We start from the raw sequence: 144179 nt of genomic DNA, 5'->3' as shown, positions 1-144179 counted from the left end.
AGCCTCCACTCACCCTAAAACATCAGCAAAGGAAACCACTGAGGATCTATCTCCTGAGAGAGAGAATATTTTCATTATACACTCCACACAGCCCACCTCTTGGCAGACCTCTAGAGATATCCCCACCCTCAAATACCTCTTCCCAGTATCACTCAGGCCTCACTTTCACCTATTCCCTCCACCTCTATATGGCTGAACAATTCAGCTGACACCATATCTGACCCTACACTTTGAGGGCAAAAAATGGTTCTAGGTGCTCAGCAAAGTTCCAGTGAATTCTTACATCAGTAGTCAACTTCAGTAACGTCAGCACACATTTGTTATTCTAATTAGAGCTGTTCCCATGAAGGAATATGATTAGTACAACTATTTTCACCTCATCAAATTTGTGCTCTAATGACTCAAATGTATTTTTGATTTTGTTTTTCCTTCATTCACATAGCTCATGTTCTTCATTCATATCATCATTCTCTAAAAATATTGAAAACAAAATGTGGTGGTGGGTCACAGGACGGGGCATCTCATGCCTAGATCCCAGACCACAGCCACCATGTGCATGTGGTAAGCTGTTCCTGGGCCTGCCTGGGCTCTGGGGGCTGCTCCCTTTGGGGTAAGTACACCGAGCGGGGAGGTCTCCGTGACTGGGCAGGTCCGGGACCCACCTGCCACCTTCACTGGGCGGTGAATGGGATTTGGGAGGGGCGCAACCTTGGGCCTGAGAATTTAAACTACCAGCGGCTACGGCTGCTGGTGGGTCTCAGGATGGGGCGTCTCATGCCTGGATCTGAGACCACAGCCACCATGTGCATGTGGTAAGCTGTTCCTGGGCGGCCAGTGCGCCATTTGGTGCCTGGCTCCGCCTGCTGACTGCCTGGCCGGGGAGCTATGGGGTTTTGGTTCTTTGAGTCACTGCTTAGTTAGCTCCAGGTTGAACCCATCGTGCTTCTTGGACCTGAAACATTCATAAAGATTCCCATTGGCAGTAATTCTTTCTTTGTAAAACTTGTAATCACTGAACAATGCTGACCACCAAATACCAGTCCATGCAGAAGCTATGGCTTTGGGCTTGTCCTGTAAAATAGCTCCAACAGCTGGCTAATGTGACAACTGGTAATGGAACAGGGTAGATCAGGCAGGACTGAGCAAACCTTAGCCCACAAGCAAAACTAGAAACCAGGAGGGAGCACAGGTCATGCCGAGCTAGGCTCTTGTACCTACTGAGCCAGGGATGCTAAGCCACAGTGTCTAAGGCAGAGGTCGGGACAGGTGAGGGGCTGTGCCAAGCTGAGTCACAGAAACCACTGGCATGCGAGTGATCTATGGCTGGGAATAGGCGCGGTTGGGGAGCTAAGGGGACAACACTAGCTGGGCTGAGGTTCCTGCCAAGGGGCGTGTGACCTGGAATGGGAGCTGCGTTCTTACCGGGAAACAGTTGTAGTCTCCTTTGGCACAAGTGTGGACTGGGACTGGATGCACCGAATCGGGCGAGACCCCAACACCCTCTGGTGTCCTGGAGGACCAGGGCAGGTGTGGGATGGACTAAGCTAGGTCTCAACCCCTACTGAGCCATGTGTGAGCTGTATGTGGGTATGGACAAACCATGGCTGGGCTGAAACATCCAACAGCAAGGACCAGATTGGGTTGAAGGCCAGTCAGGAAAAGCCACAGTTCCTGCTATGACAGGAGGTGGACTGAGTAGGGCTGCGCCATGGACCCACTGGTATGCGCAAAACCTGGCATTGGGAGAGGTTCTGATGGAGGAGTCTGGGGAATTCCTCTGGCAGGACACAGACCTGGCAGGTAAGCACAAGAAACATGATAGGAAACAGCCCAGAACAGGCCATGGAAAGTTACCCACTGGCATACAATTGGCATGGTTCGGGGGCAGTCCAGGCTGAATCAGTCCACGTCATCCACTGACAAATCCAAGCACCAGAACAGTGTGGGTTGAGCCAGGTTTGGTCACAACAAAAACCAGTGCACAATGTGAATGCCAAGGTGAGATTGCCTGTACCGGAAGGGACCGCAGCACCCAACCAGCGTGAGACCCAGGAAGGAAGGGGGCAGAGCCAGCAGGGAAGTAGGGGTGGGTTCCCTTGCTGGACAGTTACTCCAACAGGAGAGCGTGAGCTGGGATGGGGGCAAACCAGACTAGGCAGGGCTACCTCACCTGTGCACCTCATGTGGACTAGATCAGGGAAAAGCCAAGCTGGGCTGATTATTCCTACTGCTGCAAACAAAATTAGAGTGGGTGAGGGTTGTTTGGGCTTAGCCACAGCATCAGCTGGAATCTGGGAGTGGGAGAGGCCTGGGAGGGAAATAGTGGGCTCATCCCTCTTGGGTTACCACTTCCACAGGAGGACATAAAACTAAGACAGCGGCTGGGGTGGAATGGAGTGTGGGACAGGCTGGATTACTGCTACACATACTGGCAAACCAGGGTTGGGGACGGGCCTGGTGGGGATTATTGTGGGTCACTCCAACTAGGCTGCAGCTCCCACTGGTTTATGCGAGGGCCAAGTATTTGCTGGGCAGAACCAGGCTGGACTGCAACATCCATTGGTTCCATGGAAGTCGGGACTGAAAACAGAAACAACCCAGCAATCGCAACCACCAGCTGATCAGGGCGATGGACTGTGCCAGGCCCTGTACTTGCTAGCACATACAAGAAGTTTCTTTGGAGATCTTCCTAATCTAAATGCTGGACTCAGAACCCTAACCAAGAAAAGAGAAGACAGAACAGCTCAACCAACCATCTCAGCTACGATGGACTATGTCAATCAGTGATTTTTCAAAGACCTCATAGTGCTTGGAGTGGCAAGACTGGCAGAGATTCATAACTGTTGAAATATCGAATCCACTTGAGCAAGAACCTCAGAGCATACCCTACATCCGGGACCTGGGGAGGGTGGGAAATTGGGTGGGCCTTCTCCCTTAATACCCCCCTTTAAACATGAAGGAAACAATATGGAAAAATAATAGTCTTACCCACTTTCCTGTAGCCCTTGAACCTTTTTACCCTAATTAACTAGGTAAAGATTGTCAAAAGAGAAAGAAAGAAAGAAAGAAAGAAAGAAAGAAAGAAAGAAAGAAAGAAAGAAAGAAAGAAAGAAAGAAAGAAAGAAAGAAAGATGTGTAGTACATACAGCTAAAAACAGGGAAAATAAAAAGTACTGTCTTCAATGCCTACCATCTAGGCCATTCCTAGTCTCCTGAGCCATGCCACCCTCACAACTGTGCTAACCAGAGGTCACGTTTCCTAAAGCAATGCCTTCTCTCTCCTCTGTGTTTGGGGCATTCTTCACCATGGAGGTGTCGTGGTCACCTCTGTCCATTTAAAGTCCTGCACCTAAGAGGCTCTAGTCCATAGAGGAGTAATACTTGGGTCTACAGATCTAGCACACCAACTGAAGGTGTATAAGCCATGAAGTACTTCCAGGTCTGTTAGAGGACATGCTTGTGGTAGAGAGATAGGGTCCTATACCGAGTCAGCAAGAACCGAATGTAAAGCCACAGTCAAGGACTCCTAACCATTCATCTCTGAAAGCTTCTATTTCCCTCCTGTGTGACACAGGACAAGAAACTCCCAGAGATGATTATACAGTCGGTGTTCAGCTCTTATTTCTGTTCCCAGGGACACCAGGAAATGTTTTCTGAACATGAATCCAACCATCTCCACCTGGGACATGACACTCTCATCAAAGCATGGAGCTAATCAGATTGTTGATCGAATTTATACTCCAAAGACCCTACTTGTGGACTCACTAGTCCTCATCATTGCCCTTGTTGGACTGGCAGAAAACTCTGTTTCTTATTGAGTGATTTACTTCTTTTGCAATTTCATTGCAATGTAAAAATCTCTGTCCAAAATCACAAACTTCTGGAGATAGCTGCTTTCTAACTGAAGGGTTAAAGAAAGAGCATTCCTAATTCCTCAGATGCATTCCCTGAGAATCACATCCAGTTGTGGAACAAGAGCATTGTATGGATAGAAATCTTCATGCTGACAATAATTTTTAATATCTCTAAATCCATTGAATTCTCTGGACTTGTGAGAAAAACAACATTCTTGAGAGGCACTCTTTACCCTCAGGAAATCGGATTCATGATCAGTTCTCCAGCAGTGTTTCCCATGGCAGGACAACAATTGGACTTTACTGTAAACATGGTTGGAAGAATTCATGGGAGTCAGGCAACCCACCATGGGGCACGTGGACTGGAATGGGAGCTGCGTTCTTACCGGGAAACAGTTGTAGTCTCCCTTGGCACAAGTGTGGACTGGGACTGGATGCACCGAACTGGGCCAAACGTCAACACCCTCTGGTGTCCTGGAGGACCAGGGCAGGTGTGGAATGGACTAAGCTAGGTCTCAACCTCTACTGAGCCATGTGTGAGCTGTATGTGGGTATGGACAAACCATGGCTGGGCTGAAACATCCAACAGCAAGGACCAGATTGGGTTGAAGGCCAGTCAGGAAAAGCCACAGTTCCTGCTATGACAGGAGGTGGACTGAGTAGGACTGCGCCATGGACCCACTGGTATGCGCAAAACCTGGCATTGGGAGAGGTTCTGATGGAGGAGTCTGGGGAATTCCTCTGGCAGGACACAGACCTGGCAGGTAAGCACAAGAAACATGATAGGAAACAGCCCAGAACAGGCCATGGAAAGTTACCCACTGGCATACAATTGGCATGGTTCGGGGGCAGTCCAGGCTGAATCAGTCCACGTCATCCACTGACAAATCCAAGCACCAGAACAGTGTGGGTCGAGCCAGGTTTGGTCGCAACAAAAACCAGTGCACAATGTGAATGCCAAGGTGAAATTGCCTGTACCGGATGTGACTGCAGCACCCAACCAGCACATATGAGAACCAGGAAGGGAGGGTGTGAAGATGGCAGGGGGGATATGAGGGGTTCCCTTGCTGGATAGCGACTCCCACAGGAGAGCGTGAGCTGGGATGGGGGCAGACCAGACTAGGCAGGGCCATAACACCTGTGCGCCTCATGTGGACTAGATCAGGGAAAAGCCAGGCTGGGCTGATTATTCCTACTGCTGCAAACAAAATTAAAGTGGGTGAGGGTTGTTTAGGCTTAGCCACAGCATCAGCTGGCAGAAACTGGCACTGAGGGCTAGTTCTGTCAAGTCAAACCACAGAACTACCTGGAGAGTGCATAATCTGGGAGTGGGAGATGCCTTGGAGGGAAATAGTGGGCTCCTCCCTCTTGGGCTACCACTTCCACGGGAGGGCACAAAAACTAGGACAGGGGCTGGGGTAGCTAGACAGACACCCAACAGCATCTGTGTGGGCTGCATAGTGGAACTGGTTAGAGGGAACAAAGCTTTAATACCCATTGACATGTACAAGAGCTGAATGGGGTGTAGGACAGACTGGACTACTGCTACACATACTGGCAAACTGTGGAGAGTGGAGCCGTGCCTCAAAGATGGCACTTGTTGACCATTGCTTCGTGGCACAAAGGTGGTAAACAGGTTTTGGGAAGTTACTGAGGATTGGGCCGAGCATGCAGGGAAGCTACATGACCTAAGTCATGATTGGTGTGCTTACCACATGATGTGAGGAGCTGTGTATGGATTGGTTTGTGTAATGTAAAACGGTCTGGGTAAATAATAGTTAAGAGGAGATTCTCCCAGGCACGCTTCAAGGCTAAGGCTAGGCTAGAGCTAAGGGTATCACTTCAAGGCTATGCTGTAGCTGCTATCGCTATAGCTAGCGCTAGGCTGCTTTTGCTTTACTACAATAAATCTTACAAGTGCTATAACTGCTTTCACTTTGCCACACGCTTGAAGTCTTATCCAATAAACTTTTTATAGAATCTTTACTATATCGGGGTCTTGATCGATGGACGAGGGACCCCGACAGCAAACCAGGGTAGGGAGCAGGCCTGGTGGGGGTTATTGCGGGTTGCTCTCACCAGACTGCAGCTCCCATTGGTTTACGCAAGGGCCAAGTATGTGCTGGGCAGAACCAGGCTGGACTGCAACACCCATTGGTTCCATGGAAGTCGGGACTGAAAACAGAAACAACCCAGAAATCGCAACCACCAGCTGATCAGGGCGATGGACTGTGCCAGGCCCTGTACTTACTAGTACATTCAAGAATCTGATCTGAAGAGAAGGTCTCCCCAAAAAGCTGTTGAACTTATCTGGACAATAAGATGCTGGTCTCTATGCTTGGTATATGCTTGCAATGAAGGAATCTCAACTGAACTTGAACTGTGGTCACGCAACAAGGTGGAGGAATCCACTATGGGGGGAGGGTTATGGGAGGTGTGGTGGGAATCCCAGTAACTATAAAAGTGTGTTACATAATACAATGTTATTAAAAAATAAATTAATTTAAAAAAAAAAAAAGAATCTGGTCTGAGAACACCTCAGACAAAGTTTCTTTGGAGGTCTCCCCAACTGAAACGCTGCACTCATAACCCTAACCAAGAAAAGACAGAAGACAGAACAGGTCAATCAACCATCTCAGCTATATGTTGGCAATGAAATACGGGGCAAACAGAGACTCTGTGATGGACTATGTCAATCAGAGGATTCTTCAAAGACCTCATAGTGCTTGGAGTGGCAAGACTGGCAGAGATTCATAACTGGTGAACTATCAAATCCACTTGAGCAAGAACCTCGGAGCATGCCCTACATCCGGGACCTGGGGAGGGTGGGAAATTGGGTGGGCCTTCTCCCTTAATACCCCCCTTTAAACATGAAGGAAACAATATGGAAAAATAATAGTCTTACCCACTTTCCTGTAGCCCTTGAACCTTTTTACCCTAATTAACTAGGTAAAGATGTTCTGTACCTAAACTGCTAGAGTTATAAGCCAGTTCAGACCATCCGAAAAACAACCAAGTTCAGCAAAACTATGCTTCAACACTATAAATAGCTAAATACTAAAATGAAAATAGACACGAGACAGCTGAATAGTAATCTATAGCCATTTTGAGGTGTATAGAACCCAGTTGAATATAAACTAATAATTGAAATGTCTATGAAGAAGTCACAGGATGCCGTTAAGAACCCGCATTTTCCTGTTAACATATTGTTAATCAATACCATGTCAATCAATGCCATAATGCTGTAAATTGTTGTTGGTGTTATGTTGGGGCTTTTAATTGATTGGGATGATATTCTGCCAGCTCTGCCTTCAGACCAGAGATGGTCTCCACAAGAAACCGTTGAATTTATCTGCACAATAAGATGCTGGACTTTATGCTTGGTAAATACTTCCAATGAAAGAACCTCAACTGAATTTGAACTGTGGTAATGCAACAAGGTGGAGAAATCTACCATGGGGAGAGGGTTTGGGGAGAGTGGGGGGAATCCCAGTGCCTATAAAACTGTGTCACATAATGCAATACAATTAATAAAAAAAAAATAAAAGAAAGAAAGAAACTAAAAAAGACTGGGAAAAAAGCAATAAAAATAAATAAATCTAAAAAAAAATTTTAAAAATAGGAAGAGACTACTTGGACTACATAGTGGTGAGCACCAGATCAGGAAAGATTTACTGAAACAGTCGAGATTTAAACCAATGACTTCACAATTTATCAAGCTCATACACTATGTGCCCTTTTCTAGCCATACCACTATTGTGAGGTAGTCAAGGAGAGATGGCTAGACTCTTAACTAATAAAAATGATAGAAACACAGTTCCTGGTGGTACTGTGAATAAAAACATGAAGATAGCTCAAGGAAGGCAAGCCAGTATGTTAACTGTCATTCCTTGTGTCATCTCAAGTGAAAGCAACATCCCCCTTTAGGAAAACCATAAGGATGCAGTGCCTTGAGCAATGAGCAATGTCCATCATGACCTTGGAGTGAGGTTGATATGAATTTTACAAAAATAGCTGTGGTCATGTGTATCATGCTGACATGTCTGGGAAGACCCAGCAAGTTCACCTGAGCAGGGCAAAACAAAAGGCAACATCTTGATCTCCTGACCCTCCTACCAAGTAAACAGCTCCTTCTACAGGGTCTGAAAACAGACTAAAACAACAGGTATACAAATTAGAACTCTAAAGACTGCAAGTGGAGAGATGCAGCAATGTGTAATACATCATAGAGACCATTTGGGAAAGGAGATAGATCATATTTAAATTATAATCCACATTTTACTCATAGCATAGAAATTCAAGTCCAACCCTTTTTATTCTCTGCATATATGAGCAATGATTTAACAGTTGGTAACCAGTTATCAGAAACTTCATTTTGAATTTCTACATGCCATTGTGCACCTTTTTTGAAATGTGATTTCTGCAACATCTTTTTTTTAAAGATTTTATTTTTATTATTTTTTCATTGGAAAGGCGGATATACAGAGAGGAGAGACAGAGAGGAAGATCTTCCGTCCGATGATTCACTCCCCAAGTGAGCGCAACGGCCGATACTATGCCAATCCGAAGCCAGGAGCCTCTTCCGGGTCTCCCACGCGGGTGCAGGGTCTCAATGCTTTGGGCCGTCCTCGACTGCTTTCCCAGGCCACAGGCAGGGAGCTGGAAGGGAAGCGGGCTGCCGGGATTAGAACCGGCGCCCATATGGGATCCCAGGCGTGCAAGGCGAGGACCTTTAACCACTTGCGCCACCGCGCCGGGCCCTCTGCAACATCTTGATATCTCAACTAAGACTCCCCTTTTAGCAACTTGTTAAGCCCTAACACTGAGATGTTGTGGGGGAAGCCACAGCCTGCAACACCAGCATCCCATATGTGTGCCAATTTTGAGTCCTGTTAGACTTCTGACCCAGCTCCCTGCTAATGCACGCAGGAAAGCAGCAGAGGATGGTGCAAGTCTTCATGCACCTGCTCCCACATGAGAATTCCAGAATAAGCTCCTGGTTCCTGGCTTCGGTCTGCCCCACCCATCCCCACCTGTTGAAGCCATTCAGGAGTGAATCAGTGAATGAAAGACCTCTCTCCTGGCTCCCTCTCTTATCTCTTATGTGTAGCTCTTCCTTTCAAATAGTAAAATAAATCTTCTTTTAAAAAAACATATTGTTATCTCTGTGGGAAAATAACATATTAGCGTTCCATATACACCAGGAAGAAAAAGAATACTGGCTTGAATCAATAGTGAATTAATAAAATTTTGTAAACTGGATTTTAAAGAGCATGAAACAAATAATGCAAAATGTTAATATGTACTGATTTTAGTGGAGGATGTTTGAATGCTATGACATTTTTTATTAGGTCTACAATCCCTGTACTCACATTTGGCAACTTCCAGATTCGTGGACATAGTCCTTCAAATAAAATAATCTTCCAATTTGTTACCTTTTTAATCTAAATTAAACATACCTAGCTAAACATTTTAAAATAGTATAGGGTTTCCACTTACCAACACTTAATTTATGCTAATTTTGGCATATTACATAAATATAGCATATTATTAAACTGTACATTGGGAGAGATAGTTAGCCCACTGATTATGATGCTTACATCCACATTGGAGTTTAGGGATTTGATTCCAAACCCCAGAAGTCTGACAGTCTTTGGAAGACCGTAGACTGCAATGATCATGTATTAAGTTTGCGTTCCTGCCACGCTCATGGGAGAACTGGGTTGAATTCAAGACTCCCAGTTTGCCCCAACCCAGGCACAAGCACTGTGGCTATCTGGCAAATGAATCAGCTAGTGGGATGATTAATCTCTATCTCTCTGCCTCTCTGTACCTCTCTCTTTCCCTTTCAAATAAATATAAAAATTTTAAAACACTCAATTGACTCAATACAAATATCCACACATTAGATCATATCAGTTTACACCAATCTGCATGCATTAATTTTGTGATAGAAAAATATGTCTCAAAGTAAGATTCATCATATTATTCCACATGTATACGTTTATGTAACTGCCACAACATTCATGACAAATACATATTTCCTCACCACAAATGTATTCCACTTGACGCCCCCTTTAAAGTCTCATCTCCTTCCAAAACCTTTCCAACCCCAGTCTGTTCTTCATGTCTGCAATTGACTCAATTTAAAAGACGTATACAATGAAATCATCCATCAAGTAATCTGTTGAATTTGACGTTTTGCTCAGCATAATATCTTCAAAAGCCATAAAAGTCATGGCAATTATCAATAACTTACTGTTTTCTTTAGTTACTGCACAAATTACTGGGTTTACTTCCTTTCTAGTTTCTAGAAATAAAATTGATACCAAAATTTGTATACAGATTTTTTAAGTGAATGTAGTGTTCATTATCTAGGATAAATAATGAGACTGGGTTGTATCTGTGTGTTTAACCCTTAAGATAATCAAGAGTTTTCCAAGGTAGCTCTACCTTTTTCATTTCCCATCAGCATTCTATGAATGACCCAATTCCTCCAAATTCTTGCCAACACCAAATTCAAGCAAGCACAAATAGAAAATATTCCCCCCTCAAAAGCTTACATTTGTTCTGAACTTGTGCAGACTTTTCTCAACATTATCCCCTAAACAATGCAAGATAACAACTATGTGCATAGCACTGACAATGTATCATGTTTTATAAGCATCCTAGAGCTCATTTATGTAGAACAATTGCATTAGTGATATGCATATCTGCCATTTTTTATGTCTGCAGACTTTTGGTATACAGAGGCACCCTAAAAATCAAATACAAAAATGCATTGCAAAATGAGTGTGTATCTTATGTGAACCATGCTAAAAGGGGTATACATTTTTATGGATTTAAGTCCTTTTACTTAATGGCTAGAAATAGTGAACAATCGTGCATGTATTTGTTTCACATCCAATATGTCCTCTTTCAAAAGCATCTTTTGTGTCTGTTGCCATGGCTGAGTTCACACACCCCTTGTGTATTCTTATGGAACCTAATGTGGACAGAAACACCTTACATTTATGACCAGACCAAGTGTCTACCTAGCTCCACTAAGTCATATAACTTTCCATAACCACCTTTTTGCCTAAAACCACCTCCTCTCTCATCACCCTCAAATGATGCTCCACTTGACTTCCTCAAGTGATGTTCCACAGCTCATTATTCCCAACAACAAACCCACCCACCAATCTCCCTTTGCACCCATTTCTCTGACTTTCTCACCAGGTAGAGTAAGGGACTATGGGTCCTTCTATCATAATCCATCTTTTCCACCAAATTACTGCCCTCCCCCGCACCTAACACACAAACACACACACACACACACACACACACACACACACACACACACACACACACACAGACCTGTGCTAAAGAGAAAGACTTTATATAATTATCATCTATAGCTCTTGAACCTGCATAATTCCTTCTCCTTTGGTCAAGGCAGTAAAACAAAGTATCATGTCTCCTGGCTTAACCACAGCCCAAGTCCTCCCTCTGCTCCATCTGCCACCTTGCTTCTGTTCTTTCCTCTAAAGTAACCCTTTTCAAAATTAGGGCTCTTTCTCCTACCACTACCATCTCTTCTGAAACCACTCCAGATAGAGATCTCTAAATCATACAGGACCAACTCTGCTACCTCTTTTTATCAATCCAAACAGTGTATATTCTATTAAAGGGAAATTAGTCCATTTACCTTCAAAAAAAATCACTACAACCGACCAAATGCCAAATTATTCCTGCTGAGACCAGGGCGGAATGAACGGGGTTTGGAGAAGGGATGACATATAAGGAGAAAAGAAAAGACAGAAGTTTTTTGAAAGCAGAGCAAAGGAATCCTGTCTCTGAGAGAATGGGGTCATTACAGTGCCTGTCCTGGTGACATTTATTCGTTTGTGGAACCGTACTTTATGTTAATTTCATTCATTTGTGGATCTACTGAATTATCTGCATCCCAACCAGGAGGTCCTCAGGCGGATCATCGCATGCTCTGAGGGTGGAAGAGAACAAAACTTGCGTCCAGTCATCTTAGGAATGTGTGCTGCCTGGGGCTCCGGCCTTGCCAAGCTTGGCCCTTGTCAATGCAGCTTTCATTCTCAGACATTTGGCACTAGTTCTCTGTCCTCCCCCTGGCTGCTGCTGTCTCTTTAATGACCTCCAGCATCTGAATTTACTAGCTTAAGAACAACACCTGCCTCTGAGAGCTTCATCAGCTTTTGGCCACTGCTGCTGTGTGTGTGTGTGTGCAAAGTGCTCTAGGAGAGTTCGGTCTCAAAACAGTTTCTGCCTGTGGTAATTCTGGTCTTTTTCTTTTCTTTTGGGCTTTTACTGAATTGTATTGATGTTTTACTCTTTCCTTTGTTTATATAAAGTGCTCAGATAACTTGAAAAGGAAAAATAAGGGTTCCAAACTCTGCTTTTAAAATTATTCACTTTTTCTATTTTATAAAATATTTCTGAAAGGCAAAATGTGAATATAAACAATATTAGTTCTATTAGGAAATGGGAAATCCTAACAACAGTGTTTTCCCACACCAAAGAGTTGTTTCTCAATCTTAACATAATAGTGAAGTAATTATTTTATTACTAATAATATTTTTAGATAATAATTGCACGCACATTATCTCCATTTACACACCTCCTTCATTCCCTCCACCTTACCTCCTGCATCTTTGCATAATGTTGTCTCCTTCTCTTGACTAGATCACTGAACTTATTCAGTCTCTTAAAATTTATTTTTAAAATAGTAATACACTATAATATTTTTGAAAAAAGTTCTCTAAATGGATGCATTGACAATAATCATCTCCACTTTGGGCCTCACGTCTCAGTACTCCTGAAAGAAAAACACAATGATAAGTTACTTTTTTTCCCATACAAACACTCTTGTTCTGAAATCTATTCTTAACTTTATATATACTGAAGATTCTTCTTTCCTGGTGCTAAATATCGTTTTACTGTATGGACATGAAGGAATTTATATAATATCATGTTATCTATCATGAGGTTTTGTTGCAGAGTATATTCCTTTCTTTGTATGTAGGTCTCTTGATCATGCAACTGCGTCATGTGAGATGAACACCTAGTGGACAATGACAGGGAGGGAAGCGTGATGCTTCGGGTACATTGCAAAGTTCCTCCCAGATATGAGAGAGTATGGACTGCCATAAAATTTTTGCACTTTCATATTTAGTAAGACACAATTCCTTGAAATTCTAATTCACAGGTATATTACTGTAAGTTTGGCTTCTCACATTTTCACATATTTAAGACACTTTTGCTTACTAGCAATTCAGAGTTGTTGAATTCATCACCTCTTGTTTTGTTATCGCCTTGTTAGATTATGAATTATTACTTAACAAGAACTTTTTTACAACATGGAAATTAGCACTGAGCCTATGCTATAACTTCACAGTATTTTCCAAATTAATTTATCCTTTGATAAACATGGTCCATTCTGTACCAAAAATAATTTCTTCATGCTATTCTCTTTATCTTTTTTCCTGCACATACCAGGATCCCATTTGGGCACTAGTTCATATCCCAGCTGCTCCACTTCCCATCCAGCTCCCTGCTTGTGGCCTGGGAAAGCAGTAGAGGATGACCCAAAGCCTTGGGATCCTACACCCATGTGGAAGACCCGGAAGAAGCTCCTGGCTCTTGGCTTCAGACCAGCTTAGCGCAGGCCATTGGGAGTGAACCAGCTACTTATGGAGTGAACCAGAGGACGAAAGACTGTCTCTGTATCTCTTCTCTTGGAGACGTCTTTCCAATAAAAATAAATCTTTTTTTAAAAGTTCTAGCTGTGAGTAAATCTCAGCAGCACACAGGCCATAGTCGTTTGAATTTTCATGCTGTTTTTCATAGTGCAGCGTCCTGGGCAGCTTTGGACTCCATGAAGATCTAGCAGTAAGATTATAGGGCTGTGCCGCTGGGCTGGCCCAGCCTTTCAGGCGAAAGCTCATAAACGAGGGCTATTGCTTTCTCAATTCCTCCTCAGCTCATTTAGAATATGCCAAATGCAGATTTGGGACATATCTGAGCTCAGGGCTTCATTAAGGCAACAAAAATAAACAAATAGTGGGCTCGTGGCAAACTTAAACTTATGACGCCACCTAACGTCGACGTGGTGAAAGTACACAGAGAAAATTAAATGCTCAATTTCTGGGACAACCACAAGGACATTATGAAGACTTGAGGAAAAAATAACTAATCCTTCAGTGCGCAGTAAATGTGTCAAGAATTCTCAGGGAACCATGGTATCACCTGAAAAATATCATCCAGAAATGAGCCATCCTGGAACTAACATTGCAAAATGTTCAGATGAAGAACTTAATACTTTCAAAAAATAAATTTCAAAAGAAAGTGGAAAGACATTCTAAAATTATAACAAAGAGATGGAAGTAATTTTTAAAACTCAAGGAAATGCAACTGAGAAGTACACTAAGCAATATTAAATGTGATAGAAAGCATCAGTACCAAAATAGATCAGGCAGAAAAAGAATCAATGAGATCACAGGTAGGATAAAAAGGGGGAACTAGCTTTGAAAAATGAAGAAGCCCACAAGAATTTGTGGACTGCATGAGGATAGCGTATTCGTTACCAGAGCTTCAGGAGAGAATGGGGTATAAGGGTTGGAGACAGGTTAATCAACAATTACTAAGTTATATAGTAACAAAACGTTCTAGAATTCCATTGTATAGTGCACTAAATAAGGATAATGAAAATATACTGCATTTTCCCCTTTTTAAAACTAGAAGAAAGGATTTTGAATGTTTTCACCATAATGAACTATTAAAATGAACTGTGTTTTAGGACAAAGAAATAGTTGCCCAGGTGGATATTACACGTGGATGCTATAGCAAAGCATCGCTTACAACTGCCTTGAAGTCATAGATGTTCATATGTTTTGCGAATTTAGTTAACTTCATGATCCAGACCAGTATTTATCAGGCAAGCCTGGTCATCCCAGCAGCACAAGCCAAAAATATAACCTGTACCAATAACCTTCCTCCCAGCATATGTTCAACCCTACAGATTCATGAGCCACAGGCACAAACGGCAGAAAGGTGGAGTAAGAAGAGGGTACAAGACTTGAGAAAAGGAATGGAATGCAGCCATATCTCATTTTATCTAAAAAAAAAAAAAAAAAAGGAAAAACCCTAATTGAAAGCATGGGGAAAGTAAATTCAATATTTATTTTATCGCTTGCCTAAATATCCACTGTAAACTTTTATATCCTTGGTGTCAATAATGGCGTTAGCCTTGAGAGTGAGTTATCATAAATCTCAAATTCAAATTCTGTGTGTCATCTCATATAGCTTTAGAATTGCAGATCCGGTGGCATGGCCTAGCGGCTAAAGTCCTCGCCTTGAACACGCCAGGATCCCATATGGGTGCTGGTTCTAATCCTGGCAGCTCCACTTCCCATCCAGCTCCCTGCTTGTGGCCTGGGAAAGCAGTCGAGGACGGCCCAAAGCATTGGGACCCTGCACCCATGTGGGAGACTTGGAGGAGCTTCCGGGATCCTGGCTGTGGATCAGCACAGCACCAGCCGTTGCGCTCAGCTGGGGAGTGAATCATCTGAGGGAAGATCTTCCTCTCTGTCTCTCCTCCTCTCTGTATATCTGACTTTGTAATAAAAATAAATAAATCTTTAAAAAATAGAATTGCAGTATCAGTGGTATTTTGGCATTTTAATGTCATGTTACACATGTAGCAGAATGATACATATCAACTTAGTCTGAAAATATTTGTGAAAGAAGATTCAAATTTTTGAGTCTTAAATTGATTGCAAAATTTTATCTGTTCCTCTTTAAATATAACAAATGCTAATTTTTTTATTTTAGTGGAGAATGTGTGAATGCTTGTCAAATTTTCTTCTGCCCCAGCTGGTGGTTTAGCAACCTGTCTCAAGCATACCAAGTGTCCTCATTAATCATGATTTAATTATCCATGTAGGTAGTCCATCAACAAATACACCTGTTAGTTACCACTTTATTCTGATTAAGCATAGACTTTTAAAAAGTTATAAAAATAGCACAGGTGGGGGCATACACGCAGGTCACCCTTGGAAGAATCATATCACCTATCAGAAAGCTGGGAATCGAGTCTCACCATCGCTTCTAATCCAGCTTCACACAAATACATCTCCTGGAAGGCATCAGATGATAGTTCAGTTACTGGGGTCATAACCACCACGTGGGAGACCTGGATAAAATCTGCCTTCGGCCTGTTCAATCTTTTCAGTTGTAAGCATTTGGAGGATAAATCAGTGACCAAAAAAATTCTTTCCCATGCTAATGTATGCATATGCATCTCTCTGCCTTTCCAATCAAATAAACACAACTTTAAGAATATTACAGTGACTGGGGCCAGTGCTGTGGCTCAAGGGCTAATGGGCCACCTGTTAGCGCTGGCAGCCCATCTGAGTGTCAGTTTATATTCTGGCTGCTCCATTTTCAAGCCAGCTATCTGTTCATGGCCTGGGAGGGCAACAGAGCATGGCTATAGTCCTGGGGCCTGCACCCACATGTGAGACTCCAAGAGGCTCCTAGCTCCTGGTTCTGCCTTCTGGCTCCAGCAATGAACCAGCAGATGAAAGATCTTTCTGTCTCTCTTTCTATGTAAATCTTCCTTTGAGATAAAACTGAATAAATACCAAAACAAGAATAATAGAGTGACTTACCATATCATCCGTCACGTAGCATAGAATAATCAGGATACACTAAAGAAATATGTAAAGATACTCACTTTCCTGTGATTTAATTTGTATATATTGGTTAGTATTATACCACATTCTACCACAATGTATAAATACATATAACCATTACATATGAAAAATTCAGAAGTAGGGCCCAGCACGGTGGCGCAGTGGTTAAGGTCCTCACCTTGCACACCCGGGATCCCATATGGCGCCGGTTCTAATCCCGGCAGCCCCGCTTCCCTTCCAGCTCCCTGCCTGTGGCCCAGGAAAGCAGTCAAGGACGGCCCAAGGCTTTGGGACCCTGCACCCGCGTGGGAGACCCGGAAGAGGCTCCTGGCTTCGGATTGGCATAGCATCGGCCATTGCGCTCACTTGGGGAGTGAATCATCGGACGGAAGATCTTCCTCTCTGTCTCTCCTCTCTGTATATCTGCCTTTCCAATAAAAAAATAATAAAAATAAATCTTTTTAAAAAAATTCAGAAGTATTCCTGCACTATAAACCAACACTGGCTATATAAGTTCATCCCATCCCACTTCCCAAACCCTTAGAAACTACTCTTGTCTTCTCTGTTTCTTTGCTTGTTTTAATATCAGAGATCTTATATAAATGGAATCACACATGCTGTAAATTTTTGAGTTTGGCTTTTTTCGCTCAAATTTTACCCTCACTATCCATCAAATGCATGGTATTTTGCCAATTATTTTAATTGAGAGTAATACTCCATTATAGGAAAGTACTAAGCTTCCTTGCACAAATCACAGTACATTTTTGCTTGTTTCTATCATAAATAAAATTGGTTAAAATTTTTTTGTAAATGGTTTCAGGTAATTATCATTTTTTTATCCTGCGGGATCTATGCCAAAGGTGGAAAATGCAAAAGGATTTCCAGAGTAGCTGCACCGTTTTGTTTTCCAACCAACATATTAAAATGTCCACTTTCTCCAAATCCCTGTCAGCAATTGAAGCTATACATATTTCTTATTTTAGCCATCCAAACAGGAGTACTGTTCTCTTATTTCTTTTGGGGTTTCTCTTTTTGTAGTTGAAATATCCCAGTGTTCTCACATGTTCTCGCCTCCATGTGCAGATACAAGTCACACTGCATTTACAGCTCACCCTAATGGCCTCATTTTGACTTAATTAGCTCTTTGAAAGATTCATCTTCCACACGGGGGATATTGGAGGAATGTAATTTCACTCACAGCAAGTTCCCTATTAAAAATGTTCCTAATGAGCTCCTTGAAGAACATTTTTTGATATTTTAATTACTTTAAAACGCACAGTGGGAACACCATTGCAAAGCCACCACCTGCAAAGCCAGCATCTCTTTTCAGAGCACTGGTTTGAATCCCAGCTCTTCTCCTTCTATCCACCTACCTGGAAATCCACCTGAAAGGGAGACCTGAATGGAGACCCTGGCTCCTGACTTTAGCTGAACCCATCCCCAGCTGTGGCAACCATTTGAGCAATAAACCAGGAATTGGAAGACTCTCTCTCTCTCTCTCTCTCTCTCTCTCTCTCTGTCTTCCTCTCTCTCTCCTCTTTTTCCTCCTCTCCTCTCCTCTTCTCTCCTGCCCTCTTTTCAAATAAATAAATAAATCATTGTAAAAATCAAATGAGTTTTGTGAAAAATGACAAGTAGCCTAGTATGAATAGCACACGAGGTATATGAACGAAACTAATAGTACATAAGAATCAGTATTTTGAATCATGACACAAATAAATGCAAATTTCATGAAGTGGAGGAATGAAGAAGTAGGCTGTGTTAAATCTGCTAAACATATTCAATGACAAGTCAAGTGTACACTTACATTAATAAACGAGGAAGAAACGCTAAGTTTACTATTCTGTGCTGATGATTAAAAAAAATAATAATAAAGGATGGAAATACCAAAAGGTGGTTTCTTGGAGTGGAATTCAGGGAGACTCTCAGCCTAGGAACACTTTGATGTCATGTGGAATGAAAGCTCAGACGGGGTCCCAAGAGACACGACTAATACTGAGTATGCTCTTGATGATGCGATCTCAGGAAAATTCCTTCATTGAAGCTTCAGATTCTTCCTCTGTGGGATATTATCATAAACATTCCTAAAGGACAAGTCAGGGTGCAGTGGTAACAAAGCTGTTAAGCCTTAGTGCTTGAAGAACTTCAGGTCTGATGAGGAAGAAAAATACATCACACCCTACAACAACAGTTACAAATTGGGAAGTTCTGACTGGAGACAGCACAAGCCTAGTTTTTTTCCTACTTTTTTTGTGATCAATAAAAGCTGGAAATATTTTCTCTCAAGGACCTGGGATGGATGCATTCACTCCTGAATGATGCTTAAACCTTCTGAGAAGGATGTGTGCTCTTGTTGCCAAGATGTCTCCTACCCTCATTAGTATGCTACATATGAGTCTTGTGAATCCCAAGGGCATGGCTGCCTTTGTAACACAGGAGAAGCTTCCTGGGCTGTGCTTCCTGTTCTTAATTAACTTTCACCCTGCTCTCTTTGGTGCCAAGTTGTCTTGCCCACATCTTTGTTTCTAGAGTTTCTTTCTCTAGATTTTATTTCCATCCACAATTTTAACTGCTGCCATGAAATTTAACTTAGGAGTGTCTCCTACATTTTCCTTACTTCACTCCCATCTGTGTATGTTATTTAGGAATTCAACCCCATGGGAGACTAGGTTCAGGTCCAGACAGATGAAATACCTTAGGAAACTTGTACTAGTTAGTACTATATTCACAGCACTGGACAAAAAAATATAGGCAGAAACACTACTATTTGTCCAGCAGTGACTACAAAAAAGATATCTGTACCCAACCATGCCACCCAACTTCATATGTGAGCTTCTAGACAAAAGTGGCATGGAGCCAAACCATTACATAACAGAGTTGTGGGCAGCTAGTCAAGCAGGCATGCCTATTGGTCTCCATGACATCAGGTGCTATAGAGACACACAGTTACAAGAGCACAAAAATAAAGGGGCAAGTGTATAAAGATATAAAAGCATGGGAACTTTATAAATAACATCTTTTGCTCTCATCTCCTTACCACTCCACCCCTTTAGGTTTCCTTGTTTTGCAATTTATGCATGCACTATCTTCCTGCAATGTCGCTATGTAAGGAGCATGAACAGAATGTGGAACATAGCCTCTAAAAGCCACAACAGCAATACAAGGTACAACAAGTCACAAACGAACATGAAATACTTAACGTACAATCAATGTTGTTTGTCATCCCTTGGTTAGGGATATTCACCTGTCTCAGAGGGAGTCAGCCATCAGTTGCTCAATTTGCATTGTGTCTCATGCAATTAGGTTACATTATGGTTAGCATTACATACACACACATGATATTCATTTATTAGTATGCTACAAACACTGATGGGTTCTCAAGGATGTCCAAAGCCAGGCAATTTTGCAAAACAACCTTTCTCATTTGGTATAGTTCTTCATTCAAGAGAACCAATGCTTTGTAACTTACACTTAACAACCCAGACTATATGAAGGGTCAATGTAGAAACCTCAACCTGAGTAACCATAGCAGCAACATATGAGCATAGAAGGACAAGTGTAGAATATCACCACTCTGCACATTTCACTTGGTGATGAAACTGAGCTTTGAAGGCATCCCAGTCAGAAGGCAGCTGGGGAAGTATAGGAGTGAGCTGCCCAGGTAAAGAGGGTGATCCCCAAATATAGCATCACATCCAACTCTAAGGCAAATATGGGCAGTCATAGGCCCCACAAGCCCATATGGCACAAGAAGGCATGGGATAGATACTTGCATTAAAATAGAGGTGTTGCTTTCCCCAATTGCTATCTTTAGTCATATGCTGTATAATCATACAAGACGAAGCAGTGTATCCACTTAAGACCTGTGTCCTCTCTGTTCTATGAATTTTGCACATTCAAGATAATTCAATTGCATCTGTAAAAAGTGAAAAAAAGAAGTCCACATTATTCCACATAGAAAACTCCAAACCCAGGTGGGTTTTGTTCTACTTTTCTCAGACTAAAGTCTTCACAGGAGCCCAGGTGTGGTCATAAGAACTCCAGCCTTCTAGTCCGTTTCCAGCCAGCTCTGGTCAGTGGCTGCAGTTACCTTCCAAAACAGCCCACTAGCAAACTGATGGGTAACTTGGTGCACACTCAATAGGCTGATCAGTTGGTTACTGTTGCAAAGTATGTGATGAGTCCCTCCATATATTTGCAGCCACCAGGCTAAGGGTGATAGGACAAAGAGGTTAATGGTGCCAACATTAGCAAATCCTAAACATCCAGCAAGAAGCAAACAAGAGATTTAGCTTGAGATAAAACTACAAGTAACAAAAGGGGTCTGACCTCATATGAAACACAACATAGTGTAACATTTATTGGGTACTCTTCTACATGTAAGTATTCTGGAGAAGCTAGCATTGGCCATAAAACTAAAACAAATATATGCTTGAGCAAATAGTGGCCCCTTCTTTGTGTGGGTAATGCGCCTTGAATGCAGGGGACCAGGTGGCTATCACCCATAATGTTACTGCCAGGTCACACTCCAATTCAGCTCCCCATTGCAACAGAAAAGCAAATTAAGTATGCTAGATTTCTGTATCTTCTGTGGCCCAGTTTTGTCTTCCAAAACATGCTTTCAACTGAAGGGTGGTGGTTTGCACCTGCAGTTGCTTAGTAGCTGCTAGATATGTAGCAAAGCCTCCACTGGAACTGTTGCTCACATAAAACTTTTCACTCACCAGCTATAATACAGTCTGTAGTATCTTGGTCCATCAAAACCAGAAAACCTGAGTCAGCCTCCTTTCTAAGATCTTGCCTCAATAGGCTATTACTTTTCAATCTTTCCAGCTGTTTGGGGATAGTGTATGACTGTAGCTTCCAGTCAATACCTAGGTATTGGATTCAGTCTAGCACTCAAGATCCTGTAAAATGGGTCCCATGGTAACTTTTAAGTTCATGGTTAAGGCAGCCCATGATGTCACTCACCAATGAAACCACAGCAGGCTAGGGAAGACAATTTTTATGAACTCCTAGCAATCTCTCCTCATTCTGCATATTCGACCTGATTTTTTCACAGGCCACAGTGGGAAGTTAAGTGGGCTATGTGCAGGCCTTAAAATGCCACCTTCCCTAGTTCTCAAATGGTGCTGGCAGTCTTTTCATGACCCCTTGGAAATTTTCACTGGTCATTATTTTTCACTCACCTAGGAGTTAGTAGCTTCTCAGCACTACTGTAACAACACACACTTGCAGGTGAAATGGCCCCCACTGCAGTTTTCAACTCTAGGCCCCACAGGACATCAATGTCCAGTATGTATTCAGATATGGCAGACACACACATAGATTATTCTCTGAGTGGTAGCCATTCTATCACTGAAGACAAGTCCACTACCTTCACTTAACTAAACCATGGCTCATAGGGACCCAGGAAATCTCTGAGGGTTGCTGTGTAGCAATGTACATTCAGTTCCTGTTGAACAAATCACAGCAATCTCTGAACATCAGAGGCGCACCAATGGATAGCAAGTCCCTCATGAGTCTTCCCACCAGTCACAACCAGGCAAGTACTTGGCCTCCCCCAAATCAAATACGAGTTTCCAATTACTACCAGTGGCTGTTCCAGACAGCTCAGAGTCCTTCAGAATGTCTCGCACTTGCACTGCCCAGATCCCTGGCATCTACCTTGGTGAACTGCTTGTAATAGGCTTCCTTAATGACTGGAACTGTTTTTCCAGTTTCTGTTGCTGTCACAATTCTAGTAATATCTGGTTAGTTTGTCCACATAACTTTTCTGTACCTGCTGCCAAGAGACTGACTCGCATCTGAGCTCAAATGATTTTGATTATTCCTCTCCCTCCTCTCTTGTCTTCAGTTGCATTTTGCATCCCCTTCTGTTAGAAAAATGTCTCAGCCTCTCCGAAACCAGCAACAGTATGGCTAATCTCATTGATAGGCTGTCCCACATATGAGATTGGCATTGCCACCAAGAAACCAAAGAAGAGGGAGCAATATGTCACATGAGACCCAGCACTCCTGCGGTGAAAACTTACTTATCTGGCCCAGAAGTACCCGCTCCTGCGATAGTTGCTGTAACTCAGCGTATGTCTGCCTCTTACTGACAGCCCCAGGTACATCTCCTGTATTAGGCCAAACCAAGCAAGCATCAGCCATGAGCCAATCCAAATATGTGTGATTTCCTGCTCTGTGGTGGGCAATTTAGAGCTTCTGACTCAGAACTGGGTAGACTCAGAGGTACCAGTTTGTCCACCTCTGGCCCCAAAAGCAAAATCCCTTGTGTCCATACACCTCACAACCAGGGCAACCAAACTGCAGGAACCTCTGTTTGGACTTTGTTCCCAAAACCATAGCTCTGCATGAGGCAGAACACTGAATGTTCAACAGTAGGAGGGAGAGCCTGCAGTTGCTGGATCTTAACCTTCTGAGTAATCACTAGAAGACCTTAAACAATACAAAAGATTCAAGGTCATCTCCTTCATCACTGGAAAAGGTACTCTCAGCAGTCAGCATAAGATGCAAAAAGGTAGCAGCCCCTCCCTCCGGAGAACAGATACTGTCTCCCTTTCACCTCCTCTCAAATAAGTTGTAGGCTGTCTGCCTTGACTCCTGAAACTTCACCTGTTCTCTATCATAAGGCAGTCAGAAAGCTCCAACCCACAGTTCCAGCCATCACCCAAGCACCTTTCTTATCAAAAGCTTCCCCAATGGCATGAAATGACTGTTCTGCGCTAGCACATAAGCCATCCACTCCAGCCCACTTCTGGGAGGATCTAACAAAGCCTCCGCCACTGGTGCCACACACTCGCAACCAGTCAACCCTGAATCCAACCCTCCCAAGGGAAAAAGGTTCCACCATTTCAAATGCATCATTCAGGAGTTCAATCCCCTGGAAAACTTGGTCTGGATTCAGACAAGCAAAGAGGTATCTGCTCCCAATCATGTCCTCCAACTTCTTATATGAACTTGTACACAGAAGTGATATGGAGTTTTTATGTAACAAGGTTTTGGGCAACCAGCAAAGTAGGCAAGCCCATTGATTAGCACATCATCAATTGCCACAGAGGCACACAGGTATGAAAGCATAAAGATAAGGACACACAGGAATAAAGGCTTTGGAACTTGATTAATATCATCTTCTCAGCCTCATCTCCATAATAATAATTCACATGTACTGTTGGTGGCTCAGAGGACCAAACTCAATGGCAGACTCTATGTAGTTCTGCCCTTTCTTATCCAAATTGCTTGAGATTAGGAGCAAATCCTATCATTTTCATGCTTCAGTTACATCATCTACAAAATGAGAAAAAATATTAATTCTCACCACACAGACTCTTGAGACAATCAAACTAGACCACCTGGTCAACTGTTGATCATCTGCTATTAATCTCACAGATGTGAGCTAGTCCTCTTCCTACAGAGACATTTGCACAAACTTCTCTTTTTATATGACAAGGACTGACTTCTATTATATACTTATATACGAATGCCTCCCTAAACAGTCTCCTCTCAAAAACAGCTTTCATCAGCAAAGGAAATTCTACTGATATACATTGGGTGCAGGAGAGAGGAGTAGCTCATATTACACATGACACACAGCATATCTTTCAGTAGCCTCTCACTCTTTGCCTATAAAGATTTTTTTTTTATTTGGGAGACAGAGATGCAGAAAAAAGGAGAAACAAGGAAAGAGAGGTCTTCCATCCACTGATTCACTTGCCAAAAGGCTGTAATGGCCAGAGCTGAACCAATCTAAAGCCAGGAACCAGGAACTTCTTCCAGCTCTCCCACATGGGTATGGAGCCCAAGGACTTGAGCCATTCTCTGCTGCTTTCTTAAATGATAAGCAGGAAGTTGGATCAGAAGTAGAACAGCCAGTACCCATGTTGGATGCTGGTTATGCCTACTATGCCATAGTGCTGGCTCCCAAATACCTCTTTTCAGAGATGGTCAAACTTCATCTTTACCTACTCCCTCCACCTTTATTGCTGCTCAAACCCAAATTCTACCCAATATTTTACACTAGTAAAAAAAAAGAAAGAAAGAAAAATTCCTAGGTATTCTGCAAAGCCATGATGACTCCTCACTTCAATGGTCAATTACAATTATTTGCATAGACATTTGTTCTAAATAGCACAGAGCAGCTCCCACAAAGGATGGTGGATAAAATTTCCTTCACCGTATCACAAATGCACTCTAATGCTTCCAATGGGTTTTAATTGTTATTTTCATTCTCATCTAAATCATCCATGATAGTTATGCTCCTCTTATGTCTTCACTTGTTGACTAAATTCTGAGAACACGGCATCCCCATGCACAGAGTTAGGAAGCAGGAAAATAAAACATACTCCTGTCTCCAAAAGCTGACCATCTGAGACATGACAAGTTCACTGGGCCTTGCGATCCTTACACCTGTGCTAACAAAAGTTCACCAACATTAAGGAAAAGGGATTTTGTCCTATATGAACGCAAAATAAGATGTGTGTTCAGCTAAATTTTTTCTTCTTCTGAGGCCTCTCTTACAAGAATGTATAACACACTTCTTCTCAGAACAAGACCTACCTCACTCCAACCCAAAAAACTTCCTGTCTGGCTAGTTATGGTCAACCACAAGTCTTATAAGACACTACGGTTGCTATCTCCGTACTCAATCATACCACCAAAAATATATAAATATCCTCCCAGTTATCTCACTGCTGCTGCTGAGACAAAGCTCTCCAAGACTACTGTTCACTGTTGCACAGCCATTCACAGGCCATTCTCTGTGAGGTTAAAGCTCTGTGGCTCTTCTCTTTGTTTTCAACCAGCCTCAGTGGGCCAGTCACTTCCTTAGAAATGCTACTCTTCAGCAAAACAAGCCTGTGTCAATATATTACTGCTAAACCAATCTTGCCTGACCTTAGTACCTTGGCCCACTGCATACCTGTTAACCTCCACTTCAACACCACAAAGCAATTTATCACTCTTCTTTGGTTGGACTGCTCTTAGACCTGGGGATGTCATGATCATCTCTGTGTCTTGTTGAATTTCTGCATCTGAAAGAGAATTTCTGGCCCAAAATATGAAAATAATGGGACCTATGATTCTAGACCACTGAAGGAGGGTGCCTGGACCATCGATCATTTCCACATCTTTTAGAGAACATGTGTTACAGTAAAGAAAATCAAGCATTTACAGCTCTTGATAGGTTATTTATGTTATTTCTGTAAGCTTCTATGTCCATCTTGTGTAGCACAGAAATTGGAATTCTCCCTAGCAGCGTGGCTTTGAGACTCACAGATCATGCAACCAGCCCTCAAGTCTTGTTTGTGTCCCCTGGGGCACCAATGAAGGAATCCCAAGCACAAATTCAGTCATTCTGGTTTAGTTGATAGAACACCAATGGATGCAGCTTGTAAAATTGTTGGTCAAATGTGTGAGCTGGAGACTCTGCTCATAGACTCAGTGACCTACATCATTGCCTGGTTGGGTGGCAGAAAAAGTGGCCTTGCTTGGTGTCCTGGGCTTCGGCATGCACAAAAATGCCTTCTCCATCTACATCTTCAACCTAACCCGGATCAACTTCCATTTCCTCTGCTGCCACATTATATATTCCCTGTGTCCTGCCAACAAATTCTTTCATCATTTATCTATTTCCTCCCCTATGATGGTGTTATTAACCTATGTTAATGTCAACCTATGTCAACCATTTTTTGATCAATTCATAAGCATCTTCATTTACTTTTGGTTATTATACATGAATAATATTTATACTACTCTAATGGAAGACAATTTCAATATGTCAACTCTTGAGAACACAACAGACAATTCGAGCCCTGAACCCCACGCCCCAGGATCCTCAGTGTCCTTTCAAGACAGTGAGGAGCCCTCCATTCTCTCCCAGGGCTACCTAACGTCTACTCCCCCCTCCCCACCCCCACTGTGACTCTTGAGTGAAGTACCCTCTATGATTATTAGTCCTCATTAGGCAAATTCCAGTCCAGAGGGACATCTGGCTGAGAGGAGACACAAGGATGGCTTACACGCATATAATCTCACAGCCCAAGATGCTGAAGATTTTCAGGAGTGGATCTGAGTCTTGCCAGTCCTTCCCAAAGCAGATGAAGATCTAGTTCACTTCCATCATCTCTTCAGCAAACTCAAGCAGAGCTAGCAATCCTGGTTGGCTCTCATTAACTAATGAACCATCTGTGATTTCCACAAACAGGCTCTAATTGGACAGGACTGCAGGCCAACAAGAGATTTTTGCTTCAGTGACCTCATACTGGAAGTGGATGACCTGAGTTTTTGTGTATTCACACAGAGGTCTTGGGGCCACAATGAGCTTCTTGTCCTTAATGTGTTAGAGCTGCGACAGAGGCTCCCAGTCACCCCCTCACCCACTGGGGTTCTTTGACAGTGGGTAAGCAGTCACTCACAGACAAAATACTACTGTTTTGGGTGTTTGTCATCCTTGATGGCTCTGCTCAGGGTGGAGGGAGACAGTGCAGAAATGGATAAGCAAGTGGGTAAGAGGGCCCACACTTGCGAGAACAATCTCCAAGGGCTAAGTCCCTGTCAGGCTCATATCCCTGTTTGAAACTTAAAGTGCTCCCTCTGGACAGAGATATAGAAAAAAGGCAAAGGCATTTATCAGTAACTGATATATAGCGAAAGCCAGTCACACTGTCCCTCTAAATTCACACCTTTGGAACATACTCTCAGCATAGTGTGAAGATGGTACTTTAAATGCCCATGTCCAATGTGAAGTGATTGGAGTAGAGTTCTGGTTGCAGTCCTAATTTTCCATTCCCAGTAATACACACTCCGGGAGACAGTAGATGAAGAACCAATTAGTTAGAGACCTACAATTGATTAGCAAATTCTATTAAGTTCTTAACTTCTGGCTTCAGCCTTAGCTATTATAAACATTATAACAGTAAAACAGCAAATACTTAGGATCTCTCTCTCTTCTCTCTCTCTCTTTTTCTCTCTCTTCTCTATCTCTATCTCCATTCAAATGAATAAATTCAAATCTTGGGACTTCTCCCTGAGGTGTTGTATGCAAAGGCCATGGAATTTCCTTCAGGAAATGACAAAACATGTTAAGTTAGGGGTTTTTTGTTTATTTATTTTTTGTTTTTGTTCTTTCTTTCTGAAAACTGGGCACTGAAAATATCAATGACTAAGTTTTGGAATGGAGTCTAACCAGAGTTTAACCACTTCTGATGCCTCTTCTATATTTTGTACATAATTGCCCTATTCAAATATGCTTCATCAAAAGAAACTAATTCTGGTATTCATTGAAGGAGTGTCATTGACATACACTTTGCTTTCCAGAATGTGGCTGATGTAAACACAATATTTCTTATTTGCTTTCCAAGATTATTCTGCTTCAAGTACATGAAATGCCTCACTGTGGAAACAGAAGGACACATCTGAGATAACTCGGCAGTATTCCTTCAAGACACTACATACAAGAAGGGCAAGGTTCAGGGAAGCGGCAATAGTCAAGCACCCTCAGGCAAGCCATCACGAAACACTATTTCCACCACAAGGATCAAAGACCAAGGGAAGCAGCAGCTGCTACAGAGAGCATGGCAAGAGCTGCAGCTGCAAGAGAAAACTCCCAGGCAGGAGGAGAAGCTGCAACTCTTCCAGGGCACAGCTTGTGGGCACACACATTCCCTGTTTGTCAGATGTAGGTTTCGGTTGTTCTGAAGAAACTCTTGTAACAGCTTAAACACACACACAAAAAAAAAAAAAAAACAAAAAAACAAAAAAAAACCTGAACTGGAGACTCCTAGGCATTAGATATCAGGTGTCTTCAAATGTCTGTTCCCAAATGGGCCATCCTCTTGAGAGTTCTCACAATGCTCCATGATACATCATGATTCTACCCCAAGGAAACAGGAAGATTCTATCCTTTGAAATGACCCAGGAACTGGTTCCATCACTTCTGCTTGTCTCCTATCCCGATTATTGCTTAATCATACTGTGTCTCCCAATACAAAGGAAAATTGAGAAATAGGATCTATTTTTGCATTTTACCTCTCAGAAATATGTGACAGAAGAGGTCAACAGATGTAGGGAGCCATGCAGTTGGGTCCGATGGCATGGGTATGTGATGAGCACTGCTCCCCGGTTAGCAAGGCTACGAGGAGTTTCTGGCTGCGTGGCAAGGCCCGGCAGAGTGTCTCTGGTCACCTCATTGCTGCCTCACCCCATTGTATAACACTCAATCACCTCTCTGATGTTTCATAGAATTCTCCTGGGGGTGTTGTTGTTGTTTTTCTGCTAATGTGAAGTGATTCCTGCAACTGGTATAACATCTCAAATTGATCAATCATGTTATGATAAAAACATCTTTAGCGATGTAAGGCTATGACACACAGCTAAAAGTATACAATAGTACAATTGAGCCCACAATGTCTCCAAACATCCTGTTATATGTCCACTTTTGCCCTGAAGTTTGCCTAGTATAAGTAATGTTTTCCTTAAGAAATGGCTTGATAATGTCTTGGAACAGATGGCAATGATGGAGGTACAAAGAGTTTATTTACCATGCGCCTCGAACCGTTACAACACATGATATGACACATTTTAGTTTCTCACCACAGAAAGCAGAAAGCATGTGGGACATCTTCTAAAGGCAAACAAATGTGAACCCCCAAAAAATGGCTTAAAATCTCAACCTTGGGCCCGGCGCGGTGGCGCAAGTGGTTAAAAGGTCCTCGCCTTGCACGCCCGGGATCCCATATGGGCGCCGGTTCTAATCCCGGCAGCCCCGCTTCCCTTCCAGCTCCCTGCCTGTGGCCTGGGAAAGCAGTCGAGGACGGCCCAAGGCTTTGGGAACCTGCACCCGCGCGGGAGACCAGGAAGAGGCTCCTGGCTTCGGATTGGCATAGTATCGGCCCGTTGCGCTCACTTGGGGAGTGAATCATCGGACGGAAGATCTTCCTCTCTGTCTCTCCTCTCTGTATATCCGCCTTTCCAATGAAAAAATAATAAAAATAAATCTTAAAAAAAAAAAAAATCTCAACCTTATATTTGCACTTATATTTAGGAAAAGAAAACAGTTTATAAAGATAAAAGAAAGTTTCTTGTAAGGATCCTCTGTTTGTAGATCACTTGATCCCTTTTACTGCCCTTTAACAAAAGATCAAAAAACAATTAAATCAACACTAAGAACAAAAAACAGTTGAATCAGCACTAGGTGAAGATGATGGTAATTTATGCCTGATTTGATTAAAAGATTTAGCAAAGAATCTGTGTTATATGCTTTTATACATTCCTTTCATCTATGATCTTTTAACTCTGTATTCTTAGTATTTTAAGCAATATTAGTTAGTTTGTGTTTAGTAAAAATTGATTTTGAATATAAGCAAACCACTTGTCACTATGTAACCTCATGCGCTGCCATTCGTGGAGTTCCTGGCTTTTGCCAGGTGACTGCAGGTTTGAATTAGTAATAGCTTGCTGAAAATATTTTCTCTAAAGTAAAATAATGATAATGTTTTTAAGATTGATTTTTAATCATTCTTTTGTAATGAAGTAAAAATGAAACAATTGGATGTTGTGCAAAAGCTTGTGATGATTTGTGTATAAATAAAGAAGACAACTTTTCTGAGTTGTCCATTATGAGCATCATGCCGCAATGGTCCAAGCCTCCTCTGCCTCTCCCTCATATCTCTTCTCTTCTTATCGTCTCACTGATCCACGCATCCTTTGCAAGCTCTCAAGTCAGCCAGAGCAGGTCTCTGGCAAACAGACCCTGTTCATATCTGTAGTTTCTACAGCCCAGTGGTGTCTCATGCTCTGTGCTCACTTAAAGAATTTTTTTCTGAAACTTCTTAGAATGACAAAATGTCAGAAGAATAATGGAAATGCCTTGAACAAAACTTAGAAAAAAAGTATTCCTAAAGATGGAATTTAAAAAACAAGCTTATCCTGGGGCTGGCACGATGGCACAGCAAGCTAATCCTCCTCCTAAGGCACACCCCCTATAGGTGCCAGTTTTAGTCCAGGCTTCTCCACTTCTCATCCAGCTCCCAGCTAATGCCTTTGGGGAAGTAATGGAGATGGCTTGAGTGCTTGAACCTCTGCACCCATGTAGGAGACCTGAAAGAAGCCCCTGGGTTTGGATCAGTCCAGCTCTGGCCATTGCAGGCATTTGGAAAGGGAATCAGCAGATGGAAGATATCTCTCTCTCTCTCTCTCTCTTCTATGTAAATCTGCCTTTTAAATAAAGATTTAAAATCTTTTAATAATTTTTATTCTGGTGCAAAAAAATGAATAAATTCATGCTCACAAGGGGTCCTCTGGGACCCAGCCCTGTTACACAGCAGGCTAAGCCACTGCCTACAATGCCCACATTTCATTGGGTACAATTTGTGACCAAGCTGCAACACTTCCAGTTTAAATTCCTGGTAACAAATCTTGGAAAGCAGCAGCAGATGGCACAAGTATTTGGGTCCCTACCACCAATGAGAGATACCTGGATGAAGCTTCTGATTTTTGGCTCCTAATTTCAGTCTGGCCCAGCTCCAACTGTTGCAACCATTTGGGGACTAAGCCAGCACTGGGAAGAGATCTATCACTCTCTTTTATGTAACTCTACCTTTCAAATAAACTTTTAAAAAAGAGGATCCTTACAGGTGTATTTCTCTGCACCAAACTAAAATTATCTTTAGATCTTTTTTTTTAATAAACTTTACATAGTTGATTAGGGCACAAAGGGTCAAGGGTTACAGGAAAATGGGTAAGACCATTGTTTCCACACTAACATCATTTTTTTTTCTGTATCTAGGTAAGGGGAGAAACAAAGGGAGAAGACCCACCCAGCCTCCCACCGAGGGTCCTGCTCAAGTGGCTTTGACAGTTCAACAGTTCTGAATTGCTGCCAGTCTCACCATCCAAACACGATGAAACCTCTTCAGAATTCACTGGCTGACATAGTTCAATTTGTAGTCTCCATTTGCCCAATTTTCACTGCCAACACCCAGCTGGGGTAGATGATCGATTTGTTCTGTCCTTCGTCCTCTGTTGTGGTACCAAGTGTCCTCTGCAGGTTCCAATGGACTGCCATATCCTCCATGTGTACCTGGATATGCTGTCCACTGCTCCATCTGAGCCTCTGAAGAGGCTCAGCTTTGACATTTGCACTCCATGTTCAGACTATGGAACCTGCAATTCTCTTCATGGTTGGGATTCTGAGATCAGCAGTGCAATTGGAGGGATCCCCAAAAAACTTCATCTGAGGTGATTCCAGTACTGACTCTTGTGTGTGCTTGCCAGTACAGGGTCCAGCACAGTGCGTCACCCCAATCAGATTATGCATATGCTAGTGGTTGCAATTGCTGGGTCAGTTCTGTGTCCAGCCCTGCCTTCCACGCAAACCAATGGATACTGTTGGCCTGCCCGATCCTGCCCACTTCATACTCAGCCTTCCCACAAACCAGTGGGAGCTGCAGCCTAGTTGGGGTGGCTCCCCACAGACCTACCAGGCCTGCTCCCTACCCTGATTCCCATGCTTGCCAGTATGTACCTCAGACTTATCCAGTCTGTCCCACATCCCATTTAGCTCTCATACATGTCAGTGGGCATTGAAGCCTAGTTCAACCCAACCAGCCCTACTACCCAACCCACGACACACTTCAGGTGCTGTTATGTCTAGCCCACTGCCCCGCCCCAATCCAGGTTTCTATGCTCCCCAGTGGGAGTGATAACAAAAGAGGGAGGAGCCCACTATTGCCCTTCTAGGCTACTCCCAGATTATGCACTCTCCAGGTGGTTCTGCAGTTTAACTTGACAGAATTAGCCCCCAATGCCAACGTCTGCTACCTGATGCTGCAGCAAAGCCCAACCAACCCTCACCCACTCTGATTTATGCTTGCAGCAGTAGGAACAGTCAGCCCAGCCTGGCTTTACCCTGATCCAGCTCACATGAAGCCCACAGGTGTTGTAGCACTGTCTGGTCTGGTCTGCCCCCATCCCAACTCATGCTCTCCAGTGGGAGTGGCTGTCCAGCAGGGGAGCCCTCCACATTCCCCCTACAAGCTTTGCTCTCTCCCTCCCTGGTTCTCATGTGTGCTGTTTGGGTGCTGCGACCAAGTCTGGTATGGCCCACCTCATCTCAGCATTTGCCAGTGGGTGTTGTAGCCTGGCCTGACCCGGCTCACCCCCAATTCCAGCTGATGTTGGTGAGAGTTACAGCCTAGCCCAGCCCAGCAGGCATCCAATCCCATCCTTAATGTGCAAAGGTATGTGTTGTGACTGAAACTGGCATGACCCACACTCTGTTCTGGTGCTCGGATTTGCCAGCAGATGATGTGAACTGATTCAGCATGGTCTGTCCCCCAACCTATGCCAAAGGTATGCTGGTGATTACCTTTCCCTGGCCTGATCTGTGCTGCTTCCTATTGTGGTTCTTGTGCTGACCTACAGGGACTATGTCCCAACAGTCAGATGGCTCCTCCATCAGAACCCCTCCCTGTGCCAGATCTTGCGCATACCAATGGGTCCATGGGTCAACCCTACTTAGTCAACCTCCTGTCCTGGCAGTAACAGTGGCCTTTCCTGACTGGCCTTCAACCCATTCCAGTTCTTACTGTTGGATGTTTCAGCCCAGCCAAGGCTTGTCCATACCCAGACACTGCTCACACATGGCTCAGTAGGGGCAGAGACCTAGCCTAGTCCATCCTAAATCTACCCTCATTCTCCAGAGCACCAGATGGTGCTGGAGTCTAGCCCGGCTCAGTCACCTAGGCTCAGTCCACACTTGTGCCAACGGAGACTGCAGCTATATCCAGACCAGAATGCAATCCCCACTCCAGTCCCCCCACCCCCGCTCACCAGTGGGAACCCCATCCCAGCAAGGGTGTACTCTCATATCTCCCCATCTGGGCCTATTCCCTGCCCTAGATAACGTGCATGCCAGTGGTTACTCTGTCATTTGGTTTAGCCCCTCACCTGTCTCAGCCTTTGCCTTCGATGTTGTGGCCTAGTACCCCTGGCTCATGCAGACCAGTCAGTGTAAGAGCCTCGTTCAGCATAACCTGTGCCCCATTCTGACTTCTGTTCTTCCTTGTGAGTTAAGGTTTACGTAGCTCTGCCCAGTCATCTCCGTTCCAGTTGCAGCTTGGCCCACCCCACATCCTGTTTTAGGATGCACATTCGGGTGCTGCTGCCTTGATCTGCCCAGACTGTTGTCAATTCCTTTATTCGTAAGTGATGGCAGGTTCCATGGTCACACTTTTCTCAGCCCATCCCACCCCAACTCTTGAGCTAACCAGTGGGATTTGCATTTCCACAGGGTTGGGCCCGCTCTTCCACCACAGAATATATCCCTGGATCTGATTCTCTCACATGTTTGTTAATGTCTTGACCCTACCAAGTGTAACCTATGCCCTGTTTCACCACTCAGTCAGGTACTGGTACCTAACCCTGCTAGACAGACTCCCAACCATAGCTTTCATGTGGGCTGGTGTGTGGCAGTCAGTGATGCTCTATGTTAACAGCCCATCTCAGGATTCCCATGTGAGCTTGTGAATCAGTCTGGCTCAAATAGCTCTTATGGACTCTCCCCTCCAAACCGTCAGATCTCAATCCCCATACTTGCAAGCAAGTTCTGTGACCTCATCACTGGGAATCACACAGAATTGATCCCTCACCTACACTGACACTGGCCTTATCCATGGATGTTCCTAGGTAGCAATTACATACCCTAAAAACCCTAGAGCTCCCCGCCAGGCAGCCAGCAGGCAGAGCCTCGCACCAAATGAGCACACTGGACACCCACAGCCATGTGATGATGGTGTTTTGGGGCCGAGTCGCAAGCATTGGGTCTGACCTGGCTCGGGCACCCTTAGCAGCTGCCACACTGCAAAGGGCTCCTGTCACCCCAGCCTCCCAGCCAAACACTGCACAGACTCTTCCTGCCGCAAGATGGTGGTGGCGGGGCTGAGTCAGATGCTTAATCTAGTTCCCAAGATTCCCTCATAGTGTACTTATCCTGAGGGAAGAAATCTCTCTAACTGGAGATGCCTAGGACTCAGTCACCACGTGGCCAAGTCCCAAGCATAGGATTTGATCCGGCTCAGGCACCCTGTGCAGCTGCCACACTGCAAAGGGCTCCTGTCACCCCAGCCTCCTGGCCGAACCTAAATTCTGTTTCTCACAAGCATGTGTACCAACTGTGAAGCTTCCTAAGGAGGGACAAGATGTGAGATGATTTTTCATCTCACATCTTCTCTAGTCAATGAGGATCTTGAGAATATCTCTACCTGGGCAATCTCACAATAAATTATTGAGCTCTTGATACCTCACTATAGCCTTGTAGGAGGACCAGTCCCCTTCCCACTTGAAGGTTTCCTGCCCCTCTGAGCATTTCTTGGCCACTGGTGCAAATGAGACAGGTACAGAGCCCTGGAAACTGCTATGCTCCAACAGCCTTCACTCACCTCTCTTGGCTATCTATTTGACTGGCTTCCTTTCCTCTTTCTGGAGTGTCTTTTGTTAGATTTTGTTTGCAATTAACAAGTTTGAGTGCCATTCTTGATTGTACTTCAGAATAGCTCCCTTCCTTTCCCAGCCATGTGCAATAAGCAGACAGTGGTCAAAAAGCCAGCAAGACCAACCAACTCAACCCTATCCTCACCCCCACTTTTCACACTGGGGGAAACCATTGCTTCTGCGGTTTAGCAGCTTAGAACAGTTCACACCTAAAAATAAATAATATGGCCACCAGATGCACCCTGTCACGACCTTGGGCTAATTGTATGTTCATTACAGAAAACTTACCATGACTAACACACATACTCCCATCCTCCCCCGACACAGTAACATTTCTGAGACATCCAAGAAAGACCAAAGAGAAGAGCAATAAAGCTCCATCCTCTATGAATATTCAATTAAGCTCCACCCTGGGCATCACTCCTGATGTCTCCAGTTCTGATAAAGGGATGAACCCTAACCTCAAACAGGCTTGTACTTCGCATGGAAATAAATCTTGCCTTTAACAAAAAAAAAAAAAAAGAGGGGGGCAGTAGTGGCCACCACAAAATTAAAAAAATAAGGTGGATCTGAGGCATCCCAGTTGGGATCCAAACCACTCCATGTCCAGACAAAGGCTCATCATCTTATCATAAGCTCTCGAGAGAATCGAAGCTTCTGCTCAACTGACATTAATTCTCTAGGGGTGAGCTGATCCACTAGCTCCAGGGGAAATCTTCAGGAGCACCTCTCCCTCCACTCCAAACTGTACACTCTCATTCTCTACATCTTATGCTCATCTATGGACCTAACAGACTCCTTTCACCAAAATCTTCCATCAGCAAAGGAAACTCCACTAAAGATCTCCTGGGAGAGAGAATGGAGCAGTTTTATACTGCACATAGCATCCCAGATAGTAATCCTCTGCAGATATTCCCACATTCAAATAGCTCTTTCAGGAGCACTCAGATTTTTCCCCTCATTTTCTCAATTCTCCTCATCTTATGGGTAATTCACTTGAGATCCAAATCCTGCCCCTATGTTGAATTCTAAAAAGTTCATATTGAGTCCTTACATCAAAGAGACAACTTCAGCCATCTGAATCTACATGAGCAGTTCTAAGACAGAATTTTTTCTTTAAGAATTATGGGGAATGGAAGTTTGACCATGTGGTCAAGGCACCAGGAGCAACACCCAAATCCCATGTCAGAGCTCCTGAGGTAAAGTCTTGGCACTGCTCCCAATTCCAGCTTCCTGCTAATACAGCCCTTGAGAGGCAGCCAGTGATGGATAAAACGGGTCCTTCACGTTCAAATGAGAAAAACAGATTGTAATCCAACTCTTGGATACACCTGGTCCCACCCTAGGTCATTGCAGGAATTTGGGAAGTGAACCAGCATATGGGAACATGCTCTTTCTAGTTCTCTTGCTCCCTCCCTCTCTCACTCTTTCTCGCTCTCGCTTTCTACATCTTATGCTCCCCTCTACATCTCTATGTACGTCTCTCTCTATTTCTCAGTCTCTGCTTGAGTATCTTTTCTCTCTCTGGCTCCTAAATAACAATTTTAAAATATTATAACTAAAATTTTATACATCTTACTATATATTTGTTCTAATATTTTCAACCGTGTTTTCATTTTCACTGTTTTATTTACCCCAAATCACTACTACCGGGTTCCTTATTTGTGCATTCATTTATTGAATAATATTGGGAAACAGTGTCTTGCATGCAAATTTAGACACTAGGAATATCAACAGTGTTTCTATCTTCAATGCAAATATATTAAGTCATTTCCAAGATTGCAACAACACACATACAGAGTTATTATAGCCAAAATAGTGTGATGCTCGCACAAATATAGACACATAGACCAATGGAAGAAAATACAAACGTATGTGTGTCTATGTGTATACAATCATCTTATCCTTGGCAAATGTGCTGAAAACATTCCCTAGAAAAAGGGCATTCTCTTTAATAAATGGTGTTGACAACAATAAGAACCAGAATATGTGTGGGCCAGTCAAGAAAGGTCACTGTTCCTGCTAGGACAGAATGTAGACTAAGTAGGGTTGGTTCATGGACCCACCAGTGTGGGTGAGATCTGGCATTGGGAGAGATCCTGATAAAGAAGCTTGGGCAAGTCTTCTGTTGGAACACAGTCCCTGCAGCAGAGCGCAAGAACCAAGGCTGGGAGTATCCCAGACCAGGCTAGGTTTCAGTACCCACCAGCACACATGTGGTTCAGGTCTAGGGTGAGCCAGGCTGGGCCAGTTCATATCCGAATCCAAGCACCAGAATGGGGTTAGAGACAAGCCCAGGTCAAGGCACAATTCCAGCCAGTTCATGTTAGGGCTGGGGTTGGAAGCTGCCTTAGCTGGGCTAGGCTACAGCTCCCACCAACATGAGCTGGAATTGGGAGGTAGGATACAGCACCTACTGGCAAATGCCAAGGTGAGACAGGTCATGCCAGACTTGGCCACAGTGCCCAACCAACACACATGAAACTGGGGAGGAGGGAATGTGAGCCCGATAGGGTGGCTGTGAGGGGATCCTCTGCTAGGCCACTACTCCCACTGGTGAGCATGAGAGCTGGGATCAGGGGCAAACAAGGCCCAGCAGGGCTACAACATCTGTAGGCCTGCATGTGAACTGAGTCAAGAGAAAATCAGGCTGGGCTGACTGAACTTACTGGTGCATGCATAAGCCAGAGTGGATGCAGGTTGGCTGGGCTTTGCCACAGCATCAACAGGCAGGTGCTGGCACTGGGGGACAAATTCTATCAAGCTAAACTGCAGTACCACCTGGAAAGTGCAAGATCCGGACTGGGAGTGGGCCCATTAGGGAAACTGTTGACACCTCCCTCTTGGGTTGCCACTCCGACTGGTGAGCATGAGAACCAGGACTGGAGGCAGCCATGGCTAGACAAAGAGTGGCACCTGCCAGCATAAGTGTGGGCTGAATGGTGGAGCTGGTTGGGTTGAATTAGGCTTCAATGTCCATTAACATGTATGAGAGCTGAATAGGATGTGGGATAGCCTAGACCAGTCTGCTATACATATCTGGCAATCACAGGAACCAGGGCAGGAAGTGGGCCTGGCAGAGTTTATCGGGGGTCACTCTGATTAGGCTAGAGCTCCCTCTGGTTTACATTAAGGTCAAATGTGTGGTGGGAAGGATTGAGCTTGGCTGTAACATCCATTGGTTTGCTTAGGAAACGGGACTGGAGACAGAACTGACCCAGCACCTCATTCCTTCTGAAATGCTTTCTTTTTAATTTTATTTTTGATGATGATTACATAGTTGAGAAGGGTGCATTCCCATGAGGACCACTGATTAGGGTGGGAAGGGTGTAGGAACAGGGGAAGGTGAATGAGAACATTGTTTCCAATTTTCTTTTTCTTTTCCTATATCTTGGAAGAGAGAGAGAAGAGGAGAAGCTGCACCCAGCACCCTAACCACATCAGTACCCTGACATAGGGAACAGCCCCTTGATGTCATCTCAGGGTCCAAGGACACTGCTCAAGTGGTTTAAATAGTTCTGAGATGTTGTTGATCTCATTGCTCCAAGGATGAAGACTCCTTTCAAGGTCCATTGACCAACATAGTCCACTTAAGAGTCTCCATTTGCTCAGATGCTTGCTGTTAAAGCTTGATCAGGATAGTGTCAAATTTGTTCTGCTCTCCATGGTACTAGATGTCCTCTGCAGGCCTCAATGAACTGGTGGTCATGTCCCCTTATGCTTTTGAGCATGCCGTCTGCTGTACAGGTCTCAGTAACTGAAGAGGTTCAGTTCTGACACATGCACTCCACGGTCAGATCACAGATCCTGTGGTTTTCACTGTGTCTAGTTCCAGGAGTCCCCAAAGAAACCCTGCCAGAGGTGACCCCAGACCTGATTCCTTTGTGTGCTAGCCAGTACGTCAGCCACATCAGTCTACACACATACTGGTGGTTGCAATTTTTGGGTCAATTCTGTCTCCAGCTCCATCTCTTACACACATCAATGGATGCTGCAGCCCAGCCTAACCCTGCTCACTACACCACATTCAACCCTCATGTACACCAGCAGGAACTGCAGCTTAGTCCAAGTGACTCCCAATAACACCCACCAGGCCTGCCACATGCCAGTATGTGTAGCAGACTGGTCCAGTCTGTCCTACATCTCATTCAGCTTTTGTACACACCAATGGGAGTTACAGCCTAGCTAAGTCCAATTAGTCCCCAGTCCCAGACCTAATATGAACTGGTTGATGTTGTAGCCCCACTCAAAAGCCATGCCCTCCGACCTGGCTCTCACACCCGTCAGTGGGTGCTATGAATTGGCCCAGTCCATCCCACCCCCAGACCAGATCCACATGTATGCCAGCAGGTAGTATAACCTGGCCTGGTCTGGGCTGCCCCCAGCTCCTCTATCACCTCACTTCCCAAGAGCAAATCTCATGCACAGTGGTGAGTTTTTGACCCAGGCTGACTTGGCCCACCTCCTGTCCTGGCAGGTACAGTGGCCCAGATTGATTGGCCCATACTCATTCTGACTCATACCATTGTGTCTACAGCCCAGCCCTGTCTGGTCTACCCCAAGATATAGTTCTTGTATGGTTCAGTGGATACTAAGATCTAGCCCAGCCAATCCTACACCCACCCTTGCTCACACAAGCACCAGGGGGTGCTGGCATCTAACCCAGTCTGGCATACCCAGACCCAGTCCTCACCCATGCTGAGGTATACTGCAATCATGTCCAGCCCAGCTTGGCCACCCCTGTTCTGGCTGTCACGTTCACCAAAGGAAACCACAATCTAGCTGGGGCATCCCTTAGCTCCCCAACCAGGCCTGCTTCCTGCCACAGATCTTACGTGTGCTAGTGTTTGCTCTGACCCAGCTGGCATAGTCCATCTATCAGGTTGGCCTTTGCCAATTGGATGATGTAGTCTGGCCTGGGCTGGCCTGTCCCACCCCCAGTCCCAACTCTTGCTGGTGGGTACTATGGCCCAGCCCTGCCCAGACTGCCCTCCTCCATGACTTTCAACCAATAATGTGTGATAGTCTAGCCCAGCATGGCCCACACTCCATCCTGGTTCCTGCACATTCCACTGTACTACAGTTTGGCCTGGCCCTACCTGGTCCACCTACCCTACCACTCCCAAACTAACCCACACTTGTTGACAACTGGAACAGCCTTGTCCAGCCTGACCAACACCCAGACCTGAATCACATGCTCACCAGCAGGAGCTACAGTCCACCAGCAACGATTCCCCGAGTTCCCCCACCAGGCCCACTCGCAAACCCAGATCCCACGTGTGCCCGTGGATGTTTTAAAAGTTTTTTTTTAATAACAGATAATACTCCTTTCCTTCTGGAATGCTTTCTAAAACTTCATCATATTTTCCCTTTTAAAAATAGCTTTAAACTGCAAAATAGAGAATTACACAATCCTAACTCTGTTAAGAGTAGATAAACCTAATAAAATGAATTTCCTTATGCCAGCATTTTGTATCTCATTTCTTTTTGACATAATATTGGATTTGTGAAGTATTTTTGACTGATATCCATTCCTACTTTTGCCCTGCCTCACCTCTTAACTATCTCATTGTATCACCCTCTCATGGATTTTCAATTATTGAATTTATTTACTTTATTTAGTATCTAATTTGAAGCAGTAATATATTTCAAAGTTTTTGAAAATATTATTAAATGCATTCATTAATGATAATTACTCCCTTCTAGGTCCTCAGGCATCAACATTGTTGCCTCAAAAACAAATACAAGGGCCTGGCACGGTAGCCTAGTGGCTAAAGTCCTCAACTTGCACGCACCAGGATCCTATATGGGAACCGGTTTAAATCCTGGCTGCCCTGCTTCCCATCCAACTCCCTGCTTGTGGCTTGGGAAAGCAGTAGAAGATGACTCAAACACCTTGGACCCTATACCTGCGTGGGAGACCCAGAAGACGTTCCTGGCTCCTGTCTTCGGATTGGCTCAGCTCCAGCCATTGTGGTCACGTGGGGAGTGAATCAAGGAACAGAAGATCTTCCTCTCTGTCTCTCCTCCTTTCTGTGTATCTCACTTTCCAATTAAAAGATAAATAAATAAATCTTTAAAAAAAAAAATACAAGCACCCAGGAATGAATGTTGAGGCAAGATAGGCCATACCAAACTGAGCCACAGCACCCACTGGCACACTCAAGACCCTGGCCCTGAGGCAAGCCTGGTTGGGGGGAAGAAAGTAGCAGATCCCCCAATGGGCTATTGCTTCTGCTAGCGAGTATAAGAACTGGGACTGGGGGTGGACCAGGCAGGGCAGTGTTGCAACAACCATTGACCCTCATGTGAGATGGGTTTGGGGAAGGGCCAGGCTAGGCTGGCCACCGCATCTGCTGGCACATGTAAAAGACAGGATAAATGCAGGCCGACTGGACTTTGCCACAACAGTGGCTGGCAAGTACCAGGACTAGACCCAAGTCCTACCAGACTGGATCACAGTATCCCCTGGAAAGTACAAGATTCAGGGGGCTGCAGCTCCCACTGGTGAGCATGAGCTAAGGCTGGGAGCAGGCCATGCTGGACCATGCAAGTCCCCATCAGCATACCTGTGGTCTGGGTAGCAGTGTGGGGTGTGCTGAGCCATGTCACCACACCCATAGTATATACAAGAGTTGGACTGGATGCAGGATGGACCAGACTAGTGTGCTACACATAGCAGTATACCCAGGAACCAGACTAGGACCACCATTGTGGAGATTATTGGAGATCACTCCAACTAGGCTGCAGTTTCCACTGGTGTGCATAAGGGCCAGATTTTGGCAGGCTGGGTTGGGCTTTGCTGCAGCATCTGTCACTTTGCATAGGAAACAGGGCTGGGGACAGAATTGACCAGGTAACTGCAAACACCAGTGTGTGCACAGGCTAATGTGAGTGACAGACTGAATCAGACTTCACACCAGCTAACACACACAGGAGTCAGATCTGGAGTCACTCCAGGTGAGGTTTCTTGGGGGATCTTGCAACTGGACCACTGGACTCAAAATTTCAGCCACAGGGAAAATCAAAGGATTTGTGGCTCGACCTTGGAATGCATATATGGAGAGTGAACCGCCTGGGTTGCTGGTACCTGTGCAGTGGACAGCATGCCTAGATGCACATGTGGAATGGGACAAACAGCACATTTAAGCCTACAAAGGACATTGAGTACCATGTCAGAGGATGGAGGGCACAACAAGTTGGACAACTCTCCTAACCAAGCTTTGGCAGTAAGTGCCTGGGCAAGTGGATGCACTAAAGGTGGACTTGGTCAGCCAATAGATCTTGCAAAGATTTTCTCAGCCTTAGAGCAATAAAACCAACAATGTGTCAGAACTAGCAAAATCACTCAAGCAATACCCTCAGAACATTCTTCTCCACGTCGGGGTTTCTAAGATGACATCAAATGGCCATCCCCCATACCCAGATGCTAATGTTGTTTGGCAGCTTGGAGCAGCTCCCTCCCCTTCCTTCTCCCTCCCCACTAGATACAAGAGAAAAAGGAAAAAAATTAGAAGTATTTGCCCCACCCACCTTCCTCCTTGCCTTGACCCTCCCCTCCCTAATCTGTGGTCCTCATTGGCATACATCCTTCTCAACTATGTAAACATTAGCAAAAATAAAATAAAATATTTATAAAGACAAATACGAATTTTAAAGTTGCTGATTTTTTATCGTTTTAGAGCTACTTAATATCAGAAAAAGCATAAATATGCCTATTTTTCTCATACAATTACACATCATTCTGAATTCTTTTTTCAACTTAATATCTCTTGGAGATATCAGAATTCTTCTTTTCCATACAATTAAACAGTATTCGATTGTATGAGTGGGAAATGATGTGCATATAATCTATAGTAGTACCTGGAGAAACCACATAGGAAAATAATGTATGCATAATTTATGCCTGGAAAAGCCATAGGAAAATATATTATATTCTTTCCCAATAGTTGTTCCTATTTTTAGGAACAGTTGTTCACTGTTTTTGACTTATATGCTTTACTGAACTTGAAATTTTCATATGCATTTCAAATAAACCTTTTTGAAAAAAAAGTAACTCAGTTTAGTTGTGTCCTGAGAACTGAAAATGTCTTAGAAGATGCATTTAAAAATTTAAACATCTGCGCCAAATAGAAAGGCCACACATATTTTAAAAAATGAAAAGTAAATAGAAATTCTAAATACTTAGTTTTATCAGTTGTTCCCTGTCCAGTATTCATGTGCTGAACTATCTATTCCCCAATCCAAAAATATGAGTTAATACACATTAATTTAAAAATGCTTTAAGGGAAGAATTTGTAAACTTAATTAATTAGAAGGTTGTGCTATGCAAGCTGAACTCCTTGCATTTTATAAAGGAATCAACAAATATTACTAATAAAATAAGACTGAAATAAAAGTTTACTATGCAGAGCTAATAACAATGTAGTAAACAAGAAGGGAAACTGGCCAATGTGACCACTGAAGAATGGGATCCAGGGAGAATTTTACCTGGCATACACTGCTCTGTTGATTGGAATTAACCGGTACACATGATTATGTTTGTGCTATGGAGAACAAAAAGAAAAGTGAGGTCAGGCCATTGTGAACCTAAATGACCCCAGGACATACTTTCCTCTTTAGCTTTCCTCTTTAGCTATAGATCCCCACGATGCACAATCACATTGCTTGACGGCCTTCCTGGACACAAAATTGGCACAGAGCAACTTCAAAACTATGCCTACTTCTGGGAAGTAATTCAGAGGAAGTGGGATGGGAGAGGCTTACGTGAAGGGGCACATACTGAGAAGATTCTCAGTGTGACAAATGGCTCTGATCTCTGATAGGCTCACAGAACCCTTGCAGGAAATCACAGGGCTGGTCACTACTTTGATAAGCCTCACTCAGTCTCCAGCTTTCACTCCAACCTCTGCGCATATCTTCTGATTTAGAGGGAAAACACAAGTCTCCTGGAGTCACACAGTCTCGGAAAGGCTCTCTCCCTGCAGCCCAGCTCTCCAGCTTTGGACAAAAGCATGGAAGAAAGGTAAGGATATGGACCAAGGATTGTCATATTTCCAAAGTCACATGCAGATTTTTCTTTCACATCACTGTGTTTCCACCTTGGGTCTATATGCAGAGGGGCAAGAGGCTGCCTTCATAAAGACTGGAGTCAGAAGCGCCTTCTGGAAATGGGATACTGGCAGCCACATTTGCAGGAGTTCTCAAAGGAGTCCAGCTCCTTTCTCCTCTTTCCTCCTATCTCCTGCATTCTTCCCTTTGCTCCAAACATTCAAATCTCCTACCAAAAAGAGATTGCTGTTTCTGAGTTTCATTTAAGAAGCAAAGTCATCTGTCCAGGCATTGCTTCCCAGAGCTGAACTGCTATCAAGCCACGACTTCATTGCTTTACTTACTTCGATGTTATTTTTGTTGCTGTGTCTGGAAGGATTCCCAGAGGAAGCAGTGAGTCCAATCTGGAAATAATTAAGCATGGTCTGAGAAGAGGAAGCTAAGGGAAGTGTGACTGCTGGTGAAGCACTGCCAAGGCAAGTGTTGCACAGTGAAATTCCACTCCTGGACTTAAAGACATAAGGCCGAACATACTAGGCACCAGAGAAAAGGTAGCCAAAGTTATAGCTCTAGCAGGATATGATGACAAGCAAATATACAAGCAGTGCATTGCCATACCACAGTCTCACAGAGAACCAGGAATGGAACAAATTAAAATACTGTCCTCCTGCCCTCCTGTTTTGTGGTAGAGTCTCTAAGAAGCTCAGATCAACCAGAAACCACTGAGAAGGTAGACAAAAGCCGTCTTTTTAGAATAGGAAACAGAGTGAGAGAATTGTTAATTCCATGACACAGGAGTTGGCTTTGTCTCTTTGCCCACCTCCCAACAGCCAGCACACCACCAACATGGTTTCATCCAGCTTCCGGAAAGACTGAGCTGGGAGTTCTCTTCTGCTTTTCACCACTAGCATTTTGTAACGCAGGAGAATGAATACTGGGGGCAATCAGCAGTCTCTACAACCCTGACTCCCTTTTATATCCTGTGTTCCTCCCTGTCTTCAAAGCCCCTCAAAAATAATAAGTGGCACAAGGGGGGAAAAAGTCAGAGCTAAAAACTCGGATGGGTGGAATGGCTACTTCCTTGTCATTCTCGTGATAAAGCTAAAAATAGGAGTAGACTTGATATATTGTCTAAAGGCAGCTTTGCATCTTGTACACTGTCAAAGAGACTCGCCCTTCCTTCTTCCAGCAGGGACCTGACCTTCACTACCTATTAACCCATCTAGCTGTCACATTATCAGACTACACAACATTGCCAAGTCATTAGGGACACCTGCCTGACCAAAAAGTAAGTCCCAGATTTACATCCAGTGACATCTGGGCTTAGCCCCCTGGTTCCAGAAATTGCAGATTTCACGGGTTACTTAGTCTCTGCAAGCCTCTATTTCACTTTCCTGGGACACAAGGACAGCAATTTCTGAGGATAATCATCCAATAGGAGTTCAACTCTCATTTCTGTTCTCAGGGACGCCAGTGGATGTTTCCTGCAAATGAATGCAACCACCGCAACCTGGGGGACAGAACTCAGATCATCTAATGCAAGTGACCAGGCCCTTCCTCAATGGCCTCTGAGATGGAAGATCATGATCTTGGCCTTTCTGGACATCATCATTGCCCTGGTGGGGCTGGCAGGAAACGCAACTGTGCTCTGGCTCCTGGGCTGCCGGATGCGCAGAAAATCCTTCTCCATATACATCCTCAACCTGGCTGCAGCCGACTTCCTTTTTCTCTTCACCCACATTATACGTTCCCTGCTGAAAGTCACCTACTCCTTACATTGCATTCCCAGAATCTCACTCTTTTTCACAGCCTTTTTCTATCTTGTAAGTCTGGGCATGCTCAGTGCCATTAGCACCGAGCGCTGTGGGTCTGTCCTGTGGCCCATCTGGTTTCACCACCACCGCCCCAAACACCTGTCAACTGTTGTATGTGCCCTGCTCTGGGGCTTCTCCTTGCTACTGAGCATACTGGAAGGGCACCACTGTAGCATCCTCTTTGGGAATTTGGGGAATTTTAGTGATTGGTGTAAAATATTGAATTTTACTATTGCCAGTTGGACAATTTTCTTATGTATGATTCTCGCTGGGTGCAGCTTGGCTCTGCTGACCAAGATGTTCTATAGCCCCCGGAGGATGCCACTGACCAGACTTTATGTGAGTATCATGCTGTCAGTGCTGGTCTTTCTCCTATGTGGCCTGCCCCCAGGCATGGTCCGGTTTTTTGGGTTCCAGATTCAAAAGAACTCCATGAGTACCCATTATCTTACCTGGGCTTTGTTTATCATGTCTGGAATTAACAGCAGCATCAACCCCATCATCTACTTCTTTGTTGGCTCCTTCAGGTGGCAGCAGGGGCAATCATTCAAGTTGGTTCTGCAGAAAGCATTGGATGACACAGCTGAGGTGGGGAGAAGTGGAGAAAGAAGTCTGCAGGAAACTAAAGAGATTCCAGGATCCCGCTCAGGTAGCAATTCTTTGCCTACCAGGGTTCATGCAGAGAAGTAGTGCCTCTAGAAAATCACATGTGTAATTATGTTAGATAAACTTCTGCAGACACATGTATGGGGGAAGCAGATAACAGATGATATGTAGATAGATGGATAGATGGATGGATAGACAAATGACTGCTATAGATACAGATACATAAAGATGAACATACATATATAGATATGTAGATAAATGTATCTGAACATGTATCTATGTCCTACTTCAACACAATTTTGACTACCCTTTAAATTGTCTCACTAAGACTACTATTTGTCTCTTGCTGGAAGCAAATTAGAATCCAGGAATATGAGCTAAATTCCATGAGAACCAATTAGTCCCATGTTATTTTCTCTCAATATCTGCAAGTTTGGTGAAATAAAGATTCTCCAGAAGAAACTGATCCCCTTCAACATGGAGCTTAACCAGGTCCAAGAGTTGGAGACTGAAGCAGTGAGCGAGAGAAGGTGGGGCAGCTGCAGGCCCTGCTGCTGCTGACCCATGCCCCTGAGGGCAGCCAACAGGGTTGCAGCAGCATGCATGTACAACGGTGCGTCCCTGCACCAACCTCCCACAGCATCAACCAAGTGCTGCAGCTTTCTTTCCAGCCACCAAATCATGGTGCCCATTCTAACCTGGTGCCCATTCAAACAAGAGGGAATTTAGGAAATTTAGTTCAGTCCAAATTGACACTTTCAAGCCACACAGTCTTATCAATGTGATGTAAGGCTATAGTAAAGCAAAAATCTCTTCCCACGTATACCTTAAAATTTCCCAGTACTGCTCCAAAAAATGTCTTTCATTGGCTGTTTCTACATCTTTTGTTGAATTGTGTGTTCAAGGTAACTGTACGTTTTTATTGAATTATTTATCTTGATATTTATCTTTTGGAGTATTTTATCTGTTATAAGTAAAAATCCTGAATCAGATTTATATAATACAAAAAAAAAGTTCCTCCTATTGTTCCATTTGGCTGTTCATTTTTAAAGTAACTTTTGATAAGTATAAGGTTTTGTGTTTCATAAAAAGTAACTTTTGATAAGTATAAGGTTTTGTGTTTCATAAAATGTAACATTAATTTTTTTATTGTTAATACATTAGTGTCCTAAGAAATTTTTCTCCACTCCCAAGAAAACAAATATTTTCTCCAGTGTTCTAACTGCATTTTAATTTTGTGTCCTAACATTAACTTTTGAACGCAAGTTAATTTTGCTTGGGTTTTCAGGTAGGAGTTCCAGATTCGTTTTTTTTTTCCAGTTACGCAGTTATTCCAGCACCACTTGTTGAATAGACATGCTTTTCCCCCATTCAATTGTTTAGTAGCTGCTTTGCTAAAAACTGTCCTTATATGGGTGGGACTGTTTTCACGCTTTCTAATACACTCTGTCTATTGAAAGAGTTAGCAAACTACACGGTCAAATTCAGCCCACTGCCTGTTTTTGTAAATTACATCTTATTGGAGTATAGTCATCCTCATTCATTTAAATGTTGTCTGTGACTGCCTTCGCAAAAATAATAATTAATAATAATAATAATAAAATAAAACACAGTGCCTTACCTTTTATTGAAAAAAAAAACTGATTGTTCCTGTTTTTACCTCAATACTCACTATTCTTAGGATTGTAGCTCTGTAATAAAGGAGTAATATAAGCCCATCCACTTTGTTTTTCTACTTCAAGACTGTTTTGGCTACTTAGGTCTTTTGTTTATGTGTATAAATTTTGTTTTTTAATTTTTTATGTATTTTTATTTTTAATTTTGAATTGTGTGGTACAATTTTGTGTAGGCTGGGATTTTCCCCCCCAAACTTCCACCCCCTGTCAGATTTTTCCCATTTTGTTACAATAGTATAGTCCTTCATAAGGAATCATAATTCTATCAGTCTTTTATTTAACTGTACCCCAGCACTGTTGATACAGACATGTTTTTGTGTATAAATTCTAGAAAGCACTTCCTAATTACTATAAAAATTCTGACTATATTTTGTTCATGATTTTATTGACCCAATTAATTTGAGCATAACTGACCTCTTACACTAAGAGACTTTGAAGTTATAAATATGATACAGTATTGTCGCCTTAGCCATAGGAGCTAAGTTCCCAAATCTTCAGTGACGCCTGAAACTGCAGACAATAACAGATTCTGCATACACTACATTTTTATAGATATATATGCCCACATATGATCAATATTAATCCATAAATTGCACAAAATAATAGAATGGCAACAATAACCTATAATAGAATGATTCTAAGAATTCATTATAATAAAAATTATGTATACACTTTTTCTTTTTTCTCTCCTGCTCTCAAAATGTCCTATCATAAAGCACAAATCACTTAACTTGCAGAGGGCATTTATATTCACATATAAGATCAATAGCTCTTTCAATAATGTTTTTGCTGCATCTCATGGGTTTTGATATTTTTGTTCTTATTTTTACTTCTTCAATAGAGTTTCTTTTCTCTTATTAAACTTATTAAATTCTTCACTGATTCATAGGTCATACAATAGCATCATTTTCCCCAAGGTTTTTTGTTTGTTTGTTTCTTCAGCAACACATTGGTCATCCAGTAGCATGTTATTTAACTTCATAGTGTTGTAAAATTTTTAACTTTCTTCCTGTTCTTGATTTTATTTTATAGCTTTTCATTTTAGGGTAAGTGTAGGGACTGTGTAATAGAGACTATCATGTACAAATGTAAAGATACAATGTAGCATGCATCTCTACTTCCAGAGCAAAGATGGACCCCCCCCATTGAAACTGCTAAATATATCTTGACAATAGGATGCTGCATTCTCTGCCATTGTCTATATCTGCCATGTAAGGATACACTTAAATAGCAGAATGACAGACTTATGACACTTATACCATTGTAATAATATAGGGGAAATCAGTGGGGGAAGGGAACATGGGGATGGGGTGAGCAAAATACCAGAGCCTATGCAATTGTATCATAAAATGTAAAATAAAATAATTTTTAAAAGATGTCATTTGATATGCCCACATTTTTTTAAGTGCCTTAGTTCAAATCCCAGTTGCACTCCCAATTCCAACTTCCTCTAATGCATAACATGGGAAGCACCAGGGATTTCTTGGAAAGCTGAAGTCCTAACACCCATATGAGAGGCCAGGATTAAGTTTCCAGATCACAGCCTCAGCTTGGTTCAGCTGTGGCCATCGAGGCATTTGGGGAATGAAGCAACAAATAGGCTGTGTCTGTCTGTCTGTCTGTCTCTCTGCCTTTCAAATACATAAGTAGGATGCTTTAAAGTGCAACTTATTTAGACTCAACTGCTATGCTATGGTGGTCAATTTGATGACTAAGATGCCTGCTAAGTCACGAACAGGGCAGTGTATACAGTGGACAAAAAGGTGATTCACAGAGCAGGATGACACAAGATTTTGTCATGACTGACAGTTTAAAAATCTATGAACTGTTTCTGGATGGTTCCATTTGATATTATCAGACCTTGACTCTCTATGAGTAACTGCAAGCACAGATGGTGAAACCATGGATAAGGAGGAACTTCTCTAACTCTTGCACTTTACTTAGGTCCTAGTATATCTGTCTTAGTAACTTTTTGTAGGCGCTACTATACAAATCTTGTACACTATTTGTAAAGCTTGTAGTTTCTGTTTTCTGATGTTTTGTACGTATGTTGCAACTGTTTATTGATGGACTATAGAAATACAATTGATCTTGCATGCACATTACCTTGATGTATTTACTTATTACTCTGACTAGGATTCTTAAAGGTTTTTCTTTACTCATTTCCATATATACAATAGTCACAAAGGTAGTTTTGCTCTTTCTGAGCTCTTACACCTCTAATTTCTTCTTCATCTTCCTTTTTAATTGTACTGACCAGGAGTAATGGAGTACCATTTTGAAAAAATAAAAATTGGTGATAGTGGACATTCTTAAGCTGATTCTGATTTTGAGGTAAATATGGCAGAATTGTTCCACTAAGCATGGTGTGAGCTGTAGCCTTTTCATAGACGGCTTTTATTAAATCGCAATTATCATGAATGGATGCTGAACTTTGTCATATGCTCTTTCAGCAATTAAAAAGATATTCACAGTCATTTCGTCTTCATTCTGTTGAAGTGGGACACTTAACTGATGAACTTATAAATAGTAAAGAAATGCAACTGTTGTGCTATGTTATTCTTTTGGTATGTTGTAAGATTCTATTGCTGTTACTACTTCAAGAGTTTTTATCTATGTTCCTATGCAATTCTTCTATAATTATCTTATTTGCAGTATATTTTTCAGGTTTTGCTATTATGTATAGGTAGAAAATATAATCTCTGCCTTTATTTTGTTAATACATTTTTGTTAAGTTTGGTATTATTTTTCCTTTGTATATCAAGAGAATTTTTTAAGCCATCTGAACCTAAATTTCTGTGTGATTATGCAGAAAGTTCTAATTATAAATATAATTTCTTAAATACACTTTCTCCCTTTATATCTTCTTTTATCAATTTCAGTGTCCATTTCTTTCAAGAAAAGCGCTCTTCACATTTAATTTGTTGAGTATGTTGGCTTAATTTTGTTTGTGGGAGCCTCTTGTTCTCATTTTAACACTTATGATGGCTATTAAGAATCTTTGCATTAGAATTCCTGACAGTAGCAAGTTATTTTCCTGTTTTCTTTTTTTTATTATTATTATTAATTACATTGCATTATGTGACACAGTTTCATAGGCTCTGGGATTCCCCCAACCCCTCCCCAAACCCTCCCTCCATGGTGGATTCCTCCACCTTGTTGCAGTATTACAGTTCAAGTTCAGTCAAGATTCTTTCACTGAAAGCATATACCAAGCATATGCCAGCATTGTTGTCCAGATAAGTTCAATGGCTTCTTGGGGATACATTTTCTGGTGTGAAGGTAGAGCCGGCAGAGTATCACCCCGATCAATTAAAAGCCCCAGCATAATATCAGCAACGATTTATAATGTTATGGAATTACTTGACAAAGTATTGAGTAACCAATATTTAAAGAAAAAAATACAAATTCTTAACCACATCCTGTGACTACTTCTTTGACATTTCAATTTTAGTTTATTATCACCCGGGTTCTATACACCTTAAAATGGCTATAGATTACTGTTCAGCTGTCTTGTGTCTATTTTCATTATAATATTCAGCATTTTATAGCGTTGAAGCATAATTTTGCTGAACCTGGCTTTTTTGGGGGTAGTCTAGACTGGCTTATAACTCTAACAAGACATATGTCAACAGTTTAGGTGCAGAACAGTTTTAGGAGGGGTGTGCAGAGATTAGGACCTACATCAAAGAAGTATAAAGCCTAATATACTTTTAATATCCTATGTTATTCCATAATGGGGAGGGAGAGCAGAGAAATCTTCCATCTCCCTAGAATGTGTGAGGTAGACGTGAAATACAACCTACTAGGTTCATAATTGCTAACTCATACACTCGAATCAGCATTAGACAATAGTTAAACTACAAAGACATACAGGGGGAATCAAGAGCGATCCTGACAACCTCTTAACAGGAGGTCATGTGCACAGAGCAGCGGGGGGCGGGGGGAGAGGGGAGGGACCCCAGAGTGGAGCGCTGGGACAGGAGGAGGCTTGTATCCCAACCCTGAAGACTCCCGGATCCTCACCAACGACTATCAGTATGAGCACCAAGGACTACATCCCAACTGCCAAGGAGACCACAGGGAATTGGAGTGCCTTCAGAGGCCAAGAACTATTTTCCTTTTTTTCATTACTTGGTCTTGTCAGAAATATATTAATAATTTAGTCTTTACAAAATACTCTCTTGGACTTTTTATTTTTTCTCTATTGTTTGTTTCAGATTTCATTTATTTCTGCTCTTTTTGCTTCCTTCTTTCAATATACTTTTGGATAGATATGCTCAGTTTTATTAAACTTTTTTAAAATCTGAATCTTATTTCAAAAATCTGAAGTATTTGCTAGACTTCATAGTTCTGGTGTCTGGCCTGAAACTTTCTTTTTAGAGGGTTTTTGTTTTGCTTTTAACTATCTATTCAATCTCCTTGATACATAGAGGGCACTTTGCATGTTTGGTTTCATTCTCACTTTGGGGAAGCTGTGTTTCTCAAAGAACATTTCCACTTCTTCTAAACTGCCAAGCTTTTTTTTCAGAGACTCATTTTAAAGTGCTCCTTCTCATTATTCCCTTACTCTTAGTGGTGCATACGCTGATAGCCTTGTTTTGACCTCCACTGCAAGCTTTGATTTTTCTCTACTCTCTAGTCTTGGCTTGTGAGAGTACACTAACTGTAAAAATCGAAGTTTTATCTTGACAGTGTCCTTAGTTTCTATTAAATTTATTTCTGACCTTCAGTATTTCTTTTTTTTTTTTACTTTCCTTAGATTTTATTTCCTATATGTTTCCTCTTGTCATTATATAGGAGTTTGGTTACTGATTTTTCAACCTCTCTGTTTTCTAATACAAAAATTAGAAGCTCTAAATTTTACTTCATTGCTTTAGATGCCTACAATATTGTGGCATTTGGTTTGTGGATTCACTTCAAAAATATTGTTTATTCTATTATTAATGCATAAAAGTATATTGATTCATTGTCAGACTTCAAAGAGGTTCTTATTATCTTCCTATTATTAAATTGTATTGTCATTCCACTGGGCTGAGAATCTACGTGTAATGATTTTAGTCTTTCTAAATATTTTGAGAGTTGCTTGTGGCCTGGGAAAGCAGTAAAAGATGGCCCAAACCCTTGGGACTCTGCAACAGTATGGGAGACCCAGAAGAAGCTCCTGGTTCCTAGCTTCAGATCAGCTCAGCTCCTGCTGTTGTGGCCACTTGGGGCATGAACCAGTGAATGGAAGATCTTTCTCTGTATCTCTTTCTCTCTGTAGATCTGCCTTTCCAATACAAATAAATAAATCATTTTAAAAATAAAGAAAAAATCAAGTGTAGAGAAATATTTACACATTTTACATAAAATTTATTTGCAGGAAAATGTACAGTATTTATATATGGGAATAATCTAAATATCCATCATAAAAAATATAAGTATTTGGGACAAGAAGCTGGCTAACCCTCCCAACCACATTTCTGTCCTTGTTCACAACCCTGCCCCTCTGGCTCTAGACAGATAAAGCCAGAACAGGGAGGAAAGGTTCTGTGGACACTTGTTACCTCCCTAAAACTGCCAGCCACTTTTCCTACTTAGAAAATCAGCCTTCGGGAGGGTAGGGTGGAAAGTATCGCTAATACTCCTAAATCTGGATCGTGGATTACGTGAATTTGTTCATTTCATATAAAAAATAAATAAATAAAATTAGCCCTCAGCCTGAACATAAAACCAGTACCCTAACAAACAGATGATACGAAGTGACCAACATGCTTGATCTTTATCTGAGTGGACTAACAGCTGTTTTATTTGGTTTATCTGTCATCAAGGAAACCCAAGGAGGCCAGTCCATGTGCAAACAACAAAAAGCCAGGGCATCAAATAAACAGCTACCACTACAGAGACTGGCCTCCAAGGATACCCACTCTGCTAAAACCTGGAAACTGGAAGTCAGAGAGGAAGGATCCCCAACCAGAATTACAAAGCCTTGGGCTAGCTTGGTTGTGAAGTAAGTTAGGCCTCTGCCTGTGGCACAGCATTCCATGTGAGCACTGGTTTGAGTCCCAGCTGCTCCATTTCCTATCCAGCTCCCTCCTTACAGCCTGGGAAAACAGCAAAAGACTCTTTGGGGGATCCTGTACCTATATGGGAGACCTGGAAGAGGCTCCTGGCTCTTGGCTTCAGGATGGTTAAGCTTGAGCCATAACAGCCATTGGGGAATGAGTTAACAGATGGAAGATTTCTCTTTATCACTCTGTCTCTCCTTCTCTGTGTAACTCTGCCTTTCAAAGGGAATAAAATATTTTTTTTTAAGAACACAAAGCAAAAGTCACCAAATGCAAAAAAAAATTTAAATAGACAAAATTGGGAAATGTCAAACTACATAGTACAGGAAGGTAGCTTATTTCTACTACATATGTAGAGTGCTTAAAAGATTATATGAAAAAGATCAGCAGCTCATTATAAAAATAATCAAAGACTCTCAACACATAGTATATGCACAGAGAAATACAAATACCCTTACTCATAAAAAAACAAAGTATTAAGGGACTGGCTCCATGGTATAGTGAGTAAAGAACTCTGCCTGTGTCACCAGCATCCCATATGAGAGCCAACTTGAACCCTGCTGTTCCACTTCTCATCCAGCTCTCTGATAGTGTGCTTACGGAGGCAGCAGAAGATAGCCAAATTGCTTGGAGCCTTGCCACTCATGTGGGAGACCTGGAAGAAGTCCCTGGCCCCAGGCTTCAAACTAGCCCAGCTCTGACTAATGCAGCCATTTAGAGAGTGAATCAACAGCTACATGAACAGTGATTTCTGACCAGGCATTGGTCAATGAATAATGAAGTGTTGGATATCAATACTGGCAAAGCACTTTAATTCTATGAGATGTGTAGATCTAGAACTGCAGAGTGTTCTCACAGGGCGAAGATGTTGGCGACCAATTGCTACCATCTCAGTGACAGCTGACTCCAGCTGAGTTCAGTTACCTTCAGTGGGGCTCCATGCATAAGACAGCTTCATTGAAGAGTGGAATTCTGAGGGATGCAGTTCTATTTTCATGTCGTCCTTCACCATTAACAAAGCAATGTCTGGACAATTATCTTTTTTATATCTTAATATTTAAAAGAGTATGAGAAGGTGCATACATTTAAGAAAAGAATATTTCCAACAGGAAAAGATGCCAACAGGAATAATAGTTCAGAAATGGGATAATTTCAAGAAATGCACAAAAGCAGTTTAGAAAGTTGAATAATAAGTTTTTCTTCATCCCCATTGATCCTTTGTTTCTTCTTACCTTTTTTTCAGCTCAAAAGTCACTCATATTTAGGGGGTCACATTTTTGTCTCCCACAAGAGCACATAATCATACGCTAGGTTCCTCTCTCATGTTAACACCAATTGGTTGATGGATTCTGTAGAGTGCTATCAGACTCACATTGGACTCTTACTAGCAAGAATCATAATTCAGAAAGATTGTCCAGCTTCAGCCAGACTCAGTGTGACAGGATTCTCAGCCCCATGTACTGTGTCTCTCATAGGTGGCATTCTGGAGGATTGTGTCATAAAGTAGGAGAAAATGAAAGTGCTAAATGAGCATGAAAAGGAAAGTGGAAGCCCAACTGTTACATAGGAGGATCTAGGAAATGGATTAGACATTGTTTTCTCTAGTCCAGAGGTGTAAGAACAAGCCATTTTATCATTCTGGTTATGTTAAATTATGTGATCTGCTATTGCATCTGCAATGACTGAAAATGAAAAGTTAGGAAATGAAACATCAGGAGCAATTTAATAAACACGGTGCTGCCTACACTGCCCCCATAGACATGTTCTCCCAGCTCCCCCTTCTGGACAGTCTGAGATTCTCACTACACAGAGCAAAACTGTCAAGAAAGTCGATGCTTGCCCCACAAGACATGATTTATAGTCACCCATAAAGACTTTGCTTCCCATCCCTTGCCACTCTCTGTGGGTCTCCCTAAGGGAAGGGCACAACAGAACCCTGTCTTAACAATGACTTCTCAGAAACACACAACCACCACACAGAGATACTATCATTTATTTCAAGCCTGCACCCCAAGAGGAAAAACCTCCAAAGTTCCCTATAGTCACAACCACAACCGTGTTCACAGAAATAATGTTGTATATAGAGTCTTCCTTAGCTTAAAAATGTTTCTCACCACATGCCCTCTGAGGCTTCCATTCCACCTCCTGGTGAACTACACAGTCGCTTAGTCTTGCCAGGGCAAACTTGTACCACTTTATAAATACATGACCATACTCTCAGTGGGAACCCTTGCAGCCAAACAGAATCACATACAAAAGATGACGTGATTCGCCTTAGTTCAACCTGAGACAGTGGATTCACACACTCGAGGGAGACTGAGAAAGATGGCATTCTGTCTCACAGCATTTCAGCTAAATGAGCGTTGACACCAAACTTAGAAGACAAACATACAGTTTCCAGAGTTTGTTGCTGGATTTCAGAACTGCAGATCAGAGGGCATGGACCTATCTCTGAGAATAAATTAACTGATTTTACTTGATTCAGTGAACTTTCTTCTGTTTTCCTGAAGTTATGGCCTGGCTGTGTCTTTTCACGTCCACTCTTTCAGGAAGACCTTTCTACCTTGCTGACTGATGTCATTATCATCACTGTCATGGTCATCATCATCATCATCATCACCATTTGTTCCATGTTTCCTACAGGCCATGCTCTGTGATCAAACACTGTCTCTTATTTGATCAGAACATAGTTCTACAAGTTGTCGGTCATAACAATACATAATGTTTCAAATTTCCCAAGGCTGTTACACAGCTAATAAGTCGCAGAGCACGATCCCGAACTCATGGATGACTCTAAGGTTTACATCAGTCCCACTTCAGTCCCATCTTTTTCCCTGAGGAAGGGCAAAAGGTGCTTCTCTCTCTGTCTCTGGCCCATCCCTGGACCTTCTGGAGAACTAACTTGGGAGTCTTCCCATTATGGGTGCTACCCAAAGGACCCAACAGAGAAGTAAACGATAGGATTGTTGCAGCTGCTCAGCAGGTAAACTAGTCAGATCGTGCCTGATGTCCCTGATTAATCCCAGGGAAATAGAAATGCGTGGATGCCAAGAGGCAGCTCACAGTGAAAGCCAAAACCATAAGCAGGATGGTCACACATAGAGTGGGACTCACATTGGACTCTGACTAGCAAGAGTTGATGCTGGGCCTAATGAGAATCACAAACAGAACACTCAGGAGCAGGGATGAAGCCTGCCATGGTCTGTCTTGTAACACAGAGGTTCCCGTCTAGGACACTCAGGGCAGGGACAGAACCCATCACAGCTGACAGGTGTCTAGGGTGGTACCAGAGGGGCCACAAGAGAGACAGAAGTGCTCAGTGCTGATGGATGCATAACATTCTCCACCCGCAAGTATGAAGACACCACAATGATTGTCAAGATCGGCTGTGGGACAACACTTAGCTTCAAACCATACCACATGGTACAGCTGTATAAGTTTTTCTTTTTATAAATCCTGTTTCTTTACGTTTGCTGCTGTTTTTAAATTTTGAGTTTTTAAAGTTTATGGTTTAAAAAAAAATAACACAACACATTAGCGTAGGACTACACTGGGTCAGGCTCATCAGTATCGCTTTCTTCCACCTCCACATCCCATGTTACTGCAGGGTCTCCAAGTGTAATAACGCACGTGGAGCTGTCACCTCCTATAACATCGGCTTCTCCTTAAGGCTCTTCCTGAGGAGATGACACTTTTTCAGATGTTTTCCACTCTTTTCATCATATATTTGTAAGCATATAATTTTTTCTCTATTGGTGAATGCCTTTTGGAGTTAGACTCAAGAGCTGGGAGTGGTGACGGGCCAAACAAGGCATGACCATGGGACTCACTAATATTCATGGGCCCTGGGGTTCAGAACAAGCTGGACTGGTCCAGATTGCAACACCAACAGGTCCATCCAAGAACTAGGTGTGAGGCAAGCAGGGCCACAACATCCACAGCACCTCTAACACTGGAGGGAAGGCTATACCAGGTAAGTACCTAGCATCCACTGGCACATTGTAGAGCCAGATCTGGAAGTGAGCCTGATGGGGGAACTTAGGGAACTCCCCCAGTGGGTCGTAGCTCCTGCTGGTGAGCATGTGAGTCAGGGCTAGGCATTGGTAAGGCTGGACAGAGCTGCTTCACTTGTCGGCAGGTATTGGATTGGTTCTGGGGCAGCAAACTAGCCAGGAACAGACAAGCCCATAGCACAGTGGCATTCATAGCAGTCAGGTTGGAGTGCAGGCCATGCTAGCCTATGCTGTCATGCCTACCGGTTGGTATGAAAGCCTGAGATGGTGGCAGGCCAGGCAAGACTAAGCTCAGTACCCACCAGTGAGATAGTTGGGACTGGGGGCTGGCCAGGCTAGGCCAGGCCTCAGTATCTGAAGGCAAAGGCCAACCTGAGGGATGGGCTGTGCTGTGCTAGGTCAGAGCAAACACTGGTACACACAAGATTTGTAGCTAGGAGCAGGCTTGGTTGAGGAGCTAAGGGGACACCCCAGCTAGGCTGCAGTTCCCACTGATGAGTGTGAGAGCCAGAATATGGGCAGCGAACTGGGCTAAACATAGCTATAGCATTCCTCAGCATGGATGTGGGCTGGATCTGGGTGTGCCAGACTGGGCTAGGTGCCAGCATCCACTGGTGCATAATAACTAGACTAATAACTAACTTAACCATACAAGAGCTGGGTTTGGGGTGTGCCAAGCAAGGTTGTACTGTAATACCCAATGATAAGAGACAGAATGGGTGTGGGCCAGTCAAGCAAGGCTGCTTGTACATACCAGGACAGGAAGTAGGTCAAGTCAGGCTGGGCCAAGAACCAAATGATATGCACAAGATCTGCAGCTTGGAGGTGATGTGAGAGAGGAGCTTAGGAAACTCCTCTGTACGGACACAGACCCTGCAAGTGAGCACAAGAACTGAGGCTGGGAGCAGCCCAGACCAGGCCAGGTTACAGTACACATGTGTGGGTTAGGTCTGGGAGTGGGCCAGGCTAAGCCAGTTCATAGCACCCACTGGCAGATGTGAAAACCAGGACAGGATGCAGGGTGAGATGGACCACAACACCAGCTAGTTCACATTAGGGCTAGGACTGGGGCTGGCAGGGCTAGGCTAGGCTGTAGCACCCCCAGCATGAGCTGGAACTGGGGGCAGACCGAACTGAGCCAGGCTGCAGCACCCACTGGCAAATGCTGGAGTGAGGTGGGTCATGTCAGATTGGGCTGCAGCATCCACCAGCAGACATAAAACCCTGGGAGCTGTGGGAACTCTCCTGCTGGTCCATTGCTCCCACTGGTGAGCATGAGAGTCAGGACTGGAGGTGGATCAGGCTATGCAGAGTTACAAAACCCATTGACATGCATGAGAGCTGGATAAGGGGAAAAGCTCAGGCTGCATGCCTGAGCCAGAGTAAGTGCAGGCTGGTCAGACTTTGTCACACCATCAGCTGCCAAGTGCTGGGGCAAGTGCTGTCAGGTCAGACTGCAGTACCACCTGGAAAGTGCAAGATCCAGGACTGAGAGTGGATCTAATAGGGAAACTGTAAGCACTCCTCTGATAAGCCACAGCTCCTACAGGTGAGCATTTGAACTAGGGCGGGGACTGGGCCTGGCAGGACAAACGGTAGCACCCACTGGCATAAGTGTGGGCTGTATAGCTTGGTCAGTCAGGTTGAGTTAGGCTGTAGTTCCCACGGATGTGTACGAAAGTTGAATGACATGTGGGATGGACTGGAGCAGTCTGCTGCACATACTGTACTGCACAGGAGCCAAGACCGGGGTCAGGCCTGGTGGAGGTTATTGGGGGTTGCTCCAATTAGGCTAAAGTTCCTGCTGGGGTGCATGAGGGCCAAGTGTGGGGTGGGACAGGTTGGCTGAACCACAGCATCCATTGGTTTGCATATGAGATGGGGCTGGAGACAGAACTGACCAGGTGACTCAATCACCAGTGTGTATGTGTAGGTTGATGTGGGTGATGGACTAAGCTGTACCCCACACTGACGGGCACACATAGGAGTTAGGTTAGGGTCACCTATGGTGAGGTTTTACTGGGGACACCACATCCCTCTGCTCCCAAACTGCACCACTGGACTCAGAACTCCAACCACAGGAAAAATCACAGGATCCGAGGTCTGACCACAGAGCCCCTGTGTCAGAACTGGGTCTCCTTGATTGCTGAAGCCTGTGCAGTGGACGACATGTCTAGATGCTCTTGGAGGACATGACAGCTCATTGAGGCCTGCAAAAGATGTCCTGTATCATGGCATGGGGTGGAGGTAGAACAATTTGGACAACTCTCCCAACCAACCTTTGACAGCAGGATACTCTAAGAAGGACCATGTCAGCCAACAGACCTTGGATGGATTTCTTCAGCCTTGGAGCAACAAAACTAACAGCATCTAAGAACCATCAAAACTATGTAAGCAGTACCCTCGGAAAATGCTCCACATCGGGGACCCTGGGATGACATTGAGTGGCCATCACACATCCCTGGGTGCTGAGGCAATTAGGCTGCTCTTACCAGCTCCCTTCCTCCTCCTCCCCGCCAGATACAGGAAGAAAAAAATGGAAATAATTGTCTCATCCATTTTCCCCCATTCTTCATCCCTTTCCACCCTAATCAGAGGTCTACATGGGCATGTATCCTTCTCAACTATGTAAACATCATCAAAAATAAAATAAATTTACTATTTAAAAAAGGGTATCACCAACAATAAACCATCTTTAAAGTTATATTGTTTCCTAAACACTACTTCTCCATTTCTTTTTTTTGTTAAATTTTTTTAAGATTTATTTTTATTATTTTATTTTTATTGGAAAGGCAGATATACAGAGAGGAGAGGCAGAGAGAAAGATCTTCCGTCCAATGATTCACTCCCCAAGTGAGCGCAATGGCCAATTCTGTGCCGATCCGAAGCCAGGAGCCTCTTCCGGGTCTCCCACGCGGGTGCAGGGTCCCAAAGTCTTGGGCCGTCCTTGACTGCTTTCCCAGGCCACAGGCAGGGAGCTGGAAGGGAAGCGGGGCTGCTGGGATAGAACCGGCGCCCATATGGGATCCCGGGCGTGCAAGGCGAGGACCTTAACCACTTGCGCCACCGCGCCGGGCCCGTTAAATTTTTATTTTTAATTTTTGAATTTTATGGTACAAATTCGTAGAGACTGGGATTCCCCCTCCCCCAAAAAAAATCCTACCCCCGACTGATTTTCCCCACATTGCAACAACAGTATAGTCCTTCCTAAGGAATTACGATTCTATCAGTCTGTTATTTAAGTGTGTCCTGACATTGCTGGTACAGACAACGTTAGACAGTCCAGCATCCCATGCCTACACATTTCCAACAATTTCATTGGGAGTCTGTTTTGCTTTGGATCCAGGGATGCATATTATGCTACAAACACTACTCCATTTCACCACAAGAGGGCATCCTGGGAAAGGAATTAAGTCACCCATGGCTGGCGGTGAATGCTTACTGACAAATAACAGACCCTGGGGTTCTCACTGTGCCAAATCGCAGAGGGTTTCAATCTGTATCCTGCACCCCTGCCCCCAATCAAGACAGTTATCTTGTTCTGTTGTCTTGGCACTGATTTGGCTTCCTTGTGGGTCAGTCCTTTGATGTACTTACTTCCAGAATAGGAAGATTTCATCCATATTGAAGTTTGCTATGAAAATCAACTTTCAGAGCGACCCTGATGGTCATTGCAAGAGAGGATGGGGATCCAAAGTTGGAAGTAAGTAAGGATCAGAGAAAGCTCCTCTCCCGATTCCCGAAGCAAGTGTACTGTTCTCTTTCTGTAGACCGCTCAGGGCTCCTGGCTGTTGTTCCGATAACACTGGCTCCTGTGGGGTAGGATTTGGGCTTCTTCCATCCCATGTGGGAGATCCAAACAGGAGTGGATGACCTCTGAGTTCTCGACCTCTGAAGGCACTCCAATTCCCCATGATCTCCTTGACAGTTGGGATATAGTTCTTGGTGCCCATACTGATAGTCTTTGGTGAGGATCCGGGGGTCTCCAGGGTTGCGATACAAGCCTCCTCCTGTTCCCTTGCTCCACTCTGGGCCCTCCCAGCCCCCGTTGCTCTGTGCACATGACCTTCTGTTAAGAGGTTGTCAAGATTGCTCTTGATTCCCCCTGTAGCTTTGCTATTGTTTAATGCTGATTCGAGTCTGTTGTCTGTAAGTTGCCTGTAATGTTCTTGATAGGTTATACTTCACGTCATCCTCACACATTCTAAGGAGATGGAAGATTTCTCTGTTCTCCCACCCCAACATGGACTATCCCAAAATCCACCAAGTTCAGGAAAAATTATGCTCCAACACTATAAACTATCAAATACAAAAATGAAAATAGACACAAGACAGCTGAATAGTACCCAATAACCATTTTAAGGTGTATAGCAGCCAGTTGTGTATAAACTAAAATTGAAATGTCAATGAAGTAATCACAGGATGTGGTTAAGAACTTACATATTTTTTAACATATTGGTCACTCAATACCATGTCATTTAACTCCATAAGGTTGTAAACAGTTGTTGATGTTATGTTGTGGCTTTTAATTGGTCGGGATGATATTCTGCCAGCTCTGCCTTCAGATCAGAGATGGTCTCCCCAAGAAACTGTTGAACTTATCTGGACAATAAGATGCTGGACACTATGCAAAGTACATGCTTGCAAAGAAAGAATCATGACTGAATTTGAACTGTAACACTGCAACTAGGTGGAGAAATCCACCATGGGGAGGGGTACAGGGAGGAATTGGGGGAATCCCAGAGCCTATGAAACTGTTATAAAATCAAATGTAATAATAAAAAAAAAACAACTTTCCTCCAAAATCACCCTTCCTAGACTTTCAAACAGTTCTTCTACAACCTTCACATTAGCACTCACAGAGTAACGACTTTCTTTCACATTAAGTAGTGAATTGAATTCTTTAAACCATCCACTTCTAGCAGTGAACCCAACACTGTTGTTGGACACAATATTTTCCGTCCACATCACAAGCTTTCTGTGTTGGATACAATCAGTATGGCACCGAGATTACGTGTCTGGCCTGGCCTCCAACCCAGGTTCCTGGAAGATTCTTTGGCTCTGTCACAGCATGTTCCTGAAGGTTTATCGATGCACTGCCTTCAGCCAAGCAGATGCCTTATCAGTTTCCAGCACTTTGATTTTGTCCTTCAAAACCATCACCAACATTTTACCTCATGCAATTAGTCACTTTTAATTTTGTTTCCAGGTTAATCACTTGGTATGTTATCTTACTGACAACATTAACCCTGGATTTTGTGTTTAAGGACCATGATGAACAAAACAATAGGAAAGTAAATCAAAAGCAAGATAAATCATGCAGTCAAGATGCAGTGAATATGCAAGGTGCAAACATGAGGCTGCTTCCAGTGTAACACAACACACTGCTTTGCAATAAATATTTTATAAATAGGAAGTGAACAGTATGAACTATCTAGACAAGAAACAACATAAAAATTTAAAAACCATATCAAAATCAAAGCTAAAAACAAATGATGGAAGTAGGCTTTTGATTCGGCAGGTAGGACATCTCTTGGAAGTATCCAAGTGTCTGGATTCCAATACCAGCCTGCTCCTGACCTCACTTCCTGCTGGTGCACACTTGGGTCCCTGCCAACACATCAGCAAACTCTGATGAAGTTCCCAACTGCTGGCTTCTGCCTGGCTCAATCCCAGCTGCTGAGGACACTTGGATTTGGGAAGCGAGTCCATGAATGAGAGTCTTTCGTTGTCTTTCAAATCAATCATTTTAAAATTCTTTCAATTGACTAATCAATCGCCTGTAAACTCCTGCATCCTATATGGGCACTAGTTTGTGTCCTGCTGTTCCACTTCCCATCCAGCTCCCTGCTTGTGGCCTGGGAAAGCAGCAGAGGATGGCCCAAAGCCTTGGGACCCTGAAACCATGTGAGAAATCCAGAAGAAGCTCTTCACTCAGACCAGACCAGCCCAGTCCCTTGCAGCCACTTGGGGAGTGAACCAGCAGAATGAAAGATCTTTCTCTGTCTCTCCTTCTCTCTGTAAATCTGCCTTTACAATAAAAATAAAATAAATCTTTAACAAAAACTAGATTTCAGTATTTAACAAGAAAGAAAGGCTTAGCCCCTTGCAGAAGGACACTGAAATACTGCATTAAACGTGTGGAGTCCTCCAGTCCTTCTCAAAGGTGTTCAGATGACTGGAAGGCCAGTTACTACATAAGGAGAGAACTTAGATCTATTGAGGGATGTTATTTCCAAAGTCTGACCTGACAAAGAAACCGAAGAACCTAAATCTGCATCACTGCTCCCTGTTAGAGAAGGAGCCCATGGAGCAGAAATCACAGGCGAATTCCCCAGACAGGTCTGCCCGACATTAGGTCCACAGGACAACAAGTCATCAACTTCCCAGCTCCACTTCAACCACTGGAGGGAACTCGCTAATCAATGAGCTAAAGTCTTGTGATTTTTGACTATGGTATAAAAGCTACTGTAGTATGAAATATCAAGGGGAAACCTCTGAAACTGTTTCTCTTTCAAAAGCAAATAACAAACATTGCACTCTGGGGAAATATCAGGGAGTGGTGCCACTACCAAACAGCAGTATCAGTGGCAGGTGCTGAGCCACAGTTAGCATCTTCCCTGAGCACAGTAACATAGTCTCTCATATATAGTGCTGCGTTTGATATGGCAAATACTTTAGCTTTACTACCCACCAGGAAGGGGGTTAGACGCACTTTGCATCAAATGGGATGGACAAGAGTACACAAGAATTGTACTTGCTAAGAATTTTCTGAAGAGAGTTGGACCATCTGGACATTGCAGAGTGTGGCGGTGTTGTATTGGTCCACTATACTGATGATATCAGAGTCCTTTGATCTAGCAGTGGCAAGGACTCCGGATATCCAGTACAGCACTGTGAGGATTCAGGAGCCTGACTCTCCTGTGAAGTTTTGTTGGCTCAGTGGTTTTAAGCATGCAGAGACCGTCTCTTCAAAGTAAAAGACAACAATACATCTGTGTCTCCAGCCACTAAGAGAGGAACTCAAGGCCTGTTAATCCTCTTTGGGTTTTGAGCCAGTATATCCCACGGGAGATATTTTTATGATTATGCATTCTTCCTGTAGAATATTTTTAAATAATGTATACGAAGAAACCTTTGGAAGAGGACGGGAGGACCAACAAACAGGCAAAAGTCAGCTCGAGGACAGGAAATACAAGATCAAAAAATTGCCTTCCCATTTAAAACTGTGATTTACTTGACAGAATATTTATTCCCATTTATCTCATGTGCAACACAGCCACAGAAAGGCGATTCAGTGTTAGTTACCAGATTTTTCTGCAATGTTTACATTGGTCACCAGAGGGCGCACACATGTTGCTTTAAATCACATTTTCTCCCCCACTGCTGTGGACCAGCCAAATCTGAGGGAAATGCTGGACTTGGAACCAATAAACACTGACGTTTGGGTTCTGTCACTAGCCATTTCCATAACATTGGAGCTGTATTAGAAGGAATATTCTCGGGCCTAGGGGAATGGGTCAACTGGCTGGCTAATCCTCCCCTTACATGTACCAGGATCCCGTATAGGCACTGGTTCTTGTCCCAGCTGCTCCACTTCCCATCCAGCTTCCTATTGATGGCCTTGGAAAGCAGGCAAGGATGTCCCAGAGCCTTGGGACCCTGCACCCACGAGGGAGATCTGGAAGAAGTTCCTGGCTCCTGGCTTGTGGTGTCACATCGCCTCAGCTCTGATCTTTGCAGCCATTTGGAGAGTAAACCTGCAGGTGGAAGATCTTTCTGTCTCTCCTCTTTGTAGATATGCCTTTCTAATAAAAATAAATAAATCATTTTCTTTAAAATAAGAGAAAGATGGAAGATTCTCAAGCAAGGCAGATACTAGGCAAATAGTATACAGTGAGAAAGGTGCATAAAATTCTCTTCCTTACCACTCGTAAGGAATACCCCGTAGACAGTCGGAGAGGACAGCCACAGAGACTCTCCGGATAGCACAGCTTCAGGGCGAAGCTGAGAGGCAGATAAACTTCCTGCTGGTGCTACCTGACGCTAAGTCCCTGGCAGTCTGCTTAGGAAATCATGAGGCTGGAAGAAACCAGGGAAGTGTCCAGCCATTTCTCCACTCTTCCTTTATCTGTTGGGAAACTGAGTCTCAGGGGAAACAAGCTGTTTTTCCCAAGTCAATTAACTATAATGTCAAAGATTGGGTTGAAACCCAGATTATTTCACCAATCATTGTTTACCTGGTGGAAGTGATCTTTTATAAAAGTTCTGGATGATCTGAAGTCTATGGGTGATTAAGACTGGCCTTTGTAGAAGGGTTCATCAATTCTGGTATCTTTGGTCACAAGGAAGAGAGAAGAAATAGAGAAGAAGGAAGGATCAGGGAGAGTCAGGCAGGAAGGAGAAGGGAGGGAGGAAGGGACGTGAGACCATCCAGGCCTGCTGAGGTCTTGGCCACACCGTCAGGTGGGCGGCACCAGCATTGCCTACCCATTTCCTAACTGATTAAGAGACCACCAATGGGGAACATCTTACCTGTAGGTTCCCCGCCCAACAAGGAGGGGTCAGACAATGCTTACAATGCCAAGACCCTTCCTCAAACCTTTGGTGTCTTTCCCTCTCTCCTTTCCAGAGGCTCCCCACCTCCCGGCCTTCACTCCGGAGGTGCTTCCCCTTCCCTCCCCTCCCTGCTCACCTGGTCCCTTCGCAAATAAACTTTTCTGTCTGCAACAGATTCCCACTTTCTATTTCTATACTAAGCTGAGGAAAGAACCCACTGGGCTTTTCTGGTAACAGGAAGGAGGGGGGGAAAGAGGGAGAGAAGAAAGGAGGGAGGTAGAGAGGGAGGGAGGGAGGGAGGGAGGGAGGGAGGGAGGAAGGCACTTCTGATGGCCTGGTCTCTAGGCAGCCTCTCCTGCTGCTCTGTGTTCCTAGCAACTAAAGCTAAGCTGAGTTGTTTGAAGAACTCATTTCATTCAGAGACAAAGATGAAAGATGAACTCCCAAAACAAAAGGTGTTTCTTTCCCATGGCTAAGATAAACCATAATTCAAGGACTAAAAAGTGAAGGATAAGCAATCCCTCCAAACCCAGCGCAGAGCAATCCAGCACTGCCATGGCACAGCTCGTTTCTGACGCACATGATGGACTTCGGGAGCCGGAGCCAGAACCTTGGAACGCCCTTCTTCAAACACTTTGCTTAGCACACGAGAAGTGCGTGGCTTGGAGGGGAAGGGACAGAATCACAAGGTATACTGCACCAGAGCAACAAGCTGGGGTCGTGTGAGAGATCAGCTATGTTACAGGAAACAGTGACCTTTTCCTCTGAGAAAAACAACACGTGGAGCACACTGCAACACCTGCTCCGGGGATGAGGCTGAGAGTGGGACTGTGGCAAACTGACGTGCCCTGTCTCCAGGAACAAATGATACCCTGCTTCATTCGGGCACTGTCATCTGGGGATGTGAACCTGAGCCTCAAGTTGCCAAATTTTGTGTGGTGTTTTGTCTGTGGGGAAAGAGGGTTAAAGTTTTTTTTTTTTTTTTTTTGGAAAGGCACATTTATAGAGAAAATGAGAAACAGAGAAAAAGTTATGTCTACTGGTTCACTGCCCAAGCAGCCACAATGACCAGAGCTGAGCCAATCCAAAGCCAGAAGCCAGGAGCTTCCTCCAGGTCTCACACACATGGATGCAGGGTCCCAAGACATTGAGCCATCCTCTGCTGCCTCCTCAGGCCATACATAGGCAGGGAGCTGGATGGGAAGTGGAGCAACCAGGACACGAGCCTGTGCCCATATGAGGTGCCAGCATTTGGAGGTGGAGGATCAGTCACTAGAACCAAAGCTCCAACCCCTTGTGTGGGTTTTGTTTTTAATATGGATTTATACTTGGGATACCCAGATTTTTTATTTTTAATGGTGGTACCTAGTTTGAACAAGTTACACACCCAGCAAAATTCCTCTGAGGCCTGGATGCAGCCTCTGTTCCTACTTGTGCCTTCCTAGTGCCCTCTGGCCTAGGATTCCATGAGACCATGGGTAGAGTCCTCTGGGGAGCCCAGGCCCCTGATTTCAGCTCAGCCCAGAATGGCCTTGAGACCTCCCAAAAACCCCTTCCCTTTGACCTCTGCTTGCTCATCTGGGATGTGAAAGGGGTGAAGCAGGAGCCTACAGGGTGATTTTCTGGCAGTGTCTGGGTTTGAGGCAGGGGGAGCTGTTCAATCAGCAAGGCGTGGGGGAAGATCACGGCTACAGAGGAAGAGGCGCTTGGGAACCTACAAAAGCAGAATGCAAACATTAGTTGCTACGTGTCTTCTCTGTCCTTCAACTGCTGGCCCAGGACCCACCTCAGAACTTGTCTCATGGGCTTAGAGGAGCAATGATGTACACATCCTTGTAGCATGCTTTACATAATACCTGAAACTTTGTAAGAATCTATTAAACCACCACATTTTCTGTGACTGTGGCAATGACAACACTGATGACTGCTATCTACCACCCTCTGAGATGTCAGGTGACCTGGAAATTTGCTCACCTTGGTTGCTCCCTTGGTGAAAGCCCCCAGGTTTCCTCTAGCTAAAGCCTGGGGTGAAGTTCTGGTGGGACTGTCAGCTCCGCCCTGGCCCACAGCCAGAACTCGGCTCTCCTTGACTTCAAATCTGGAGTGACAGGAAGGAAGAAATAACAGCAGTCTAACTTCTTGCCTTGGACTTGCTGGGATCCCATGTGGGTGCCAGTTCTTGTCCTGGCTGCTCTGCTTCCCATCCAGCTCCCTTGTTAAGGCCTGGGAAAGCAGTAGAGGATGACCCAAGGCCTTGGGACTCTACTTCCATGTGGGAGACCCAGAAGTAGCTCCCAGATCCTGGTTTCAGAGCAGCTCAGCTCTGGCAGTTGTGGCCACATGGGGAGTGACTCAGCAGACAGAAGATCTTTCTCTGCATTTCTCCTTCTGTCTGTAAATCTGCCTTCACAGTAAAAAATAAATAAATCTGAGAAAGAAGGAAGGAAGGAAGGAAAGAAGGAAGGAAGGAAGGAAGGAAGAAAGAGAGAGAGAAAGGAAGAAAGGAAGAAAGAAAGAAAGAAAGAAAGAAAGAAAGAAAGAAAGAAAGAAAGAAAGAAAGAAAGAAAGAAAGAAAGAAAGAAAAAGAAAGAAAGAAAGAAAGAAAGAAAAAGAAAGAAAGAAAGAAAGAAAGAAAGAAAGAAAGAAAGAAAGAAAGAAAGAAAGAAAGAAAGAAAGAAAGAAAGAAAGAAAGAAAGAAAGAAAGAAAGGTGCCTGTCCAAGATGGTGAAGGCGTTCCTAACCCTGCACCCTGTGGAGCTTCTCAACTGCCTCCCAAACCAGGTTCTTCAGCTTCACCTTCCATCTGAGTTTCCCTTTGTGTTTTCTTTAAAGACTTATTTTACTTTTATTTGAAAGGCAGTTACAGAGAGAAAAGGAGAGACCGTGATAAAGAGATCTTCCATTCACTGGTTCACTCCCCAAATGGTCACAACAGTCAGAGCTGAGCTGCTCCGAAGCCAGAGCCAGGAGCTTCTTTCAAGTCTGCCATATGACTTCAGCCACAAGACTTCAGCCATGCTCTGCTGCATCCTCAGGCCATAAGCAGCGAGCTGTATAATAGTGGAGCAACCAAAACTTGAACCAGCACCAATGTGGGATGCTGGCATCATAGCAGGTGGCTTAACCTTCCATGCCGTGGCGCCATGAACTTCCCTTTTGTCTGTGTTAATCAATAAGTATTTCTGAGGCTTGTGGCAGGTATTTCTGACCATATATGCCTCCAGAGTCTAGAGACTGGAGCCATTAACCCTTGTGTGCCCTCAAACAAGGCATTTCTCCTCCTCTACCAAAAGCATAAGCCACATCAGGTTGGGTGTCCCCAACTCTCACCAATCAGCAGATCATGGGACTGGAAAAGTTCCCTAATGTTGAGTTTTGCCCACCCATGGGAATGAGACTGGCCAGGAGTGGCAGGCTCTGAACCCAGAGTTTCTAACAGCGCCCCCAACCAGTGCATCTGAGACATAGCCAGCTGAAGCACAGGGCTCAGTACCATTCAGGGTCCTCTCCAAGCAGGGGGCCCAGGGATCTCAGTGCATTTATGGTGCCACTACACTTTCAGCACCCACAGTTCATGTCTATTCTCATCACCTAGAAACATCTGGAAGCATCCAGCACATTAGGATAAAGCCCTAATTCCTGCAGTCTTATTCTTGTACGCCCCTCCTTCTTCATTACTCTCTCTCTCCTCCCCGCCCCCCTCCCTCTCTCTCTCATTTTCCCTCCCTCTTACCTTACTATACTTAGAGGGGGAACCTCTGCCCAGAAACTCCTCCCCTGCCCCAAATCCATGGGTCCTTCTTGCAACTCAAGTCTCTGTCCACCCTGTTCCCTGAGAGACCTGCTCAGAACAACCCATGGAGGTGCCTGTTCTCTTCCTTCAGTCTCCATCACTCCATTGTCATTTCCTTTTTCCTTCCTTCTTTCTTTTTTGTTTTTTTTTTCTATTTTACTATTTTATTGTGATTTTTCACTTTTTTATTATTATCGTTTCATGATACAGTTCCATAGGCCCTGGGATTTCCCTTACCCCCTCCATAAACCCCCCCACACACTGTGAGTTCTCCCATATCATCACAATAGCATAGTTCCTCATAAACGGTCACATGCCCATCATTGCAGGCACGGACAATGACAGAGAATTCAAGCATCCCATTGTCAAGATACATCCAACAGTTTCTCTGGGAGTCCATCCTCGATCAAGAAGTAGAGACGCACTCTGTATCCTCACATCTGGACATGTCAGTCTCCACTACACAGTCACTATAAATACCCTCAAGTGAAAAACCACAAAAAATCAACAACAGGAAGGAAAACAGAAATTTTCAATGCCATTAAGTTAAAAACATGCTGCTAAATAAGATGGTCTCCATTACACAATTACTATACATCTCCTTAAATGAAAAGCCACAAAACAAAATCAACAACAGGAAGAAAGTTTCAAAAAATGTACAACGCCATAAAGTTAAATGATATGCTACTGAATGCCTAATGTGTCACTGAAGAAATGAAAAGGAAATCAAGAACTTTCTTGAAGAAAATGATGCTACTGTATGATCTAGGAGTCACTGAAGAAATTAATGAGAAAAAAGGTGTTTTGAAGAAATGAAACTAAAAACAAAAACATCAAAATCCATGAGATTCAGTTTCCACTGATCTTTATTGGTGAGATGTGTCTCTTGTAGGCAACAGATAGATGGGTTTTGTTTTTTTCAATCCAGTCTACTAATCTATGACATTTGATTGATGATTTTAAGCCATTTACATTCAGGGTTAATTTGAACAGGTGGTAATTTGGTGCTGTCATTTAGTAATTGGTTAGTCCTTTGATTTAGTCTTCTGTTGTTATTTTACTGGGATGTTCTTCCCGTTTGCCTTTGGTTTTGGTAGGTGCTATTCCTCTTCTCTGTCAAGAGAACATCTTGAAGTATCATTTGTAGCACAGCTCTGGAAAAGGAGTGTTCTTTTAACTTTTCTTGACTGTGGAAGAATTTTATTTCATTTTCAAAGACAAAAGAAAGCTTAGTTGGGCATGTTATCCTGGGCTGACAATTTTTTGCTTTTAGAATCTGGGATATGTCACTCCATTCTTTTCTAGCCTGTAGAGTTTCCTGTGAGAGATCAGCTGTGAGTTTAATTGCCATTCCTCTATGTATCAATTGATTCTTTTCATGTGTACATTTAAGGATCTTTTCCTTACGTTCAATTGAAGCGAGCTTTATTATCATGTGACGAAAATCTCTTTTGGTCAAGCCTGTTGGGAGTTCTGTGGCCCTCCGGGATGTTGTTTCCCAATTCTTTCTCTAGATTAGAGAAATTTTCTCTTAATATTTCATTAAACACATTTGTAAACCCAGCTTCTCTTTCTGTACCTTCTGGGACTCCCATAACTCTTTTATTTGGTCTTCTAATAGTGTTTCTTAATTCTTGAATACATTTTTTAGCTTGACCCAGCTCTGCTTCCAACTTTTTGATTGCCATCCCATTGTGTCAAGAAATATCTCCCAATTCTGAGATTCTTTCTTCTGCCTTGATCATTGCATTATTGAGATATTCCACTAAATTTTTAATTTGCCACATTATGTCCTTAATTTCCAATAATTCTGCTTGATTTTCAGTGTTGTTATTTCCTGCATGACATATGCCTTGAATTCTTGTATGTGTTTCTCATTGTTGATAAGAATCTTTATAACAAGTGTTTTGAATTCTGTATCCCCTGTTTTCTTGATGTCTTCCTCAGTTAAATCTGAGGTTGTCAAAGGCTTTTGCTCCTTTGCAGGGAGTCTTCAGTAATATTAATTGTGTCTTTGTCTCTTCTTTTGCTCTTGGTCATTATACTTCTGGTTAGCAGATTCTTTGCCTTAGGGCAGGTTTTCAAGTTGTGTCACCCACAGGTGTACAGTTCAATTTTACTTATTGTGGTTGGCACCCGGTTCTTCAGTTGCAATCACTTGTGCCATTTCTTCCAATGAGTTTCAGGTCTGGGCTCTTATGTTAGACTTCCACTATGGTCTCTGCAGCCCCAGCTCCTGGCTCAGCACTCTGCCTCCTGTGATCCTGTACTGTTGTTGCACTATTGTCTGCACAATCTTTCTCCCACTTCTGGTTGGAGCAGTTCCCCGGATTATGGAGACATCAGGTGTACTGAATAAGTAGGTTGCTGGTAGTGCTGATCTGGCCATTAGGTCCGAGGCATACACAGACCTATTTTGAGTTGTGAGATGCCAAAGCTGGTATTATTTTCAGTGTGGGATCCATGCAATGCACTGAGCTCAGTGAGTTTGTTCCCAGCTCAAGTGCATTTGGAGCTCACTGTTGTCCCTCCAGTCTCAAAGCCTTTACCACACTGTACAAAATAGTGCCTGATGTGCCACTCGTGGAGCTCTTGATGTGCTGGCTAATAGATCTGGGAACTACTCAGACCTACTTTTGGTGGTGCCTATAGGATGCCATGTTGGTACAATTCACTGATCCAGAAATGAGTTCACTCCCAGCTTAGCACATGTGCAGTCGTGTCCAATAGCCTTTGACTCCCTAAGCAAAATGGAGCCCAATTTGGCTCTAGGGGGTTCTAGGAGGTAGACTAGGCTATGAAATCCACCCTGTTCCCACTCTACCTGTTTGGGATCTGCTGCTCTGTCTCTGCTTCTGGTCAAATCAAATAAACAAGCAGTTCTTTTGTCTGAGTTCCCAGTGAGCTCCCATTCCCACCTGCTTGCTGGCAGAGTTCCGGCTGCCAGTGCAGTTTGGATCACTGCTCGCTGAATACCACTGGAGTATCTGGTCACTGCAACACAACACTGTTGTCTCCACTGCTTTCCCTTGTCTGTTAGGCTCCAGGTGCCCCTCTGCAGTCTGTCCTCTCCTATTTCCTGGAATGTGCTCTCTCTGCTTCACCCTAGCTAATGTTTCTTCAATCTGTTTAAATGTGTCCTCAGCCTATTCTGCCATCTTGATTCTTTCTTTCTTCCTTCCTTCCTTCCTTCCTTCCTTCCTTCCTTTCTTTCTTTCTTTCTTTCTTTTTTTAATTGCATTTACCATTGTCTGACTTGTCCTTATTTAGTATTTGAAGCTAATTCACTATCAGGGCTTCCCCACTAGAATGTAAGTGCCAAGGTAGCAGGAAAGATGATTTGTTCTCCAACATGGACCTAGCTTCCGGGGCAGAAAAGAACTCAGAGTACACCCTTTAATAAGTTTTTGTTTAATTAACATGTTTTTATGTTTTTATGTTTTTACAGGAACCCAGAAAATAATCACAACAGAGACTAAGCTCTAATTTTCACCTTGAGCTGATGTTCCTTCCTGGAATCAGCAGCAGCCAGGCGACCTTGCCCTTCACCTTGTGCTGGTGAGTACGTGTCTGTGGTTCTCACAGGCAAGGCCTGGATCAGTGGCAGCCACTGTGGGAATATTAGACCACACACATATATGCATTACATGTAGCCTGCTGCTTATTCTCAGCTAAATTTCTCCTCTGAGAAACCTTGCTCTCATCCTTGGCTTTTCACTCCAGCAAACACAACATCTGGGGTTAGCTCTAGCAGCATGTGGATACCTTTTCCCTTTAATCAATCCTTTCACATACAAACCCTGTTTTTTTATATTTCCAGGCGCCATTGCCCTAGCATCCTCTCCGAATCTCAAGTCCTTGGGACATGCACTTGAGCACTCTTCCTAGGCCCCTGGCAGGCGGGCCTTGGCTGCTTTCACAGTGGGTGCATAGTACTCAGCTTTTGTTGAGGAATCCCACCAAAACTAAGTACATGAATTACATCTACTCATTCACTTTAACCCTGAAGTTACTGGTCAAAAAGCTTCCTGGAGACTTGCTCTTAAGCCTCGGTGCTAGAACTATCTCCAAATCCTTATACAAGTGGGTGGAAGGAAGGGGAAGAGAAAGAAGAAAAAGCATGAGCTAGCAAAAACAAGTGACCTACTTCATCACTTCTGATGCATTAGCCTGTTTCTTTCCCTCTGAAAAAGGCATTCCAGGCTTTAACAACAATTTATTGAGTACAAACTATACACTATGCACTGTCCAAGGTGTCTTAGATCAAGGACGCAAAAATACCCACCTATGTGGATCTTGTATTTCAGAAGGAAATACTGTAATATAATTAAATAAGTATATTAAACAGTCATGAATTTATTAAAATAGAATGCAGGCTATGTCTATGATAAAAATATAATACATTAAATGCATAATATTACCATATAATTTATAAATAAATGCCAATAATGTGTCATCATAAAATGAAAGATGAAGTGCACCTGGAAGGTGATAGCAGAATAAAATAAGCTGTGTTATGTAGAGTGATCAAGTTAGACCTCACTGAGAAACCAAACTTAGGTAAAAACTTGAAGGATGTGAGAGTACCAATTCAAGTCACTGACTGGTTGGGTTTTTTTGGCATCCAAGATGATTTTAACCAAATCTGAGGCTCACACACAGTGTTCCGGAGGTTCCTACAGTCTATAAATATGTGAACTTCTGTCCAATGCAGAGACAGGACAGGACAGTGGTCAGGGTCAAGAGTTCCAATATGAAACTGGACCCAATTATTGGCTCTCCTGCTTCCCAATTACGTGACTTTGGGCACCTGATTTCATTTCGCTGAGTCTCAGTTTCTCACCATGTTTCAAAATGAAGATAATAATAGGACCTACCTCACAGCTCTCTTTTAAGAATTAAATGAAATAATGTTCACCAATTCTGCTGCACACAGGAAGAACTAGGTAGAAATCACCTTAATTATTGAGCTGTGGTCTCATCTCTCTGAGTTTATTTACATTTTCCTTTGCCTTCCTTTATCCTTATTGATATTTTAACATTGTTTTATGGTTTCTGCTCCTGTGGCAAGGTACCTCAAATCCTTTGTGGGTTGGGCTGAGTTATAAATACGTAAGTAAATAAATTAAAATCTGGATGGGGGGCATTTTCACTGAACCAGAGCATTTCATTACCAACACAGAGAATGGCAAGTGAGACCAAAAGCAAGAAATATTGACTCTAACAGTCCATCAAAAACCACCAGCCAGACACTCGATGGCTTCTCAGACCATCTTTCTCTCTCCTTCCTCCTCTTTCCAAAACCCGGCTTCCTTCTTCCATCAGAGGAGGGCAAATGAGTCACAGGAATGACTCAATAAGCCTCCTCATCATCCCAGCCTTGTAACTACTTCATTATCATGGGCCCCGCAGACATCCCCTTCTCCAGCACCAGACAAGAGGAAGATAATATTATTATCTTTCCCCAACGATGGAGTTAGGGAGCAGGTGCTCTGTCTGAACAGAGGCAGACACAGACCAGAAGCCCATCACGCCAGTGAACAGTGAACTCCAAGGCTGTGGGAAAGCCCTGGGACCTCTGTGCTTCAGCTAGTCACGGCACTGCCTTCCTGGGGTGGCTGTGCAAACGCGAGCAGAGGAAGCAAGGGAATCATACAGATGGTTTTCAACGCTCTTAACAAACACTACACTTTCTTTCCATAACTGCACCCCAGGGTAACACTCCATAGGTTATGGGAAAATGAAGCTCTTCAGTAAGAAGGTGGACAATGAGGCCAGGGCTCTAGTGTAGCGACTTAAGCTGCTACCTGTAGCGTGAACATCCTGTATGGGCACTAGTTCAAGTCCTGGCTGCTATACTTCCTATCTACCTCCCTGCTAACAGCCCCTAGGAAAAGCAGCAGGGTATGGTCCAAGTATCTGAGACCCTAAAAGCCACGTAGGAGACCCTGATGAAGTTCCTGGCTCCTGGCCTAGCCCAATCTGTTGCAACCAGCTGGAGAGTGAACCAGCAGATGGAGCATCTCTCCATCTCTACCTCTTCCTATAACTTTCATTTTCAAATACATAAATAACCCTTTAAAAACAGAGTGCACAGTGTAGAAACAGGGTTGGAAGTCTAGTTTTAAGTGTCACCTTACCTGATGGGAACCCACCACAAAGAAGCAAAGAAGAAAACTCCTCTTTTGAGCTCCTACATCATCTAGACGCATCAACACAGTTCTCTCTTGCCTGAGTCCTGGGAGATGGCATCACTGCCCACCTCCAACAGACAGGGCTGAGCTGCGAACCTTGAGCACACCGCTGGGCCATTTGGAGATGCTTGTAGGAAAGGCTACAACTAACATCCCCACAGGATGGCGCGGGCCATGCAGGCAGAAACCTGCAAGGTAGGTTCCTGTCACAGGGCTCTCTGACTCCTAACAGGTAGAAGATTCTGGGCCAGGCTGACCCTGCTGAGGATTTCCTGATAACTTCTTCTTCCTCTCACTTCCATCAACCCTCAATGCCTTTATTGTGCTACGAGCTGGGGCTCTGGAATTAACTAGAATTTGGAAAAACTCACCCTTTCTGTGACATTGAGTAAATCACTATTCTTTCTGGTTATTCTTCTGAATACAAACATGACAATACCTATTTCCTGAAGTTGCCACAAACAAGGAATTGAGTAACACAAGGAACACCAAACGATACACACTGAAGGATTCTATAGCTGCCACAGCTGCACCGAAGCCAGATGGGGAAGCTCAACCAGTGACAGCGAGTGAGTCCTGCATTGCAGGCTGACAGTGGCTACCCATGCTTCATATAGCCAAGCAGCATGGCCTGGTCATCTCACAATAGATTTCTCTCTGCTCTCCAACTGCACTCTGCAGGAATTTCTGTGAACGTGACAAGATTAGCTAGGCCCCTCCCCAGATAAAGATATAAAGCTAACTGGGTGCTGTTGATCCACAAACAAGCCCTTCTGGGCTGGGTTTCGGGGAGCCTAGGAGGCTAGACCCCTTCTCACAAGAGTTCACAGCATACCTGTAGGGAAGAGGCTACACAGGGCACTAGGGGGAAACAGCCAATGGAATTTCCCAGGTCTGAATGTCCTGGGAGTAGCCAGAGGAGATTCCTTGTGCTATTAACCCTTTTCCCAGCTTCTTGCAATGGAATGCCAAAAGGCTAACATGCAACCCATATAAGGTTTGTTGGAGGCCTCTGCAGAAACACATGGGAGACAGAATGAAGGGAAGAGGTTTCTCCAACTGGCTCCTAGAGGAGAGCTGAATGAGGGCTTTTATCTGGTTGGGAGGCGTGGCTGTACCCTCTGTCTCTGACTCATGTTCTCTGCGCACACAACACTTGGTGTGTTCTGGGCCATGCCCAGTTGCTTTTTCTGCACACAGCCAACTCAAAGCGGTGGGTGGTGTTGCTCACTAACACCTCCCTGGGAAGGTCACTGTGGTTTGTCCAGGGCTTTTCTGGGCATGCGCAAAGGTGGAAGACATTACTAACAGGCAGTACAAGGTCTTTTGCTGTTAGGGTCTGAAGGTTCCTTGCTCCTGTTGGTTTCAGGAGATGGATATATGTCAGATCAGGTTGATTTAGTGAGAACATTTCTATTCAGTCTCAAATGGGAAAGGAGGTGAAATATATACATATATACTGGACCTTAAAAATTAGACAAGCCGGGCCCAGTGCGGTGGCGCAAGTGGTTAAGGTCCTCGCCTTGCACGCCCGGGATCCCATATGGGCACCGGTTGTAATCCCGGCGGCCCGGCTTCCCATCCAGCTCCCTGCCTGTGGCCCAGGAAAGCAGCGGAGGATGGCCCAAAGCTTTGGGACCCTGCACCCGCGTGGGAGACCCGGAAGAGGCTCCTGGCTTCGGATCGGCATAGTATCGGCCATTGCACTCACTTGGGGAGTGAATCATCGGACGGAAGATCTTCCTCTCTGTCTCTCCTCTCCGTATATCCGCTTTTCCAATAAAAATAAAATAAATCTTAAAAAAAAAAAATTAGACAAGCCAGGGTAGGTGTTTGGCACCGTGGCTAAGTCACCACTTGAGATGCTCACAGCCCATGGCTAGAGTCTCAGCTCCTCCCCTTCTGATCCAGCTTCCTGCAAACCCTAGGAGGCTCAAGTATGTGGGTCCCTGCCACCCACGTAGGAGACCAAGAGCTCAGGAAGTTACAAGAACAATAGGAAGTGAGCTTTGAGAGCTATCAGGAAGCCAGCTCATGCAGAGTCTTGCGGGTCATGGCAGGGGGCGGCGGGGAGGGGCTTTACCAAAAGGCTTGGACGAAAAGGAAAGCCATTACAGGATTTTCAGTGAAGCAACAACACCATCAGACTAGCTTTAAAGGATCCATCTGCCTGCTGTGTAAGCATTCGACTGGGGGAGAGGGCTGCTGACAGTGAAACTGGGAGACCAGTAAAGGGGCTACTGGGGGAAATCCTGGCCAAGGAGCATGGTCCCTGGAACCAGATGGCAGGCATGTTGGGGGTGGGGTTCCCCTCCGAATTCCAGTGTAAAAATGGAGTTCATGATTCCATCCCTGCCTGCTGCCCAAAACCTCAAGGAGCCCCCACGAGGATGGAATCTTGGGAACCTCAGTCCGTCAGGGTGCTAACCAAAGGAATGTGGGATTGTAGGGTGAGCAGGCAGCTCCCTGCGCGTCCCAGCCCCTGCTGCCCAGAAGAAAGCCAACACAGGCAGCCCCCCTCCCCAACCCGTGACGCATTTCAGGAGGATGAGAGTCCCTGAAGGGAAAGAAATGCACCCACCCGACCCCACCCGCAGTCGCCCCAGTGACTGGACAAGGATAAACGGGGAAACCCGCCTGGAACGGGTCATGAGCACTGGCACCGTGCGCACAGCTGTGGGCATCGTGCAGTGAGTGCCACAGCACCCTCTCCACACACCGCCCCCCAACCACACCACAGCTCTGACCCTTTGTCTCACTAGCCCCTAATTCAGTGTGCCTCCCTGTTTCTGTCTGGGTTGGGTGCGCACGGCCAGGCGGGGATCCCTCTGGCGGACGCTGTCGACCCAGGGCTCCTGGGAGAAGAAAATCATGAATGAAATGGATGCGGTGCTCCCACGCCCCCGCCCTCCCGGTCCAGGCAACCTTGGCGTGGGGGCGGCGCCTGCGGGGACTCCGCGCAAAGTTGCGGGGGTGGAGGTGGGGCCGAGACCAGATCAGGAGCTAAGGGGGTCTGTGATCCGGTCCCCCTGGCTCCCGGCGCGCTGCGGGAGCTCCCCACCCCCCAGCCCCGCCGGCCCTGCGCAATTCCTGGGGAGCGGCGCAAGCCCGCCCGGGGGCGGGGCGGAGCCGGGCTGGGGGGGTGCGGAACCGACCCCGCGGCTGCGCCAGCGACTCTACTGCTGAGGCGCATTTGGTGGGGCGGTTCGGCGAGGGAACGCGCACGGAGCGCGGGACAGACGGACAGACTGACGGACGCCCCCGCACACGCAGACGCACAGAGCTCGGCTCTTGTCACACACACACACACACACTCACGCAGACACAGAGACACACGCAGACACGCGCGCACATCCTCCCGCCAGCCTGCCCGCCAGCTCGCCGGCGCCCGGAGCCCGCTCTGGCCGGTAAGTGCTGCGCCTCCGTGGGCGCCTTTGTGTGGGGCGCCCCAAGGCTGGGGCCGCAGGGTCCTCCAGGGCCCTCGTTGAGTGGAGATGCTCTCAGGTCCGGGGAAACGGCATCCGCCCCCGCCACGCCCCCATGGGGCTCCGGGCGCCCCCGGACTGGGGGGAAGGGTCCCTCCCCTAGCCCCGCCGGGAGGAGGGTGGTCCAGCGCCTGGAGGCCGGGGAGGAGCGGCAGCCACTCCCCATGAAGCTCTTGCGTGGTTCCAGGGAGGCACTGGGGTAACGGTCCTGGGTCCGAGCCTCCGCGGCCGGGGCTGGTGCGCGGCTCTAGGCTACATCGCCTTTCCTGTGTCTGAACCCCGTGGGGAGGCTGGAAATCGCCGCTGGCCTGCTGGTCTCTCCAAACCGCAGCTCCCACCCACCCGCGTAGCTTTACCTCCCCCAACCCTGTAGCTTTGGCCACTCACATCCCACCCACTCCCAAAATAAAAACCCAACGAGTTCCTTCCCCTCCCCCAGCATGCCGCTTCCCCCCTCCCCCTAAGGCCCAGGCTCCTGAAAAACCGGGAGAATGCCCAGGGCCTTGGAGGATTTATGTTATTAAGGATCAGGTGGCACGGGCAGCCAGGACCCTAAGAACCTCGGGAACTCATTTTGTCTCCTTATTTTACAGCTGGGGAAACTGAGGCCAGGTGAGGTGGCTTAACCAAGGTCACTGGAAAATTAGTCACAAACCCTGCGTTGTTGTCCCTGGCTTTGCTACTCATTTCCCCACTCCACAACTACATCTCATCCCCCATTGAATCCTCACAAGCCCAGGATTTACCACATTGTCATACCAGCCCTGCCCCCAATTGGAGTGGCAGGTGCCATTCATTTGAGATTCTTCCTACCTGTTCATTTGTGTTTGCTTGTTAATGTTCTTTTTAAATGGCCTTTGATTTGCTTCATTCAGCCTTGGAGGAGACCTCTCTTACATGCAAGCAGTCCAGGTTCAGGACTTAAGTTTGAGAGATCTTGGCAGCCCTGGACCAGAGATAAGATTTTCCCAGGAGCCTGTGAGCTGGAGCATCCTAACATGGAGCATTCAAGATTCATCCTCTTCCCTGATTTTGCCCTTACCAATGCCCTCCTAGTTACTCTCTCCTCCTCCTGAAGGTCCCAAGCCTGCTAAATAAACCAGACCCCTTTCACATCCCGGCGTGGCTGTCCCCAAGTCCAGCCACTTCTTTCTCCTGGGTGTCTGTGAAGCATTGCTGACAAAGCCGCTGGGGCAGCTTGGGTTACAACCACACCAGGTTTGGGCAATGTCCTCAGCCAAGGGCTCCCTCAAGGGCAGCTGTGTGTCCTCAGCTGAGCTGATGCCTGGCACAAGGAGGTTGGTCCAACACGCATGTGGTAATAGTTGGAGCAGAACTGGATGGTGAGTTGATGAAGCAGCCACCTGTTCCAAGTCTGGGGGCCTTGGCTCCTGACTCCTGGTGCTTGTCTTAAGAACCTCTTCCGAAGTGGGGCAAGCAGCAGAGTGTGGAGCAGAAAGCTGGTGGCCACATGTAACCCCAGCAGCCGCCGCTGACATCTAGCTCGTGTCTGCACCCTTGTCGTTCTCCAACATGTGCCATGCCCACAGACCTTATAGTGAGTGTTGGGATTCTGTCGTACAGGGGAACGCTTATTTATGTAACTGTCCTGGGCCTGCTTTACCTCTCTTTCTCAGTGAGAAAGTACTTCCTGACTCGAGGAGGTGATGTGTGTAGGATGCTTAGCACAGTTCCTGGCCAGGGCCTAGAGAAAACTTGGGAATCGGTGGCTGTTAATACCGTTAGGATCCCACAGCTTTATGGATATGGCCTCCACTTCTTCCTTTCTTTAAATCATCCAAGAACATGTGATTATAGGGTCTCAAAGTCCTGCTTCCTCAAAAACAGCCCCTGGCCCAGGAACCTATTCCTGAATTTAGTGCCCAGACAGGAAGAGACACCCAGGAGACTCCCCAGAGGGAGCAAAACTTGTGTTAGTGTTTTGCAACTTAGCATGATAGAATTAGTAATTAATTCTGACATGGCGTCAAAGCTTTTCTTATAGTCTGTCAATAACTCTACAGAACATACCCGTGATGTCCAGAGTGTTATCAGTCCCATTTTACAGATGGGGAAGTTGAGACTCAGACTTCCACTTATCTAAGGAAACATTCCTTAAGAACATCAGAATCACAGAGGCAGGTTCCACCTTAGAGGATCTGGCTGCAGGGGCTAAGCTCCTTTCGCCTCAGGTAACCTGTACTTTCTTGAGACTCTCTGTGACAGAGAAGCAGAAAATCCTTTGGAAAGAGTGAGAAGGGAAGATTTGATTCTGGTGGAAGATTAGATCAGGAATACTGCCTTGGAGAGGGTAGGTGGTGTTTGAGCTGGGTCTGAATGATGCATACCTTAGAAGAACGGAGGAGTGTTTCATGGAGTGGAAGTGGCTCGAGCAGACAGACAGGCAGGAGAACTTCTTTCTAGGATGGATTTCTGAAACTGCAATGAAGTTCATTCCCACTGGAGCCACTTCCCACTGGAGGTTGTGAGAAGGAAACTGGCTGGGAGGGTGGAGGTGGTGCTTGGGAATGTTGAGCACCAAGCAAGGGAGCTGATCTGTAGTATCTGAGCAGAGGACGGTTCAGTCAGTCCTGCCATTGGCAGACAGATGGAGGGGGAGAGCCTGCTGGCAGGTAGCCCAAGTTTAAAATAATGACAATGATCCAGGTGAGAGATTATGAGCACCTTGAGTGGGGGCGCTTATAAGAAAGGATAGAAAAGGTAGTGGATGCAAAAGGCTTGGCCTCATCAAAATTGGCTGCTGGTTAGTGATATCTGCTCCACAGAAGAGGAAAGGCAAAGGCGTGGCTGGTGGGGGAAGCCACTCACAGGGGCCGGAGGGAAGCCTTGGATCTGACAGGGGAACCAACAGGATTGCTCCTGCAACGCTGGCTTACCAAGCTGTCAAGAGCCCATTCATGCATTCCATCTCCAGATATGATAGAAACATAAAGAGCTCTTTTAGGCCGGTTGCTCTGAGCTCTGTGGTATGCTGCTGGGAAAGACAGCCTTCCAGCCCAAGCTCAGATGTGAGAGGTATTTCAGGTGATGAGCAGTGTTCTGCAGAAAGATAAAGCAGGATACGCATGACTAGAGAGAGGTAGGGGAAGATGCCTTTAAATAGAATTGTCATGGTGGGCATTTTGCACACCAGTTGAAACACCTGAATCCCATGTCACAGTGCCTAGGTTCAAGTTTTAGCTCCATTTCGAATTCCAGCTACGTGCTAATGTGCACCCTGACGAGCAGCAGTTGACACCCAGGTACTTGGATCCCTGCCACCTACCTAGGTGACCTGAATTGAATCCCTGGCTCCTAGCTTCTGCCTGGCTGAACCCCAGATAGTATAGGCATTTAGAGAGTGAACCAGCAGATGAGAAAACTTTGATTTTCTCACAATCACTCATTCTCTTTAAAACAAAAGGGAAATTTTTTTTAATGTAATAGCATTGTCTTTGAGAAGGTGATATTGAAAGATCTGAAGAAAATGATGAGGGAATCACATGCTAAGAAGAGGAGACCACAAATGCAGACACCCTTAAGTAGGAATAGCTTGATGTTTTCAGGGAACCACGAGTGTAGCTATAAGAGATGGACAGTGGAAGGCCTAGTGCAATGGGTCCATTGGCTTATCTTTCTCCTTCAAGTGCCAGCATCCCATATAGGTACCAGTTTGTGTCCCAACTGCTCTACTTGCCGTTCAGCTCCCTGGTTGTGGCTTGGTAAAGCAGCAGAGGATGGACCCTATACCATGTGGGAGACCTGGAAGAGGCTCCTGACTCCTGGTTCAGATCAGCTGAGCTCTGGCTGTTGCGGCCGATTGGGGAGTGAACCAGTGGATGAAAGATCTTTTTGTCCCTCCTCTCTCTAAAGATCTGTCTTTCCAGTAAAAATAAATAAATCTTTTTTTTTTTTTTTTAATGTGGGAGAATGGTGACGGAAAAGGTAAGAGAGAGGATAGAACCAATCATGTAGGTGCTTTTGGCCTAAGAAATGACAAATTGCATTGTGCTAATGAGCCAGAGAGACCCTGAATTCTGTTTATATCAAACACACACATAGAAAAAAATTGAATTTGTTGTGAAGCCTTTTCAAATCTATAATTTTTTAAGAAAAGCTTTAATGATCTTTGAAGATCTTTGTATATATGAGTTTCAAGTTTTTTGCACAATAGGCTGGGCATTTGACAAAGCAGTTGAGATGTCCACATCCTAAATTGAAATGCCTGGGCTCTGGTGTCAACCCGCTTCTGAGTTTGTAAGCTGCAAAAAGCCTTTCACTCTCTCTAGTACCCGAAGTACAAGTCACCTTCTTACTGTGACCTCCACGAAACCACCATGACTCCAGTTCCAGACTTTGAGTGTGATATGCTCTGTTGAGAAGGCACCCACCCTCTTGAACTGGATGCAGAGAGTCCAGTTTGCAGACATGTAAAGGAGCAGACATCTTGGTAGGTATTCCTAGCCTCAGACTAATATCAGGGGGTCAACCACTCATAGCCAAATCTCCTGGGCACTGGGATGGCAAAATAGTCTAACTAGCCCTTCCTTTTTGTGATGAAATGACTGAAGGCAGTCATTAGAAATAGGCCAAGTCTAAACAGTCCATGAAATGCCCTCTCACCTCCACCTGTCTCTTAGAAAGGCAGAGTTTTGAGGGCTTCAGTGCAACCTTGGGAGTCACCCATGAAGACGTGTTTTGTGGCTAAAGGTATGTCTGTTCCACCACCTGCCTAAGGATGTTTGTCTATTCTTGAAGCATGAATGAGAGTTGTGAAACAACAACCGTGCTCTTTCCTAGATGTCACATTCCTCAGTCATCTTATACATTCTGTTCTGCTGTTCCATAGCTCCATGTTTCATGAAGTTGCAGTCAGTCTGCCATTTTCACTTCACATCTTCTCATAGCCTATATGTTCAAATATGGCCTTTTTGCCCTCAGTGGCTTCGCCACTTTTGAACTATGTCTCTGTCATTGGACACAGTTGTGTAGAGCACACTGCTTTGCCATCTCAATCTGAAGGCATCTATTTTAAGCATCCCTGAGCGGAAACGGCAGAACTCCAGGTGGCTAAAGAGAGATAGAAGGAAAAGTGTCGAATGTGAGCATGGACTTAATGTGAGCAAGTGATGTGACCTTGGATTCTGTGGCAGGAAGAGGACAGAGAACACCAGCGCTATAGCCAAGGGAAGGATGGAGAGGGAGGAATCCTGGGCAAGGGGGTGAGCACAGAGCACCTGGAGTATCTACCTACCAAGGGATCGCTGAATCATTGGGTAATTCTGTGTTGGATCATTTGTTTGAAGGAGCTGTGGGATGCTTTTTTTCTTTTTTAAGAAGGATTTTTGTGTACCCCACATAGAAAAGACCTCCAAATGAAGTCTTAGGAGGGAAGGGACTGGGAAGAAACCACGAATTTTAAAAAGTAAATTTTGCGTGGGTTCTGCATGGCCTTGTAGGTAAAAAGGAGGAGAGGAGAGAGAATGGAATACAAATGAACCCAGTCTCTATTCCTGAGGAATTCTTGTGATTTAGAGGCATGGTGGGTGGAAAGAGAGGGCTCTCCAGAGAGATCTCAGTGGGTGGAATTCATTCATGGATGCAAGTTTTCACTGCTGTGGACATAGGGGTGGACACAGGACCTCAGCTGTGTATGCAACCCAGGGAACCCTGCCCTCAAAGAAGTTGTACCTGCTGTGGATGCCAGACGAGGGACTTGCAGCAGAGGTTCAGAGAGCTTCCGAGTGAGAAACCACTAGCCTGCAACATTATCTCAGTCTCCCTCACAATTCAGTGAAGAAGGATTTTGTCATTCTCAGCTTGCAGGTGAGGCACAGAGAGTCCAAGTGTCTTGCCAGGAACAGCAAATGAATGCCAGTGCCAGAATTCAGATTTAGGTAGCAGTAGCTCTCTGCTTCCAGAAAAGAGGGCTGTGGTAGCACAGCAGAGGCACCTGCAGAGGTGCAGGTCACAAGAAGCTTACTGCAGAAAGGGGCCAGGTGAGCAGCTGAGTGTAGGTCAGCTGTGCTTTTCTTTAGCCCAGGATATCAGAAAACCACTTCGTGTAGCAGCAGCAATATCCAGCTCTTCTTGCAGTGACTCCCACCTCCATGAGACTGCACATCAAAGGAAACTTACCGCGGTTAGCATCCCTGCGGTGACAGGCAGGCAGGCAGGGCATGGGGCACTTTCTGCCCCTCTACCACTTGCTCTCTCTCTCTCTCTCTGCTACTTCCTCAGCTGGCCTATTTTCAACCTTTCTGGTTTTTAGGATGCCTTTGGGAAACCTCTTTGGGCCCCTGCTTGATCTAGGCAGCCTCAGGCCAGTGGGCTACAGCTGGCCAAATATAAGGCCCAGGAGCAGCCATGAAGATCATGTATTTATCTTCTGCGCCACATTACTAATTAGAGACACCTGGTCTTTGTGGATTCCTATCACCACCAAAGCCCCATATTCTCCAGGTACCAATGTATCAAATTTTCTGTTTTCTTTTGCCATGACCCCTGATAACCACAGCAGAGTCTCAATAGGAACCCTCCTTGTGGCAAAGTTCTCGCTATGACAGCCTTCCTGGCCCCATGCGCTATATATTTTTCCAGCAGCACGCTTCAGTCATTGTGACAACCAAAATGTTCATATATATCTTAAGGTGCATTCTACAAACAGTCACATGTGTGGAGCTGAAGTGCAGACCATGAGTGTTGATAACTGTATGAGTTCCTCTAACCATCACTAAGATGAAGACACAGAGCATTTATGACGCCCCTGAAAGTGCACAGGCGGCAGCTGTTCCTTTTGCTCTCTTTATAGGTGAACTCTTCATTTTTGTTTAATCTTGTTTATTTAAAAAGCAGAAAGAGGCTGTCACTATGGTATAATAAGCCTCTGCCTGTGGTGCCACTATCCCATATGAGCACCAATTCAAGTCCTGGCTGCTCTGCTCCCAACCCATTTCCTTCAAAAGTACGTAGGAAAGCAGCAGAAAATGGCCCACATCTGTGGGACCCTGCACCCATGTGGAAAACCCAGAAGAAGTTCCAGGCTCTGGGTTTTAGACCAGCCCAGTTCCAGCCTTCACTCTCTCTGTCTTTTCTCTCTGTAACTCTGTCTCTCCTTCTCTTTCTGTAACTCTGCCTTTCAAATAAAATTAAATGTTTTTTAATGTTTATTTATTTTTAAAGATTTATGTTATTCTTAATTAAAAGTCAGATATACAGAGAAGAAAAGAGAGAGGAAGATCTTCTATCCATTGATTCACTCCCCAATCGGAAGCAAAGGCTGGAGCTGAGCTGATCTGAAACCAGGAGCCTGGAGCCTCTTCTGAGTCTCCCACACAGGTGCAGGGTCCCAAGGCTTTGGGCCATCCTCAACTGCTTTCCCAGGCCACAAGCAGGGAGCTGGATGGGAAGCAGGGCTGCCAGGACATGAACCGGCACCCGTATAGGATCCTGGTGCCTGCAAAGCAAGGACTTTAGCACCAGGCCCAAAAATAAAATAAGTTTTTAAAAAAGGAAGAAAGGAAGGAAGGAAGGAAGAAAAGAAAGGAAAAGAGAAGAGAAAGAGAAGCAGAGAGAGCTATCAGGAGGCCAAGCCTCAATCTAGGTCTTCCATATGGGCAGCAGATATCCAAGTACACGTGCCATTGTCAGGGTGTGTGTTATCAGGGGACTCAAACTGGAAGCTGAGCCAGGACTTACATCTGAGCACTTGCAGGCATCTCCTACATAATGTCTCAACTGCTGTGCCAAATGCCTGCCTGCTGTGCCTATCTGTGACCTTCAGAGGGAGGGAATCACATAGTACATGATCTTCTGTGTCATTAAGTAGTTCAAGAAGCATCCGTGCTCTTGCCTCTCCAGCACTCACACCGGTTCGTCAGTGCCTGTGAGGATGGCAATGCCTGTCTTACTCTCCTCTAGGAAAAAATGGCCTAGGAATTGCACTCCTTGGCTTAGACCAAGGCCCAAAGCCCTCTGCCCTGTGACAGGGGTCCATCTCCTGCCTGTCCTACAGCTACACGGAGGTGGCTTGCTCCTCCCCACACCACGCACCTTGCCTTTCACCTCTCCCTGCCTTTACTCCTGTGGCTTCCCTGCCTGGAATGTACTCCCGCACCCCACTCCCCAGTCTTGTGAACCCCTGCATTCTCATGTCTCTGGGCAGCTCCCCAGCCTCTCTTGTTGCACTCTCCTTGGTGTTCCCATAGGCATTTCCACTGCACATTGCAGACTCTGCTCCCTGCGCTGGAAGCCACGAGGATAGGGATAGGGTCCTAGTCATCTGTGAATCCTCACAGGCACAGCACAAAACCTGATGTAACAGAAACGGACATAAAATTGTCACAGGCTGCGCCTCGAGGTTGTCTGGAGACAAACCAGGTCTGCAATAATTATGTTAAATGTGTGCCAGACCACTCTCTGATGCTGATGAAGATGGCCAGAAGAGAGAGGGTGCAGCTGTTAAGTGTAAACTGAACTTACCGCCAAAGGTTCAGAGACTTCCAGCTCTTACCCCTGGCATGATGGCAAGTGAGTGCAAGCCACCAAGCCCAGAGAGGGGAAAAGATCAGAATCAGAGAGGGATCCCTGGAGGAGGCAAGTTCCAAGGATTTGCATAGAGGAGTCTGTGTTGAGCCTTGAGCTGCACATAATCCACCCAGAGTCTGTAAAGTGTACTCCAAGGTAAGCTGAATCCTGAATCCAGCCCTGGTGTTGAGTCTCACTCAATTACTCTTCCCTTCTCTGCCAGGGATGCCTGTCATGGGAGGTGGGAGTGTAGACGGAGGCTGTCCCTTGCCCCTTCTCGGCCTGAGCAGCTCAAAGATGCCAGAGTTGCAGACTGGGGGGCCAGGGCATGATCCACGGTGGGATGTGGACCCTGGCCAGGATCCAAGTAACCAAAACACCGGGGGGAAGAATTCCAATAGAGAAAAAGTGAGCAGGCTGGACTCACTGGGAAGGCTTCCTGGCAGAAGCATGAGCTGAAATAAAGGCAGGAGGTTGTGGCTTAAAGGAGAGGAGCAGGGGATACCAAGGCTGAGAGGCCAGAGAGAGCGTGGCTGACAGCCAAGCGATTTCCTGGGGGAGGATGTGGGTGCTTAGGCGCAGTTGGGTTTCCAGTTCTTTTGCCACCTTTCCCATGGACCCTAGATCTGACTCATGGGACCTGGAAATAGCCTGGAGCTCTCCAGGAGGGAGAGGAGGCACTTCTGCTGGGCAAGCCTCTCTTATCTTCCAGCAATTCCTTCCTGCACTGTGCTCTCATTAGCTCCAGGAACCTGAACCGAGCCTAGGGAAGTAGGGAACAGACCATTTTAGCTGGCAGCATTGCCCAGGACAAACAACAGTACCCTCTCCCGTCCTGGGTGACTTGGCAAGCAACAGGAAGTAGAGCTGAGAGCCAGGTCAGTCATAGGAGGAAAGAGGAAACATCTACACCAGGGCAGCTTTGAACCTGCTGTCTACACCAGTCATTCCCGGCCTTTTTCTCAGCCCTGCAGCTCTTCTTTGTGAGTTACAGGGGAGGAAACAGAGGTGTTGTGACATTAAGACACTGGCCCAAGGCCCCATGGGAAGAAGGAGGCAAAGCGCAGTATTTTATCCCAGACCTTCTGCCTCTTGAATCGCGCTTTATCCAAGAATCCTGCTTGCCTTAAGGTGTGTGGCCTCCACGTGAACACTCACGTTTCCAGGCACTCAGCCCATGAAGCCTGCCCCAGGCCTCAGGCTTCCGGCTGCCCAGAGACATGCAGCAAGGAAAGGATAAACATCCTGGGTTTATGATCAAGCCCTGCTCCTGTGTTCTGTGCTGGCCACCTGAACAGAAGCAGAGTGACCACCTAACCCCTTGAGGTGGCTGTCAACAACTAGAAATTAGAATATTGATGCCATCTTCATGGTCTTGTCACAGAGGGCCAAAGAAATGGGGCCTTGAAAGTACACTGTGCATAGAAGGTTATGCAGCTGAGATTTTTAGATTTGACTTCCGGAGGTCACACCCTTTTTGACCTTGGTCCTGGCTCCATCTGGGTTTTCCCTGTAGTTCACACTCTGTACTCTTCCCTGGCAAAGGCGCCTCAGAGCCATCTGATGTTTCCAAGTCCAGTCTTTCCCTTGCCTCTCCCAGATACCACACCCTGTGCTGCCATGGCCTAAGCCAGGTCAGAACACAGAGGAGTGAAGTCAGGGGCTGGGCCGCAGGATTCTGACTGGGACCTGGGGCCCACAGTAGGATGTGGCAAACTGGGGACCTCTCTAGCTGTGGGTGGGAGCAAATTTCACTGTCAGCCTGTAGGAGGAGCATTATAAGGAATGAAGTGTAGAGCACATCCTAGGGAGATTGTCGTGGAAGATTCAGGTAAGGCACAGGTAGTGGCTGGGTAGGGCCAGGCCAAGGACTGATACCCAGAAGTCCAGGGCGACATTGATAACTGGCCCAGGGTAGGTCAGACTTCTAGTTCAGTTATTCTAGTCAGAGGTGGGGAATGCTGCAGGAATTCATAGGCCCCAGTTATAGAAAGCAAGAACTTAGCCTGGTAAGACACAGGGTGTGGAAGGCCAAATGTTGGGTTGGGACAGTGCCAATCAGACAAGCAAAAGTGAAACGGGAACTCTTGGGAGCAGTTGGCCAGCAGTTCTGTGGTGTGCTCTGTGCCATGTGCTGCTCTAAGGGCCTTGGGTTTACCCATCACAACACCATTATACACTTACAGAGTTTGGTGCTCATGCTGATCCGTAGACCCATACAGATGAGGAAACTGAGGCCCAGAGAGGTTAAGCAAAATCCTGACATTTGCCCGATGCCCAACAAGCTTCAGAGGTTCCCACATTCATGGCTCAAAATCTGACCTCATAAACAGTTGACACCACAGAAATTGGCAAATGCCAAAAATCAATGGCTTGTTTTTAAGAATCAGTTTATTATGTTCATCCTGAAGCCTCCATGGGCCTCATCTGTGGGGAAAGGCTGTATTGGCTGGGAAGCAGGCAAGCCTGACACAGAGGACAGCAGCTAGTATATCTGAGAGCTTACTGGGCCCTGTTTCAAGCATTGTACATACATCTCCTGTAAAATAAAACTTCTGGGGAGGATCCAACTTCATCCGTCTCCACAGTAACCTGTGGGGTGTAGGCACAGTGGTCCTCTTCCAATGATGAAGAAACTGAGGCACAAATATGTCACCCAAAAGCAGGCAGCCTGGGAGACTTAATTCCACAATGCCAAGCCCATGTATCCAACTACTACAATTATGGGTGTTTTTTTTTTTAAAGATTTATTTATTTTTATTTGGAAGTTAGAGTTACAGAGCGAGGAGGGGAGATAGAGATCTTCCATCTGCTGGTTCACTCCCTGGATGATCGCAATGGCCAGAGTTAGTTAGTCCAAAGCCAGGAGCTTCCTCCAGGTCTCCCTCGTGGGTGTCAGGAGCTTAAGGACTGGCAAGTCACCCTCTACTGCTTTCCCAGACCATTAGCAGGGAGCTGGATGGGAAATTTTCCATGAGCTATTTGTAAATGTTCAAACTCTGGCCCACTTTTCATCCCTATTTTTTATTTTGAGAACTTTTTTTTTTTTTTTGAGCATTTTCCCAATGCCAGGTAGGTGTTAGAGAAACAGACTCATATTAGAGGCTGGAAACCTGTGATTTAAGCCTGGGTCCGAGGTTGAGACAAGGTGAGTGCGAAGCCTGGGTCTGCCTTTTACCGGCTGTGTGACCTTCAGCAAATGACCCAGTATTTCCACATTGCTATATACAGGCGTGTGCAAGAAGGAGGTGACCAGGTTTCCCCCACAGGGCTACACTCGGATGCAGTGGAAGCACAGTGCCCAGAAAACAGTGAGCCTTCAATAAACGAAGCTGTGCTACTTACACGCCACGGGTTTGTGCAGAGGCGGCCCTAGACGCAGCAGGGATACAGGCATCAATAGATAATTACGGTGTGGAAAGGTGAGAACAGGCAAAGGAGCCCCCAATTCTAATTCCCTGGAGGAGGTGGAGTTTGAATGGGGCCTTGAAGGGCAAATGAGAGTTTGCCGGGCAGAGAAAGGCAGTGGGGTTTTCCAGTGAAGAGGAAAGAATGTTCTCAGACAGCATAGACAGGAGCACACAGCTCGCCGTATGGGAATACCAGAACACCCCCCAAGAGGTGTGATCGCGCCTTCACGTTTGTGATTGTCTGTTTGCTCCTTGTAAATTAAACTGCATACCTGGGCTGGGGGTGCTGGGGGGAATGGTGGTGGAGAAGGAGCAGAATGGAATGCTCCAGAGCTCTGGAGAACAAAAGTTTCCTTCCTGTGACCCTCAACCTCCAGAGTCCTACCCTTCGCTTACCTGGTGGGCGTGGTCATTCAGGATCCACCTCAGCACTACATCGTCATAGCCGAACACAGCTTCCCTCTGTTACTGGCTCTGCTGAAATCCACTCTTGGCACTTGATGATTGGGCAGCCTTTAGCCAACTTCATGGACCTTGGCCTTACCCTCTATTGCCGTGAGCACCCTCTGCTGGTTCAGTGTCATGTCGCCATCCACCTCATTAAACCCAGATGGCCAGGGCTGATAGATCCTGCCCAGTGAGCACACTGGCTCATTCCACAGATGGAACACAACTGCCACTTTCTGACACCCCCACCCAAGCCAAGGTCAGCTCCTGGGGTGGTTGCTACTTCAGTGCTGAAGCCTGTGTTTGTGGTCCAGGGTAGGACATCCGAAGCAAACATTGAGTTTCTGTGGGTGGGATCCTTGGTACAGGGATCTCCCTCTGGCCCCCTGTCTGTGTGCCTGGAGGAGCACATCTCCCCCTGAGCTATAATTTTCTTTATCTGTAGGATGGGGAACATCACAGTACTACCCCACAGGTTCATGTGATGGTGGCTGCTATCTTTCTGTACACACTGTTTAGTAGCCGCCGAAGTCTAACACAAGGAAGACAGGGGAAGTGAGGCATGTATGGGAGGAGAGGAGTGGTCACTCCCAGATATGTGACCTTGATCACATCACTTCGTATCTCTGAACCTCTGTTTGCTCCTCTAGAAAATCCAAGCAATGAAATGCATTGCTGATAGGGTCCTTGCCATGTTAGAGGTGCCAGCCCATGTAATGTGCCTGTGCCTGGCATGCAGGATAAGAGTTCAACAGAGAGGACATCCTTTCTTTTGCTAGCACCATTGTCACTGTCATCATCTCGGGTGGCCAGAGGTCTGTGGAAGGAGTTCCAGAGTGCGGGACTGAAGGTTGATGCTGCTGTCTGCCCTGCTTGCTTCTGCATTCAGTCACCTCCGCCTGTCCCCTTCCCTCCTCACCTCACTTACCTGACCATAATAGAATGTATACCCCCCAAGAAGAGTACAGAAGATCCAGAGCCCCCCCCCACAGAAAGGTTCTTGACCCTCCACCCCCAAAATGGAGCCTGCCCAAAATGCTTAAGTTACCAGCCGCAGACTCTTCCCCATGCTATCTGCACAGCTGGCACCTGTGGCATGATGGCCAAGGCCAGCAGAGAGAGCTTATCTGTGTCTGCTATCCCTGCCCCATCCAGTGTAAGATTTCTGAAGGGCAAGGGCTCCTCACAACTCCCTTGAGGGCTCCTCTCCTATGCAAAGGTCAACAGGTGCAATCAGTTCACTCTGAGCCTTTGGAGCAAACCACACAACCTGACAGCACCTTCCTCCCATCCCTGACGAGGAGTTTCTGCAAAGTACTCTGATGTTCTGCTCACCCTGGGCACCTCAGTCAGCCAGGCAACCTTCAGAGCCCCCTGCCCTTTCCAGAAGTTTCTGTTTCCTAGGAGTTGCGTGTTGTCTATATACCTGTTGTCCCTCACTGCCACCCTCATTTCCCCTGCTGTATGGTTATTGGTCATGTACATAGTTCCTGAGCACCTGCTGTGGATCAGACACTGTCGTGGTCATTGTCATATCTCTCATTCTCAGCTCAACCTGAGTGATGGATGTTGTCAGCTCAGTTTGGCAAATAGGAAATTAGACTGAAGGTCCCAGTGAAGACACTGTCCAAAGCCACCCACCTTGCTGAACACAGAGTGAAGACATGTCCCCAGAAAAAGCTTCCTGGGATTTGAAGAGGAAGCTAGAGCAAGAAGTCTAAGTTGGGTTTGGAGAAGGAGGAAAGGGTGGTGGCTTTGCAGGCAGCAGAGCCAGCATGAGCAAGGGTGAAGGAAGAGAACATGTGTCAAGGCCCTGAGAGCTGTAAAGAGGTGGTTGTGGTCCTGAAGTAAGGGTGGCAGGAGTGGGTGGCCCAACAAAGGAGGCATCCCCTTGCTTCAATCCAGACCAGGATACCTAGATTGCCACAGCCACCTTCCATCTGAGCTCCCTGGCCAAGAGACTGTTCTTGGCATGGATAGTTCTCTTAATCCTCATATCAGATGTGGGAGAAATGTCATCCTGTTGGCTTCTTAAATTAGGCCAGACTCGGAGCTCCTTGTCAGCCCTAGCTAGCAGGAAATGCAATTTTAGTGCTTAATAGGATGTCTCTCCTCACCACTGCTGCCACTGCCCAATCAGGCATGCTTTAAGGAAGCCACACTGGTGCTTATAGCTGAGATACCCCCAGCCCAGCCTGAAGGGCTCCTTCATCATATGTCACCTCTGTGCCCTGGGTCAGGCAAGCCCTGTGTGAGTCACACAAACCCAGATGCTTTGAGCTGACTTCACCTCAGAGTCATCCCCAGAGAGCCCTGCCATGCCCCTCCACACACATCCACAGCAGATACCAATCACGGAAGAACTAGTTCTGTTACCCTCCTAGACCTGGAGGCCCCTCTGCTGTCGCTTATACCCCAGAACTCCAGCCAAGAATCTTCCCTCTATGCCCTCAGCTTCCACAGAACAGAAAACCGGAAGGGATAGCCCCTGCAGAAACTTAGCCTTTAATCCAGCAACCCAGCTGGATTAAACACCACAGCTCTGCTCTCCCATCTCGCTCCTCTTTCACATCTCATTGTAGAAACTGCTTCCGGGGAGCCCCTCCCTGGCTCCTGCCCCTGTTTAGTGAAGCTCTCAGGGTACCCTGGGCAATTTTCCATTAAGTGGGCCAACTGTGTCACTGTTGGCTTTTTCTTTCCCACATCCTAGACACTTCCAGCTCATTGTATCCCCAGAACCCCACACCATAGTTTGCACATGGCAGTATGTGTATTGAACAAATGAATGGCCCTGGCAAACTAGCTTGAGCCCCCCAGCAGTCCACCCAGACCCTACCACCTTCCCTCTGACTGGGGCTCTGCCACACCCACACCCCCAAATGGAAGGGAGGTCATTCATCTATGGACAACTCAAGCAAAGAACACTCATTCCATATTTGGAATCCAAAACACTCCAAGTTTGCAGTCTGCTCTGACGTGAGGACAGATGGCTGGACAGTGGACAGCTGGGCCGGATGGAAATGGCAATGAACTAAACATTGGGAGTCCTGGGCTCAGAGCCTATCTGTTCCCTGAGTTTGCCACACACATCAGTCTGGCTTCTATGGCTGTCAGCAACAGAAACTCACTCTGAATAAGTTAAGCAAGAAAGGCATTTGTGAGAAGGTTTGGGGGGCATGAGACCAAAATGATAAGGAAGCGTGTGGTGGTTTGAGGGCCCTTCCTATGGCAAGGGACAGACAGGGCTCTTAGGTGGAGGAGAAAGGCAAAAACTGCTCACAAACCGCGGGGCCTGAGGTAGGTATCCTAGCCTAGGTATTTGATGGTGATCTCTTGATTTGAGTTTTCCTTTTGCCAAGAAGCTTGCGGCCCTGGCCCCAGAGGTGCCTGTCTGCTTCCAGACACCGTAGGGATGAAGCATGAGACTGGTAGAGGTGGCAGAGGGGTTTCCTGGCAGCCTCCTCCACCTGTGTACTCTGGGACATGTAACTCATTTGCATAAGATGATCAGTCCAGTGGTTTCTTTTCCATGAAACCAGTATGTCATCTGTCTCTGCATACTAACATGCTAAGAAAAATCTGGATGACAGGGTGGGCCTCCTCCTCCTGGCCATAGTCTTGCTGTGTTCTCCAGGTGGAGAAGTTGCCAGCTGAAACTGCAGTCTGCCCTCCCATAGCCACCAACCTGAGACCCTGCCATAGTCTTTTGTTTGACCTTTAACTTGCACATGACCAAGCTCAGCCCTTGTGCTGAACACCTGGGATGCAGAGGTGGGGAGAAGGGGTGAGGATGCTCCCAAAGCACTCGGAAGTCAGTGGGGGAGGCAGGTGCACAAACAGCTAACTATAGCAGCAGAATGAAGTCAAAGTGGAAGAGAAATGTGAGCTGTATGTTAGGGAAGGGGGAAGCCCAGAAGCAAAAGAGATTATGAATTCTAGGTGGGAAATCAAGGAGCGCTGCATGGAAGAGGTAATGCCTGAATCTGGCCATGATAAAAGAAATAGATTAGGCAATGGGGACAGGGATAGGGCCCAGCACGATGGCTCAGTGGCTAAATCCATACCTTGTATGTCCCTGGATCCTATATGGGCACTAGTTTGTGTCCTGGCTGCTCTACTTCCTATCTTGTGGGCTCCCTGCTTATAGCCTGGGAAAGCAGTCAAGGACAGCCCAAATCTTTGGGACCCTGCACCTGCATGGGAGACCTGGAGGAAGCCCCTTGCTCCTGGATTCGTATTGGCTCAGCTCCAGCCATTGCGGCCACTTGGTGAGTAAACCAGCAGCTGGAAGATCTTTCTTTTTGTCTCTCCTCCTCTCTCTAAGTCTGCCTTTCCCATAAAAATAAAATAAATCTTTAAAGGGGCAGGAGTATTTCATGGGGGGGGGGTGGTAAAGATTCATTTATTTTTATTGGAAAGGCAGATTTAGAGAGAGGAGAGACAGAGAGAAACATCTTCCAGCTGCTGGTTTACTCCCCAAGTGGCCACAACAGCTGGAGCTGAGCCAATCCAAAGCCAGGAGCTTCCTCTGGGTCTCCCATGCGGGTGCAGGGTCCCAAAGATTTGGGCCATTCTGGACTGCTCTCCCAGGCCGCAAGAAGGGAGCTGGATGGGAAGTGGGGTTGCTGGGATTACAGCCATTGCCCAGACGGGATCCCGGTGCATGCAAGGCGAGGACTTTAGCCACTGTGCCATTGCGCCAGGCCCAGGCAGGAATATTTCAAGTGGAACCCAAGGTGGAGGACACGTCTGCCTGTCAACATCAAGCCCAGCAACCCTGGGATCTGTAACCTAACCCCTTCTCACTCCTCAGACACATTGGAAGGAGACTCAGTCTCCTCTGCCTACTTCACTGTACCTGCGAGCCCACCCTCTGTAGAAGTCCAGGCAAAGCTGGCATCCACTATACGATACTGCCTCACACCCCTGCCATTCCATTCTCAGCAGACAGATGGTATGCCTAGTCCTTCCTGGACAGGTTTCTGTCCCATCTCACCCTCAGTAGAGGGCCAGCACCTGCAGTCCTTCCTGGACAGGCTTCTGTTAGAGCACTACATCTGGTCCCCAGTACCTCTACCACTGACCATGACCTCCTGGAAGTGGGCATGAGTGGTCCAGACTGGGTTGCCAGTTCCCAGCACTGACAGAGAAACTACGTAGTATGTGTCACCTTCACATACACACACAATAAAATGAAGGCAATGGTATGCAAGCTGCAAGAAGCTTAGCATCTTGTTATATATAAGGGTTCTTTAGAAAAGTCCGAGAAAATGTGACTAAGCAAAAAAAAAAAAATGCTAAGATATTTCAAAAAATTTTTTGCACCAATATAAATTTAATTCAAAGTCTTTTTGTTGAAGTACTACCATGGATGAAGGGCTAGGAAAGGGTTGTCCAAAGCCAGACTTGGATGAGAGCAGAGTATTTAAGAGTAGTTTGGCATATGATTATACTGCTCACATAACCAAAAGATGAAAACAACCCGAATGTCCATTTACTGATGAATAGGTAAATAAAATGTGATCTATCCATATTCTTCAGTCCTAAAAAGGAATAAAGCACTGATCCACGCCACCAATTTGGATGACCTAGGAAATGTTAGAGTAAGTGGAAGAAACCAAACACAAAAATCCATATTGTGTGATTCCACTTCTGTGAAAATCCATTTGGAGACAGGAAATGTTGCCAGGGCCTGCTTAGGTGAAGGGAGGGATGGGAGAGGCGGCTTAATGGGTGTGGGTTTACTTTCAGGCTGGTAAAAATATTCCGAAACTAGGTAACAGTGGTGGCACAAAATTGTAAATGTACTATATGCTACCAAATTTGTACCTTTTATTTTTAGTTGTTATTTTTTAATTTGAGAGAAAGATCTTCTGATTTATACCCTAAATGCCTACACTGGCCTGAGCTGGATTGGGCTGGAGTTGAAGCTGAGAACAAGTTATCCAATCTAAGTCACCCAAGGTGATGGCAAGAACCCATCTATGAGCCATCACAACTACCACTCAGATCTGAACTAGCAGGTAGGCAGAGTCAGGAACAAGAGCTGGGTGCTTACTCCAGCGTGTAATATGGGCATCCTAACCACTAGGCCACACTACCATCCAGAATGGCGCTCCCATTTTCCTTTCAGTATCACTTATTCCCATTAGTGTCAATTGCTCCTACCTCGCTGGTCTCCAGGATTTACTTTTGATGCTATATGAATTTAATCACAATAAAGGGGAAAAAAAGAAAAGGCAATAATTTGGAACCAGATCCAACAAATCACCGTTCCCGTTGCAGACCTCCCCTGCCCAGGGGGAGGGACATGTGTGATTTCCCAGTGCCACCTTCTCCAGGTTCTCGGTTCAAAAAGCAACAGGAACCAGTCCAGAGAAGTGCTGCCTCTTGACACTGGCCAGTCCTCTGCTCCTGTTGCCCAGCTGGTGGAAGTGGAGATGGAGAGACAAAGGGGAGCCCATGATGAGCCAAGGCAGGCTGTTCTCCTTACTCTTGTTGGGCATGGAGGAGGACATTACCCCAAAAGTGGGCTTCTGCATCCAGCCTGAGTGTACCATCCATTCCCTTTGAAAATCTAATTAAAGCCCCATGTCCACCCCAACAGTCTGTATGCACAGGGGCTGCCTTTGACAACAAGGCCAAGCAATGGGCCCTTGCTCCATTTTCCTCTGCAGTCAAGAGGTGCTACTCTCCCTACTTTTCTGATTATGAAATTAGTCATTTTCTAGGAAGCTTATTTATAGAGTTCACTGCACACATGCAGCACTGAGCTATTCTAAACACAGCTTGAGGCCTGGAAGGCTGAAGGTGTGAAAGCAGGTATGAGTCACACACGGGTCTCCTTTCAGAACTATCTGGACACCTGGGTGGCCTTTCTGCCCCAAGCCAGGGGTCTACTCTCAGTGGGCTGTCCTTCAGCTGGGATGCTGCATAGGGTAAAGGAAGAAAAACTCAGGATTGAGAAGTTGGCAATAGATGGACACCAAATCGATACACAGGCTGGGGCAAGTCAAAGTCACCTTCTAGGCCTCAGTTTCCTCAACTGTAAAATGGGTACCTTCCAAATATATCTGTGATTCTCTTCTGCAGTGGACAGCAGTATAGCAAGGTCCTGCCCACAGAGCAGCTCAGTTAATGGCTTGTGTTCCTGATGTTTTTCTGAAAAGGTCAGAGCAAAACTCATTCCACAAGATTCATTTACTGAGTACCCAACTACCAAGTACTTGCTAGGCTCTGAGGATGCAATGGCAAAGAAGATAGATGGGGGTCCCTCCCTCATGGCACCTACAGTCTAATGGTTGAGACTGATGCTAATCAAATAGTGGCATACATTAAAATGAAGCTTCCAACTGTGTCAAGTTCTATTGAGTAACAAGCACTGGGAAATAGAACTGGAGGAGCTCCCCAGGCAGAGATGAGAGTTTGCGCACAGGCACTGTGCAAAAAAAGGGGCCTGTCCATTGTGGCTGGAGTACAGAGATCAAGGGCAGGAGGAACACAAGATAAAGTTGAAAGGCTAAAGGGGCTGCAGCACGTGACATCTAATGAACCATGTCAAAGGGGCTTTACTGCTCTTGTTGTTATCAGATGCCATCCAGGCAAGTATTTTTTCAAGGAAGACTATGTGATAAATGTTGAGTTTTTAGGAAACAATTTGAGCTCAAGCCTACCCTGTCTGTAAGTGCACAACCTACACACATCATTTGCATTGAGCCCTCTGAACAATGTTTTGGAGGCCAGAGTGAGTACATGCCAGAAACCAACTAAAATATCATCGAACAAGAGATGATGGTGGCTTGAGCCAAAACAGTGGACAGAGAGAAGAGGGACATTTAAAAGAGAGCCTTTAAATTTAAGTATTTGCCTTGAAGGATCAGCCCTTTCACCACAGGACAGTTGAGCTCTGGGACTTGGGATTCTCAGAGGTTCTGCCAGTTGGAGCAGGGGGAAAATGAAGTAGTACAATGCAGGTTAAAAGCAGAAAATAGCAGAGTGAGAAGGCTCAGCCTGAACCCAGCCTTTCTGCCCTTCATTTTTAAAATCTGCAGCTGGACCTAAAATAGGCCCCAGGAAAACCCTGGGAGGCAGAATGGGAAGAGGGGCTCCTTCCTGGGTGCAGCTGTTTTCTCATAGATGGCTGAGCTGGCACTCGAAATGACTATCCCACATTATAGTTCCTGCTTCAAGTCCTGGCCACTCTGCTTCTGCTCCAACTCCCTGCTGATGTGCCCAGGAGGCAGCAGATGATGACCCAAGAGCTTGGATTCCTGCCACGCACAAGTGAGAGATCTAGTTGGAGTTGCTGGCTCCTGGCTTTGACCTAGTCCAACCTTGGCAGTTGCCAGTCATTTGGAGAATGAACCAGAAGATGGAAGAGATGTCTCTTACTCTCTCCCTCCCCCTCCTGCCCTCCCTGATCCTCTGCCTCCCTTCCCACCTCCCTCCTTCCAGCTGCACCTATCACTCTGCTTTTAAATAAATAAGTCTTAACAAAAAGAAAAAGAGGGCACCTGGCTGCCAGTACTTCTCGGAAGCAGTACGCTAGGGAGTCTGTACAAAAGGTTCTATCAGTGGCCGCTTTCAGAGGCCAGATCACACTGCCTTAGCTAAAATGTGGGGATGTATTGGCAGTGTCTTGGGGCATGTCAAAGTCTGGATGGACACACTGCCTAGTCCAGACTAAGTGTAGGCTGGCATGATGCAGCTCTATGGCCTTCAGTAGCAGATGGTGGCAGCCCCACCCTCCACGACACCACAGTGACCATGATAGAGCACTCACTGGTACAGATGCCAGGCCTTCCAGAATGCATTTCATATGTGCAGTGGAAAGGATCTGATTGTCTCAACATGCTTTGTGTGTTCAGCTACTGCCAAGGTCAGAGATACAGAGGGAACACAGAGCCACACCTGTTCACACCCACATTTCTGGCCACTGGAAGAGAAGGGGGCCCCCTTGCACTGCATGGTTGCCCCCCACGATATGCCCACTCTAGAGAAACCTCATGAGGTTTAGTTGTTCCAGCTTGCTAGGTAAATGAAAAACTCAACCCCAGTATAGACCTAAAACATGCTGTAATGGCCTAGAAGGAGGTATTCTGCTTTCAGAAAAACCATATTCAGAGTATACAACACATGCATAAAACTGCTTTTCCTGGCTATTTCTGGGGAAGAGTTCAGCATGCTGCTTTCCATTGCTTGAGGCACAGTGTATTTACACCTCTTGGAGAGCTAGGCACAGTACTATGTGTTACCCAGACCCCACTTCTTACTTATCTGTGGTCTGCAGTCACAGGAACTGGAAGGCAGAATGTCACATCCATGAGAGCTTGAGCCTGGAATCCTAGACCAAACTGGCCAACCCAGCTCCCCCCTAGTAATCTGTGTAACCTTGGGCAAGTTATTTCACCTCTCTGAGCCCATTTAATGATCCCTAACCCCTGGGGTCATGGTGAAGTCTCAGGGTGGTAAAGTTGGTTGTACTTTGCACATGGCAAGTCCTCCTTATAGAGTAGTGAGGATGATCGTGGTGGTTGTGGTGCTTCCAATTCCACATGGAAAACACTGCCAAGGTTTGACTCCTGCCTCTACAGCTCAACCCCTCCTTGGGGTGGTCTTTCCTTGCACCCACCAGATGGGTGAGGTTGTTCAAAGATACACAGGCTGCATGAGAGGAAGGCTTCTTCTCTTTGCTTCCTGTCTGATCCTGGCTCAACAACTATCCTCTCCTTTGTTTTGTCCTGCTGTAGGGGTGAGAGAGAGAACCACACTGCCGATGACTCCGAGGGAGGAGCCCTGGACATGTGCTGCAGTGAGAGGCTGCCAGGTGAGTCCTCCCAGAGCTCCCAGTACAGAGCAAAAACACCCAGTCCAACACTGGAGCAAGAGTTGAGTCTGGACAGCTGTGAACTTGCTCAAGAGGAATGATACAACTGTTGCATAGTCTTCATTCAGTTGGACTTTTGTCTTTCTGCGCTCTAAGATCTCTCTGTCCTTTTATCATCCCAGAGCTATCCTAGCACACAAGGAGGGCAGCCAAGGATGTGCTGGGAGGTGGAGAGATGGGTGGAGAGCTGGGGAGTTCAGGACTAATGGGGACATGACCAGTGTCCATAAAGAGACTTTAAGAGCTAAAACTGGAGGTTGCACAAACTAGGGGTGGACAGACAGTATGAGGAACTGCCTGATGCTCTCTCGACAAGCCTGGATGTGTATGCAGTACTGCTGCCTGTGTCCAGAAGAGCACATTTGTAGGGAGTCTGCAATAAAGCTCAAGGCCATTGCAGTCACTGCAGAGATGTGCACAAGGGCTTTCCAACTGCAGACCATGTACCAAGGACATGATAACAATCTGGAAAAGAATAAAGAAAAGATGTTAAGGGGACATACTGTTAAAACTTTTTCTGAAAGTTTTTAGCATTTTTCTTTTTTTTTAATTTTTTATTACATTGCATTATGTGACACCAGTTTTTAGGCACTGGATTCCCCCTACCCCTCCCCTAACCTACCATTTTTCTTGTAACAATGTACACTGTAAAGCATTAGGAAGTAAAAACAGATGGGGGAAAAAAGAAAAGAAAAATCCCTATATTCTTGTAGCATAGCAAACTTTGTGTCTCTCCTTCTAAGCACTCCATTAGAGAAGAAGAAAAAAATCCTTTTGGATTCTAATTTAGAAGTCCCCAAAGTATAGCTTGTCAGGAACCTCATAATTGGCGAGAACACTTAGAATGGCACTGTTTAAGACAAACATCGAAAATGACGAGATTTGACAGCACGGCGATGACTCTTCAAAACAAGCAGTTCTTTGACTGGCACTAAGTGTCAGTCCCCCACTCCTAAGAAACCAGCAGCAACTCACACAACCTCATGAGGGAGCCCTTTGGTGCAATTTCCCCCATATCCAGTAAGGGATGTTATTGCTCAAAACACCTTGGATGGCCTGGTAACATGGTCTACGATGGATATGGTGGTCAGAAATAGGTGGCATGGAAAAAAGAATTGGCTTAGGGAGTGTGAGAACCATCTGAACATCTGAAAGGCTCTCACAGAAGGAACTACAGCTACACTCTGTCTTAGGTGGATGTCCAGGGCCGCACACCTAGAAATCTTAGAGCATGGTCTGCAGAACTTTGTGACTCTGAAAATAGTCCTGTCCTGGAACTTGAGAGAATTCCAGGGGAAGAGAATGAGTGTTTGCCAGATAGACATTGCTGGGGAAATTTCCACACTGGGTGGGAGGTCTAGATGACATCAAAAGTCCCTTTCAACTATTAAATAGTTCTGTGATTCAGATATGAGTCATAGAATTCAGAGATGATTCCACAATCAGGGATGGCTGCACTGACTGGAAAATATTCAAGGGAAGTAGGACATGATTTAGAAGAGTCCTGAGAGTAGGATGGCGGGGAAGGGAGCTCATGGGCTTTGTTTTGCACTGGGCTCTGGCTAGACTTACAGGTTGTGTGTTTGTGTGCAAGTCACCCAACCTTGCTGGACCTCCAGGTCCTCGCCTATAAATGGAAGCACCAGCATGTGAGTACCCTTACAAGGTCCCAAGAGAGGAAAACAGTGCAACATTCATTCATTCATCAAGCACTGAGCACTGCATTTCAGATCCTGGATGAGTGCTAGGCAGGTAGTGGTAAAGGAAGCAGATGTAATCCCGGTCCTGATGAAGACTCATGGACAAGCTCTACTTTGAACTACTTCTAGAAAAGGAGAAGCAGCCTCTGTAGATAGCTGCTATTATGGGTGTCCTGTTTCATTCTTTTACTCTCACTCCTCCCATGAGACAGCCAACAGCATGGAATGGCAGAAAGATATTGGTCACTCATTGGTGTCAGTGCCATTTGGTCCCCCCAGTGTTCCATGTGAGAAGACCATGCCAATGACAGCCAGCCAGTTTTTCCAGGGCCACATAGCTGGTATTTGATAGAGAGAGGATCACTGCAGGTAGTCGCCCCGCAAGTCCTGTGCCCTGATCACTGCTCTGTTTTGCTTCCATCATCTTCTGATACCATGGGCACTGGTGCAGGAAGGGTTAAAAAGTGTGTCTGTGCCTCAGGAGGTAGGTAGAGGCCAGGACAGTCATATGCCCCCTCCAGACCCCAATGCTGCCATCCTGACATGAGACTACAATCAGTACTTTTCCATGGAACATGAGCTCTTTGAGTCCTCCATGTCCAGATTTTTTGTTTGTTTATGTCCTCATTCATCCTCTGTGCATGTGCTAGGCAGTGCCATGAGCACTGGGGATTCAACCATGGACCAGAATGAGAAAGCTGCTTGCCTTCACAGGATGGTGTTAACCTGCTGGTTAAGAGCAAGGACTCTGCACCTGCATTTGGCTCTGCCACTTGTCATGGTCAAGCAGCTCCACCTCTTGGGAGCTCTCCTTTACAATGAGAGGAACACAGTTCACTGCCATGTAGAGTTACTGGAAGATACAGTGAAGTAATAGCTTAGAAGAGTGCCTGAAATGTAGCAAGAGGCATAGGCACCTACTATTAAGGCAAACAGGCAGCAAATAAAAATATATGGTATTGCAAACAGTGGTAAGTTCTAAGAAGAGAGGTGTAGGAAAGACTTTGGAGGAAGAGTATTTGGGATGACAGATATATGAACCTGAGTCAGGGGTATGGTAAATTTCCATAGCTGTTTGTCAACCAGAGTCACAGCAACTTGGACATAAGAATACAGGTACACAGGGCCCAGTGCAGTAGCCTAACAGTTAAAATCCTCACCTTGCATGCACCGGGATCCCATATGGCCACTGGTTCTAATTCTGGCAGCCCTGCTTCCCATCCAGCTCCCTGCTTGTGGCCTGGGAAAGCAGGTGAGGACGGCCCAAAGCCTTGGGACCCTGTACCCACATGGGAGACTTGGAAGAAGTTCTGGGCTCCGGCTTCGGATTGGTGCAGCTCCAGCCATTGCAGCCACTTGGGGAGTGAATCACTGGACAGAAGATCTTCCTCTCTGTCTCTCCTCCTCTCTGAATATCTGTCTTTGCAATAAAAATTAATAAATCTTTTAAAAAAAAGAAACAGTAGAGGTACATAGGCCAAGAACACCCATGAGCACTGCAAACAAGGACATGATGCTGTACAAATACAGCCCTTGAGTCCTCTCCTCTCCCTACTCTCTTCTCCACTGGGCAAGATGCAGGCAGCATGGGGCCAGCCATGCTTGGGTGACTCATTCATTCCCACACACCTCCGGGCAGAGCAGCATGACCCACGTTCCCAGGCACGGTCACCAGGACCTGAGCCAGCACCAGGCAGGTTATGGAGCCCACTGGGGTGAGCAAAAACATCCTCAGACTTTGCTAGCATCCCCGGGTAGCCCGTAGCTACCCCATGACCACGCATGCTGGCTTGCCCCTGCCTCTGGTCACTCTCACACGTTCTCCCATACACATCTGTTCCCTCTTGTCACTGAACATGCTCCTATACACTTATGCACATCCCCACACACAGGCATGCAGCCTGAATCTGCCTCCCAGGGCTCTGTGGGGGCAGACACACACCTCCAAAGGACACACACCTGCAGGCCTTTTTCCTCTTCCATGAAGCTCTGAGCTCCATGCTTTCCACATGCTTCCAGGAGTTGGCCATCTTGGCTTGCTGTCCTTCTCTCTGTCTCCTGCAACTGCACCCCATTCTCATGTATACTGACACAGATTGGGAGGCATGTTCCCTCCTCCATATTCTCTTATTCCAGGCTCTTAGTCACACACACACGCGCACACACACACACAGTCTTCAGGACTGTTGTGGGTGCTGGGTGAGAACCCAGTCAGTTCTTCACTCCATGCACACTCACACACATATGTGTCTTCTCCCTTTTGCACACACACTTTTGCTTTCTTTTTCACTTTCCCTTGCTCATTTTACTTGTGTATATTCACCAAAACACGTTGATATGCTCAGGCTCACACTGCCCCTTTCTCATGTGTAGTGCTCACACTTGCAAGAAGCCAAGCAACATTGCTAATGCCAGGGCCTCTCACCTTACCTAACCAGCACCAGGACAACCTAGGACCCAACGGATTCCTCAAGGTACAAGTTACAGAAAGGAGATGGTAAGGCAACAATGAGTACCAGTGAAGCCCAGGGTGAATCACCAAGTGTTCTTTGGGGTTTTTTTTTTTTTAGATTTATTTATTTATTTTATTGCAAAGTCAGATATATAGAAAGGAGAGAGACAGAGATGAAGATCTTCCATCTGATGATTCACTCCCAAAGTGACTACAATGGCAGGAGCTGCACTGATCTGAAGCCAGGAGCCAAGAGCTCTTCCGGGTCTCCCACACAGGTGCAGAGTCCCAAGGCTTTGGGCCATCCTCGACTGCTTTCCCAGGTCACAAGCAGGGAGATAGATGGGAAGTGGGGCTGTGGGGATTAGAACCAGCATCCATATGGGACCCTAGCACATTCAAGATGAGGACTTTAGCTACTAGGCCACTGCACTGGGCTCACAAAGTGTTTTTTGTGTCACCAGTAAACAGGCTCATGGGCAGGGAAGTACAAAGGAGGACCCTCACAATGCATCACCCACCCCTTCAAGGTATTGCAAGGGCCCTTGCATATGTGTGGACACTTTGGTCTGTGTGCCAAGCATTGTCCACAACTCATCCCCAACAACTGCTCCTCAGCCATCCTTCAAGCCTAAACACACCCAAGCAGAAACCAGTATCTACACCCAAAAAGGTATACCTGGGAAAGAGACCCACGCAGACTTCAGGCAGTCTGGGCAAGGGATTTTGGAATCCAAGTAATTAAGAGAGGTGGACATGGCTGCTAAATGGTCACAGGCTCCAGGGAGGCCCATGGACTGCTCACCTTCAGAGTGGCCAGAGAGGAGGAAGCACAGAGGGCAGGGGCCAATGATAGCCCTACTGTTGGGAACCTCCTGTGGCTGGCAGCTGACTGGAGCTGTGACAGCCCAGCCATTCCAAGATTTAAGTGTGCCATGATTGCGTGGGTGTATGCCTGAGAAAGCCATTGCCCTTTCGGTAGGAATAGCTGGCCTCTTAGGCTGGTGGCACAAGGGCCCACTTTCTAACTTAGTTCCTAGTGGCTCAAATGTTACCCCTAGCCCAGCCCCAGGCACAGTGTTCTGTATCAGGTGACTACAAAGTGGATCCTTCTGTGAGGCCAGGGATGAGGCATAGGTTTCAGCAAGTGCCATGACCACCCTGGGTACCACTTTTCAGACATAGAGGCCTGCACTAAGGGAAGCTTTGTTATCTTAACCCTGTAGCAACTCCCTCTGACCTGCAGGAAGAGCTGATTTCAACTTTCGCAGCCCTGCTACCACTCCACTGAGCAGGTCTTGCACCAGAAGTCAGCAGGCCTGTTGAATGGCAGCTCAGTTTGATGGCTATCAGCTAGGTTTGATATCTCAGGCTTAGCAGGGATGTTGCAGTGAAGAGAAAAGCAGGCATGGACCCTGTTCCCAAAGAGTTCAGGCACCATTGAAGGGTATAGAAACAATGTAACTCTAGCATAGTGAGTCCAGAAAGGCTTCCTAGAGGAAGAGGCCAAGTGAGTAGAAAGGTTCCAGTTCACATCTTTAGCAACCTGCTATCAAGCATCTTAAGTAGCAAATTCACCTTATCACTGGCCTTGTCCTCCCACCCCCATCTGTTAAACCATATTCTTCAAGAGCATCCCCCAAAGTTTGGTGCCTGGTTCTTGTTCGGGCTGCCTGGTAGCAGGTGCAGACGCCCAGAAGGGCAGAGATTGGCAAGACTGGTGTATGGTGGTATCACTGAGATGTCCCTTGTGCCTATCAACATGCAGCAGCATTTGTTCTGTATTTTTTATTATTTCTTTGTTGAACTGATGGTTCTGCTTTTATTCAAGATCTTAAATATATCTCATTTTGGCTAATGACACACGAGTTGTCTTTGATGTAAATCTTCAGAATGGATAATTAAAGGAAAACAGAGCATCATTTGAATGTGCTAAGGACACTCATTGGGTAACCTTCTGCAATGGTCATATTGTATTGAGAAGGACCAACCCAGGAACCCACTGAGCAGCCCTGAGACAGGTCATCTTTGGTTTTTTTTAATATTTATTTGTTTTTATTGAAAAGTAAAATTAAAGAGAAAAGGAAAGACAGAGGAAGATCTTCCATCCACTGATTTACTCCCCAAATGGCCACACCAGCCAAAGTTGAGCTGATCCAAAACCAGGAGCTGGCAACTTCTTCCAGGTCTCCTATGCATGTACTGAGTCCCAAGGCTGTGGGCCATCCTCCACTGCTTCCCAAGGCCACCAGCAGGAAGCTGGATGGGAAGTGAAGAAGCTGGAACATGAACTGGTACTCATATGGGATCCCGGCATTTGAAGCAGGGAGGATTAGTCAATGGAGCCATTGCACCAGGCCCGGAACAACTTATCAGACACCATGACAGATGTGGAGGCAGGAACCCATCTAGCTAACCCTGGGGTGACGTGGGAAAGCAGACAGATGTGGGTTCAAACTCAAGCTCCACAGCTGAGCACGACCTCAGGAGGACTACCTATTTCATACCCCAGATTCTTCACTTTAAGGAGGATAATATGGTAAATTCATGTACAGCTGATAGATGTAAAGTGTTTATTACAACAAATGGTAAAGAACAATAATAGTGGTGATTGTTCTAGGAAATGGGACATGAACGGAAAGTCCTTCACTTCCTGGCATTCCTGTGCTCAGCCATCAAGCCCAGGCCTGGTCCTTGCTGAATCAGCACAACCACAGGCAGGAGCATAGTCTGCTTGCAAAGTCACACAGGGGAGGTGAGTTCTCAGTAAGTGGAGAGAGTGAGCATTCAATTTTCCTGATCAGGATAGAAACAATTCTGATATTCTAGAAGTTGCTTAGATGAATGGTAACAACAGGAAGAGTCCTTGTAATTGGAAGAAAGAATCCACCTGACCTAGTCCCCTGCCCCTGCAAATGTAGATATTGAAGCCATTGCAGGGGACATTCGTCATAAGCAAGGGTTCTTCAGAAGGCTCATGAAAAGTGTCTATTTTGTAAACACTATGTGTGGGTCACAATTTTTTTGCACCAAAATTGACTCTTTTTTTTTGTTCAATTTCCCATGGGCAAATATTCATCGAGGAATTGGAAACTTACTTTCCAGTTCCAATTTCCAATTCAAAATTTAAAATGTTAACTCCTCAGGTATTATTCACCAAAACACAGGGTCTAGGAAAAGTCAGTCTCCATTCCAACCCAGCTTAGTCCGGCACTAAAAGTCCATGCACATTTATGTGCAGGCAGAACCCAGTCCACATATCAAAGCTCCAATCACACATTCTGCAAAGAGCTGAGTCTTGGAATGCACATGGTAGTCAACGAGCACCCATGAAGCAGTCAGAAAGATGGTATATTGGGAAGGCACCAGGCCCTGGAGTCAGGCTTAGGCAAGGAATTCTAGGGTTTGAAATCCTTAAAACCTCACCTGGTAGGGGATCACCCCTTCAGTTCTTGGAGTATATATAGAGACAGGGCTTTTAAGTATTGAGGCTGAGACAAGAGCCATTTTCCCTGGTGAAAGGACAGTGCTGAGTGGATCTGCCCTTATGTTGGGCATCGGTACCACCTTTCACACCAGTCTTGAACTAGCCAGGTCCTGCTGTACCCCTCCCATCCAACATCCACACCATGAAATGGGAAGCAGTCATCTTATGGTGGTTATGGGAATTCCGTGACTTCATGAATGTGAATATGGGGATCCAGTCACACACTACTTTTTGTGGCTTCCAGTTGTTGAATACAGAACCCTAGATGTGAATTTGGGCTTTTTTTGAGCTTGGGCTCTTGCAAAGATTGTTTTATAGCTCTAAACTTTGGCATTTCACGTGCACAAATATGAAAATAATGCCATGTGACAGTTGAGGCTGTTTTGGAGGACTCCAGTGCTGTTTTTTGTTTGTTTGTTTGTTTGTTTGTTTGTTCGTTTATCCTCACTGATAAAGACCTGAAGAATCTAGGCACCAAGACAAGTTATCAGCAAAGAAGGAACTAGGCTGTCAGAACCAAGTGTACCCAGAGGTCAGCCAGGGTTGCATTGCATTGCCTTTTATATTATGGAAGGGAGGGAGGCGTCCAGCTCAGTGATTAATATGCCAGCTGGAACTCGCATATCCCGTGTTAGAGTACCTGAATTTGAATCTCAGCTTCACTCCCAGTCCTAGCTTCCTGCTGATGTATGCCCGAGAGGCAGCAGGTGTGGCTTAAGTAGTTGGGTCCTTGCCAGCCATGTGGGAGACCTGAATTGAGTTCCCAGCTCCAGGCTTTCGTCTGACCCAGGAATGGCAATTGCAGGTGCCTGGACAATAATCCACTGGATGGAAACACTACCCTGCTCCCACTCTCAAAAGACACAGTAATAATAAATCAAACATAGATGAGAAACTGGCCCCAAATTGCATACATCTTCCTGAACAAAGACAAATTGTGGCACACAGCCCCCTCCTTCTGAGGACCAGGTACAAGCTTCCTTCTTAACCTTACTCAACCTTTGGCCATGATGCTCAGATCAGTTGGTCCACACTCCCGTTGAACATGACCTAGCTTACATCATGTCTGCATCATAGACAAGCCCATTTGAAATTGTTCTGTCCTTCACTCAGCCATACTCTGCAGCCTGGAAAGCCCAACCTGACAGTTCTAGATCCAGCAGCAGAGCCCCAACCCTTGACCACACCCAGACCCTCAGGCTGCCTGTCCGCAGTGGAGTCCAGGAGGAGACAACACTGCTTGCTTTGGTCACATTCTGTTACATAACAAATTATCCCCAGAACATTAGTGATTAAAACAACACTTATTATCTCACACAGTTTTAAGTCAGGAATTGAATAATAGCTTAACGGCATGGTTCTGCCTACGGCTTTCACAGCATTTCAAGATGTTGGCCCAAGCTATCCTCAACTAGAGCTAAAAAATCCATCTTCAAGCCCCCTCACAGGTTATTGGCAGTCATCTGTTGACCAGAACCTGTTGGCCAGAGGTCTCAGTTCCTCAGCACACAGGCCCTTCCAGAAGTTGTTTGAGTGACCGCATGACCTGGCAGCTGGTCCCAAGCCTGTGATTCAAGAGAGGACATGCAAGGGAGCAGGAAAGTGCCCGAGGTAGAAGCTTCAGTCTCGTGAACTAATCTTAGAGGCCACATGACTTTACCTGCCACACAGACTATGCCTGGTACCATGTGGGAGGGCCTGCACGAGGCTGTGAGTGCTAGGAGGTGGGGGCATTAGGGCCACCTTAGAGGCTGCTTGCTATGTCGCTTAAAAGTTGAATCTCTGCATTGTGGTAATTGAAACACATGGTCTTTCTCATGTGGAACTTGGAATAGTGATTCATAGAGATTAACAAGCTGGGGAGAAAGGATGTAAAAGTTGAATGGAGGGATCCAAAAACCACAGAGGAAAGCAAAGGGTTCCAGACTGCCATGGCCCAGTGCAGCCGCCTGGGATCACAATATGTATTAGGTGCTGTATTGAAGAACTGGGGGGATGAGTAAGTGGGCTCCAACACAGCCAGTAAGTGGGAGGAAGAGATGCCAATTGCCTGATGGGGCCAATTTACGCTTTGTGCAAATGTGGAAATATTGCAGTGTTTTATACAGGCAAAAAATGTTTTAAATAAATAAATAAAACTTTTGAATTCTTGCATACAAAGAGATATATTCTCAGGAAGTGCCAAAGAATGTTCTGTGGGGAAAAAGTTTACCCACAAAGAAAGAAAAGTTCAGTAAACTCATCACATGGAAAGTGGTATGGCGATCATGGATGACTTGTTTTACCTCTGAGTGGTAGCTGGTGGGGAAGGGGCCCTCTGGGTTGAGTCCCCTCCTTTGGGTTTGGATGCTGACAGGGTCTGGTTAATTGAGAGAGAAGCTGTGGGGAGACGGCCACCAAGGCCTGGCCTCCCCTCTTCCAGAAGAAAGCCAGCGGAGTGACTCAGCAGTCGTGGTGGCAAACCAGCTGGGGAGGAGGGGATTCCAGGCCTCAGTGACAGCCAGCTGCACTGCCACCAATTCCAGGCATCTCCCTCAGGGGCTGCTGACCCTTGTACAATTGGGCCTCTCTCCCAGCTCTCCGGTTCTAGGACTCAGGCAGGACAGGAGAAGGGCTCCTGGTTTATGTTTGTTCCCTTTAGCACTTGGTCCAGCCTCCAGTTGTATGGTTTTGTTTGGGGTTTATTGGGAGGAAGGAGGTGGTAGTTACAGAGTTTGTAGAGCTCTGTCTTCCATCCTCCTCAGTGTACGGTCCTGCTGTTTTCCATGGTCCGCATCAGGTTCCTTTTTTGTTCTCAAAGGATCCCTTTTTACCTCCCATTGCTCTGTCCTCTGTGGTCGATGTCTGTGTTATTTCCTAATTCTGTCTGCTCTTACAGAGGTGGCAATGTTTTGCACCCTGCGTTTTTATTTGTGTATAAGGCACCAAGTCCCTGACTCACAGTGGTTTGGTTTTCAGTTTTACAATGCTACAAAAGGGTCAGCATACAGTTGAACCAGTCTTTATGTTTTGGTCTTTCCCTGGGCTCTTGCTACATACTGTGATACTGTTTGCCATGAGGGACAGCAAATCATGGTCACAAAGGTGAATGGCTGATTCTCTCCAGTGTGCTGTGATGCTGGGTAGGTTGGGTGTATTCAAGGCATTTTAGACTGGAAAATATTTGCATCTTACATTGAGTGCTTTGGTGCAGATCCCCATCACCGGCCTAGGAGCATCAGTGTTGTGCTAGATCTTGGTTTCCACACAGCGCTGCTTCTGAGCTCCTCCATCTTGCCACAGGTTGATCCTCTTCTTCTAGGACTTCCAGGTACCCCCCACTATGCCACAGATAGCTGGACTTCCTCTCCCCCCAACAATGGGCACACAGATGCCTCCATTGTCTTGCCCCTACTCCACTACAGATAGTGATGGAGGAGACTTTGGCTTCCATGCCATGCTAGGCACTGTGTGAGCATTTCTATGGCATTTGCCCCTGGCAGCAGAACCTTTGACTTCCAGATGTTTCTCTTTTCCAGCTGAATTTGGGTAGAGAAAGTGGAAGAAGCTGGATCAGAGGGAACTAGGAAAGGTGGTGTGTGTGGAGACTGGAGAGATGAACACTGGCCATTGCATGCTGATACTTGCTATCTGGCCATGACTGGGATTTTAGTCTTTTCTTCCAAAAAGTGTGAAGGTGGAACAATATGGGCTCCCAAGTCTAGCCTGTCCTCCCCCTCCTTTCAGCATCTGTGCTTAATTATCAGACACTGGGTGCCTCAGGCACCCCAAGGCCCAGGGCCTCTGCTGCCAGTCCTCTTGCTTCCCAGCATGGGCAGCTGGGTGGGCGAGTTGCATTGACCCTTTTCACCCTGTTGTCTCTGGGCATGCACTCCAGAGAGGCACAAAGAACTGAGCCATTGTTTGCAGCAACAAAGCTATTTGCAATTTCACACAGAACCATTTTATTATAGCCCATCCAAGGAGTTCTTGAGTTGTATTTTGCTTTGAAAGCTTGTTAACATTCCAGATTCAATGAACAGCCAGAGACAAAGCTGCCCTACTTCACCCTCCCCCAGTCCATGCCCACTCCATCCACCAACCCCACTTGCCAGCCAGCAACCGCAGTGTTCCTGCCCACACCCAGGTGGGGCACCCATTGCACCCTGGGGGCTCACCTGGCAGATGAAAGGGAAACTCTTGGTGCCTCCTCTCCCTCTCCCTCTCCTCCCCATTCCCCCTTTATCTGAATCCTGGCTCTAATTATTGAGTGTTCACTGTGTGCCAGGCCCCAGGCTGAGCTTTGCATGTTGTACTTTTCAATGGCATCTTCATAATCCTGTGAGGAAAATTTGAAGTCCCCACCCCTTATCCAACAGAGAAGTTGAAATTCGGTGGGATTCAGTCACTTCCCACAAGGGTTCCATGCATTGCATGGTCAGAAACTAGGTACCACATGTGTGTCCTCTGATTTCTCTTCCTCTGCTTAGAGAGCTGTCAGGATTCAATCATGAGAGCTTCTCTAATCCCAGTCACCTCCTAAAGGTCCCAATACCCAAACACCATCGCCAGGTTCAGTTTCTACCCTCTTTATACCAAACAACTAGGATTTCTTTTAAAGATTTATTTTTATTAGAAAGGCAGAGTTACTGAGAGAGAAGAAAAGACAGAGATCTTCTGTTCACTGGTTCAATCCCCAAATGGCTGTAACTGCTAGGGCTGGACTGATCCAAATCCAGGGGCCAAGAGCTTCTTCCAGATCTCTCATACAAGTGCAGGATCCCAAGGATTTGAGCCATCTTCCACTGCTTTCCCATGCCATAATCAGGGAGCTGGATTGGAAATGGAGCAGCCAGGACATGATCCAGTGCTCATATGGGATGCTGGCACCACAGAGTGAATCTTAGCTTGCTATACCAATTGCTCACCCTCCCCTCTTCCCTCCCACTTTTCCCTGCCCTGCACTGAACAGCTGGAATTTAATTTTGAAATATGAACCACTGGGATGCAGTCTGACTGTACACAGACAAGGCACCTTCCAGCATGTCCCCTTCCTTAATACAGCCCCTCCATCATCTACAAACAGCAGTCAGCCCCCTTTCCTTGTTCCTGACCTGGCAGCACTGGACACCCTGGCTCCCACAGCTCTCCTTTTAGTTTTTGGCACATTCCTGCCTGCCTGAGGCTACCTCCTCCCACCAGGCTGTTACTGACCAGATTGAGGGGGAAGCCCCCTCTACTCTGGATTGGCCCTTGCCCTTCTGTCCAGGCATGCCCCTCCACGACATGGAGGTAGAAGGAGCAGCTGCAGAGGCCTAGGGTGGTTTGATTGAATGGAGCCTGGGGCAGGTTGATATTCTTACATCCTACATACTAATGTCCAGGTTCAATGCCCAACTGCAGCTCTTGATTCTGGCTTCATGTTAATGCACACCCTGGCAGACAGCAGTGATGGCTCAAGGAATTGGGTCCTTGCCAGCATTTGGGAGTCCTGAACTGTGTTCCCAGATATAGGTTTCAGCCTGACCTAGCCCCAACCATCATAAACATTTAGGGAGCAAACCAACAGTTTTCTCTCTTCTTCTGGCCTTCTCTCCTTCTTTTTCTCCCACTCCCTTTCTCATTCTTAATCCTTCAAATTAAGTAAATAAAACAGAGAAGGTGCCAGAGTGCCCAGGTCAGGATTCTGGCTTTTCCATTCAGGAGCCTTGGGCAGGTCAGATGGTACTTCTGTTGTGTTCACTGTGAAAGAACAGTCCCATTACCTGTGTCATGGAGTTGTTCTTGGGGATGGTGGAGTCCATGTTTGGAAGCAATCACTGTACAAACACCCAGGTCTCCTCTCTCCACCAAGCAGCCCCAGAGCAGCCCTGCTTACCTGGCAGCCACATGTTTCCTGAGCAAGCACCCTAAGAGAAGCAGCAGAGATACACAGATTATGCTAACCCAGTCTCCCAGTCCCCTAAAACCACTTGTGCCACATTCTCCTCTTCAGAGCAGTTAGCCAGCCAGGGGGCAGGACACAGAATCAGTCTGCTAAAGGGAGGGATGCTGGAAAAGTGAAAGGCACATTTAAGACCACTTTTTAAGTTAGAGAGATGTACACCAACTTGTGCAAATCCTGCAGCTGGTCAATGGGGAGCACCCACATTCCAGTCCAGAGTCCTGTAATGTCAAAGCCTGCCCCTCCGTCCACCAGATCCTGCCTGCCCTCTGAGAGGCACTTACTAACAGCCCCACGCCTTGCCAGCATGCACCTCCTTCTGTGGCTCTCTTGATCTTGTTGCTTACTCATGTCAGCAGGACTGATGGGATGGGAGAGACAGTGCAAAAGTTAGGATCAAAGACACAAAGCATCTCAAAGGCAGGAGCTAATTGTAGTGAAGAACTGGGCATGGGACAGATGCTTGGTGAATGTTTGCCAGAGGAACACGTGATGCAGAGAACTCTGCTGTCCCCCACCACCTACTCTGTGACTCCTAGTTTGCCTGACATACACACGTAAAAGGTGGCCAAGGGGCACCAGTGCAACCTCTCCCAGTGTGGCCCACTGCCACAGCCAGCAAGGGTGTCCTCTTGGAGCCATACTGAGGGTGTGGTCTTATGATGCAGAGCTAGCTGATTGGGCTTTTTCCCTTTGCATTCTCTCATTCTTGGAAACTTCTTATTCCCTGTGGGCTACAGAACTGAACTCTACATTCAGGGCCTATCTAAACAAAACAACAACAACAAAACAAACAGCAACCAGGCCTGGTAAGTAAACCTGCCCACCACATTCCCATTGCAGATTTCCAGGCTTCTCTGTGGAAAAACAGAAGGCTGCTTGGACCATAGCAACCCAACATCCTGGGTTCAAACTCAGTTGTACTACCTCCTGATTCTGTGACCTAAACGAGTCCCTTGTCCTTTCTGTGCCTCTGTGGTCCTCCCCGTAAGACAGGGTGATGACACAGCCCACAGCACCAACATCAGCACTGAGTGCCGAAAGGCTCACAGTGGCCTGGCACAAAGTGGTCAAAGAGGAGCATGATGCAGACAACCCCTCTCCCACCTACCACTGAGAAAACTGCCCCAGGTTCCCCTGACCCCCACCACACATCACTACCCTCACAATGAGATAGGAGGCACGGAGCCCATGTCTAATGCTGATGTGTTACACGCCATGACAGCCTGTGGAGCATAACACCATTGTCCAGATGATAGAGGAGCAGAGGTATTAGAGACTTCTCAGATCGGATGAGACGAAGGGAGCAGACTGCCCTGTCCCAGGCCAAGGGAAGTAGGTGGTCTGTGTCACCTAGTGTGTCAGCTGACAGTGTAAGCTCTGGTGGTAAGCAGTCTCAGCTTCTGCCCATTTACTCATGATCCTTGGTTCAAGTACCTCAATTTCTTTATCTGTAAAGTGGGAGCAGGAGTAGCATCTCACTTCCAGGACTGTGGTGTGGATTCTGTGTGCTAAAATGTGGAAAGCAGTTGGAGCAGTACCCAATACATGGTTAGCATTCATATATATTCACAGGGACAGCTGATGATGTCCCAGCTCTGCCAGGAGTCAGCTGTGCTCCTTGGGCAAGCTACTTTGTTCCCTCTGGGTCTCAGGTGCGCCTCTGAGATATCAGCAGGCTGGCCCAGCTGTCGCCCAGGCCCTGGGAGTCTCCAACAGTCAGTGGCCCTGGCAACTGGCAGAACTGAGCGTGATGTTCTTTTGGGCAGGGCCCCCCGTGACTGTGTGGGCAAGGCTTAGGAGGTCACTCCCGGCCACATTGGGAAGGGAAGGGAAGCAGAGCAGGACACAGCCTTTCTTCTCACGTCAACAGGAACATACTGAGCCAGCCTCCGGCCCCAGTTCCGTGGGGCTGGCAGCTTGGGAACTCAAGCGATGAGTCACCAGCAAGAGCAGCCGCGATTCAGCAATTTGGGTGGCATCAGCTCAGGGCACAGGGTAGCTGCAGAGTTTTGGAGTGGGCTTTGACAGGAAGGCGTTCAGGGTCTGGGCATGCCCTGTCCAGGAACCCCAGTGCTTTGGCCTGGCATCTAGTCTCCTATCTTGCAGTCCTCAACCTTCCCTCCATACCATGGAGCCTTTGGGGGCCCAGCAACTGCACTTTTCCACCCTTGCCCTGCCACCTCTTTCCCTCCCTGGCTTTCTACATCCTGCCTTCCTTTGCTGTAGTACCCCTCTCCTGAGATGCAGTGTGACGAGTGCTAGAAAGCCAAGGGTTCGAATCCCAGGTCTGCCCATCCTTGAACAAAGCACTTAACCAATCTACATGCTATCCTGGAAAATCCCTTCACCCCACACAAGAGCAGAACCCAAGAGAAGCCTGTTGTGAAGTCGCTTGTCAGCAAGCTGCCTCTGAGTCAGGATTGCATGTGTGGCAAAGCAGCTACCTCGCTGTGAACTGCTGAAAAGCCAGCCCTTGACACAAGCATCCGCCTCTCACTGACAAAACGGGGCTCATGATGCTAATGTGTCTACTTCACAGAGCTGCCAAGCAGCAGTTGCAGCTGTGTGGATGGAAACGCTTTGAGCCAGCCCAGGGATGCAAGACCACCACTGGAACCAGGGCAGAGTGAGCAGGGGTGCTGGCATCATCTCTAGGACAGAGACCAAAGGGATGAGTGAGCCCAGGGCTCCAGGAGCCCTCTTAGGAGGCCACTGTTTCATTCATGCTGAAATCCCAGAGCCTGGCCCAGAGCTTGGCAAAGTAGGCACATGGTAGATACTTTCTGAATGGCAGGGTGCTCAATCTTTATGTTCCCACAGCTTGGCATGCAATTGGTGTTCTCTAGATGTGTGCTGGCCTCGTGCAAAGTGAGAACAGTTGAAAAGAGATGGGCTCGTAGCCCAGTTCTCCACCTCTGCAACTTCCACTGCTTTCTCCCACAGACCTACATTGCCCATCCCAGAGATCAGCAGTTCTTAACCTAGACTCAGCAGATCTCCCGATGAGAAATGTACATCCAAAGTATGTGTTGGAAAGCAGACCCTCTGGGATAAAAAGATACCAGATTTTGATCCAGAAAAATGGAGTAAACTTGGCTCAGGAAGATGTATGTCCACCAAGTGCCCAGTAAATGCCCATCAGCTGGATTCACCTGGCTACCAGGACTACCAGGTCCTCTGAGATTTAAAAAGTCCCAGATATATACACACAAGGCCCATGAGCCTGCAGTTTTTCTCCCACTCCCATAACATGCAAGGCAGAAGTGAGATTTCAGTGTCCGGAAGCTTGCCCTGGGAGCAGCTGTGCTGCTGCTGGGTGACTCCCACAGAGTTGGGCACATGCTGGCCGTCTCTGTGTGCCAGCATATGCACTGAGATGCAACAGGTGGGAGTCAGGGTCTGGCACGGGGAACTAGGCACAGGGAAAGCTAACTAGGCTTCAGAGGATCTGAACTCAGAACTATTACTTCTTTCTTCTGTTATTATTATTCCTCAGCCTGGGCATTGTAGCACAGCCAGTTATGCTACAGCTTCAGACACCCACATGCAACTTCCTGCTAATGAATCCTAGCAGGTAGCAGATGATGGCTCAAGTGCACCCATGGGGGAGATAGACCCAGCTGAGCTCCTGGCCCTGGCTTTGGCCTGGCTCAGCCCTGACTATTACAGGCATTTGGGAAAGGAACCAGGGAATTCAAATCCTCTCTCATTTTCTCTCTCCTTCTCCTCCCTGTCCCCCTTCCTCTCTCCTTTTCTTTTCTTTTTCTGTCTCTCTGACTTTCTCGCTAGGCCTTCCATAAAAATGAAAATAAGCATTTTGAAAAGTACTTTTTCTTGCTACAAATGCATGTATATGTATCTACACATTTATGGGAGGAAATCTGGAGTGTGTAAGTGAATCACCTCCAATTTTACCCTTACCCAAAGAACCACTGTGAACATCTGGCTTTTGTTTCTCCCATTTATCCTGTGCAATATTTATGAGCTATTTTATGTCAGCCATTCACTGGGTTCTGTGCTTTACAAGCACTATCTCATATGAACCCCTAATCTTCCATCAGTTAATTCTCCATCTTTTTTCACTTATTTTATTTGAGAGGCAAATAGAGATAATAGGTAATGAGAAAGAGAAAGTCCCATCCATTGGTTCACTCCCCAATGACTGGAGCTGGGCTAGCCCAAAGCCAGGAGCCAGAACCTCAGTGCAATTCTCCCACGTGGGTAGCAGGAACCCAATCACTTGAACTATCACTCCCCAGGGTCTGTGTCAGCTGGAAGCCAGAGGCAGGAGCCAGATGCAGGATGGAACCCAAGCACTTTAATAGGAGACTTGGGCTTCCGAACCACTAGGTCAGGTGCCTGTCTCTGCTTTCCGGGTTTTGAGGCCCATGAGCTCATACTGTTTTATAACCTTACCTTATTCTTTTAATATGTCTTTCCATGTTATTAAATATTCACCAGCATAGTCATTTACAATGGCTGCATGATATTTTATCTCAGGCAAGTACTGTGCTTTACACACTGGGGTGCATGTACTCCTGGGGGCAAAGCCACAGGGTAAATGTCACACATCTACTTGAAGCATAAGTTTGAGTCTAAGATTTGGGAGGAAAAACACATTTTAATATCAAAACAAGTACAAATAGACTGCTGAATGCCAATGAGTTTTAAAACAGCAGCGAAGTCCACATGTCTGTGAGCCAGCCGTGCTGGAAGGCCCACACTCCCTTTCCTCTAAGGCCGGCAGGAGCACCTGCAAAGCCCTGGGTTGTGGTTCCAGCCTCGCTTTTGATGGAAGCAGATGGAGACCCCGGGAGGAGAAGAGATTTCCTCAGATTCACAGCGTGTGCACTGCAGAGCCAGGGCAGCAAACCCAGGTGACCCTTCCCACTCCTCCGAAGCTGGTACCCACTGTGTGGGGGTGGAGATCGGCTGCCGAGAAGCCAGCCCTGTGCCTGTCAACAGGAGAAACTCTGGGGTTTCCCACATGACAGTGGCTTTCCCTTTCTCACCTTGCTGCCCCAGATCTGAGCATACTGCTCCAGGGGGCAGCAACTGGACCCCTCCAGTGCATTGTGATTTGCTGTTGTAGCTGCTGTTTTTAAATTTTATGTTTTATCTTTGGAAAGAAGAGTGACAAGGGGAGAGAAAAAGAGATCTGTTTTCCTTCACTGATTTGTTCCCCAAAAGGCTGTAGTGGCCAAGGTTGGGTCAGGCTGAAGCCAGTAGCCTGGAACTCCCTCGGGGACTCCCCCATGAGTACAGGGGGGCCAAGCACTAGTGCCATCTTCCCTTGATTTCCCAGGTGCATTAGCAAGGAGCTGGACTGCAAGCAAAGCATCCAGGGCTCCTACATAGGATTTGGAGTTGCAGTCAACAGCTTAAGCAGCTGTGCCACAATACTGGCCCTACTACATTGTTTTATAGACATTTATCCATAAGACTAGAGCCTTTTGAAGGGAAAAATGATATGTAATTAGAGGAGGCCATTTACTGGATACCTACTATTAGGCTTTATACTGGGTGTTTTTTCCTATGGTATCTGAAGTTTTCATAACAGCTTTTCAGAGTATCCATGATGATTGCCATTCATCAGGTCAGAAAATTGTGTAGGATTGTCACTTGACCATCATCTTCACTTGTGCAGTAAATATTCATTCTAGACTTTGATGCCCAGGACTTATGCTGGGCAATCTCAGAGAGCAACACTGGTAGCACGCTGCCCTCAGGGAACTTCCAAGTGAGTCAGATCATGCCTACAAATCATTTTACTAACCCTGGCGAGTACCAGTGGTATGTTGCTCATCTGACTGCCCCAGCTGAACCTTCCTTTGGCTACTGGATGCCATTGAGCAGATCTCACCTCTCTATGTGTCTCATCTAACTCCTCTATAAGATGTGGGTAGCAGTACTGCGTTGCTGTGAAAAGCAGATAAATAGATAAGCAGTGCTTGAAACAGAGCCTGGCCCATTACATGGGTGTTGTTGGTGCTGGCATACAAAGGAGGGGCATGGGCTGATCAGCTATATGGAATCGGCATATGGAATATGCTTCAGTTGACATCTGATTAGCTCTTGAAGGTGAATAGGAGCTACCTGGTCAAGGAATGTAGGAAGCATACAAAGGGAGAAGGGAGCTGGAGGGATAGCTCAGTTAAAGGGAACAGCCTGTGCAAAGCCTGGGGTGGCAGGCTCACCTGGGCAGCATGCAAGGGGTCTGGTTGGAATAGCAGTTGAGGAGCTATCCAAGGTCAGTACCTGGGGAAATGGAGCCTGTGATGCAAGCTTAGGTGTCTCCAGGCAACACACTGTTCATCTAAGCATGGGAGATGCTCTGTAAATATTTTCCAAGTGAATGTACAAACATGTGGACAAACAGCTATCTTGGCCTTACCTGGTCCAGCTGTCATCCAGCCAGAAAGGAAAGTCATTGTCCCGTTTCCATAGTGATGTGTGCATAGCCCCTTCCCAACCGTCTGTCCACTTCCATTTTGTTGGTCCTGCTCTTGTTGGCCATAAACTAAACCTTGTGGTGGGAGGGCACTCCAACATTTGGGACCCCCGGAGGTGGCTGTCTCTGCAATCCCCACATTAGAGTCAGAGGTTCCAATCTAAGCCAGTTGGCTTCAGACTGCTGAGTAGTGAGTCTCTGTGAAAACAATCTCAACAGAAACCCAGAAAACAGAATGGGGACGGCCATAATTGAGACACAGGGACTCGGAACACATGGTACCAGCCCCTGGTGCCCTTGAGGAAGCACTCTGTAAAACTAAGGATGGGGACTGGCATTGTGAAGGAATAGGTAAAGCTGCTGCCTGTGAGGCTGGCATCCCAGTGGATGCCAGTTCAATACCCGGCTGCTCCACTTCTGATCCAGATCCCGGCTAATGGCCTAGGAAATGCAGAGGAAGATGGCCTAAGTGTTTGGGCACCTGTCACTCACATAAGAAATCTGAATGAAACTTGGCTCCTGGCTTCCACCTGGCACAGCACTAGGAATTGCAGCCATCAGGGGAGAGAATCAGTGGATGGAAGATCTCTGTCTTATGCTCTCTGTGTATAACTATTTCACATAACTAAACAAATAAATACATCTTAGAAAGAAGGTGGGGAGGGAGGTAGGCAGCCCAAGAATTGAGCTCGACCCCCATCTCCTGGGTGGAAAAGCGGAGACCCAGCTCAGAAGCTACTACCCCAAAGTCACGCCAACAAGGGGCAGACGCAGAACTAAATTCTGAACATGCAGTACTGTTGGGTGCTGCTCCTGTTACCCTGATTACCCTCCATCCTCTGTCGGTGGGGGGAAGGTCACAGGGTCAGGGAGGGAGGAAGGGAGGGCGAACAGGATTGTGTGGCCATGAACTTAAGACTCTATCGCCTGGCTGGGGGCACAGACCCTAAAAGAGAGGGAGAAATCTGCAGTGCAGCTGTGGGCGGCTTGTTCAGGGTCATGGCCCGATTATGCTGTGTCTTTTTCACCTCCTTTATTTTTTTTAGTTTGAGGCGGTTGTTTTTTCTGTTTCCTAAAGAAATAGGAAAGAATGAAGCTGTGTAAATACGATATTAACTATGAAAAACCTCCTGCCATTTTAACTCTGTTACTGGAGAAATAAGAGAAATAATTTGTCCACCCACACTTAGCTCTTTCTGACGAAGGTAGGGGAATATTGCTTTGCTAATCGAGGGAGACTGCTGGGAGTAGAGCCGCACCGACTGATAGCAGATCGGATCACAGGAAGCCAGGGCAGGACCCAGAGTCAGCGGCCTGCCTGGCCCCATCTTCCGCAGGTCTCCCCCAGCCGGTAGTGATGGAGGCGCTGGACAAGGCGGAAGGGCCTGGTGATGCGCATAGAGAGACGCCGCCGCCCCCACCACCCCCGGAGCAAGCTCAGAGACCGCCACCCCAAGGTGCCGGCGGCCACTCCCCCACCGGCAGGAGCAGCCTGGGACTGTTCGCCGCTTCCCAGTTCCTGGTAAGGACAAGCAGGCCTCGCACGGGCCTGGTGGGGCTGAGGGACAGCCGTGCTTCCTCCCAAGATGGCCAACTAGAGAGAATGAGGGTCCAGGGATGTGGGCTTGGGGTCCCTTAGAAACCCCAGGGACCTCAAGGCTGGTGTGAGGGGAAGCCTGGAGCCCCAAGCCCCTCACACCACAGTCAGATGCCCAGGACCCCTTACCCCAACCCTTTGGTTCTAGAAAGTTCTCTCTGAGAGCTCCCTGCCTGCAGAGACCTTTCTGAGAGACTTCCCTTTTAATGCAATGACCCTCTGGGTTTCTTCAGGGAAGGGCTTTCTCCTGACTCCCTGAGGCCTCCATATGGGGCCCCCTCCCTTAGCTGCCCTGTGAGTTCTCAGAGGTACAGTACCTCCCTCTCTAGTGAGCTGTGCGTGGGGCTGAGGGTGGGTGAGGAACCCTGGCTCTGAGCTCAGTGGGCTCCTCTTGGCCGCCAGCTTGCCTGTGGGGTGCTGTGGTTCAGCGGCTATGGCCATGTGTGGTCACAGAACGCCACAGACCTCATCTGCTCCTTGCTCACACTGCTGAAACAGCTGGGAGCCACGGTGAGTAAGGTCTGCCGGTGGGGGAGGGATGTTCAGGTGGGTAGGGGGAGCTCCGTCTCACTCTTCCACTTCTGGAGATACTTCCAAGTCCCCAAAACACTTCTGCCTGCCGCCCACCCCAAACTTGAGACATGCTTTTCAGAACCTCAGTTTGGCCACTCTGGAAATGGGTAAGCACTCTAACCCCAACTCATTCACCTGATCTGTTTGCTGTTCCCCAGGCCTGGCTGGGCACTGGGACCTGGGGACTCCCCAGTCTGATGCTGATCGCTCTGTCTGTGGGCCTGGTCCTCATTACCTCCCTGGTAAGGCACCTCCTGACCCCAGTCTGGGGCCCTGCCTCCTTCCCTTCCCCTTCATCTCCCATCGAACCTGAGTGGGTTGAGTTCATGAGTCTGTCTCCTTCCACCCGTGGGAGTGAGAGGTTCATGGTAACTGGGGCTGGGGGAAGAGCTGAGGCAGGGAGAAGACTACCGCAGGAATCCCTGGACCCACCAAGGATACCTGAACCCATTAGGAACTGAGGCGGGCGTGTGGAGGGAGAGCTTCATGCTGGGTGACAGCCCCCAGGAAAGCAAGGCTGCTCCCGACGCTCATTCGGAGGGGTAGGACGTGCAACCTGGAGCGGGGGGCGGCCGCTGGTGGCCCAGGCCCATGGCACCGTGCACCTCCACCTAGGTGTGGCACTTGCTGAGGGCTCCTGCAGAGCCCCCCGCCCCGCTGCCCCCCGAGGACCGGCGCCAGTCAGTGAGCCGCCAGCCCTCCTTCACCTACTCAGAGTGGATGGAAGAGAAGGTTGAGGATGACTTCCTGGACCTGGACCCTGTGCCTGAGACACCTGTGTTTGACTGCGTAATGGACATCAAGCCTGAGGCCGACCCCACCTCGCTGAGCGTCAAGTCCATGGGTCTGCAGGAGAGGTGGGAGGGGTAAAGGAGAGGGAGGGGGTGGTCTCCAGGGGCCCTGGGTTTTCTGCTCCCAGTGAGAAGGGTAGGAGCCTAGCTGTGGCTCCCAGAGCGCAGGACAGAGCTGGCCGCGCAGCTTGGCCAGTGTGAGCATGCTCACCCAGGACTCTGTGCAGATGTTGTACCCACCCATGCACACGCAGATGGGTGCAGGCAGACACACGTGTGCACGCTCATGTACCTGCATGCCAGTAAGCCTGGCTGGGTTTCTTTTCCATGGACCTTGGCCTTTGCCACACTTGGTTGCTCAGCACAGGGATTCCAGGTGTGCCATCAAGGAGCCCTGTTTGTACGGAGCATCTCAGGGGCTCCACAGAGCACACCTGGGAGGCACAGGCAGCCTCAAAGCCAGCTCAACTCGGAGCAACCCACGCAATGTTGTGGGGTGAGCACTGAGTGAGGATTCAGAAAACCTAGGTTTGGTTTCAGCTCTGCTGTCACCTTCCTGACGTGCCTGGGCTGTTCCTGACCCCTCAGCATGGGCAGAGGGGGTCCAGGTCTCCAACTCTGCAGAGGGAAGGCCTGTTCTGTTCCATGCTGGCACCTAGTAAAGTGTATCCAGGGCAGGCATCTTTCCCACCAGCGTGCTGTCCCTGGGACTCCTGCCTTGCCGCTCCTTGCTAAAGGTCCCTATCTCTAACTCCCAGGCAGCCCCCACCAAGGCCAGCTGCAGCCAGCATCTGCTGGGCTCTGAGGCAGATGACCTGCCTCTCTCTGAGCTCCCTGGGGACCACAGGGAGGACCTGACTCCACAGCAGCCGAGGGGAGCCCGAGGTTGGGGCTGCTGCAGATGAGACTGCTGCACCTTTTCAAAGTTGCTTAGCTGCTCCGTGACAGGAAACAGATCTCGGGAGTCAGGTCCCCCCAATAGGGTCGAGGTTCCTGCTCCTGGTGGTGGGTGGGGATGAGGAGTTCTGGGCACATTCCCCACTCCTTCTCTTCAAGCCCAACCTGTTCTCCCTCTGACCCCTCCCTCAGCTTCCTGGCCAGCTGCACCCTCTCTCTGCGCGACACTCACTGCCCCTCTCCTCGTGCTTCCAGGAGGGGTTCCAATGTCTCCCTGACCCTGGACATGTGCACTCCAGGCTGCAACGAGGAGGGCTTCGGCTACCTCGTGTCCCCCCGTGAGGAGTCGGCCCACGAATACCTGCTTAGCGCCTCCCGTGTGCTCCGCGCAGAGGAGCTGCATGAAAAGGCCCTGGACCCTTTCCTGCTGCAGGCGGAATTCCTTGTGAGTCCTCTGTGCCACGCCCCACTCCCCTCACTGTGGCAGGCCTGCCTGTGCCTCCCCGTCTTGCTACTGGCTGGGAGATAGAGCTCCGGGCCCAGAGCTTAGCACCCAGCAAATGTGAACATCACAGTCAAGTCTGCTCTCCAGCCACCTTGGGCAAATGCTTCCCCTCTGTGCCTCAGTTTTCTAATCAGAAAAATGGGGATGGCAATAACAGGGCTGTGGTTGGGACTAAAGAGATGTTCACGACACCGAGACGGGAGATAGCGCCTGGTGGAGTTCAGAGTCTGTGTTGTCCACAACAGGCAGCCTTCTCATTGACTCAGGGACTCCAGGCCAAGAGAGATCACCAAGCATTGCTTAGGCTTTTTCTTTTCTTTTAGCTTTTCCATTTATTTAGAAAGAAAGAGAGAAAGAGATAGGAGGAAAGGGGGGGAGGGAAGGAGGGACTCATGCGGCCCGCACTATTGCGTATCAGGCTAAGCCCCTGTCTGCAACACTAGCATCCAATATGGTACCAGTTCAAGTCCTGACTGCTCCATTTCTGATGGAGCTCTCTGGCCTGGGATAGCAGCAAAGGATAGCCCAAGTGCTTGGGGCCCTGTGTGTATTGAGACCTGGAAGAGTCTCCTGGCTTCAGACTAACCCAGCTCTGGCCATTACAACCATTTGGGGAGTGAACCAGCAGATAGAAGATCTCTCTCTCTCTCTCTCTCTCTCTCTCTCTCTCTCTTTGTTTCTTCCTCTCTGTGTAACTCTATCTTTAAAGTAAATAAATAAATCTTTGCAAAAGTATTTTTATTGGAAAAGCAGAGTTGCACAGAGAGAGGGTGAGAAGCAACCTGAACCTGCTGGTTCACTCTCCAAATAGCCACAACTGCCCGAGTGGAGCTAGGCCAACACCAGCAGCCAGGAACTTCATCTAGGTCTCCCACACAGGTGCAGAGGTCCAAGCACTTGGGCCATCCTCCACTCCTTTCCCGGGCACATTAGCAGGAAGCTGGATGGGAAACAGAGCAGCCAGGACTGAAACAGGCACCTACATGGTATGCTGCATTGCAGACAGGGGCTTAACAAACTGTACCACAACATTGGCCTCTTTATTTTAATTTGTTTGTAACATATTCAATATAGTTCATGGAGAGGATTCAAATTCTTTAAATTTCTCTGATCATCTCCCCTAAGGCTCTGGCTTAGATCCCAGTCACCTTCCCACTAGGCTCTACCCCACAGCTTCTGACTGCCTCCTCTCAGATCTTGCGGACACCCCTGTTTGCCCAAATGCCCGTGCAGTTAAGAGCTGCTAACACCTAGAAGATGGCCACAATTGTCAATCAAGGGCACATTTTAAGTGGGGCTTAGCAATGTGCAGCAAGAGTTGCAGGCCGCAGAGCTTCTGGCACAGAGCCCAGAGGGAAGGCAGCGAGCTTCCCATACTGCAGGCCTTGCTCCCCGGGGTGCTCTCATAGTCCTTTCTCAGCCAGAGGGTCCTGGGAAGAAGAGGTAGGGGGCCCAGGTCCTCAGACTCAGCCGTCAGGTGACTGCAGCTGTGGGTAGGAATGGCTGAGGAGCCCCCTTCTGTTATAAGCCACAGGTACAAGGAAAGCAAAGCCTCCCTCACCCCGCCCCCTCCCAGCTGTCCCAGTGGCCCTTGCCCCAGACCACATTGTTTCTCAGTAGGCAGAGAGCCCTCCCCTCTGGGCTTCTTCCCCCTGCCCAGACCTATAGCTCCAAGCTCTCTAGAACTTGGCACTGCCTGCAGCAGCACATGGCCTGCCTTACCTGAGTTGGCACAGCTAGCCTCCTCCTCCAGCCTGTGCCCCCAGACCTAGCTCGCAGGGGCCATCCATATGCAGCAGAGCCAGTGCCACCTGAGCCTGTCTGGTGCCTGCCTCCCCTCCCAGCACCTTCCAGCCTCTAAGAAGCCTTTCTCTGCCCCTCTCTCAGTTCCCAGCACCATCACCTCCCTCCCCTGCCTGCTGTGACTGACTTTGCCAGAGAGGAGGGAACATGGCCTGACCCCCTTGTACCCAAGCAGTGTCCTGGGATTTTTCTTTCATTCTCACCACCATCCTTGGGAGTGTTACAACTGTTATTTTACAGAGCCCATATTGAGGAGGTGCAGGACCACTGGGCCCTATGAAGCTGTGTGCAGTGAGGTGCTGGTCTAGGTGAGCGTAGTAGTAGGGTGTGCCAGGGCACCAGAGTGGGTGCCCAGGGAACACCAGGGCGATGGAGGACGAGGTGCACCTCAAAAGCTGGGAACCATTTAGAAAGAAAGGCAGATGTGTCCTGTGCTCCTAGGAAGGGGAAGGCCATAAGTGGCGCCTGAAAGCAGAACTGAGGCTGCCTTACTAATAGTGGGAAGGAGACTGGCACACACGAGAGAGGCCAGACAGCGCACATTCCAAAGGCAAAGTGCACACCAGGGCTCGCTTCTTATTTAATTTTAATTTTTTACATTTTATTGCAGAGTGGTATTAAATGCACCAAACAAAAATTGTGAGGTCATAATAGAAGGAGTTCCCATATATACCCCCTGACCCCATTTACCTTGTTCACATCTCATTGTGAGTATCTTGGGTACAATGAATGAACCACACTGAGCTTAGAGCTTGACACACACCGTGACCAGGGCACCTGTTCTGCTACAGACTCAGGGAAGGCTTCTAAGAGGAGGTGGCTTCCTCTGCAGTAATATGTTTTCATCAAGACTTATTTACTTGAAAGCCAGAGTTAACAGAGAGGGAGAACAAAGAGAGAGATCTCTTCCATCATTCCCCGAGTGGCTGCAATGGCCAGAGCTGGGCCAGGCTGATGCCAAAGCCAGCAGCTTCATCCAGCAGGGGCCCAAGCACTCAGACCATCCTCAGTGGCTTTTCTCAGGCCGTTAGCAGAGAACTGGATCAGAAGTGGAACAGGCAACCTCAAACCAACACCCATATGGGATGCTGGCATAACAGACAGTGACCCAAATTGCTACACCACATGGGTCAGGAAAGTCACTCAGTTTAGCTGTCTCTCAGAGACTGTGGAAGAAGGCAGTGACTAGCCAGGTCACCCTTGGTGGCCATTGTTTGCATTTACCAGTTGTTTACTGAGCCTGTTACATGCCGGTCTGGTGCCCAAGGAGCACCCACAGTGACACTGATTACACATAGCTTGCACCAGGCACTGTTCTGAGGCTGTGTGTGATAGCAAACGTTTGTTGAATGTGTGCCTGCACCACTCAGCCGCTGAACGCAGGAAAGGGGAGACTGTCAGCCCAGTCTGCATGTCCCCAAAGCCCAGCCCTCAGCCACTCACACCACCATGCCCTCCTCCTGCAGGAAATCCCCATGAACTTTGTGGATCCCAAGGAGTACGACATCCCCGGGCTGGTGCGCAAGAACCGATACAAAACCATCCTTCCCAGTGAGTACATATTGCAGCAGGGCTTAGGAGGGACCAAGAGGCCTGAACTGGGTCTCCAGGGATGATGGGATCCTGGAGGAGAAAGGACAGAGGTCTGGAAGTGTGGAGAAGGCAGGTGCACTGGACTAGGCAGTATGTGGGGACTGGCAGTGTCCATGTCCTTCCTGTCTCCAGAGTGGACAGACTGCAGTGAGTTCAGGCTCTGAGAGGGCCAGTCCACAGCTCGTCCAGTCACACAACCACGAAGTACAGGGCAGAGTCTCCAGCCCAGGCCCTTGCCGCCTCTGTACTGGGCTCTAGTCTGTCTTAGGTTCAGTTTGCTTGGATTGTGTGTCGTCTACGGCCATACCACCCTGAACGCGCCTGATCTCAGTTTGCTTGGATTGTGAGTCCTCTAACAGGCACAGGGGAGTGAGCTCCCTGCCACTCAGAGTATTCAAGAGACTGGGTGTTCCCTAGGTGGTCTGAAAGGGGTTTTCCTTCCTTTGGGAATGGTAAGCCCGGGTGACCCAGTGTCTGTTGCTAAATATGGCTTTCAAGTCACTTTCATCAGGCCCCTGTCTGCCTGCCACCCATGCCCAGGCCCCCGGGCTAGCTTAGGGGTGACATATTGGAAGTAAACCCCAAAAATCTGCTTCACTCATTTGTGAAGTAGCAAGGCTTTCAAAAAGCCGTATTGCCATCAGCATCTCCAACAACATGTAAGATGTCATGACTTATTTTTAACTTTTAAAATATCGACTTGTGGTTTCCATGGATACATCATCTCTAGGTAGTTCCAGTTAAACAAAGCACCATTTAAGGCCGGGATCCATTGTTTAGAGCTGTTCACCTCTTCTTCCTGCTGTCCCCTTCCCAGCCCTACCTGGAGGAAAGGGCCTGGGTACCCCAAAACTAGGACTCTGCTGGCCATGTCTCCCCATAGTCCCTACTGGCTTGCCAAGAGTCTCAGCCACCTCCTGCCATGCCCAAGCCTCCAGGCCTCCCACTCCTTACCAGACATCTTATTTGTCCAGCACCCACTAACCAGACTTGAGAAAGAGGACAGGTCAGGCTGAGCAAAGGCCACCTCCAGGTCCAGGCCATGCTGCTGAGGGCTGTGGTCTCCATGATGCATGAGTGTCACTCCCAAGGCCCTGCCCCTGGTACAGACATGCATGAGGCTCACACATGGCAGTGCGAGAGTCTGCTCCATAGACACCATCAGAGTGATGGTAACCCAGCAGGTGGCCTGCAGAACAAGAGCAGGGCAGAGATTCCTTTGTCTTTCACCACTGTGTCCCAAGCACCAAAACAGGACCTGGTATATGATGGGTGTTCTGTGCACATATTTGGATGTATGGACAGACAGATGATGGATACATGGACAGTCAGAGGGCTGGATGGATGGAGGGAGAGACAGATGCACAGGCCAGTAGGTAACAAGTGGATGAGTAAGTAGATGGTGGGTAGATGAAGGTCTCTGGACTATAGCATCCTCTCTTCGTCCCCACTGCCAGATGACATGGTGAAGAAGAGGGCTTCCCTGGGCTGCCCAATGCCAAGAGACATTATCTACCTAGAGTACCTTGACATGAATGCCCACAGGAGTCCTGCCAGGCAGTGCAGCTCCCAACCCTTGACACTTTCTGTGTTGGTCATTGCTGACAGCTCCTGCCCGGTCTCTTGCCTTCCCTCTTGCCTCCTGTCCTACTGTTGCCACCAGAACGGTAGGACAGAATAATCCTTGATGCCACTCTCCTCCTATCACCCATGCAATCCTCAGAACTGGGCCCCACTCTCTAGGCAAGGCTTAGAAGGTACTGGAGCCTCAGCCTCCTCTCCAGACCTCACCTGAACTGTGCAGTGGAATCGCCCATAACCCTGACCCATGCTGTTCCAGCTCTGCTCCTGCAAACCAAGCCAAGGAGCCACCTCTTCCAGGAGGCCCGAGCAGCCTGGTCTGGTCCAGAGTCCCTAGGCTCCTGCAGCCCCTGGGCTCACATGCACATACAAGCTGTCTACCTGCCCAACACTCTGTGTCCCATGGGAGCAAGGACCATATCATGTTTTTCTTCAGGCAACCAGTCACCCGCAAGCCACCAGCATGGCCAGGGCTCATAGGCAGGTGGAACACACTGCTGCTCTTAGGGCAGTAACTCCTTGATTCCAGAGGTTCTGGCAGCTGGCAGGAAGGGGCAGCGCCCACTGTGGTCCTTCTGGCCTGTGATCTGGACAGGCACAGGCAAGGGAGAGAGAGAAGGCCCATGCAGAGCTGCCTGCTCTCCACTTCCACTCGTCACCCTGGACACAAAGTCCCCTTCCGCCTTGCCCTTGCTCTTCTATCCAAGCCACCCTACTATGTCCCTGTCCAGGAGAAATACTGCACCCCTGATCCACCTGCCAAAGCCCTTGGGCAAGGGGGCTGGGGTAGGAAGGACTTCAGCAGGGAGGCATTGCTTGTCCCCTCTCCTGTTTGACACCCTTCTTCCCAGTGCCTTGTAGTAAAGCTTGTAGCAGGAAAAGTGCTGTATGGTGTTGAGCGTGTGCTGGTCTAAGTTGCCTGCCTAACTCATTCGTGTAGTCTGTACATGGTCAGTGGGGTCATCATCGTGAAAGGAGCACCTGGACACTGCTGGCAGGTCACAGAGCTGGGCTCCAAACCCACCTGGAGTGACTACTCCACTCCATGCCGTCTCCAAGAGCCTCCCTTGCACCCACTAGGGGTGCTGATGCTCCAGCCTTCCCTCTAGCAGACAAAAGACTGAGGCCCAAAGAAAAGATTCAGATGCTGTGCCGAAGCAAGACCAGCCCCCGGAGCTGCAGGCCACCACCAGTGTCCCTAGCCGCCCTGCATGTCCTCCCTGTCACTGCCCCAGCCTCCCCAGCTGCCAGGCTAGTCAATACAGGGAAGGTGGGGCTGGAACACAACACACTCTGCTCAGGAAGAACAGGATGTTACGGGAATCTGTTACTATGGGATCCAACGTACAAGTAGACTGGAGACAGAAACCTCCGTGCACACACATCTGCTGTCTAAGCTTAGGCACAGAAGCCTCTCCCTCCCTCCCATCCCAACGTTCCCCTGAACTGCCCTCCACCAAATCCTGGTAGCCCTCCGGAGTGCACCTGGCAGCTGACACGGTGCCTTCATTTCTGTTCTCCCTCCTATGCCCTCACAGCCTTTGGAGGCAGAGGTCTTTCTCTCGGTCACCAAATAGGAAAGGTGGGGCTTTATAGCCTTTATAGGCTACGAGGTGTACACACTCAAGCTACATTCAGTGGCAAGGTGTGGCTTACACGCTCACACAGCACTCGGTGACAAGATGGGGTCTACACACACCTGTGTACATCTGGAAGGACATGGTTGACATGCTGACTGTATGCGTGAGTGGTAGGGCATCCCCACATACGCTATATGCCACCTGCCACCTAGGGTCTCAACCCGAGGTCATCCCTTTCTTGCCTTAGCCTTCTTTTCGCCAGAGCGTGGAGGGAGCAGGGAGTCCAGGGCAGCCTAAGGGACACAGGCCCAGGACAGTCACTGATCCTTCAGACATACCCAGGACCCCTGCCCCGCTCCTCTTCACCCTGTCTGAATGGGTCATAGAGGGTCACTGTCTTCCTATTGGTCATGGGGAAGAAGAACTGCTAGGGCCCCAAAGAAAGGTGGGGACCCTGGGATGAGCCAAAGGAAGACTGGCTGAACAGCAGAGCACCCAGGTCCTGGCCTCACCTGTCTTCCTCCTCTACCCAGACCCTCACAGCAGGGTGTGTCTGACCTCATCGGACCCTGAGGACCCTCTGAGTTCCTACATCAATGCCAACTACATCAGGGTATGTAGTCCCATCCCGATGACCTCACTGAAGGGGAGGCCTGAGCCCCAGGGATGCGTCCCCCAGACCTGTGCCTAAACTCAGTTCTGGCTCCTGCCAGCCCCGGGAAGAGCCTGAGCATGGGAACTGGGCCCTAGGAGCCCTGACCCTGACCCTGACCCCTGGACTTGGCTGGCTACAGGGCTACGGTGGAGAGGAGAAGGTGTACATTGCCACGCAGGGACCCATTGTCAGCACAGTGGCCGACTTCTGGCGCATGGTGTGGCAGGAGCATGCGCCCATTATTGTCATGATCACCAACATCGAGGAGATGAACGAGGTAGGGACCCACGCCAGGACCAGGCGTCTGCATGCTTTGTGCCCCACCCTGCACAGCACAATGTCACAGTAATCCTGGAAGGCTGGTGGGGTTCCCATCCAAGTCAATAGAAAGAGATGGAGGCTGAACAAGATCAGGATGGTGTCTTGGGACCACGTGGTTAGAGGCAGGGCCCGGAGCTGGCCTCTCTATCTCCAGTGCCACAACCTCAGCTGCTTCCCAGCTGGCCAGACTGACACTGTCCATCCCCGTAACAGTCCAGTATGCTGGATCCTCATAAAAGTCCTTCAACATGAGGACTGCCTCGAGTTTCCAGCTGTGGAAACGAGGCCCTGGAAAGACATAGCCTGTAGGTCGTACAGCTTGGGATTTGACTCCAACATGCTCCAACAAGCCTGTCCCTACCCTTGGAAATCTCCTGCTGGCCCGGGGGAGCCACTGGGGAGAGGTGGCAGGGGTTGCAGAGGGCGACTGGCAGCCCCATCTGGGCCCCTGCAGAAATGCACTGAGTATTGGCCGGAGGAGCAGGTGGTGCACGATGGCGTCGAGATCACCGTGCGCAAAGTCATCCACACGGAGGATTACCGGCTGCGGCTCATCTCCCTCAAGGTGAGCTCTATGCCGGGCTGGGCTGGACTGGGCCGGGCTGGGCTAGGCTAGGAGGATGGGGGCTAAGAAGTATGCATGACTGGGCAGAAATGCACTCTAGATGAGACAGAGGCCTGTGTAGCTGACCAGGAAGTAGAGACGAAGCAGCAGTGAATGGATTTGGAGGCCAAGCAGGACTCAGGTTGTGGCTTTTTTCCAAAGCTTACTGCTGCTGGATTTCTTTTTCCACACTGTCATACGTAATGCTCTCTGAGCCTGCTTAAAATGCAGTCAAGACCAGAAGTGGCTGTATGAGGGAACTTCAGCAGCCTCCAGTGCTGTGCTTGTGACTTGAGGGTCTGACAGGTCCTCTCCAGGCCTGGGGTGCTGGGCCACTAGCCTGTGGAGCCAAATCTGTCCACCAGAGGGCAGGCACTCCCCACGGCTTTGATGAGGCACAGAAGCCTGAGTTACAGAAAATGGCCAAGGCAGAGAGGCAGGCAGCAACAACAGATGAGCAATGTGGAACAGCCCAGAAGAGTGGAGGGAGGGATCCTCCCACCCTGAAGTTATGCCTCTTCCAGGAGCGCATAATAGAGGAGACTGTTCCTTTCAAATCAGGAGGATCTGTGGGTTCTGTTTTTTAAAAACCAAGAAGTCCACTGCAAAAACTCTGAAGGTAAGGTAGCTGACCCTTAGCCCCATGCAGCCCAGTGCTGATGGCCCCACAGGCCCAGCCACAGAAAGGGAGCTCACAGCCCGAGACTCTTCCCCATGGGCTCACCCACAGACACACACAGGTGTCGAGGACTCCTAGGCAACCCTGAAAGCGGGGAAGGGGTTGGATAGGGAGGAGCTGTGATGACTGTCACAAATGCCTGAGGCATGGCTGCCTAGGCAGAAAGAGAAAAGAGACGAGTGGGGAGGAGCTTTCCAGGTTTCCCAGCACTATGGGTCTGTAAGGGAGAACTAGGGCAAGGTAGGCTTGGAGGATATTTCCTCCTATCCATAAGCCAGTTTCAAGCACCTGCCCTGGGCTGGGTTCTGGGTTGCATTCTGGGAGCGCAGAGCAGTGCAAAGCATGGATTCTACTCAGGATGCGCCCCTAAGATGGTGGCTTAGGTAAGAGACAGGTAAGGGTTCCCAAGGGCCCCAGCCTAGACAGGGCACCCTTCCTGGGAGTGGCCATGCTGAATGGGGTCTCAAATTCAGGGTCTCAAATATCCGCCTAGGACAATGCAGAAAACATTGTCTGCAACAACAGAAATAAGGCATGGACAATGGAGTGTGTGCATGTGTGGGTGCCTGTGCGTGTACACGAAGCCCTGCAGAAACTTGGCCCACAACCCTTTCTGGAGGGTTGTGTGCAGAGGCCAGGGATGTTTCTGGAAGGGTAAATCTGTGTGATGAAATCTTGTTTGCCAGGCTGAGGACTAAGGGGAGTGAGTCCAGAACAGGGAATTCCCAGAACAGAGAATGCAGAGGTAGGGGTCTTGTTCAGGCCAGGCTGCTAGAACAAAACACTACAGGCTGAGTGGCTTATCATTAACAGGTTTATTTCTCAGTTCTGAAGGTCATCAGGGCACTCGCCCTGGCCCCATCTCTGTAGACCCTCACACTGGGGGATCTGGAAGAGACACGTTCAAGCTGTAACCGAGGGGTTTGAACTCAGCAGCAGCACGCTGGGGTCTGTGTTAGACTCAGCCCCTCTGACCACTGTGGGTCCACAACGGTCAGGGAAAGAGAAAGAATGTCAGGCTGTGGAGAGGGGATCAAGGTGGAAGCCAAGCCGGGGACACCCAGAGCTTAGAGGGGAATGGACAGCAGAACACAGCAAGGGGAGGCCAAGGGCTTGGGGGCTGTGGGTCGTGTGGCTGGGGGGCACCTGGGCCACTTGTGGACAGGACTGAGCTGGAGAAGGGACTCCAGGCCTCTCCCAGGGGGTCTGGTTCTGGCCTCTGGGTGCTGCGGTGGAGCTGGGAGGGGCCAGGGTCCCATCTCTCCTGTGCTTGCTCCCCTCCCAGCCGTGCTCTATTCTGAGCTGGTGTGTAAGAAGGACAAGCTCAGAGGTATCTGCGGGGGGGCTGGGGGCTCTGTCTCCTGGGCAGAGCGGGACTGAAGAGCGGTGCCTGAAGCATTACTGGTTCACATCCTGGCCGGACCAGAAGACCCCAGACCGGGCCCCACCACTGCTGCACCTGGTGCGCGAGGTGGAGGAGGCAGCACAGGAGGAGGGGCCCCACTGCACCCCCATCATTGTCCACTGCAGGTGAGTCCTTCAGCTGCCTGCCAAGGCTGAGGCAGGGCCACCCCACTCCACAGACCACCCTGCCCCTCACCTGCTCCCGTGCACTTGGCCCCCAGTGCAGGGATCGGGAGAACTGGCTGCTTCATTGCCACCAGCATCTGCTGCCAGCAGCTGCGGCATGAAGGCGTAGTGGACATCCTCAAGACCACATGCCAGCTGCGCCAGGACAGGTCAGCCTATGGGTGGGGACCTCTCCGGGATGGCTGGGTGGGCTGATGCGTGCATGGGGCTTTCGGGCAGACAAGGAGCAGGGAGGACAGTAGGGTACACATTTGGGATCCAGAGGAAAAGGGAAGAGAAACAGAACCAGTGGGCAAAACATGGTGGCCCAAGACATCAGACTCCTAGACAAGAGGAGGCAAAACTGGCAGGTGGCAAGTGTCGGCATCTCCAGGCTGCCCAAGAACAGGCTCCTCATGTGCCCCAAGTGACTGACAGCCCATGGTGGGGGAAGGGAAGGGGTGTCCTCCTGCAGGCCACTCCAGGGACCCCACCCCTACCCACATGCCCTCTGCTGGGTAGGGGCGGCATGATCCAGACTTATGAGCAGTACCAGTTTGTGCACCATGTCATGAGCCTCTACGAGAAGCAGCTGTCCCACCAGCCTCCGGAGTGAGCAGGCTCCACCTGCGTGGTCCTCTGGCTGCCACCTGGCCTGGGCCTGACCCCCTTCCCCTTCTGCTTCCTGCTCTTCAGTCAGCAACTTCTTCTCACCCACCGCCCTCCTTCCCTCCCTCTGCTAGCCTGTGCCTGGCCCATCCACCCCCACCCCCCAGCATAGCTCTGTACATATTGGGGAGTTGGGAGGAGGTACCAGGCCAGGCCTGGGACCCGGGACCTGACCCAACAGCGCAGCCCCGGGGCCTTGGTTTTTATTGACGGAACTCATGCTCCTGGGCCCCCATGTCCCCGTGCCGCACTCCTCATGTGCTGCCGCAGCGCCTTCTGTCTGTCTCCATGTCTGCTGTCTGTACCAAACACTGTGTCTCCCCGGCCCGGGAAAGGGCACAGGGGTGAGGAGCTCCAGTCCCTGGGCAGCCCAGGTAGGGGCCTGCCTCGGATGCCCCCAAATACACACAGCCACTGCTCCCAGCAGACAGGCTGCATTTTGCCCCCCACCCCACCCAGTACTTGGGACCTGGGAACATGGAAGTTCCAGAGCAACCTCAGCTAAGAGGTCCCTGGGTTGGGATGGGCATCCCAGGGTGACCTGTGAGTGTGAGAGACCGTCAAGAGGGTAAAGGATGGGTGGGGGTGGGGATCCCCCCAAGGCTCGGGCCTGGAGGTAGAGGGCTCCATGGGTTGGATGTATGAGAGGTTTGTGGTGTCGTGTGGGAAAGCCTTCCCCGAGGTCTCGCTCCATGTTGCTGTGTGTGTCCCTGTGTCCCTGTGTCCATGGAGAGCCCCTCGGCAGGGCGTGCATGACTCTGGCAATGCGTGTTATCTTGGAGCCACATGTTTTTATTGCTGACCTTAAATATTTATTCCACGGCAGACCCGAGTCATTTGGCAGCGTGTTTTTATAATTCGCTCGTGGTCATTGAATAGAGCAATAAACGGAGCATTTTGAGCAAAGCTTGCCTCCAGGGCCTGTGTGATGATTGTCTACATTCTGGTTCCTAGCAGCAGGTGCTCACTGTCGGGAAAGGGATGTTAGCCTCAAACCGCCTGACTCTGAAGAAGGCTTTTGGAGAAGGCCACAGGGCCGGGAATCAAGGCACTAAGACATTCTGAGTTACCCTGAGCCTTGTCTCAGACGGCAGTGTCTGCATTGTGATGAGGGGGTTGTGGTGGGGAGCTTAGCAGCGGCTGTGTTGGTCACATGCAAAAGTACAGCGAGTCGGCGGGAACCTAACACAGAAAGGAGCAACATGGGAGTCCAACACACTCCCCCCGTCACCAGAGGCAGAGGACAGAGGCAGTGCTCCTGTTTGCCGGCGGGTGCCCCAGCACTGGGCTGTGCCTTCATTTACATCGCTTTATGTATCTTTTTAACCATGTGATTGAATAACAGCTTCAAAAAAATAATAATAACAAATGCCCACAGGCTAAGACATTCGAAGTTGCACTTGTGCTTTTATGTTGTCACAAGTGAAGACAGGGCAATAGAAAACATCTTCACGTGTCTTCACATCCTACAGAGGCCACAGTCCCCAGGGGTCTGGGAGGAAGTCCCATGGCTTCCCTTTCAGGCCTCCTCCCAAGGCAGCTTAGTCAGGAAGTTCCCTCTGAGGTCTGGCCTCATTCCCTCCTGAACCTGCACTGCCTCCCTGGTGCCACTACCCTCAGCAGATACCCTGGGCTCCCTATGGGCCAAATCTGACTGGCTCCCCCTGCAAGGACTTGGAATGGATGGGGGTTACTCAGAGAGAGGGTTGGTCCACTGGTTCTTGTAACCGGAAAAATGGAGATGGAAGAAAAGGAAAAAAGGTCCAAGGACAGAGGCCTGCTGCCTGAGCCCTCTCCCTAACCTGCCCTGTGCATTGGACCTTCCATGTATGCTTGTGTGCACTCACACAACCATCGCAGCATCTCCCTGCTGCTCCCTCCCTCGTCCATCCTGGGCCCGGTCCTCTGGCAGGTCTCACAGGTGAGTGCCCGCTGGCTCTCTGCCCTGGGTCCATCTTCTGGCTGGTCTGACAGGTGAGTGCCCGCCTGCTGTCCGTCCTGGGCCCGTCCTCACAGGTGAGTGCCCACCTGCTGTCCATCCTGGGCCTGTCCTCTGGCTGGTCTGACAGGTGAATGCCCGCCTGCTGCCCATCCTGGGCCCGTCCTCTGGCTGATCTCACAGGTGAGTGCCCGCCTGCTGTCCATTCTGGGCCCGCCCTCTAGCTGGTCTCACACCTGCTGTCCCTGTGCAGATCTTTCACCACCAGGAGATGATGAGGGGTCTTGTGCCCCTGCAACTCTGCAGCCGCACCACCCATGTGCATACCTTCTCCCGGGCAGTCAAGACCGGGGAGGCCAGGGAGGTACGGCTGGGGGAGTGGGGGAGCTGGAAAGGGGCAGCCTTTCTCCTCCACAAGCAGCCCTTGGTGGCCTCAGGGATGCCAGTCCCAGCGGCAGCCTCCTCCTGGGACCTGATAAAGCTTTAGCCCACAGGCTGTTCACTCACAGGTCAGAGCTTCAGGAAAACAGATAAATTGAATTAAATTGAATACAAAATCATTGAATGGTGTTAGGATTGACAAACTCTTGACCACCTAAGAAGCTGAGAGCCATCAGACCATGGACCATGTCTGTGATGGTAGAGCTTCAGACATGGGAAAGTGGGAACATAGTCACCTCAGGTACATGTTGAATAGCACACACCCTGCTCCCATTTCAGAAATGGGAGGCTTGGGTTACTGACGGAAACAGGATGCAGACACAAACAAGTGACCAAAGCTGTGAGGCTGGCGGCCCCTGGGTTCCGCCCTGGAGAGGGCAGAGCCAAGGAAAAGCTGAGAAACTGGTGTCAGTGCAGGCTGTTTTAGTCATGTTTCTGGTCCCTTGAGATGGCAGAGGAACAGTACGTCCAAGTTCTCCTTCTAGGCCAGACAACCCTTCTGTGCCCACCACTCTTGGCCAATGAGGCAGAGCAGGTGGAACGGCTGCAACTCGAGGCCATGGTCTAGACAGGTGCAGCACACTCATGTGACTGGCAGCTGTGATGCCCAACTCTGTATGCAGAATCATCGCATCTCGGGGCAGGAGGGGGATGAAAACCCGCAACACCCAAATGTCACCCTGTATATGTGAATGTAATGGACGCTAGAGTAGCTTTCTGTGAAGCTCTCCAGGGAGGCTGATGCGCCATCAGAGCTGAACGCCACTAACCAAGAAGGTCTGGGCAGAGAATGTAAATCTGGACAAGTTCAGGGCTGATCAGGAAGGGCACAGCCCATCTAAAGGGGCAGCCACTGTTCACCTCCCACTACCCGACACTACATGGGAGTGAGCCCAGGTTCGAGAACACGATCTGGGTGTTTAGGTGACATCCTCCTGTTTGCAGATGTAGCACTACCTTTTTCTCTGTAAACACAGAAATCAGTAAATATGCCTGATGGCTAAGTGCAGCTGCACACTACCTGTTGGAGATGGGCCAACACCACCTATTGAAAAGCAGGCCAGGGGGCCGGTGCCACGGCTCAACAGGCTAATCCTCCACCTTCAAGCACCAGCAGCCCATATGGGCACAAGTTCATGTCCCAGCTGCTCCATTTCCCACTCAACCTCTTGCTTGTGTCCTGAGACAGCAGCAGAGGAAAGCCCAAGTCCTTGGGACCCTGCACCCATATGGGGAGACCTGGAAGAAGCTTCTGGCTCCTGGCTTTGGGTCGGCTCAGCTCTGGCTTTGAGGCCATTTGAGGAGTGAACCAGTGGATGGAAGAGCTTTCTGTCTCTCCTCTCTGTAAATCTGCTTCTACAATAAAAAGAAAAAAGCAGCCATGAGGTCGTCTTAACACATTTTTCCCCTCTCCAATAATCAGGGCACCTACTTCACTGGGATGCTGTGAGCAGTAAATAAAATGACCTCCAATGAGTGCCTAGCAGTTTCAATCCATGAATTGGGCACTTCTCATTCACTGATAACTTACCAGCCAAAATTTTCTTCATCTATGTTGCAAAAACTGATTTCTGCTCTCCAACTAGAACATTATTCCCACATTGTATATGCTCTTTCAGATCAGGACACACACACACGAATGGGAGCCACCCCTTGGCCCAAAGTAATGAGCAAGGGACCCACAGAATGGCAGAAACTCTGGAACAGATGAACCAAGTACAAACCGCAGCAAAGACAAGCCGGACCTTCTTAATGCTGCTGCGGAACCAAGGCTTCAAGAAAGCAAGTCAAGAAGTCAACAAAAACCTAAAATCCCAGAAGGAAAGCCCCCTTTTTAGGAGAGAAAGGCACCAGGGCTCAGGCCCCGGTAGAAGGGGCGTCCCCTGGCGTTTGCGCAGGCCGCAGCCAACCTCCGTGGGGACCGGCAGACGCCCACTTTTCCCGCTCTCCACAGTCCACTCAGTCGTCCACTGTCCGGCCTCGTCCTGCCCCCTCAGCTCGGTGGCCTGAAGCCCCCACGGCTCTGCGGCGACTGCGTCCGAGGAGAAGCCGCAGTCGGCCACCGCGCCGAGGACAGGGGCGTCGCCGCCCAGGTCTCCCTGCCGGCCGGGGCGGGAGGAGGCCGGGAGCTGGCCGGGCGTCCGGCCTGGAGGCTGCGCTCACCACGGCGGAGCACGCGTGCAGAGGAACCCCAAACCCGAAGCCACCTGGATGACGGACAGCGGCATCCGCATCCAGGAGCCCGTCCAGGTGAGCCGCGGCAGCATCGACCGGGGCACGTGCTGAAGGAGCGGGGCCGCGCGGGGCCCCCATCTGCGGGAGCGAGCCTCACCCATGACCCGAGGACCCGCAGGGGCGGAGCCAGACGCTGGGCGGGGCCAATGCAGACGAAGGGGCGGCAGGGTGAGGGGAGCTAGGCCAGAGAAGGAAGACCTACGCTGTGGGCGTGGCCAGGAGGGCGCGGTCAGAGCGGGAGGGGCGGGGCAGCTAGGGCGGGGCTAGCTGGGGTGGGACCACCACGAGACGGGGCGGGGCCAACGCAAATAACGGGGTGGCCAGTGGGGGGATCTAGGCCAGCGGAGAAGTGAGACCTACGCGATGGGCGTGGCCAGTAGGGCGTGGTCAGAGAGGCCGGGGCGGGGGCCACCACGAGATGAGGGCGGGGCTAATGCAAATACTTGAGGCCGGTCGGGGGCGGGGCAAGGCCAGGAGGGCGCAGTCAGAGCGGGAGGCGGGGGACCGAGCTGGGGCGGGGCCAATGCAAACGAAGGGTGGCCGGTTGGGGGGAGGTAGGCCAGTGAGAAGGGAGACCTACGCTGTGGGCGTGGCCAGGGCGGGAGAGGCGGGGCCTAGCTGGGGCGGGACCACCACGAGACAAGGGCGGGGCCAATGCAAACGACGGGACGTACCGCGTGGGAGGCGGGGCCGAGCCAGAGCGGCCCCTCCCCCCACCGCCGCTCCAACAGAAGGTGGAGCGGGTCGCAGCTGTGATGGCCTTGTCAACTGCCACCGTCTACCCAGCGTCTGAGTCACTTCCGGAGAGCTGGACCCGGGCAGCAGTAACCGACGCAAGCCTGACTTCACTGACTTCCCACTGGGAAAGGCAAAGATAACGGCTGTCCAACAGAAGTTGACGGCTTCTCCTCGCAAAGACCTACCAGCACTGCACTCTCACCCGCAGTCCCGCAACAAGCAGCCTCAGGGTACCCCCTGGTGGCCACCCCTCACACAAGCTTATTGCTTCAGCAGGCACCTTCTGAGAGCCCACAGACTATATGCAGAGGCACTAAGGCAACTTGACCCACCACCGTCTCCCATGGGGGCCAGCTCTGCGCCTGGGATGGAGGGGTAAGTTGTGTTCCATGAAGAAATAGCCCAGTGGCAGAAACTACAGGTGAGAGTTGCAGATCAGAAAGCCCCTGCCCTCTAAGAGCGTGTAGCCATGGCGCAGTCAGACAGCAAACACACGTAAATGACGCTCATCCAGACTGCTGGAGTCTCCCAATCATGGAGGCTGCTCATACAGCCCCACTCAACTCTGCTTGGTCCCCCTCCCATGCCCTGTCTCTTCCCCTGCTGCAACCACTAACCTGGAATAACTCAGACAACTTCAAGTTCGTTGAAAGTAGCAAACTCCCATAGGCCATCTACACTGTGACCTTGCTGGTAGCTGGGGCTGAGCCAGCCCCCTTCTTCCGGCCTTTTTGCTCAAGGACCAGACATCTTCTGACCTTTACCCCCCACAGTCCTCAGGTACAGAGAAAATGGATTTCAAAATAATGTTGGAGAAGAGGTGAGGCTGGAAG

At 47.3% G+C, this 144179-nt stretch overlaps 2 protein-coding genes across 3 annotated transcripts; both read left to right on the top strand.

Annotated features, from left to right (window-relative positions):
- Nucleotides 1-45609: 45609 nt before the first annotated feature.
- LOC121161816 (mas-related G-protein coupled receptor member X1-like) lies at nt 45610-46605 on the top strand. The gene has a single exon (XM_040988446.1). It carries the CDS (start codon nt 45685-45687, stop codon nt 46603-46605), a length of 921 nt encoding a protein of 306 aa, XP_040844380.1. The 5' UTR covers nt 45610-45684.
- Nucleotides 46606-79978: 33373 nt separating this feature from the next.
- PTPN5 (protein tyrosine phosphatase non-receptor type 5) lies at nt 79979-137967 on the top strand. Of its 2 annotated transcripts, none has more exons than XM_040988445.1 (14): nt 79979-80213; nt 102424-102500; nt 123914-124098; nt 124672-124683; nt 124905-124988; nt 125362-125603; nt 126690-126879; nt 130209-130293; nt 134030-134109; nt 134291-134428; nt 134927-135037; nt 137125-137285; nt 137381-137494; nt 137847-137967. In XM_040988445.1, the coding sequence occupies exons 2-14, from the start codon at nt 102476-102478 to the stop codon at nt 137938-137940; spliced, it is 1521 nt and encodes a 506-aa protein (XP_040844379.1). In that variant the 5' UTR covers nt 79979-80213; nt 102424-102475; the 3' UTR covers nt 137941-137967. The 2 variants fall into 2 exon arrangements, with proteins under 2 accessions (XP_040844379.1, XP_040844378.1); XM_040988444.1 differs by having other exon boundaries at nt 124576-124683.
- The last annotated feature ends 6212 nt before the right edge of the window (nt 137968-144179 follow it).

This window comes from Ochotona curzoniae, unplaced genomic scaffold (assembly GCF_017591425.1).
Source record: "Ochotona curzoniae isolate NIBS_2020 unplaced genomic scaffold, NIBS_Ocur_1.0 contig_4877, whole genome shotgun sequence".
Classification (NCBI taxonomy): domain Eukaryota; kingdom Metazoa; phylum Chordata; class Mammalia; order Lagomorpha; family Ochotonidae; genus Ochotona; species Ochotona curzoniae.
Note: the sequence above shows the minus strand (reverse complement) of the source record. Positions and strands in the feature narration are given on the sequence as shown.

Coding starts and splice junctions, on each gene's coding strand:
- PTPN5 (XM_040988444.1), top strand. CDS start 102,476: ATGTGCTGCAGTGAGAGGCTGCCAG. Junction 125,604..126,689: donor TCCATGGGTCTGCAGGAGAG/GTGGGAGGGGTA, acceptor TCGTGCTTCCAG/GAGGGGTTCCAATGTCTCCC. Junction 134,110..134,290: donor TCAATGCCAACTACATCAGG/GTATGTAGTCCC, acceptor GGCTGGCTACAG/GGCTACGGTGGAGAGGAGAA.
- LOC121161816 (XM_040988446.1), top strand. CDS start 45,685: ATGATCTTGGCCTTTCTGGACATCATCATTGCCCTGGTGGGGCTGGCA.